This window comes from Parambassis ranga, chromosome 7, assembly GCF_900634625.1.
Source record: "Parambassis ranga chromosome 7, fParRan2.1, whole genome shotgun sequence".
Classification (NCBI taxonomy): Eukaryota; Metazoa; Chordata; class Actinopteri; family Ambassidae; genus Parambassis; species Parambassis ranga.
In genome coordinates this window covers 2,827,177-2,944,185 of record NC_041028.1, presented here as the reverse complement: position 1 = coordinate 2,944,185, position 117,009 = coordinate 2,827,177, and the positions used below count along the sequence as shown (strand labels likewise).

Genomic DNA, 117,009 nt, shown 5'->3' with positions numbered 1-117,009 from the left:
AAAAGGTTGATCACAAGATGAACGTTAGAAATGTTTTCAGTATGTACAGTGTGAAACCAACAGGCTGCTTCTGACTGATGATCAGTCTCTGCTGTGTTCTTCGATGTTCAAACCTCAGAACCTCAGAGCAGCTAACAGAGAAGCACTGGGGCTGCTCACTGATAGCATTGTTAGCATAAGACAACTTTTTGTTTAGCAAGGCTAATGCTAACCAGTGGCTTAATGGTGTCTGAGCTGTGCTAACAGCCTGACAGCCTCCTTCTAACACTTCACCAGTGTTCTGTCCCCGTAATAACCCCGAGCTTAGCTAGAGCTATGATTCAAAGTCGTTATGAAGCTAGGCTAGCACCTGGTAATGCTAACATTAACACATCAGTCAGATGCTACGTGCTTTGCTTTGAGTCACAGCCTGCAGTTAGCATGTGCTCCATTAGCTGTTAGCCGTCAGCCGTTGAAAATACTTTACGATAACGCTCTGCAGTCAGACTCCGAATCAATACACAGATGCAGAGATGCATTGTGGGTAAAGAGTGATCCTGTGTTCTATCTGGAAAAAAATTATCTCCATGACGTGACATCTCAGAGTCAGACTGCTGGCAGCCATCTTTAATGGCGTGTCCTCCTTCCTTTCTTTTTTGTTCTGATTGGGCAGTTTCTTGTCAATCAAAGCATCACTCCTGTTACTCCTGGAGGCCATGCCGTGGCTGCTGATTGGTCCACAGCCTCAGAACGATGTCACACAGGTCATTTCGTCTGCTAACTCGTCCTCTTCGCGGCCTGTCCTGATTGGCTCCTCATCGCTGTAGAGCGCGGCAGGGTCAGCAGCCACATTGCTGAGGAAGCTGTGGCTCCCCGAGCCAAGCAGGTCGCTGGCGGCCGACTCCATCTCATCCACTGTCATGTGACACGCGTCGGCAATCTCCCGCTTTGCAAACGCCACAAACTTTGGATCTCGAGCGTAAAGACCAAGACCCTCTGATATCAGGACCTGGAGGGAGACGAGAACAGAACCAGGATGAGCCCGTGTCACTGGTGTCCATGGAAACAACCAGTTGGAGTAATGCGTTTTTTTCTCACCGCCTCCACCAGGCTGTCAGCTGATCCTCGTTTCTCAGAGAACTGAGCGCCAAGCTGAGAGGGAACTCTGAGGGTGGTGTAGGCACGGTACGGGGGTGGAGCTGCAACACAGTCACATGAAACATGAAGTGTGTGTGTGTACACATGCATGCAGCAGGTCAATGAGTCACTACCTGACGTCCCTGCAGGGCCACCGTACCAGGCCGGCCTGGGTGCAGCAGCCGTCACACTGACACCTGACAGGAAGCAGCAGAGTGACATCAGCGCGTGTACTCCTGCCTTCCTGTCTGCGCTTCACATCACAAGAGTGATTTTCTTACCTCTTCCTGCTCCTTCCTTCTTCCCCTCACCTCCAGGCCCACCTCCTCCCCCCCAAGGAGGGCTGCCTTCCTCCTCTACTAGGATGAGAGGAGCATAGAGGAGGCGACCGCGGCGCGGACAAGGGTTCGCCCATGAAGCAGAGGACGCTGCTGAGGAGCGAACGGAGGAGCGGCGGGACTCATAACTGTTGAACGTCTGCTGCAGGAAGAAGGAAGAGAAGCTTACTGGACAGGTGTGTTTGTGTCACCTGTGTGTGTGCATGGCATGTGTGTGCGCATGTCACCTGTGTGTGTGTGTGTATGTGTGTGCGTGCAGCATGTGTGTGTGTGTCACCTGTGTGTGTGCGCCATGTGTGTGCGTGCGTGTCACCTGTGTGTGTGTGTGCACGCATGGTGTGTGTGTGTGTGTGTGTGTGTGTGTGTTTGCGCGCATGCACGCACAGTGTGTTTGTGTGTGTGTCACCTGTGTGTGCGTGTCACCTGTGTGTGTGTCACCTGTGTGTGTGTGTGTGTCACCCGTGTGTGTGCGTGTCACCTGTGACCTGTGTGTGTGTCACCTGTGTGTGTGTCACCTGTGTGTGTGTGTGTGTCACCCGTGTGTGTGTCACCTGTGTGTGTGCGTGTCACCTGTGTGTGCGTGGCGTGTGTTTGTGCGTGTCACCTGTGTGTGTGCGCGGCGTGGCGGTGACGTGGGGTGGTACGTCCCGGGGATGGGCAGGTCGTCACTGCTGCCCTGCCTCCTCAGACACTGGATGTTAAACGATGGCTTCCGACCTGATGAATGAAACCAACGTGGTGATGTCAGAGTGATGTCACCGTGTGATGTCACCGTGTGATGTCACCGTGTGATGTCACCGTGTGATGTCACCGTGTGATGTCAGAGCTGATGTCACCGAGTGATGTCAGAGCTGATGTCACCGTGTGATTTCAGGTCGGGGTGTCTTCTCACCTGTGGGCGTGGCAGGAAGTAGCCGTCTGCGTGTGGTCCTCCTGCCCTCGCTGCAGCCGTTACCATAGTAACTGTTAGCGTAGGGGGCGTGGCCTTCATAGTGGTCTCTGAGAGGAGGGTCATCAGGGTAATGTCTGCAAACACACAGAGGACAATCAGCTGATCACACACACACACACACACACACCTCTCTCTGTCTACCTGTCCCTGGAGCTGATGCTGTCATTGTCCTCCTCCCGGCTGTAGTACCCCTGCTCGCCGTACCCCTCCATGTCTCCGTTCCTCCAGGATCTGTCCCTTGAGTCCCGCCTACAGACCGACAGCAGAATGTGATTGGCTGAGGCACTAACTGCTCTCCAGGTGGTGGAGGTTTGAGGAAGCGCAGTGAAGAGCATGATGGGTAATGACGTACCTTCCGTGTTTGTAGTACGATGGCCTCTTGTGGTCCAGCAGGCCGTTCTTTGCAGACGTGCGGCGGTGATGGCGGTAATTGACCGATGACCTCATGCTGTCTCCCCGGCTAAGATGTTCATCGTGTTCACTGCCGTTCACCATCTTGGTGAGAGAGCCCACCCGGTGGATCAAACCTCCGTTAGAGACACCGCCGTCACCCACAATCCCTCCGGGGCCTTCAGGAGAGGGACGCAGCCTTTAGGCCTTGATTCTACATGTGAGGGTGTGTTTTCTTTCATACACAGTGTAATGCTGTTGTTCACCTGTAGGCGTCAGTACGGAGCCTCGCCGGTCTCGGTCAGGGACGAAGCCGTTTTCAGCCTGTGGACAGAACCCCTGTTCTTAAGGATTGAGCTCTGTTTAATCTGCCACGTGACCATGATACTGACCTTATAAGCAGCGCTCTCCTCCAGCTCCTCATCCTCCATCATGCCCTCCTCTTCCTCCTCCAGGTCCTCATTCAGAGCCAAACGCATCTCTGGGCCCAGATCTTGCAGCGTCTTCAGACCAGCTTTACACAGCTGCTCAGACATAAATCATCAACACACCACACAACCTGAGAACACACACGAGGAAGGCAGACAGCTGGGAGACAGACCTGCACAGCAGACGGGTTGGTGGAGTTGTCCTCTCCCGTCAGGTCTCCTTTCTCCTTCCTCTTCCTGAACTTCCTGAAGTAGTCCTGGATCAGGAATGTAGCGTAGAACTTTCCAACGGTTACTTCCTCCTCTGCAGGCAAAGAGAGGACCGGTCAGTCTGCAGCACTGACACCGATGGTGCAGCACTGACACTGCAGCACTGACACTGCAGCACTGACGCTGCAGAAAGTGAATACCTTCATGGGGAGGAATGACTTCATCCAGAAGCTTTGGCTTCATCCGCTTCCAGATTTTCTTGATGATTCCCCTTAGCTCTTCATTCTCCTGGTCAGGGTTACCTAGCAACAAGGGGCATGGGGCAAGTTCAGACACCACAACACTGCCACCATCAGGTCAGACTGAGGACCACAACACTGCCACCATCAGGTCACACTGAGGACCACAACACTGCCACCATCAGGTCACACTGAGGACTACACAAACCTTCAGTCTTGATCTTCAGGGCGGTGCGGACAAGAGCAAAGAGCGTGGCGTTGAAGGTGACCATTCCATCAGCGTTGAGAGGCATGTTCATGGCTACCAGACGCTGAGGAGGAGGAAAAATGAGACTGCTGCATGGTGTGTCTGTGTGTGTGTGCGTATGTCTGTGTGTGTCTGTGCGTATGCATGTGTCTGTGTGTGTCTGTGTTTGTTTTACCTTACAGGCCACCCTGTGAGGACAGAGCTTCCCGAACCCCAGAGGAGGCTGGATCCTCCGCAGCAGAGCCACCACGTCCAGGTGTTTGATCCGTCCTCTGAGAACACACAATGTGGACATTGTTGCATCATCACACTCCTCCTCTTCCTCATGTAGGTCACCAACACTGTGGCTCATTTAGGGATGTAGGCCAAGAAGCTGGACTGGGAGACCCAATAAATGTCTGCCCCAGAGACCCAGATTTAATGTGTTCCACTGGAGCTAAACCAGACTGAGAGCTCACAGTGACGCAGACATACTTAGCCTCCGGATCATATTCAGACCAGATCCTCTTGAACTCATCCAGATGATGTGGCCCCAGAATTGACCAATCACGTGTAAGATAGTCAAAGTTGTCCATGATGACGGCGACAAACAAGTTGATGATCTGAAACAAACAGCAGTGTTAATTCAGACACAGCTGCTACCTGTGTGTGTGTGTGTGTGTGTCTGTCTTTGTCTTTGTCTGTCTGTGTGTGTCTGTGTGTGTGTGTCTGTCTGTCTTTGTCTTTGTCTGTCTGTGTGTGTGTGTGTGTGTGTGCATGCGTGTGTGTGTCTGTCTCTGTGTCTGTGTGTGCGTCTGTGTTTGTCTATGAGTGTGTGTCTGTCTGTGTCTGTGTGTGTCTGTGTGTGTGTGTGTGTGTGTGTGTGTGCATGCGTGTGTGTGTCTGTCTCTGTCTGTGTGTGTGTGTGTGTGCATGCGTGTGTGTGTCTGTCTCTGTGTCTGTGTGTGCGTCTGTGTTTGTCTATGAGTGTGTGTCTGTCTGTGTCTGTGTGTGTCTGTGTGTGTGTCTGTGTGTGTGTGTGTGTGCATGCGTGTGTGTGTCTGTCTCTGTCTGTGTGTGTCTGTCTGTGTCTGTGTGTGTGTGCATGCGTGTGTGTGTCAGTCTGTGTCTGTGTGTTCACCAGGAAAGCACACAGCATGAAGAAGCTGATGAAGTAAACGATAGCGAAGTTGCTTCCACAGGTGAACTCCTCTCCTGGTTCGTAGTCCGACTCAGGATCACAGCGTTTTCCTGGGAGGCTTGCCAGCATGATCTCCTGCCACGCCTCGCCTGTGGCGCACCTGCAGACACACACAGGTGAAATATACAGGACACCAGGAGCTCACTCCTGCTTTCAGGGTGATGAGGGTCTGATGTAGAATTTAAAAAAGAAAAGAGACAAACATCTTGAGGAGGAGGAGGAGGAGGCTCTGACCTGAAGAGGAGGAGAACCGCCTGAGGAAAAGTCTGGAAGTTGTTGTTCCTGTTGATCTGAGTGTAATCCTGCATCGCTATCTTGCCAAATGTCTGGCAAACAGAGAGCAGTTAGTCAGTCCAAACAAACCGGTTGAGAGTGTGGATGAGGCCACAGCGCCCCCTGCAGGATCACCAGTGTGTGACCTCACCTGCATGCCGATGACGGCATAGATGAAGAAGATCATGGCGATGAGCAAAGCGACGTACGGCAGAGCCTGCAGAGAGAGGACTGCTGTGAACAGAAACTCAGCTGGAGGACAGAGGGTTAAACCCTTGCCTTTGACCCCACCCTCCTTATTTCCGCTCTCTGACCTGCAGTGATTTGATGAAGGTCCACAGCAGCGTACGGATCCCCTCTCCTTTACTCAGCAGCTTAACCAATCGCATCACTCGAAACAGGCGAAAGAAGGTGATGGACACCCGTGAGCTGTCCTCTCCACTCTGAGGACAAAGAGCATGGCAGGTGAGAAACGTGTCCTTTACTGAACACACCACAGGACGTTTGAGCACTCACGCTGAACTCAGTGACGACGATATCCACCACGCTGCCGACCACGATCAGAGCGTCGAAGGAGTTCCAGGCGTCCACAAAGTAATGCTGCAAGGAAGGACATCCTCAGTGAGACACACAGACAGGCACAGCTAGATCCTCTGAGGATCTGCTCAGGTGTGTTCGGCTTCCTCACCCTCAGTCTGAGCGCCAGCAGCTTCAGCAGCATCTCCACGGTGAAGAGACCGGTGAACACCATGTTCAGGATGTCCATGATGTAGCTGAAGGTCTTGGACTGTTCGTAGTGCTGCAGAGGAGACAAAACATCAGCCTGACCGCAGCCAGCAGGAAGCAGAGCATCACTCGGTCTCATACCTGAACGGCCAGAGTGACGGTGTTGAGCAGGATCAGCACAAACATGACGTACTCGAACCCGGTGGAGTTGATGATGGACCAGAACTTATACTGGACTGGGTTTTTTGGGATGTAAAGCTTCAGGGGCTGAGCCTTCAGAGCGTACTCAACACACTGACGCTGGAGAGGACACAAAGGGTTAACAGACACCGTGCTGCATAGTGCTGAGAGGGGGGACCTGGTCAGCTGACATCAGGTGAGTCTACCTGGTTCTTGTCCAGCTCACAGTTCTTGTATTCCTGCTCCCCCTGCTCTCTGAAGGTGATGATGACAAAACCCACAAAGATGTTCATCATGAAGAAGGCGATGATGATGATGTAGACGATGAAGAAGATGGAGATCTCCACACGGTAGTTGTAGATTGGACCGGAGTTCTCTCCGTTGGCATCAATGGCTTTGTACAGCAGCCTGAGGACAGAAGGGTTGAGAGTGTGTCTGAGGATGCACAGAGTGTTGTGTGTTTGTGAACACTCACGCGGGCCATCCCTCAAAGGTGGAAACAGTGAAGAGCGCCATCATCCCCATCAGCACGTTGTCGAAGTTAAAGTCGCTGTTGTGCCAGATCCGCTCTCGGACCATCGGGTGGCTCACGTCTCCGTCCTTGTAAACCACGAAGGTTCCTCTGAACACACAGCGCAGAGGATGTTAACCCTCACATCACCAAAACCCACAACAGCCAGAGGAATCTGAACCTCCACCTGGACCTCCACCGGTTACTCCACACTTACTTGCACTGCTCAGGAGTGTGTTTGGCCTCGTCTGTGCAGCGGTAGAATTTACCCTGAAATGATAGTGAAAGAATCAATCACTGCATCATTATCAATCATCACAGACGCTGTGTGAGTGATTTGTAACTCTCTGACCTTAAAGAGCTGGACTCCGATGCAGGCGAACATGAACTGGAGCAGGGTGGTGACGATCATGATGTTTCCGATGGTCCTGATGGCCACAAACACACACTGGACCACATGCTGGAACAAACAGACAACAAGACCCGTCAGAGGGTCTTCAAACACCGAGGCGAGACCATCCACCTGACGGTCCCAAAGACACCCTGGTGCCTTTAACCACTCCCTGGCAGTCCGAACAATGTCGCAGCCTGCTGGATGTTCTGAGGGCGCTATAATGCGTATCGTCGTTACCTTGAGTCCTTTGGCTCTGTTGATGGCCCTCAGAGGTCGGAGCACTCGGAGGACTCGCAGGATCTTCACCACTGAGATGGCGCTGGAGCTGCATGGACACAAACATTAGAACATCAGCTCTGAAAAACACCATGTGACAGGAAGTGGCTGCTCTGTGAGCTGGTAGATGGCAGAAAACAGGAAGTTAAAGAATCTGTGACAGGAACATCGCTCAGCGCCTGCAGGTGACCTCACAGTACTGATCTGCATTTGCAGCCATTTTGTTCGTCTCTGGATCTCAGAGTCTCAGTGTGTCAGATGCTGCTATCAGACTGCAGCCAGCGTGGCCCTCTCAGGTCATCTAAGCAGGGGCCGCTGAGACGAGTCCAGCTGTGTCTGTCTGAGTCCAGGCTGGACCCAGACACACACAGGACCTAACACCTAGTGAGATTGATGACTGAGATACTGACTGCAGGAAGAAGGAGACCAGAGAGACGCTGACAACCAGCAGATCCAGCAGGTTGAACCAGTTCCTGCAGAAGGAGCCCTGATGGAGGAACGCTCCGTGGACCGTCATCTGACACAGAGAGGCGGAGTCAGCATCACATGACCAGGAACAGGACAGACTGACAGTGACCTCACTCAGTGTTTACCTTCAGTAGAATCTCCACGGTGAAGATGGAAGTGAAAGCATAGTCTGCATAACCCAGGATCTGCACACACACACACACAGTGTAAACACAGATTCTGAGAAGGTTCGCACAAAACTGCACCGAGTTATTCCAGCAGGAGGCGACAACAGCTGCACTGACACATGTAATCCAGCGTGTTTATCAGCAAGAGCCTTTGAACCTGGAGCAGAGTCACATGACCAGTCAGTGTGTTCTGATTGGTCCTCTACACACACACACACACACACACTCCATCCTGTCTGCAGTCAGTGTGTGTGTGCAGAATAACTCTGCTCACATGTGACTCCAACAAGATGAATCTTTCTAACAGCAGGTTCTGATTTTTAATTTAAAAGATTGAATACAAGAAATTAAAGAATGTAAAAGTAGAGCAGCTGAAAGTTCTGCCACACACACACACACAGACACACACGGCTATGAGCTGAGTGTGTGTTAGAAGTCACTTCTCCCCTCAGCTGCTGATAATTGCCATGTCTTGCATGAAGGCAGCTGCTGCTCTGTGTGTATGTGTGTGTGTGCGCTCAGTAAACTGGTGATTTTCTCTGTGTGTCTCCATGTTTAACCCGGTTAGTCACTGACCCACTTCTGCTGTGTAATCTGCTGAAGCCCCGCCCCCTGCAGAGGTGTGGCAGCTGAGCTCCGATTGGCTCAGACCATCAGAGGTCAGCAACATGTCGCTCAGTGAGAGACTCACATTGTTTCTGAAGGAATGCGCTCTGATTGGATCCTCAGCAGCCAATGAGCAGCTGCTGAGGATGATGAAGACGAGGATGAGGTTGGTGAAGATGTGGTGGTGTATCAGGGTGTGACAGGCCACGCGGATCCTGCAGACAGAAAAAGGGTTAGTGTGCGCCTCCTTGTCAGCCTCCCTTCTCCTCTGACAGTGTCCACACACTCACGGGTTCGTCTTGCTGAGGCAGAAGAACGCGCTGCCTTCAGGAATGGGAAGAACTTTCTCTTTGGGAGGTGCCAGGTCGGCCATCTTTAACTGGACTCCACCGTCTGGGAACAAAAACAGACCTGAATCTTTCTGGTTCCATTTCGCAGTTCTGGACTTTTCCTCCTGACGTGTCGGACTCACCGTCTTCTCCTTCAGGAAGCTCCTCCTCCTCCTCGTATTCGGTGTCCTCGTCAATTTCCACCTGTAGAAATACACAGCTCTGACGTAAACTGATCACTGATCAATCACACACAGATCACAGTCACATCACAGATCTTACCTTCACTTCTTCTTCAGCCTCCTCTTCCTCAGCTCCCTCCGTCTTCTTCCTGCAGAAATGACAGGAAACAGTCAAACAGGAAGTAAACACCTGCTTCTGTTTATCCTGTCAGTCACTCACTCTTTGCTCTTGTCGTCTCCGTCTCCTCCAGCCAGGTTGTCCACAGCGATGGCCAAGAAGACATTCAGCAGGATGTCTGAGGGTCGTTGAGGATGCAGATGGTTTAGGTTTCATTATTTTACCCTTATTTTGTGTTATGAAGAAGAGCTGGTGTGAAGTCACATGATGTCCAGTGAGAGGACATGTCCAACAGTAGGGACCCGTCTCTCCCTGTTCTGTTATTGTCCTGTGTGTCGGTGCTCGTTTTGGAACGTGACTTATCTGTGCTCGATTGTGGGGTTATTTCCTGTTTTATTTTGAAGGTCTCTGTCCCCCGCCCTAATGTGTCTCCCTGTGTCTCATTGTCCCCCCTGCCCTTGTGTATTTAGTCTTTGTGTCTTCCCTTAGGATACAGTTACCGCAGATGAAGAGGATGACGAAGTACACACAGACGATCATGCCTGGAAACACAGGGCCGCCGTATGCCATGATGCCATCATACATGACCACATTCCAGTCCTCGCCTGTCAAGATCTGCACACACAGTCACAGTCAGCTCACAGCCCCTGCACGCCATGTCACATACACTGACCGCCATGTTACCTGGAAGCATGTGAGCAGTGCCTGGGGGAAGGCGTCAAAGGTGCTGCGTTTGGTCTGAGTCTCATCAAAGTTGAACTTCCCTCCAAACAGCTGCATGCCGAGCAGGGCGAAGATGATGAGGAAGAGGAAGAGGAGGAGCAGCAGCGAGGCGATCGACTTCATGGAGTTCAGCAAGGACGCCACCAGGTTGGACAGAGCTGTCCAATGGCTGCATAGACACAGTGACATCAGCGATGTGTCTGTGTGTGTCTGTGGTGAGTCTGTGGTGAGTCTGTGTGTCTGAGTCTGTGTGTTTGTGTGTGTTTGTGTGTGTGTTTGTGCATGTGTGTGTCTGTGTGCGTGTCTGTGAGTGTCTGTGTGTGTGTGTCTGTGTGTGTGTGTGTGTCTGTCTGTGTGTGTGTGTCTGTGTGTGTGTCTGTGTGTGTGTCTGTGTGTGTGTCTGTGTGTGTCTGTGTGTGTCTGTGTGTGTGTGTGTGTGTCTGTGTGTGTGTGTGTCTGTCTGTGTGTGTCTGTGTGTATGTGTGTGTGTCTGTGTGTGCGTGTGTCTGTGTGTGTGTGTGTCTGTGTGTCTGTGTGTGTGTGTCTGTGTGTGTGTGTGTGTGTCTGTGTGTGCGTGTGTGTGTGTGTCTGTCTGTGTGTGTGTCTGTCTGTGTGTGTGTGTGTGTGTCTGTCTGTGTTTGTGTGTTCTTACCGTGTGACCTTGAAGATGCGCAGCAGGCGGACACAGCGCAGCACAGAGATCCCCAGAGGGGGCATGATCTCCAGCTCAACCAGGATGGTCTCCATGATGCCGCCGCACACCACGAAGCAGTCGAAGCGGTTGAAGAACGCCACGAAGTAATGAGCCAGACCCAAACTGTACATCTTCAGCAGCATCTCCACCGTGAACAGAGACAGCAGCACCTTGTTGGCAATGTCTGCACAGACAGACAGACAGACAGACAGAGACACAGACAGACAGAGAAACAAGGACGGACAGACAGAGACAAGGACAGACCGAGACACAGACAGACAGAGAACAAGGACAGACAGACAGAGACAAGGACAGACAGAGACACAGAGAAAAAAGGACAGAGACAGACATACAGACAGATAGAGACACAGATGGACATACAGAGAAACAGAGAGAGACAAGGACAGACAGAGAGAGAGAGACAGACAAGGACAGAGACAACAGACAAAGAGAGACAGAGACAAGGACAGATAGAGACAACAGACAGAGAGAGAGAGAGAGACAGAGCAGGACAGAGACAACAGACAGAGAGAGACAAAGACAAGGACAGACAGACAGACAGAGATTTATCATGTTAATTTTGACATGTATTCGTCTCTGAGGACAGAAGACAAAGCAGACGATGTCCAGGAACAGAATATGAACTGATCAGAAGAGAAAGTGGGCGTCACCCTGGACTTGTGTCAGCCAATCAGGTTGGTTGTAGTGCTCAGAGGCACTGAGGGACGTGTTGAGGAAGACGAGCAGCAGGACGAGCCAGTAAAACGTCACAGATTTGACGGCCTTACGGCAGTTTCTGCGGCACACTCGGTTCCACCGACGCAGCGTCCGACTGAGAGAGAGAGAGAGAGCGAGAGAAGTTCCATCAAGTGTTCACACGCGGAAACCTGAATGTCTGACTGTCAGCGAACTCACCAGCAGCCGATCTTCATCATTCGAGAGCTGCAGCAAAAAAATCAGTTGACAGTCAGTCAGTTTTCAGGTCTAGGGTGTGTGTGTGTGTCTGTGTGTGTGTGTGTGTGTGTGTGTGTGTGTGAGAGTGTGTGTGTGTGTGTGTGTGTGTGTGTGTGTGTGTGTGTGTGTGTGTGTGTGTGTGAGAGTGTGTGTGTGTGAGTGTGTGTGTGTGTGTGTGTGTGTGTGAGAGAGAGAGAGAGAGTGTTTGTGTGTGTGTGTCTGTGTCCGTCTGTGTGTGTGTGTATGTGTGAGTGAGTGTGTGTGTGTGTGAGTGTGTGTGTGTGTTACCAGCAGGCCTGGCAGCAGTTGGTGTGTTCCTCATCAATGTTCTCAGTATTTTCAGAAGCTGTCTCACTGGCTGGAAGACTCGCTGACAGACAGAAAGAGAGACAAGGACAGACAGACAGAGAGAGAGACAGAGAGAGAGAGAGACAAGGACAGACAGAGAGACGTCTGATCAGGATCCAGTCATTTTACATTTAAACTAAAGTATCTCACACTCATATTGTAACCAGGTGCTGCTCTTGTTCAAACCTGTGGAGGGTCTGCAGACAGGAGTGTGTGTGTGTGTGAGTGTGTGTGTGTGTGTGTGTGTGTGTGTGTGTGTGTGTGTGTGTGTGTGTGTGTGTGTGTGTGTGTGTGTCTCACCATGAGTGTCATTGGAGTGACTGAACCATCCAAACCTGCCTCTCTTCTTATCGGACAGGTCGCCCAGAGACGGTCCTGAGACAGAAACACACACATCATCATCATCAGCTCGTCGGGACAGCCTGTCTCTGTCCTGCTGTCACACGGTGATATGATCATGATCTGAGCAGAACTCTGTCTAGACTGGTTTTATTTTTTTGTGAGGGATGGAGTGTGTGTCTGTCTTACGTGGGTTTCCGTCCTCGTCCAGTTCGTCCATGTCCTCGGCCTGGGTGATCCAGTCCATGTATCCACACAGGTCCTCCTCCATCTGCTGCTTCTCCCGCAGCTTCTGGAAGTCTCCACGAGCTTTGGCCTTCTCCCTCTCCTTACTGAACTCTCTGCAACGTTCACACAGCATTCAGTCAGTGTGTGTCTGCAGCGGAACATTCAGCATCAGACAAAGACACGGGTTAGAGAGGACACACCCGCTGAGGACTCCCAGGACCAGGTTCAGGACGAAGAAGGAGCCAAAAATCACCAGACTGACGAAGTAAACCCAAGGCAGCTCGAAGCCGATGGCATCATTCATCTGCACACAGACCGCAGTGAGTGTGTGTTCTTTAACAACAGGACCACGAGGGTCAGTGTGTGTGTGTTCCCACCCAGTACAGCACATCGGTCCAGCCCTCCATTGTGATGCACTGAAACACAGTCAACATGGCGAAGAAGAAGTTGTCAAAGTTGGTGATTCCTCCGTTTGGACCGTCCCATCTTCCCCGACACTCTGATCCGTTCACCATGCACTGACGGCCATGACCGGCGAACGCACACGGAACCGGGTCGTCCTCCACGTAGTTATCTGAGGATGAGTTCAGAACAGGTTTATCCAGTCAGTGCTGTTCACTTTGCTGAGATCATCAGCTGCAGGGTCAGACAGATACGCTCTGAAGGCTGGTCATGTGACTGCTGCTGGCTTCCTGTGTGTGTGTGAGTGTGGTACCTGTCCCTGTGTAGTAGCAGGTCCTGTGCATGCGTCCGATGAAGAGCTCCAGGCCGATGATGGCGTAGATGATGATGACAAAGAGAACCAGCAGAGCGATGTGCAGCAGAGGAACCATCGCCTTCATGATGGAGTTCAACACAATCTGTAGACCTGAGACACACACACACACACACACACACTGAGCTGAAGACGTGTACAACCACACTTCACACACACACACAGCATCTTCAAGCAGACTCACTGGGGACTCCAGAGACCAGTCTGAGGGGCCGCAGAACTCTAAAGGCTCTCAGAGCTTTGACATCCAGGCCGCCGGGTTTCCCGGGCACGTGGTGAGTGGTCGCCTGCTCGCCGCTCTTATGAGTCATCGTCTCCAGGACAACGCTAAACAACCTGCACAAGCACAGAAGAAGAAGAAACGCAGACTGATGTTCAGGATCCATCACTGACTCAGCAGAAAGACAAAGATCACTAACAATCCCACAAAGCAACTGGACATGCCTGCAGCTGAACGCCTGACCGAGCCCAGGAGAACCAGGATCTACAGACAGAACCAGGTTCTAGAGAGAGAACCAGGAAGCAGGAAATGTTTGAATGTAAATAAAAGTGTTAATTGCTCCAGACGGAAGCCTGAATGTCCTGAAAGAGCTCCTCAGTGTTCCACATACAAGGACTGCAAAGTGGGACAGAGTGTCCTCAGGCGTGTTTCCATGACAGCAGTCCTTATCATCATCATCATCTATGCCCTGGGGACGTCCAGATCACAGTCCTGCAGCAAGGACACACACCAACACAACGGGTGAGCTCAGCACCTGCAGGACTCAGCGTGACCTCAGCAGGTGACGGATCCTGCTGCAGGCTCATAGACGTCACAGAAGCAGATCTGCAGCCCTGCAGAGACAACCTGGTTCTACAGAGAACCAGCCCCTAGAGACCATCACTGAAGAAGGCTCCACTCAAAGGAACCACGAGAACATAAAACCCATGAGGACTGCTGGGTCCTCAGTAATCGTACCCGACGATGACGATGACAAAGTCCAGCAGATTCCAGCCGTTGCGGATGTAGGAACTGGGGTGCATCACCAGACCGTAGGCCAGGATCTTCAGGAAGGTCTCCACAGTGAAGATGATGAGAAAGACGTACTCCACTTGTTCCTGAAACACAGAACCAGATCCTGGATTCAACACTGGAGGACAGTCCAGTGTAATACAATGAAATGTGTGTGTGTCTGTGTGTGTTTGTCTGTGTGTGTCTGTCTTGTGTGTTTGTGTGTTTGTGTGTGTGTGAGTGTCTGTCTGTGTGCGTGCGTGTGTGTGTGTGTGTGTGTTTATGTTTGTGTGTCTTGTGTGTTTGTGTTTTTTTTGTGTGTCTGTGTGTGTTTTTTTGTGTGTGTCTTGTGTGTGTCTGTGTGTGTCTATGTGTCTGTTTTTTGTGTGTGTCTGTGTGTGTGTGTGTCTTGTGTGTGTGTGTCTGTGTGTGTGTGTCTTGTGTGTGTGTGTCTTGTGTGTGTGTGTCTGTGTGTGTGTCAGGCAGCATCGCTTTGCCGAGTCGTCACCTCGACTTAAAGTGACGGCACGAACAGCGAGTACAGTCCGACTGTAACGGGTGAGTGACACCCACAGAGAGAGTGAGAGTGGGCCTACCGGAGCAGAAACCCTCAGATCTGATCACAGACCTGTCAATCATCCAGCGCTTATGTGTGACCTCTGACTTCCACTGTGGGAGCAGTCTGTTGAGCTTTATTCTGAAGGACAACACTCCACAATAAAGCCACTTCCTGAATTAGCTTAGCATTATCTCTTTGGAACCAACCAGAGCTAAAAATCCAAGATGGCTGCTGCGTGCATGTGATCGGTGTGTCAGGCAAGGCTACAATGTACACACCAAACAGCAGGAAGTGCTTTGTTAACCTGCTGAGCTGTTATAACTGGTGCTGCTGCCTTCCGTCACGTTGTGTGTCTGTGTTTGTGCGTCTCACCAGATCGTGGTTGGTGGAGTTAGAGTCGTCTTCAGGAAACGGTTTGGACACTCCCAGAGCAACACAGTTAGCAAAGATGGCTAACAGGATGAATATATCAAAGGGTCTGAGAGGTGAATTCAGGACATTTAACTGTTTATTTAGTAACAGAAACCTTTAATCTGTGGAGCAAGCTGAAGACATGTATGTGTTGACATCAGCAGCAGAAACCCGGCAGCTGATTGGTCAGAGGAAAGGATACTTCCACTCCACAATAGAGAGCGCGGCACGTCTGATTGGGTTGTTGAGCTTCAGACAGTAGAGTGCTCGCGGAGCTCGCTGCACCTGATTGCTTCCCTGCACCTGAGGAGGAAGTGACATCATTTGTTACATCATCAACATCAGTAACAACATCTCCATCTTTCCTCTTCCTCAATATGAGCAGCTAATGTTAGCAAATCTGGCTAGCAAGGTCGCTAACTGCAGTAAAAACAGGTTTGCGTGAAAGTGCATTGCCTGTTTCTTGGCGTGTTGTTGGCGTGTTGCCTCACCTGTTTCTTGGCGTGTTGTCCTCTCCTCCTCTGTGTTCCGGTCGAACTCGTAGTAGAATGGAGCGTGTCAGTTCTCGTCATCCTCACGCCTCCCTCGTTCTCTCCATCCAACTCTTCATCCCACTCCGCATCTCTCTCCTCACTTCCCCCTCCTCCTTCTCCTCCTCCATCTCCCTCTCCTCCCTCCTCCTCCTCCCCCTCCCCCCCACCTTCCTCCCCATCCTCTCCCTTGGTGTAGCCATTCCGACCTGTACCTGGAGACACAGAAGATTTGCTCAGATGAGTATTTCTGTACTTTTCTGTCCCCTCGGGATCAATAAAGTACCAAATCAATCAATCTAAGACAGTTTGGATGAAACTACACTAAACATTGGCTGAAACTACAAACTCAAACGCATGAAACTATGAAAACATGTGGAGCAGCAGGACTGAGCGAGGAAGAGGAGGAGATGAACTGAGTGAGGAAGAGGAGAGGAGGAGCGATGAACAGAGTGAGGAAGACGAGGAGAGACGAACTGAGTGAGGAAGAGGAGGAGATGAACTGAGTGAGGAAGAGGAGAGGAGGAGAGATGAACTAAGCGAGGAAGAGGAGAGACAGGAGAGACGAACTGAGTGAGGAAGAGGAGGAGAGATGGACTGAGAGAGGAAGACGAGGAGAGACGAACTGAGTGAGGAAGAGGAGGAGAGATGGACTGAGAGAGGAAGACGAGGAGAGACGAACTGAGTGAGGAAGAGGAGGAGATGAACTGAGTGAGGAAGAGGACGAGGAGATGAACTGAGTGAGGAAGAGGAGGAGAGATGAACTGAGCGAGGAAGAGGAGGAGGAGATGAACTGAGCGAGGAAGAGGAGGAGAGATGAACTGAGCGAGGAAGAGGAGGAGGAGATGAACTGAGCGAGGAGGAGGAGGAGATGAACTGAGTGAGGAAGAGGAGGAGGAGATGAACTGAGCGAGGAAGAGGAGGAGAGATGAACTGAGCGAGGAAGAGGAGGAGGAGATGAACTGAGCGAGGAGGAGGAGGAGATGAACTGAGTGAGGAAGAGGAGGAGGAGATGAACTGAGCGAGGAAGAGGAGGAGAGATGAACTGAGCGAGGAAGAGGAGGAGGAGATGAACTGAGCGAGGAGGAGGAGGAGATGAACTGAGCGAGGAAGAGGAGGAGGAGATGAACTGAGCGAGGAAGAGGAGGAGAGATGAACTGAGCGAGGAAGAGGAGGAGGAGATGAACTGAGCGAGGAGGAGGAGGAGGAGATGAACTGAGCGAGGAAGAGGAGGAGAGATGAACTGAGCGAGGAAGAGGAGGAGGAGATGAACTGAGCGAGGAAGAGGAGGAGATGTGAGTTTCCAGAGGAGGTGAAAACAGAGATATTGTAGTGAACAGCTGTGACCTAGATCTGTGTGTGTGTGTGTGTGTGTGTGATCTAGGCCGTGTTTTATGTGTTAGTACCTGAGGACTCTGAACACACACACACACACACACACACACACATTATCTTTCTATGTGTGTGAGAACATATTATATTATCAGCCCACAGAATTGTCCTCACAAGACAGGAATACCCCTCAGTCCTCGCACTGATAGTAATAGACACACATAAAACCAGTACTGGCTGAGCAAGACCCACACACACACACACACACATTATTTCCTAGAGTTTCTGTTTCCCAGAATGCCTTGGTGTTGTGTCCAGCTGTGTATTTGCAGGACAGGTTCCTCCTGTGACCTCAGCAGGTTTGTTAAACCGTCCAATGAGAGGCTGAGGACAGAACGGAGCAGGTCACATGGCCATGTGTGTTGGGGGGGGGGGCAGATTGTTTCTTCCTGCTTCACCCGCAGGACGACAAGAAGCCTCTAATTATCCCTAAATTATCCCGAGTCAGCTCGCATCATCATGACCACAGCCAGGGTGTGTGTGTGTGTGGGGGGGGTAACAGAATAACAGAATAACAGTCCCCACAAAGACAGAAACGTGTGTGTGTGTTGTTGTGGGGCATCCCATCACTCTCACACGATCCTCCATCCGCCTTGTTAACTTTCTACTTTTGCCTCAGCGCTGTGTGTGCGGCCTGTGTGTGTGTGTCTGTGTGTGTGTGTCTGTGTGTGTGCGGCCTGTGTGTGTGTGTGGCCTGTGTGTGTGTGCGTGCCTATGTGTGTGCCTGTGTGTGTGTGCGTGTGCGGCCTGTGTGTGTGTGTGTGGCCTGTGTGTGTGCGGCCTGTGTGTGTGTGTCTGTGTGTGTGTGTCTGTGTGTGTGCGGCCTGTGTGTGTGTGTGGCCTGTGTGTGTGTGCGTGCCTATGTGTGTGCCTGTGTGTGTGTGCGTGTGTGTGTGCGGCCTGTGTGTGTGTGTGTGTGTCTGTGTGTGTGCGGCCTGTGTGTGTGCGGCCTGTGTGTGTGTGTTTGCCTGTGTGTGTCTGTGTGTGTCATGCTGCCCTCCAGCTTGGTCCAGCTGGAAGGTCGTCAGTTCATTTGGTGAATGTTGCGTTTTCTTCCTCTTTGCTGCTCACTTCACAAACACTCAGCTTTCTATGGTTTCTATGGTAACAATTGATCAATCAACAACCTGAGGTTTCTCCTCCTCTGTATCTTTGTGTGTCTGCATCATATCTTTGTGTGTCTTTGTTGAAGGACACACTGAGACATGACTGTTGACATCTGAACCCTCCAATCCGAGTGCTCCTTTTCACGGCCGCCATGTTTGACTCCTCTGTGCTGGAAGTCAAAGCTTCTGTGATCAGTGATCAATGATCTATGATCTATAACCCTGAGTAGTCTCTGATCACTGCAGCGGCATCAGCTGAAACTTCAGAGGTTACTTTAAGCAGACTTAAAATAAGCTGTGATGTGTTAATGCAGCGCCATGGCAACGGATGATGTCACGTGGGCTAATGCTCATTTCCATGACAGTTGTATCAGAAAGTCCTGGAGGCCATCTTAACTCTGCGAGCACCAGAAGGAGGTCTGATGCCGGGTCAGACCCAGTATTGATCCTGTATCAGAGCTGATGGAAACAGACTGATCTCCTCTGCTCTTTACAGCTGAAGCTGATTTAGCCCATAAAACCAGTTAGCATGCTGCTAATGGCTGCTGCTCGTGGTGACGTTATCGAACGTATATAGTTATAGAACAAGGTTATTGATTAGAAAATAAAATAGTAAAAACAACCACAACATTGTGCTACGTTTTAAAAACATTCCTGTGCTCCTTTCGCCCTGCGGAGCGCCCCCTGTGGGACAGGAGGCTCAGATAATCAACGAATTGTTGGTAAACAGGAGGAACGCTGTGATCTCTTCTTCAGGGTTTTTCTGGTTTCAGCCAATGAAACAGCTGATTGATCAGAGGAACCTGTGGCAGGAAATCAGAACTCTTAACGCTCACCTCTTCGGCTCTCCTCGTACATCTCCTCTTCTTCAGCTGCAAACACCAATGATCATCTTCAATTGATTGATCCACACTTTGATCAGCTCGCTCTTGGTAAGATCCTCATCCGCTCCTCCTCCTCCTCCTCCTCCTCCTCCTCCTTCCTCTCAACAACTTTTCTTCATTCCTTCTGCTGATCAATGAGCCTCCGATTTATCCACGCCGCTGCTGCAGCTATCAATCGCCTCATTAATGTATAGATCACTGATTTAATGAATTTACATCCAGCAGTATGAAGAAGATGAAAATATCCCGAGCAGATCCGAGAGCAGAGCTGAGCTTCTTTCAGCTCTGCTTCACTAATCTGACTCTATCAGCCCATCTCTCTCTGTGCCGAGCTGTGTGTGTGTGTGTGTGTGTCTCTCTCTCTCTCTCTCTCTCCCAGTTGGGGATTAAACAGTAAAAACGGGCAGCTGGAGGTGAATTAAAGACGCAGAGACAATGAACGTTTATTATTAAAACCCGATGAAGATGATTCAGGAGAAATTTGAATATAGATGATTCTGTTAATCTGATCGATATTTGCTGCCGTGGAGCACAGCAGCTGTGTGTGTTTAACCCTTTATATCAATGTTTTTTTTTATGCTTAGGTTTTGTTTTTCATTGATTTGATGAATCTTTGGAAAGTGAAATGATTGTTGATGTGTTTGAAGGGAGCGTGTGCAGGCTGATGTGTTTGGTCACATATTCAGGCCTCCAGGTTTGGGTGAAGATAATCCTGCCGAACAAGACGTGTGTCGTGTTATTTCTGCTGTAATCTGAGCCAGGAGGGGGTACGGAGGCCTGGAGGGACAAACCTGAGGACACTTGAAGGTAAATTAAAGAAGACGACCTTCACTTCACACAGACACACACACACAGACACACACACACAGTAATCTGTGGTCTTACTGTTTCATTTTGACACAAAGTCAACAACCAAACCTCTCCAGATGCTTCACCTCTGGATGATCTGCACCGCCCTCTGATTTCCTTCCACTCTTCCTGCTTCTGCTCCTGCTCACCCACCATTCCATCTTTTTCACCTCCTTCCTTCTTCCTTCCTTCTTTTATATTTATCCAGGTATATTTTAAGCATGTCTCTTTATTACGTGTCCAACTGTGTGCCTAAGCCAAGAGCTGAACTTTCCTTCCTTCCTCTTTCTTTCTTTCTTTCTTCCTTCCTTCCTTCCTTTCTTCCTTCCTTCCAGTCCTCCTGTTCCCCCACCATTCCATTTTTTTCACTTCCATCCTCCTGACTCACTGATGAAGCTGAGCTCACACAAACACACTTCCTGTTCCTGTGATGTCAGAGATGACAGTTTCCTGTCTGAACAGGGTGGTGTCCACATAGTTATGGACAGGACTGTGGATGGACAGAAAACGGTGTCTCTATTAGATAAGAGTGTGTGAGTGAGTGTTTCTGTGTGTATGTGTGTGTTTGTATATGTGTGTGTGTGTGTGTGTGTGTGTGTGTCACTAAGCGTCTGTATTAAGCCCTTCATAATCCTCGGGGCAGAGAGGATTTACCTCTTTCTCTGCTTTCACTCATTTGTTTCAGATAAAAACATGGTCAGGTTTCTGCCTCTCTTCCTGCAGTGCTTCTCATTAACTCATCATCATCATCATCAGCTAGATGTTAACTGTTACTGTGTGTGTGTAGTTACTGTTAGATGTTTAAACTGTTGGCTGATTTTAGTTTTAAAGGTAGGAGATTTCACTCTTATGCACTTTTTGTTAAATTAGTGTAACTTCTCTTTACAGTCCGATAGCAACCGATTAGTTCGGCAGTTTCTCATTAAAACGAAGAATATGAATCATCTGTGGAAGCTATAAAACATTAAAAACATCGGCCAATCCTGTGAGGCGCCCCTGCGCGTATAGTTGGCTGGTTGTCACTCTCTTCCTGCTCTGCGCGCAGCAGAGAGGTACGTGCATCATGGCCGAAGTCACAGACTGGTTGGGAGGCGTGGCTTCGGGGTGAACTCCGTTTTCAAAATCTCCTCCCCTACCTTTAAATTAGAAGTTATGATGTCACGGTGTATTTTAGTGCATCAGCTGAAAACATGATCATTTCTTTTACGGTCTGCTGGGTTGACAGCTGAGTTTCAGTCTAATAGTTCTAAATACTAACACAGCTGATGTGCAGAGCTGCAGCGCCTCCCGGTGGTGACACAGAGTCACAGAGACTGTCATTAAAGCCTGCCTCAGCTGATCCAGATGTTCAGCAGCATTGGGTCCCAGGTCACAGCTGGGTGAAGAGATAAACAGAGGAGCAGAGCTGAAACAGGCTCTGCTGGAACCAGCACAGCGTCCAGGTCACCTGACCCGGTAAAGGTTCCTCTCACATGCAGCACGTGGTGCAGTGGTTTGCACCGTCGCCTTGCAGCAAGAAGGTTCCCGGTGGAGTTGTTAGGTTAACCGGTGGCTCCGACGGCCTGTAGCTGTGGATGGTGTTTGTCTGTGTGTCACCCTGTGATGGACAGCCCTACCCAGGCTGGACCCCGCCTCTCACTGCAGGCTTCAGATGTCTGTCTGTGCTGATGGAAACACTCCCTCACCTCCACTCATGAGTGGCACTCACACTTCACATCCGCAGTGTTTCTCATGTTCTGAGAACATTGTGGGCTTCACAGTTCACCAGCAGGGGGCAGCAGAACCTGTCTACACACAGCTGAGCTTCAGTCATGGTCACGGCGCTCCGTCCCCTCCTGTGGTGACTAAATTCCCCTTGTTTAGTTGCCATGATCCTTGTTTCTGCTGAGTCCTAAGTTCTTTTGCTTGTTTTGGTGTCGTATTTTTATGGTTTGATTTGTTACGTCCTGCTTTATTTTGTTGTTCCCTTGTGTGCCTCCTGTTCTAGCTTCTCTTCACTGGCTCTGAGCAGTTCCTGTCCCCTCAAATCCCCCTCTGACCTCTCATTAGTCTGGTTCATAGTGATTCGTGTCATAAATTGATTGCTGTATTTTTCATAGTTTTGTCTCCTCCTCTCTCTCCTTCATCCTCTCTGTCCTGTCTCCCTCTTCTTCTCCTCTTTCTCCTTCCTCCTCTCTGTCCTGTCTCCCTCTTCTTCTCCTCCCCTACCCGACCAATTGTCAGCAGGAAGGTTGTCCACCCGGCAACTGGACTCAGTCCCTGAGAGAGCCTCGGGTGGCCTATTGGGGAATTGCAGTTTACTTCCTGTTAGTTTCAGATGTCTGTGACATCATCATGAGCCACAGTGTGATGATGAATCTTTCTGAGCAGCTTCAGACATTCAGTGAATCTGAGAGAAAAAACAATCAGCTGTCATGGGTCATAAACCAGCCAATCACAGCTCAGTGTGAAGAAGGAAACAAACTGCAGGCTGTGGAGTGACAAAGTGTTTATATCATCCTCACACACACACACACACACTTCTTTAGCTACAGTTGGTGCTCAGTGTCAATAATAATAACAATAGTATAAGACATTTTCAAATATAGAGTGATACACTTTATACAAAATACCCTGCATAATACTGTGACTTCACTCACTGACACTCTCTGCTTGTAGGTCACTGGCATCGACACCAGGGGGCGCCGCTCACCCTGACATCACATCAGCACCACAGTATGTAGTCGTGGAGATTTTCAAGGTGAAAGTGCAAAGTTATGAGAAATAAACTCACAAATGTTCGAAAGATAAACTTCGCAAAGTTAACGTCATCACAGAGTCAGAGGGGAAACTGAGAAACATGCAATAACTGAAAGGAACATAAAACATCTACAGAGAAGGGAAATAAATGATTCAAAAATATGAAGTTAAGTGAAAAAGTACCTAACTTCTAATTCCCTTTGAATTGATTGAATGTTTTCTTTCTACATGTTGCCCTCCATGCTCTGCAGTGATTTTACACATGCAACATCAGCTTGACCTAAAGCAAGTCAGAATAAAGCAGTGACAGCGTACAGTGTGTCTGTGTGTGTGTGTGTCTGTGTGTGTCTGTCAGTGTGTGTACGTGTGTGAGTCTGTGTGTGAGTGTGTGTCTGTGTGTGAGTGTGTCTGTATGTGTTTGTGTCTGTGTGTGAGTGTGTGTCAGTGTGTGATTGTGTGTCAGTGTGTTCTGTGAGATCTGCTCGGCTTCTTTTGAAGTTTTGGTTGACAAATAGTTAAATGTGTGTAGAGCTCAACATGCCGCCCTCTCACCGCCCCCGCTGAGGTCAGACAGAGACTCTCTGAATGTTGGTCATGTGACTCCATCATGGCTTCCTGCTGGGTGCTGAGGAGGGCAGGACTTTGTGTTTTTACCGAGTCTTGTTGGAGTGGACTCTTTGTTTCTGGAGGGTTTAACTCAGACATAAAGACTAAAGAGGTTTGTGGGAACAAGTCGTCACGTGTGTCTCCTCACTTCAGCGCGTCGACTTCTGGCTGATCGTAAAAATCAAATGCTGCAAACTGTGAAGCATCATTCTGATTCAAACGTCTGTCCCTGATTGCAGAATGAGCTGTGAACCCTGTGGAGGTCTTTGGTGACAGCTGTGTGTGTGTGTTTACAGGTTGTCCTTCAGACTAAACATGTGAGTGCACGTTCATGCAGCAGCTCGTGGTGTGTGAGTGTTTTTACAGTGAAAGGATGCCGGGAGTCAGCGGCGGAGGATCGGAGGTCCCAGACACCAGGCGGCTCCACCACAGAAGGCCTGGACAGGAGGACACCCGCTGTACACAAGCGGGCCAAAACATCTCACTTATGGTGCTGCCAGGAAGAACATGTTGGAACAGTCTGTGCAGCAGAGGTCACTGTTCCACCCAAACATCCGCCCTGGTCCATGCCAGCAGCTCGCTCCATCAGCTGCTGACTCCAACCTTACGTCCTCCTTTTTAGCCAGAAATAACGAACCACAGACCAACATGTGGACCCGGAGCAGTGTGACCATCCATGAACATGTGAGGATGTATCTGAGGAGCACCTTCAGCTGTTGGTGGGTCTGTGCTCCACCCACTAACATGGAGGAGGCGGGGTTTATGACCACCAGCTGTCTCGGCATCATGGACTCTGCAAGGAGGAGGTGAGGCCAATGACAATGATGTGTCCAAGTGCAGCCGAAACGTGTCAACACAAACAACAGCCGTGTGACTGATGAGTCCAACGTGAGGCAGATGAAGGTGGGACCTGCCGTGAAGACGTTTACAGTGACGCGTGTCCATCACATGGATAAATTACAATAATCGGATTTGAACAGTGCAGACTGTCAGTGTGCTTCACCGACATGAGAACAGGCCACACCCCACAGTCAGCACCACAGACATACCAGAAGTCCTCTTCTGTCAGAGTCCAGCTAAGACCCCTCAGAACTCTTAGCTCCTCCCACACCGCCCCACGCCGTGAGGCATCAGCCCTGAGTGGACTTGTGTGTGTTGGACACAGATTTACAGCTTAAGGACTTAAACAAACAAAAAATGCCGCCATCGTTTGGTGTGTAAATAAAGATGGAGGAGGCGACAGGAAGTCGGGCTGAGGCTGGTTTTTGGCTCTGGGAGAAGGAGACAGGAAGGTCTGCTGCTACGGCAACCCTGGAGGACTGAAGGGTCTGAAGAGTGGATGTGATGCTGGAATAATGATGAAGACGAAGGTTGTGATTGGTGGGCTGAAACATGAGCCAGTCTCCTGATTGAGTCACATGACCTCCTCCTCAGACTACCACATGTAAGTCTTGGTGGTGTCTATCTGACTCCCTCCTGCCTCCTCCTCCCTCCCTCCTCCTCCCTGCTCCTCCTCCTCCTTGTCGTCTTTGTCCTTCTCGGTCTCGCTCTCCCACAGCGTGATGAGCGGCGGGTACAGCTCGTTCAGCGGGATGGACGTGGCGTGCTGCATGTACTTCTTCAGCGAGTGGCCGCAGGACTTGTGCTGCTGCACGCGGCGGCCCATGTAGACCACCAGCAGCACCATGATGGACAGGGCGAACATGGAGCCCATGACCGCCGCCAACGCCACGCTGCTGCGCCGAGACGCCACCAGCTCCACCGAGAAGCCCGCCTCCTTAGTGGTGACATTCAGACAGGAGGTGTGGACAGGAGAAGAGGGGAGGGGGGTATAAGAGGAGGAGGAGATAGAGGAGGGTGAGGAGCTAGGAGAGGAGGAAGGTGAGGGTAGGGAGGGAGGAGAGGAGGAGACAGTGAGGCAGACTTGGTACTCGGTGGCAGGAAGGAGGTGAGTCAGGTTGTACTCCTGAATGTCCACAGGAACCTAAGGGGGGCAGCAAGACAAAGAGTCAGCCAGTCTCCACAGAGACAAAGAGAGACAGAGAGACAGTGACAGACAAAGAGTCAGAGAGACAGACAGAGACAGAGACAGCGAGGGACACAGAGAGACAAAGTGTCAGAGAGACAAAAAGACAGAGAGAGACAGAGAGAGAGGGACACAGAGAGACAAAGAAACAGCGACAGAGGGACACAAGAGACAGAGAGACACAGACAAAGAGACAAAAAGACAGAGACAGAGGGACAGAGACAGAGAGGGACACAGAGAGACAAAGAAACAGAGACAGACAGAGACAGTGAGGGACACAAAGAGTCAGAGAGACACAGACAGAGAGACAAAAAGACAGAGGGGGACACAGAGACAGAGAGACAAAGACAGACAGAGAGACAAAGAGACAGAGAGGGACACAGAGAGACAAAGAGTCAGAGAGACAAAAAGACAGAGAGAGACCGAGAGACAGAGAGGGACACAGAGACAGAGAGACAAAGGCAGGAAGTGGTCACCTTGGCGGTGTAGCTGATTTGAGGGTTGTCGATGTGCACGGTGGCACTGGTCCATTGGAGCGAGTCCTGCTGGTTCTGTCCCACAGACAGAGCTCCTCTGCTGGGATACAACTTCCACTCCAACACCACCGACTGGGCGTTGACCACCTGCACAGGAAACAGGAAGTAGTTAGAGGACCGCATTTTTACAGCCCGCCATGTAACGTCAGCATAGTGATGACATAGCACCTTGGCGAGCACCACCAGAGAGACCGCAGCACTGAATGAGCTCCCGGGCCCCTGCTGTCCATCGCCCTCCTCGCCCGTCGACTCCCCCGAGGCCCGAGAGTCCACAAACACAGAGACGCTCTTGGTGTCGGCTCCCTCCATGTTCCAAGCCACACAGGTGTACACGCCTGAGAGACGACACGGTCAGTGAAACCAACACAGCTGTCATGTGACTAACCTGCTGCTCGCACCCACCTGTGTCTGACGGCTCAGCGTGTTCGATCACCAAGGCGCCGGGCTCCAGCACGCGGTGCTTCCTCTTCCTCCCGCTTAAGACACGCCCCTCCTCCATGATTGGAGCAGCCACTGCCTCGGAGCTCACCTGAGAGGAACAGACATAGTTTTAATTCTAACATTCAGTCTGAGTTCTGCAGACACTCATGTGACTCCGCCCACCTTGTCTCCGTTTGGCGTCACCCAGTAGAACTGGGGGGCGGGGTCAGCGTCCGCCCAGCACTCCAGCGTGATTGGCTGCCCTGCACTGACATTCATGGATGGTGGGAAGGCGTGAGGAGAGATGTGAGGCAGGCAGCTGTTAGCCCCGCCCCCACCCCATCCAATCACCACCACCTCCTGCAGCTCCCGGCCAATCAGGTGAGGCGGGGACGAGCAGAGCGTGATGGAGGATTCCAGCAGTTTGAGGTGTGATTGGTTGCCGAGGTGTGGCCCCCAAGAAGAGAGACAGTCGCAGCGCAGGGGATTTGAGTGGAGGGACACCTCCTCCAGAGAGGGGAGGGACGAGAGGAGGTCTCCAGAGAGGAGGCTGAGCTGGTTATTATAAAGGAGGAGTGTCCGGAGGGAGGACAGGTCACTGAGGGAGGAGGAGGCATGAGGTTAAAACAAGAAAAGACATCAGGGAATGAACATAGACATGTCTCAGAGACGCTCAGACACCTGAAGGCCTGCGGGTCCACGTAGGACAGACGAGGGTTGTTGCAGAGCTCCAGTTTGGCAATTTCTGGAAGGTTCTGGAAGGCTGCTCGCTCCACCATCAGTAGGTCCTCCATGTTGCTCAAACTGAAGGACAAACCAGAGTCAGAGACACAACAGGCAGAGACAGAGACCACACAAACACTGTCCTCTACAGGCAGAGACAGAGACCATACAAACACTGTCCTCTAGGGACAGGAACTGACCTGAGCTCCTCCAGATGCTGAAGGTTTTGGAAATCTCCCTGCTGGACTCGACTGATAGGGTTGCTGTTAAGGTCCAGGAACTTCAGGTTAGGGAGCACACTCAGAGCATCCCGGGGAACAGACCTGCCAGGACACCAGAGTCTCAGTCAGAGAGGTTTATCAAGAAGCAGGAAACAGGGAGGTTAACCAGACACACCTGAGTCGGTTATCATAGAAGGAGAGGCTCTCCAGGTAGTCAAGACCAAGGAAGGCTGCAGAGGGGACGGAGGCCAGTCCCATTCCAGCCAGGACCAGGCTGTGGAGGCGGGACAGAGGCAGGAAGTTCTTCTCCTCCAGACCCAGGATGGGGTTCTCCCCAATCATCAGGATCTCCAGGGATGGCAGGGACTTGAACCAGCGACTGTCGATGGCCACCAGATGGTTGGAATTGAGGTGGAGCCTAGATGGCCAAAGGGGGAGAGTTTGAATGGAGTCATGTGTGTTCTTGGCCTGAAGCGGTGTCTGTGGTCACTGTTAATGGTGTCAATGGTCTTGAGGTGGTTTGTGTGGTGCTGGGGGACATTTTTAGTGGTTCTACTTGTACTTTGTGTCCTTGAAGTGGCTCTGATAGTCCCTGTGGAGGACATAATTCTTCTAACTCAGAGCAGTTTTTCCAAGATCGTTAATTAACCCTATATGATTCAGTCAAGAGGTCTATGGATCCCTAATGTGGATCTGTATAAAGTGAATGAGATGATGGAGAAGAAGAAGCAGAAGAGGCTGTTACCGCAACAGGTTGGTGAGGCCGGCGAAGGCTTTGGGTCCGATGGAGGAGATGTGGTTGTGGTTGATGTAGAGCTCCTCCAGGCTAGACAGGTTCCTCAGACTGAAGTCCTCCAGCTCCTCGATGTGGTTCTCCTCCAGGTACAGAGTCACCAGGCGGCCCAGAGAGGACAGACCCATCGAGCTCACCTGGACAGAGAGGAGCTTGTTTTCCCTGCAGCACTATTTTCCAGCAGCTGTCATGTGACCCGTAGTCATGTGACGAGTGTGTGTGGGCCGGAGCAGGTGTGTTACCTGTGTGAAGTGGTTCTGTGACAGGTCGAGTTCTGTCAGGTTGGTCAGACTCTGCAGTTCTGTGGTGATGGAGGAGATGTTGTTACTCTGCAGCAGCAGCACCTACAACACACAAACAACAAAGATGAGTTTACAACATACAGCGTGATGTCAGAGCGAGGTCAGCATGATGTCAGCGTGATGTCAGCGTGAGGTCAGCATGATGTCAGCGTGAGGTCAGCGCCATGTCAGCGTGAGGTCAGCGCCATGTCAGCATGATATCAGCGTGATTTCAGCACGATGTCAGCGTGAGGTCAGCGCCATGTCAGCATGATGTCAGAGTGAGGTCAGCGTGATTTCAGCATGAGGTCAGAGTGCTACCTGTGTGTCGGCAGAGATGTTGGCTGGTACCCTCTGCAGGTGGAGCTCATTGCAGTCGACTGTCCTCGCCTGGTGATACACAGACTGTGGGGTGTACCAGGGCCGCGTCTCACACACACACTGCAGAGGACACAGCACAGAACCACCTACAGAACACACACACACCATGTGGTAAACAAGCATGTGCTAATCATCATGCATCTTCTGCTCTTATAGAAGTGGTCAGTATTACCTTGGCTGGCCACGCCCACTCCAGCACACACTGATGATGTCACCAGTGACAGAAAGAGCGCAGAGAGGACTGGGGATCCCATGATGCACTGGGCCATGACAGAGCAGAGACGGATAATGACGACTTCCTCCAGAAGGTCAGCAGGAGGCGCAGGTACTGAAAGGAAACACAGAATGCTTCTCTTTAGCTTAGCTTTGAATTTAGCTAGTGTATGAGGTCAGAGTTTTAAGTGAATACACACACACACACACACACACACACACACATTCTGTTCATATGAGCAGACAGCTGTGCTGCTGTTCTTTTGAATTTATACACACATTTGTGTGTATGTGAGGAAATGAAATGGGGACACGTCATCTATGATGCCATGGCAACGAACCAGGAAGACAAAGAGGTGGGGCTGACCTCTGAGCTGCTCTGTGATTGGCCTATTTCAATTCCCAGCTTACCCAATCAGATTACTCAGATATTGGAGCCAATGTTTTAGAATAGTATTTATTCATAACCCTGTGTGTGTGTTCATGTGTGTTCGTGTGTGTGTGTGATTGTGTGTGTTCATGTGTGTGTGTGAGCATTGTCTGATGTAAGGTAGCCAACAGCTGGCAGGTCACAGACATGTAATCCTCTACCTGCTGTTCTCCCTGAAGGAGCGCATGTGAGGCGACTAGAGCATCATGGGAAACTGAGTTCCTGCATGACTGTGGTTCACGGCCTGTGATTAGTTCGCGGTCTGTGATAACAGCAGCTGGAGAATAAATTCTGATGAACTGAAGTGACCCTGAATGCATCGTTCAGACAACTGAACCTCTTCCTCCTTCTTGTTAATGACACAAGGAAGTTTGTCTGCAATACATGTCCTCCTCCTGCTCCTCCCTTTTCCTCCTCCTCCTCCTCCTCCTGTCCCTCCACTGCTGAGCAGATGGAATAGTGATGAGGTGATATTAATTATTTAACGAGCTGTGAATGCCTCGTTAACTGTCCTTGTGCACAGGCTGTGATTGGAGACACTGACTCGGTAACACACACACACACACACACACAGGCCATCATCAGACCATCGTCACAGATGTTTAACACTGCTGGGAGCTGATCAATAATCAATGCTTCAGCTTATCAAAGATCATTCACTGATCAAGACTCTGGAACATTCCGTGACTGAAAGTTTCATCAAGTGAACAGCGAAACTTTCGATTACATAAAGGCGCCGTTACCATGGAAACGCTGCGACTGAGTGAAGAAGCTCTGACCTACTTTGTCTGAAGACTCTCATTCATCCAGGTCATGTTAAATCCAGGAGGCTAAAATCCTGATACTGGACTCAGAGCAGCATTCTGAAGACACTCTGAAGGCTCCTGGATCTGACCTACTTTATTACACAACACCCTCATTAGAGAGGAAGAGGCCCAAAAGAGGAGGAGGAGGAGGAGGAGGAGGCGAGGAAGAGGAGAAAGAAGAGATGGCAGGATGACGACGAAGATAAAGACAGTGAGGTCTGTCCTCAATAATGCATTACAATAACACAACATAGAGAAAACAAACAAACAAACACACAAACAAACAAACACCTCAGAGCTCAGCAAGATTAAACATTCTGACCCTGAAACATGGTGGAAGGATACACTGTCAACAAATAGTCCCAGCTCATACGTCTGTAGTAATCTATCAGAGGATGCTTCAACCTTTATGCTAAGCTAGGCTAACCAATTCCTGCACCTTTATAATTTCCTCCATTTTACCAGAGGATGCCAGTACCTTTAAAAAGCTAATGCTAACTATGATAGCACATGCTAACATCCTTAAATACACACATGTATTTCCACATTAGCACAGTGGTTTAGCATGCTAGCACTTCCTGTTCCTTTGGTTCTGCAGTCAGTGATCTTCTGAGAGTTTTATCCCATTTTATGACAGATACAGTTCAATAATTACTTCACCTCTTTCTGTCTGAAAATGACAGACGCTAACAAGTTGCTAAATGAAACTCTGAAGCTGAACTTCAACATATTTTAAATGATCTTTCAGAACAAAGAATCCTAAACTTTCAGCCACATTCTAAGCACCAGTGGAGAACTCTGATTGGCCGATAGTGGGAGTCAGCGGTGTGATGCTAACTTCCTGGTTGGTTCAAACACAAACATCACAGAGCTCATCATAATTAATCAACATCAAATCATTGTTGAATGGTTGTCTGTGTGTCGGCCTGTGATGATGGAGTGGTGACCTGTCCAGGGTGACCCCGCCTCTCACCTGTAGATGGTTGGGATAGGCTGCACCCCCCCCCCCCCCCTCCGATTCTGATGTCATTGTTGTTGTTGTCAAAGTAAAGACAAACAAACATGTTTCCTGTTTGGCTCAGTGACATCATCACAGAGAACCAATCAGAGCAGCCTGTGTTTTCACTCATGCAGAGGTATTAAAACAGACCGCGTGCGTGTGTGTGTGTGTGTGTCAGATGGTGATAATGATGATGATGAAGATGATGATGATGATGAAGATGATGATGAAGATGATGATCTTACTCTCTGTGACCCTCTCTCTGGTCCTCTCAGCCAGAGGACAGACGCCCATCTCCTCACCTTGCTCCTCCGCCTGCAGCTCCTCCTCCTCCTCCTCCGCCGCCGCGGGCCGAGCTCGGGCTCGGGCTCACAGAGCCAGTAAGATCGAGTCAGGGTCCGGCAGATTGGTCTAGTTCGCTGAAGTTCGGTGGATCCGTTGGAGGGCGGACCGAGTCCCGCTGCTGCCGCCGCTTTTATGTGAAGCATTGCCGTGTCTGCCTCCGCAGCAGCTGACTCCCCGCAGCCAATGCCGTTATAGGCCACCGCGGGACGGACCAATCAGAGCGCGGATGCTGCACAGAAGCGATGAAGGTGGTGGTGGTGATGGTGTGGGAGGGGGCATGACGTAATGTTTAAAATCCGTCCGCGGACTTTGGTGGAACTCTGAGATGCTGTCATCTGTTAAATAAGTCTTCATCAGGTCACACAAAGACACCTTCATCATCCTCGTCTTCATCACTGTAACTGACTCACTGAAGCTTTACTGTAACAGTGTGACATCAGAGCGGCTCACACACACACACACACACACACTTATAAACAGCACAACATGTTATCATGTCCTGTTTATCTGTCATTCTTCATTTATTATTTATACTTACTGCCAAAAGCGCCATTATTATTATTGCTATTATTATTATTATTATTAAATGGGAACCTTTTGGGCCCCTCGCCTTCTGTCCCTCCTCAGCTCCGGTAGCTCCTTCTTCTTCCTCCTCTTCCTCCTCCTGCTGCGTGTTGGGGTAAGTCGCTGTTTTTCATTGTTGATGTAGTAAACTCTATATTTAAGTTGAGGAGCTTGGTGTGTGCTGGTGGTTTGTGGGTCTGGACCGCTGTCCGGGCCCTCTGAGGTGTTCGGCTCGTTGGAGGAGCTTCATCCTTTAAACTTGGCGCTTTTAGCGATTCCCGCTGAGCCGCGCGCTTCTTCCATGTCACCTGACCGGTGCAGCGCGGCGGAGGGAGGGAGGGAGGGGTCCAAGGGCCAGAGAGCAGCGTGGTGGTCCTCTGCAGGTGTGTGTGGTCCTCTGCAGGTGTGTGTGGTCCTCTGCAGGTGTGTGTGGTCCTCTGCAGGTGTGTGTGTGGTCCTCTGTAGGTGTGTGTGGTCCTCTGCAGGTGTGTGTGGTCCTCTGTAGGTGTGTGTGTGGTCCTCTGTAGGTGTGTGTGTGGTCCTCTGTAGGTGTGTGTGTGGTCCTCTGCAGGTGTGTGTGGTCCTCGGCAGGTGTGTGTGGTCCTCTGCAGGTGTGTGTGTGTGGTCCTCTGCAGGTGTGTGTGGTCCTCTGTAGGTGTGTGTGTGGTCCTCTGTAGGTGTGTGTGTGTGGTCCTCTGCAGGTGTGTGTGGTCCTCTGCAGGTGTGTGTGTGGTCCTTTGCAGGTGTGTGTGTGTGTGGTCCTCTGCAGGTGTGTGTGGCCCTCTGCAGGTGTGTGTGTGGTCCTCTGCAGGTGTGTGTGTGGTCCTCTGCAGGTGTGTGTGTGTGGCCCTCTGCAGGTGTGTGTGAGTGGTCCTCTGCAGGTGTGTGTGAGTGGTCCTCTGCAGGTGTGTGTGTGTGGGGTGTGTGTGTGTGGTCCTCTGCAGGTGTGTGTGAGTGGTCCTCTGCAGGTGTGTGTGTGTGGTCCTCTGCAGGTGTGTGTGGTCCTCTGCAGGTGTGTGTGTGGTCCTCTGCGGGTGTGTGTGTGTGGTCCTCTGCAGGTGTGTGTGGTTCTCTGCAGGTGTGTGTGTGGTCCTCTGCAGGTGTGTGTGGTTCTCTGCAGGTGTGTGTGTGGTCCTCTGCAGGTGTGTGTGCACTTCTGTTAACTTTCCTTGTGTAGTGATTTATTTTGTCCAGTGGGGGGCGCTCTCTCTTTCTGCTTATTGTTCCAGTGAGCTGAATAAGAGTTCATGTGTAGCAGATTTCACAGACACAGCATGGGTGCAGGACATGAAATACAGAACACACATCTTATGAAATGGCAGAATGCTGCATTGCATTGTGAGGGATAGTTAGACGGCGTGTTGTGTTGTTTTCAGAGGAACTCTCGTGTTTTATGACCTCTGTTACACAAACACGGTTAAAGAAGAACACATTTAGATAAACAGCCTTTAAAGCCCTCATTTACAAAGATCAATAAGTTTAAAACCTCTGGGCTCAGACACACACACACACACACAGTGTTAATTCCTGCTGAGTGAAAACAATCCTCTGCCTCTGAAATCCAGATTATTCTGGATTAAAAAGTAAACATGCACTCCTGTGTGCATGTGTGTGTGTGTGTGTGGAGTCACATGACCATAAAGAGAGGCAGCTTTAGTTAGCATTAGCATTAGCAGAGAGTCTCCTCAGTATTATTAAACTGTTTACTGATCCAGGTGTATCAGTGTCAGAAGTGCTTCCTGGTTTCCAACATGGCCACCACATCATTCTCAGCTGGCAACGGTCAGTATTGATCAGGGCTGCTGTGTGTGTGTGTGTGTGTGCGTCACACAGACAGACTGTTAAACTTGCTGTGATGAGAAGCGATATCTAAGCAGATTCAAAAACACTCAGCCGACCTTCAGTCAATCAGTTATTGATTACAGATGCAGTCAGTGTGTTGACTGATACATATGAAAAGCCAAAGCAACCTCACTGATGATAATATTCACTGCTGTAGTTCCATCTGCCAGGCTCCAGGCCCTGAGTTCATGCTGAACCAGGTTTGGTTCGGTCCAATCAGAGTCCAGTCAGGAAGTGCTGTCAGTTCTGTCTGTGTCTGTTGCTTCATGAAGACTTTTCTGCTTTGATCAGTTTGACTTTATGCTCATATTGTCCTCACAGAGACACAACAGTCCTCTACACACATGCTAACTGCTACATGCTAGCTGTCAGAGAGCCTCAGCAGCTGGTTGTTGTGTTTCCTCTGATTGGAGGAAGTCAGCTTGCTGACTGACAGATGGTTTATCCAATCAGCTGCTGCTGATTCTTTTAGATTGTTTCCACCATGATGGACCTGATGGTCAAACGGATGACAAACCATACAGAACAAAAAACGTTTTATTATTTTTAGAGTGTGTGAGTGTGTGTGTGTGGTCATAAAAAACATTTACATCAACAAAGTCTTGTCCATAAAAATAGCTTTTCTTTTTAATATTTCCAGTAAATAACATGTTAAACATGTAGAACTCTGTCTCAGAAAAATAAAGATAGGCCCGCCCCTTTACATCAATAAACCCCCCAACCATTTATGGCAGAGGAGGGGCGGAGCCACACAGGATCTAACAGTGACAACAGGCCACAGAAACAACACATCATCAGCACTCATCAGCCATTGGTCAGGCCTGTCACATGGTACAGAATATATAGATTCATGAGTTAAATTTATATACAGACAAGAGCTGTTTACAATTAGGAGAGCTTTCTGCCTGACTGCTGCAAAGCATCATGGGACAGCACTATCCCCACATTTTAAACACATGACCAGAAGTGTGTGGACATTGCAGCCGCCAAAAGTCTTTCAACTGAAACATGGCGACAGATTTAAAGAACAGAAACCAGCTGTGTGCTGGTCAGCTGATCAGACAGAAAGCTCCAGAACAGCAGCTGTTCCACCACCAAAGAGTCTACCAGAGAAAACACAGGCATGGAGTTCATGAGCGCCCGTCTGTGAGAGAGGGAGGTCGTTAGACGACTGAAACCTGAAGTCAAACGGAGCGTGCTGCGTTCAGGAACCACAGCTGAGACTCAGACTCCCCATCACCAGGACTGTGAAAAATGTTGTGCTGGGTTTATTTGTTTGTTTATTCCTCTAAACAAATCTACCTTGTTACAAGTTGTGGTTCTGTTGTTTGAATGTGTAGCTGCGTGTGAAGCAGAGACGTCTGACGGCCAGGTGTTCAGGTCTGGGTTCTCCCGACACCGGCCGAGAACCCAAAACTTTTGAAAAACGTAAAAACTGTTAATGTAAAAAAACAAACATACAGATAAAGAACCTTTAAAAAGCACGGATCAGGTCATTGTAAGCCAAACAGAACCTTCACTGAGTAAATGTGTTAGAACACACTGATCAATGAGGCCTGATCAACATCTGTCCACAGCAGCACAACACTTTTCACAGCCAATCAGACGGCGCCGCTCTGCACACCGCATCAGGTGGTGGCAACTTTGACAACGAAAAGGAAAAAAAAAATAGTCTCTGGACATTACCCAGAATGCAATGCTGTCACTGCTCCATGTAAAGACATTCTTCCTGTTCTGCTGGTGAGAGAAACGTCGAGATGTTTTTCACAAGAAATGGCTTCAATTTTTTCGCCGTCATGCTGGTAACGATGCACAGCGTGAGGGAGGCGTCTTTCTTAAGGCTTTGCCGAACCACGTACACAATATAAACACGTCTCTGATAGAAAAATAGAATCATGCTGTAAAGAGAGAGAACAGTCTAACACGATGGCTTCGTGCTGCGTTTACTTCACCACTGAGGCTGGGACATCTCAGCCTCAGTGGTCAGGGACTGATCGGAGGCTGGTTCAGATTTGTTCCAGTCACACTGTCAGAATAAGAGATTGAATTTGAGCCTCACTTAGTCCCTGACGCTGCAGCTGTGTAAGTGTGAGGAAGCTGCGTCAACCTCAGCCTGAACTGAGCACTTCCTGCTTCACAATAAAAGCTTCCCTCTTATTGTGAAGATCAGCGAGTTGTCAGAGCTCCTCCCAAAGAGGAAACGTGTGTGTGTGTGTGTGTCAGTCAGCAGCTGCATCATCGTACACAGAAGCATAGGAACACGTTTACAGCGTCAGCAGCAACAACAACGACAACAACAGCAAGTCAGCAACAGTCGAGTCAGGTTACCGTGGCAACCGCAGCGAGCGTCAGAAATAACAAGAACAGTCTTTTTTAAAAAAGAAGTGTGTGTGTGTGTGTGTGTGCGTGCAGACTTCACAGCCCTACTTTGGAGAAAAAAACAGAACCTGTAAAATGGGTTCTGATGTTATGACGAACTGAAGCTGGCAGGCCTCAGACTGAGGGTTTATTTTCTGGATGTTTTTTCTGAAATGTAAAGCCCATAATAATGGTGCATTATGGGCAGTTTGGCTCAAAACCACATCTGGACCCCTCAACTGCTCCAGCTGCAGTGATCATGTTCTGATTCATTTCATTGGACATGTGATGAATCGGATGAATTGATGCTGAAGGTGGTTATTTACAGGATCCTTCAGTGTGTGTTGAAAAAAACAAAGTGAAAACTCTCCTTCCATCTGTGCAGATATAACCTCTGTGAGGCGCTCAGGAACAAACATTCCAATAATCAATAAATGCCTCAAAATCAGGAATTCTGCCACACTGAAAAATCACTCAGCTGCTGAGCATGTGCAGCTCCGCTCCTGTCCTCTGTCAATCAAGCTGTGCCATCCAATAACAGGCCATGCATAACTTGAGGAAAGGTGTGGTCTTAAAAGTGGCCAATGAGAGCGGAGCGACCACAGGAATGGCTCTGAAACACAAAATCAAACGCAGCCCCTGGCCTCGGGAATAAATAACCACCAGAAACATGGTGCATCGTCTCAGCTCCCCCTTCATGAGGGGGGGTGTCTTCAGTGGACAGGAAGTCTTCAGGTCCTCAGACAGCAGCGTCCTCAGTCCAAACAGCTGCTCTCCTTTATGACATGTTTCAGGAACATCAGCTAAAGGCAGCTTCAGTCAGAGGAAAGAGTCAAACGTCCTCCATCATGTCATCAGACAGCGTGTCTGTCCTGATGTTCTGATCTCTCCTCAGTTTAACTCGAGGACACAGACATGAAGGGACGAAGCATGGATGTCCTGCAGCTGGCTGCACCTTTACAATCAGTCCAAAGGGTTCCAGAAACGGTCTTACCAGTCGGCAGGCTGACTGCAGCGTCTCAGAGTCTCGGTGTCCTCCCACAGACGGAGGCACCATCAAAGGCCCATTCCCACAGGGGGAGGTGCAAAGCAGGAAGGGTGCTCAGGGTTTCTGTGGGCCAGGGGACAGCACCACGGGGGTGGAGAGGCCGTCCACACTGAGGGCCGGGATGTGGATCTGATTACTGCCGTTAGAGGGAAACTGAAGATGGACAGAGAGACGGGGGACAGAGAGACATACATGGAGACAAGCTGGATTTTAGGTCCTGGATGTTCAGCAGTTTTAACCAGAAGGTGGCGACAAAGAGTCCAAACAACCCAACACACACTCTCACAAACACACACACAGGCACTCACACACACTCAGAAACATGTTAACAATTTCCTTTGCAGGGTCAATAAAGCATCTATCTTTGCACAGTGAGGTTTACGCAGCCATCTGTGAATCCTTTACATTGTATGTCAGAGGAAACACGTTCAGCTCAGGGAGTGAACTCCGGTTATGTAATCTTATGTAACATGTCTTTGTAGTGACTCTGAGGTTCAGACTCTTCTCTGTGCAAACTAATGTGTTCATCAGCATATTTATCATTAGCAGGAAGGACGGAGTCGCCTTTAAGAACTCCATCTGATGACAGATGGAGGCACAGGTGAGCCAGAAACCTGCAGAGTGTGTGTGTGTGAGGAAGTCGTGTGATACCTGGAAGGAGAGTTTGGCAGGCGATCGAGGGGCGATGGGACTGAGCGTGCTCCAGAAGTGGATGGTGGAGGGAAGAGCATTGGGAGTCAGCAGGACCGGGGTCTAGGCCAAGAGACACAGAACTCATCAAAACAAAGCAAGCAGAGCTGAAGGAACAGGCACCGTTCTATAGTCCCTGAATGCATCGTGTGCTACCACCTCTGAGCTTCAGAGCTTCTTATTTAAAATCCTCCAAAGATAAAGTGCAGGTTAGGGTAACACACAGAATCAGGGGCGGAGTTTACCAGAGCGTGGGAGGTGATGACGGTGGGTGTGAGTGTGTTGGTCGCTGATCCAGGAGCCAACAAACTGTTAACCGCTGCGTTGACCTGCAGGGGAAACAGGATGTGAAGTCACACACACAGACAGCATCACAGAAGTGAGTCCTCATTCAAGTACTGAAAGTCTGACCTTATCCAGGGAGAGGCCGGGGGGGAGGGAGGGGGAGGAGGGCAGCTCCAGGCCCCGCGGCTTCTTTGGTTTGGGGTGAGTGGTGTCCGACGAGGAGGTGACCGCAGGGGTCCCCGCTGAGGAGCAAGATGCAGGAGAGACGGCAGGATCTGACGGAGACAACGAAACAATGGTGATCACATGACTCGAGCTGATCACATGACTCCCGCAGATGGTCTCTATAGTAACACACTGCACACACTACAGGACCCAGCCTGTCAGTGGACCAATAAGAGCGCAGCAGACTGTGGCCATTCTTCTCTTACCTGTCAGGATGCTCCTGCTGCCCCCCTCCCCTGTCTGCTGCTGACCACCAACCCCTGGCTCCACGCAGGGTGGGGGTGGAGTCTCTGCGATGGTGAGGGCCGTCTCTGGTTGTCCTGAGCCACAGATGAGCTGAGGAACCTGCGGAGGAGTAGCAGAGCTGTCAGAGCTGTGAGGACAGGTTCAACGTCAGGGTAAAGGGTGAGAGGGCCTGCTCTCACCTCCTCCACCTCAGTCACCATCTCCAGCAGCTCCTCCTCTGACGGCAGGTTCTCCTCTTTGATGATGATGGGGGGAGGAGGAGGGCGGGCAGTGGTAGGAGCAGAGGGAGGAGGGCCAATGGAGGGAGGAGCCGCCGCCACGGGCGCCTGCTGCTGCTGCTGCTGCTGCTGAGCAGGAGGAGGGTTGATGATGACAAAGACGGGTGGGGGGTGAAGGGGGAAGCTGGGGTCTTCATGCTGTGGTGGCCCCACATGAGGCGGTGGCACAGGGCTGACCGCCCCCCCAACAGGCCCGAGAGGGATAAGGGGGGTGAGCGAGGACGGGTCCCCGACATTGGTGAGATAAATCTGAGGAGGGTCACTGAGAGCAGCAGGAGGATTCTGGGAAACAGATATGGAGACGTTTGACTGGAGAGCGGGCAGGACGGCATAAAGAGCAGGGGGCGGTGCCGGACACTGACCTGTGACTGGCTGCTGATGCTGGCTGGGATCTGTGGGCTGAGAGCTGGAGTTGGACACGGAGACGTGTGAGTGACAATCACCTGAAGAGCAGAGTCAACAGTGCCTCCTACGGACGAGGAGGACTTAGACTCTGACAACATAGAGACCTGAGGAGGAGAAATGACATGAGGTTAGTGGAGCCGGTCTCTGGTTCCGGAATCAATGATCCATAAAGTGCCAATCGGGAACATCAATAATCAACAACTCATTGCCCTGAATGGGGCTAAGCGGCAGCCTCTCTCACCTCCCGAGGTGTGCGGTCGAGCTTGGGGTGGGGTCTTGCTGCAGGAGGAGCTCTGACTTGTTTGGGCGTGGGTTGGGCGGGGCCTGCAGTGATTGGATGGTGAAGGTGGAGTAGAGGCCAGACTTCATGTAGTCGTTCCTGGAGCTCTTCTGTGAGCTGCTGGGCGACGAGCGCTGCAGATCAATACAGAAACCAATCAATCAATACAGCAGCGTCCTCACAGATGCACAAGAGTGGTTCAGACCATACCTGCGGTAAGCCTTTTGATTGACAGGTGGATACCACGCCCCCAAGACTCTTTGATTGGCTGCTTGGGTCATCCCTCCTCTGGCCTTCGTCTGTGCCCCGCCCACCGTCAGGCAGGGAGGGGTCGGGCTGACTCACAAATTTATAGACGAACTTCTGCCCGCTCACCTTCTTTATGATGTTCTGACAGGAAACACAGAGAGTGATGTCAGAGCGCCCAGGCCTGACGCCATGTTTAAGGAGGCGCCTCAGACTACAGGACCTGCTGCCTGTCTGAGGGCCTGGCTGCCTGTCTTAGGACCTGCTGTCTGTCTTAGGACCTGCTGTCTGTCTTAGGACCTGCCGCCTGTCTTAGGACCTGCCGCCTGTCCCAGGACCTGCTGCCTGTCTGAGGGCCTGCTGCCTGTCCCAGGACCTGCTGCCTGTCTGAGGACCTGGCTGCCTGTCTTAGGACCTGCTGTCTGTCTTAGGACCTGCTGTCTGTCTTAGGACCTGCCGCCTGTCTTAGGACCTGCCGCCTGTCCCAGGACCTGCTGCCTGTCTGAGGGCCTGCTGCCTGTCCCAGGACCTGCTGCCTGTCTGAGGACCTGGCTGCCTGTCTTAGGACCTGCTGTCTGTCTGAGGACCTGCTGCCTGTCCCAGGACCTGGCTGCCTGTCCCAGGACCTGCCGCCTGGCTTAGGACCTGCCGCCTGGCTTACGGCCTGCCGCCTGTCTTAGGACCTGACGCCTGTCTTAGGACCTGCTGCCTTTCCCAGGACCTGCCGCCTTTCCCAGGACCTGCCGCCTGTCTTAGGACCTGCCACCTTTCCCAGGACCTGCCGCCTGTCCCAGGACCTGACGCCTGTCTTAGGACCTGCCGCCTTTCCCAGGACCTGCCGCCTGTCTTAGGACCTGCCGCCTGTCTGAGGACTGTCTTAGGACCCGCCGCCTGTCTGAGGACCTGGCTGCCTGTCTGAGGACCTGCTGCCTGTCTGAGGACCTGGCTGCCTGTCTGAGGACCTGCTGCCTGTCTGAGGACCTGCCGCCTGTCCCGGGACCTGCCGCCTGTCTGTGTGAGTGCTGGCGACAGGCCGTGGTCACAGTTATCGGTCGGTACCTTGTCGTAGTAATATCTGAGCGCGCGGCTCAGCTTGTCGTAGTTCATGTTGTGCTTGTTCTTGCGGAGCCCCCAGAGTCGAGCCACCTCCTCGGCATCCAGCAGCTTGAACTCTCCCTCCTCACCTGTCCAGGCGATCAGGTTACGCTGCCGTTGGTCCTCCAGCAGGTGTAGCAGGAACTGCCACAGCGTGATGGAGGGGTCCATGGCTGCAGGGGGCACAGACAGGCGGGTTCAGTTCTTTCACCACTTTTACATACTTTCAGCTGTGCACACACTCCAGGCTTTCTCTTTATAGATAGACTTTATTGATCTGTGAGTTTTATTTTTATATTTCTTTATTAAACTTGAATCAGTCAGTGTGTAGCCGTCACACACGTTTTCTATAGAAGGTGCTTTTGTGGTTCAAACTGACACAGTGATTCTCATCTGAGGCATTAAAGTGTCGTGAGAGGATCAGCTCTTCAACACACACACACACACACAATATAAAGTCCTGTTCCTCTACACCAGGGGTGTCCAAACTACGGCCCGCGGGCCAACTGCGGCCTGCGAGCAGGATTTTCTATGGCCCGCGGCTTCTATCTTAAAATGTGTTATTTTTGGCCCGCCAGCCAAACAGAGTAACAGCAGAGCAGTCCGTCTTTGCTTGTTAACGTTCTCTGTTATTAGACTGTCAGCTGTACAGAGAGACGCGACACTTCTCCCAAAAAGACTCATTCAGTACGCATCTGTCGTAAGGCACGTCATCACGTTTTTACGCCTCGTTGACATGCACTGCAAACCTGTGTAAACATTAAATTACCAGACCCTTTGAGATCAGCACTAAATGACTCCCACCTGGTCTACCTGACATTTTAATGATGTCTGCTGCTCCTAAACCAGACCTGCCACATATGATCAGATCTCACCTTCACAGTAGAGTCAATATATGTGGGCAGCAGTGGCTCAGTGGTGAGCAGGGTTGTCCAATAACCGGAAGGTCGGCGGTTCGACCCCAGCTCCTCCCTAGTCATTGTTGTGTGTCCTTGGGCAAGGCACTTTACCCGCATTGCCTCCAGTGCACTCACTGGTGTATGAATGGTGGTCGGAGAGGCTGTAGGCGCACCTTGGCAGCCACGTCTCCGTCAGTCTCCCCCTGGGGAGCTGTGGCTACCACTGGTAGCTCACCACTGCCACTGTGTGAATGTGGTGTGAAAGAATAATGCATCTCAATGTAAGCGCTTTGAGTGCCTGCCCAACAGAGCAGAAAAGCGCAATATAAGACCAATGCATTATTATTATTAATAACTTGCCTGTTGCTCTGTTATCACAACCACGGTTTCTGAAAGTTTTAAATTTATGCTGTATATTCATATAACATTTTCTGATCTGTTCATCTGAATGCTAAGATGTTATTTTGTTTGCTGTGTAAGATGTAACATATTACAAAACAGCATACACAGTTTTTATTGTTTAAAATAATGACATCGGGGACTGTTGGCCCTCGGAGAGTTTCGCATTATCGAATCTGGCCCTCCTTGAAAAAAGTTTGGACACCCCTGCTCTACACAATCAGCTCCATCCTGTCTGCAGGCAGTGTGTGTGTGTGTGTGTGTGTGTGTGTGTGTGTGTGTGCAGAATAACTCAGGTATTCAGACAGAAATCAGCTGCAGGAAGCTGCAGGTCAGACAGAGACTCTCTGAGTGTTGGTCATGTGACTGCTGCTCACAGTGACTCCATCATGGCTTCCTGCTGGGTGCTGAGGAGGACAGGACTTGGTGTATTTAGTGAGTCTTTTCCTATGTTTATTGAATATTAGGTTCGTTTTTTAGTTTAAATGATGCATTTAGGGAGCATAGGAAAGTTTGATGAGTCTTTGCTTTTACAGTTTCAGATAATGATGGTAGCATTGGTAGTGTAGGTTTTGGCACTAGGCTGCCTTTACCCCCCACACACACACACGCAGAGGGAGCGGCTTCTCCCCCTCTGTTCACACACTGAATACAAACATGGAGGTGTGTGGGAGGAGGCCTGCAGCTGAACTGAATGAAAATGAATGAGAGTCATGAATGAGGTTCAGTTATGTCACAGAGGAGTGTGTCAGAGGAACCCTGATGACTGCAGACACACACTGTGTTAATGCAGCAGGCCTACCACCAACAGTTGGCTCTACAGGGACACGCTGAGTGACTGCGAGCACAGGACGCCACACCTCGCTGCTGATCAGGGGCAGCAGATGGGTCATAGTTCCTGTGGAACGAAAGCTCAGACGCTCTCCTGAACTCCGCGTTATAGAGGCTTAAACCAGGAATTATCCTGTACCCAGAGAACACTGCGTCTGCTGTTTGCAACCTATCTGACTGCAGTCTCCACCACAGAAGAAGAAGGTTTGTGACTTCCTGTGACACTCTTCTGTTTCCTGAAGGCAGGGAACGTCCACACACCTGACATGGACCTGCAGTGACTGCTGGGATCAAGTCATGATGTGAGTGAGGACGGGCGAACACTAAACGAAGGTCGTCTGTTCAGTCTTATTTAACCCTTGATTCACTGTGGCTGCTCTCACTGCTGCCCTCCTGCTGCTGTAAAAAAACAACCAAAGCTGCAGGCTGCATTGATCAGGCCCTCACACCCCTCCTGCTGGGCGGGATGCACTCAAGGCTCGCAGGGACGCAGGCCTTGCTTGGTAATCCACACCAGTCTGAACACATGAATGATGCTGCTCACGACTGCAACAGGACCTGATATGGTCCTGATTGACCTGGTTACTGTAACACACATGATGCTGATTGCAATCATGTGACTGATAATATTCAAAGGTTGTTATGGTGACGCTGACGCATTCTACAGTGCTGTGAGATATGACGTGTGTGGCGAGCTGTGAGTGCAGCAACATGTTTTACTTTCTGCTGTCGTCATGGTAATCATCCACAGAGATCACTGTTCACAGCAGGCTGTAAGCAGTGTGTGTGTGTGAGAGGACTGTCTCACTGCTGGAGTCCTGCTCCATCACAACAAAGGTCAGACTGCAGGTCCTACACACTGACGTCATACAACCAGCAAACAGGACAGCACACACACACACACACACACACACACACAGCAGCTGCACACCTGTTGCTGATTGTGTGACACACACTCTCACCGTTGATGAGCGGGTTGGACTCCATCTCCAGCTCAGTGCGAGTTGTGCTGTTGTTGTTTTTTCTGTCTCCCGGTGGACTCAGACCTTCTCCATGCTGCTGCTGCTGCGCTGTTCTGTCGTTGTTGTCTGTGTGTGTGTCTGTGTGTGTGTCCTCGGAGCAGCGTGCAGCTGTCAGAGCCGGGCTGAGGACAGCCTCTCTCCGGACCTGGTGTCGTTATGTAACCGCTGCGAGCCGCCGCTGCTGCCGGGCTCTGCTGCCTCCATGCTAACAACACTCACCGACAGCAACGGAAAGTTCACACATCCAGAGAGCCCGGCGACACCGCGCAGTGCGGTCCACACAGCAGGCACCGGAGCTTCAGACAAATGAACCGTGGATCAGTTCCGCTCTGTGCGTCCACCGAGGTGCTCCTCTCCCGCTAACATCCCTGCTGTCAACCTGGAGGATGGGGCTAACTAGCGATGCTAACTAGCGATGCTAACGCTGCCAAGCTAAGAGCTTTTAGCATTAAAATGGAGTTCTTGGTATTTCCTCGGTGGGTTGTTTAGGTGTTATTCTGCTGCTGGAGTCGTAGCCTCCAACAAGTTCCCACAAGTTCGAGCTATTCCGAAGTCGTTAGCCTCGTGTGCTAACTAGCTAGCCCAGCCTAGCGCAGCCTGCGCTGTGACAGCCCCCCGCCTTCCTCCGCTGCTGCTGGTGCGTCAGCCCCCAAACCAGCGCTGCTGACTGCGGGCTGGATCCTCGGAGTTCACCGCAGACCCTCTGCGGGCCTCTGGCACGGGGCGAAAGTGTTTTGTGCGATCCAGCCAGCGGTTCGTTCGCAATGTTCGGATCCAAAGCCTGGATTCATCTGGACGGAGTGTTTTCCCAGTTTCTTCCTGTTTGGACGAACGCCTCCTCACTTCACATCAGTCAGGTTAGCACAGGTAACACTTCCGGTTAGGAGCGGAAACGTTTTCAAAGTAAAAGTTACTTATTGGAGTCGATTCGATTAGACAAAGTAATAAATAAATACAGATACAGTCATGTTCGGACGGTTTTAAGGCTGAGCGCAGAGCTCTGAAACCTGGTAGGAACTGGATTAGTTTGATGCCAAGACCATCAGAAGATCAATACACAGAGCGCTGATCGTAGAACCTGATCAGTCTGTACAGTGAAGAGTGTGACTTAAAAACACTAATAAAGACATGAAAAACCTTATTCAGACAGACCTCTGAGGACACAGCGTCCAAAACCCCAGCAGATATCCTGAGGTCTGTTTGACAAAAGCTGCTCGGTTTCCTCAGACGTTCTGTGACATCATCAGAATAAAAGTGTCACTAGGAGACAACAAACGGCCATGTTCTGAATGGACCTTCCGGCCACGCTTCTCCGTCTTTCTGTCAGAGACTGTTTATCAAGAGTCATCGCTCTGCTGCATTCAGCATCCAGTTTCCACGGCAACAGCCTCTGTGCTAAGGAAGCATGTCTGAGTGCAGCTCCTTCATCTACTTTTAATATGTATTACTCACAGGGTCTAGCTCCTAATCACCTGTCTGTGGACGGCAGGCTTCAGGTGGATCAGAGTATTAAAATGCATGTAACAAAGTCCTAAGACATGTTTTAGTCACACATCATTACTAAAAATGAAAATGTGTATTTTTCTCCATTCGTTTTATTTTAATAGCTGTTTAAGTGACAAAACATCCACATCAACAGATAAACATATATATACCATTATTCTGAAGGTCTGCAGACCCTGGTGTTGGCAGTGGACTCCAGGTCAGGTCTGACCCTGATTCTCCTCATCTCTGTGGCGCCTGCCTTTGGAGACGTTTGCCTTCATTCTGCTCAGTGTTCATGAAATTCCATAATAAGCGGTGCCAGCCTCTACCTCTGCTGGGAGGCAGCCTGCTGCCATCAAACGTCCAACATGTGGACAGGTCTAGAGGACGTCTCTTCTTCTGCTCTCAGGGAGGTCAGTCAGTCCCTGCAGCTCCCTCAGACCCTGCAAAGCAGAAGAAGAGTAGAGAGCAGCCGATCAGACTCGCCGTCTCTCAGCAGAGACGGTCGGTAAAATAAGAGGCGGAGCTGACCTCCAGCACCATGCGGATGTTGGCTTTTATTTTGGCAGAGTCTTTGGTGAGCTGCTCAGTAAAGCTGAAACACAAACGCATCATTAGCATGTTAGCATTCTGCACAGTAACACTGGAGGCAGCTAGCATCGTGGCGATGAACTGACGCTGTGAGCTGACTGGTCTTCTTGTCTATAAATCGCAGCGCTTCGTCGTGGGTCATCTCCACAAAGAAACCGTAACCGACCGCCACAAAGATCCTGGACGCGTCCTTACTGGCAGAGAAGAAAAAGAAGAGCGCTTCAATACAAAAACATTGAAAGGAGGAGTGATCAATCAGCCACGTACACTTCAGCCTGGACGAAGAAGTTACAGCCCAGATCCACATCGGCCTTCAGCTGCTGGGAGCCCGCCTCCTGCAGGGACACAGTGACATCAGCACCAGGCGACCCAAACAAATACTCACACATCAACTCTATGATAACAATGTAAACATGACAACAAACTTTTTAAAAATATGATCAGAAAACAAGATGTAAACAGACAGATCATGAGAGAACCTGGACCTCACCAGGCTCCTGCTGCGAGCTGGTTTTATCCTGTTACATGTCAGGCTCACACAGCTGAATCCAGCAGAAACAGGAGGAGACAGAGTGTGTGTGTGTGTGTGTGTGTACCTGCAGACTCTGTATGGTGTTCTTCAGCTGCAGATACTGAGAGATCTTCTCAAACACCTGATCCCTCTGCTCCAACACCTTCCTGTCAAACAGCAACAGTAACACAGAATATTGATCATCTGTCCCAGGGCTCCACCTGACAGACTGAGAAGCAGCTTCAGCCACAGACTCCTGCCGCCCCGTGGCTCTAAGGACCGGTACAGGAAGTCCTTCCTACAGTCCGCCATCAGACTGTCAGAGCTGAGCTCACTGACTCGGCCTGAAGCATCATCACAGCTTCAAACTGCTCAGTTACATTAACTGTGTTTTTATGCTTCTATCTTCTTTGATCTGCTTTATGTGTGTGTGTGTGTGTGTTCACCTTCGTCTTCTGTTGTTGCTGCCATGTGCGTGTGTGTTTGTTTGTGTGTTTTAACAGTTTTTGCTTGTGTTTATTGTATTTATTGTTTTTTGATATGCTGCTGCTACAACTTCATTTCCCCACGGGGATTAATAAAGTTATTATCTATCCATCCATCTGTCTGTCTATCCTAACCCTGATCCGCTTCTCCCACTAGTGACCAAGATCCTGATATAACTGAACTCCACCACCTGAAGCAGTAACTCTTCCTCCTCCCCAGTCTAGGCCCGAACCCCCACCGGAACTGAGTCCGACTCACTGACCGCTATGCAAACCAGACTCCTGCAAAGCCCCACATCGTCTGGAAGTTCGAGGAACCCGGGGCAGACCTGATCCATCCCCACTGGGACACGCAGTCGAGGAGGACTTACTGTAAATCTCTCTTCAGCACGTCGTTGATGAAGTTTTCGTACTGCAGAACCTTCTGGTCCACGTTAGCATTAGCATTAGCATCGACCGTGGACATCGTCGCTGCTTTCTCTCTGGACAGACAGTCCCGCTTCCTGCGGCTCGATCAGGCCGCGAACCCAACTTTGAAGACAAACCGGCCCGTTAACGGGATCAGCGTGCTGAGACCGGATGTAAACACAACGTGCACCGGAAGAACTGACGACGAGTATTTCCGGTATTTAGAACTACAATCCGGCTGAGAGTTAGAGCACACAGAACAGCTTTATAACACATAGCTGTTTGAGTCTATCTGATAATACGTCACTGTGTTTATTATATGTTTATTATTATATATTTATAAACATGCACGTGTGTGTATCGGCGCGGGTCCAGTTCCGTCCAGCTGCTGTTTAAATTTAAATGATCATTCATATTAACCCTTTCTTTACCAAACAAAGCATCACTGTAATAAATAAGCGGTCAGTGAGCAGTTCAGTTCCCGTGTGGAGTGTTTCTCTTCTATCTGCCCTGATTCTATGGTTACTGGAAACAAACAAACATGGCGGCCGACTTAATCTGCGGGTTCTAAACTGGTGTGTGTAAAGTGTCTTATCTCCTGGTTTTTCCACTTCCTGCGGGACAGACGCGGCAGCGCAGCTGCTCCGGACCGTCGGAGGCTGCTGTAGCCGGGTCAGTCCAGATCAGAGCGGGGCTCTGGTCTGGACAGTCCGTTACCAGGGCAACGTTTGCCAGCCGTCAGCTCCTTTTCTAAACGTTACAGCACGTTCAGCAGAACTGAAGAAGCCTCTCGGGGGAGACACGACGACGCGTCTTCAAAAACGATCCTTGAGTCCAGTCGCCTCGATTTAAACTTGGAAAAGTTCCAGCACGTGGTTTGTTTGTTGTGTTACGGTCATAGAGCGGTTTAATAATTGTGATGTAACTCTGTAGATAGCTGAGACACACACACACACTGGAGGGCATGGAGCAGTACAGCATCCTGGGTCGCATCGGAGAGGGGGCTCATGGCATCGTCTTTAAAGCCAAACACATCGAGGTAACAGCAGCGTCATCGTCTGTGTCTGTGTGACAGCCAAACCCTGCACAGGTGATCGAGCTGAGACTGTGTGTGTGTGTGTGTGTGTGTGTGGGCCAGACTGGAGAGACTGTGGCTCTGAAGAAAGTGGCTCTGAGGAGGCTGGAGGACGGCATCCCCAACCAGGCCCTGAGGGAGATCAAGGCCCTGCAGGAGATCGAGGACAACCAGCATGTGAGTGTCGGGGTTAGGGTTAGGTGGTGGAGTGTGTGGAGGGCTCACTAGCACCACCTCACCAATCCATGTGGTACCTGCTACACTGCTACACTCTTTCATATCAGGGTCTATGTTTGCCATTCTGATTCTGAATCACTGTGTGTGTGTATTTCAGGTGGTGAAGCTGAAGGACGTCTTTCCTCATGGCACAGGTTTTGTCCTGGTCTTTGACTTCATGCTGTCAGACCTCTCTGAGGTCATCAGGAACTCTGAGCGACCTCTGACCCCAGCTCAGGTCAAAGGTTACATGATGATGCTGCTAAAGGGTGTGGCCTTCCTGCACCACAACAACATCATGCACAGGGTGAGAGCTCACAGCCTCATAACATGCAATACGTATTACATATAATAACCTGTGTGTGTGTGTGTCTAGGACCTGAAGCCAGCAAACCTTCTCATCAGCTCTTCAGGTCATCTGAAGATCGCAGACTTTGGTCTGGCACGGCTGTTTAGCGAGCAAGGAGAGAGGCTGTACAGCCACCAGGTGGCCACCAGGTACACACACACACACTGGGGGCGACTAAAGTAACACGGCTAACAGGCTAATGGCTGTAAACATGAGTGTGTGTGGGTCCTCTCATGTGTGTGTGTGTTCAGGTGGTACCGAGCGCCTGAGCTGCTGTACGGAGCCCGGAAGTACGATGAGGGTGTCGACCTGTGGTGAGTGTCCCACTGAAAGATGTGACTGCTCGACTGATGGCACCTGTTGTTATTGTGTTTAAATTCAAGAACTTCATACTGTGGCAACACACACCTGCAGCAGGCTGCACTGATGACACCTGTGTGTGTGTCTCTGTGTGTCTCTGTGTCTGTGTGTGTGTCTCTGCGTATCTGTCTGTGTGTGTCTGTGTGTGTCTCTGTGTGTGTGTCTGTGTGTCTCTGTGTGTGTCTCTGTGTCTGTGTCTCTGTGTGTGTCTCTGTGTGTATGTCTGTGTGTGTGTGTCTCTGTGTCTGTCTGTGTCTGTGTGTCTCTGTGTGGCTGTGTGTGTGTCTCTGTGTGTGTGTCTCTGTCTGTGTCTCTGTGTGTCTCTCTGTGTGTGTCTGTGTGTGTCTCTGTGTGGCTGTGTGTGTGTGTCTGTGTGTGTCTCTGTGTCTCTGTGTGGCTGTGTGTGTGTCTCTGTGTGTCTCTGTGTGTCTCTGTGTGTGTCTGTGTGTGTGTCTGTGTGTGTCAGGGCTGTCGGCTGTATCTTCGGGGAGCTGTTGAACTCGTCTCCTCTGTTTCCTGGGGAGAACGACATCGAGCAGCTCTGCTGTGTCCTCAGAGTTCTGGGAACTCCGACGCAGGACAGCTGGCCGGTGAGACACTGACACGCCTCGGCGTCCTGCTCATGTCTGATGACATCAGAGCTGTGGTGTGACATCTCTGTCCTCTGTGTCTCAGGAGATTGTGGAGCTGCCAGATTACAATAAAATCACCTTTAAGGAGAATCCAGCGATCCCATTGGAGGAGATCGTTCCTGATGCGCCGCCTCAGGCCGTCGACCTGCTCTACAACTTCCTGGTTTATCCGTCCAAGCAGCGCTGCTCTGCCAGACAGGTACGGCACGAACAGGGGTCAGGTCCACAAAGATTCTGGTATTACAGGGGTCCATCATTCCAGTGCATTATGGGACATTTTATGAGAGGGTAAAACATGATGTGGACCTGGCTTATTGATGGACTGGCTGATTGATTCTAGATTTCTGTCGTCCTCCCTGCAGGCTCTCCTCCATCCGTACTTCTTCTCCTCTCCTCTTCCTGCTCACCACTCAGAGCTGCCCATCCCTCAGAGAGGGGGCCGGCCCCCTCGACAGCGCCTACAAGCTCCGCCCACCGAATTCTCAGTGAACCTGCCCCTGCAGAACAGCGTGGTCGACCCCGCTCTGCTGCAGAGACATGCCTGCTGCCACTGAACTGAGCAGCCCCCTGTTTACCTGAACCAGTTTATGATCTGTGGAGCTTCACTCTGTCACTGTGTCGACCAATCAGAAAGCAGATACAGATGCTAGATCAATGACCCAACAGCTGATCGTGATCAACAGATCATCAGTGTCTGAGAGAAAAGATTCAGACCCAGGTCTCATGTTTAACAATAAACAGTCTTTCCTGAACAGAAACAAGTCTCCTGAGTCCAGATTCATTTATTCAGGTTTAAAAAAAAAAAAAAAAAAAAAAAAAAGGTTGTGGGAGGAGCCAAACTGTTCGCCTCCTGCTCCTCCTCCTGCTCCTGCTCCTCCTCCACCCTCTGTGACTGTGGGCAGCCTGACTGTTCCTGTCAGTGAACTGTTGAGCAGCTCCTCGTCTCGGTGAGTTCCTCTCTTCATATCCTTCATTTGGTTTTTGAGCTGTTTTCCTTTCTGTTAGTGGAGCAGAGATCCTTTATGATCAGTGACCAGCCACTCTGTTTTCATCTTAGTAACACTGTGATGATGGCAAATTGCTTGCTGTTCACTGATTGGTCCTCAGCTGTTACGGCTGAAATGTCATCGATGGTCAGTCCTGCGTACGCCCCGCCCTCCACCTGCCTTCTCTCTTCAGCACCTGGACGGAACAGTTACTGTGGCAACAAGTATATTCCCCCCTCCCCCTCAGCTGATTGGATGTTACCTGACAGTCAGACTTGTGGGTGGGGCTTTGGACCAGGTGTGTATGTGTGTGTGTGTGTGTCTATGTGTGTGCGTGTGTGGGTGCGTGCATGTTGATATGTGTTATTCTGTTTGTGCAGAGCAGCGAGAATGTGTGAGCTGTGGGACAAGCAGCGCCCCCCTGTGGAAGAGGAATGCCACAGGTCAACACCTGTGTAACGCTTGCAGTCTGCAGGACGCCACCAACAGGCCGCTGCTGAGGCCGAAGAGGAGAGCGGTGAGAGGACACAGACCCACTGACAAGCTGACAGCTCCTCTGTTGTCTATGAAATGAAAAACAGTAACGCTAATGTGCTAACTGTTAGCTGTTAGCTAACCAGCTTCAGTTATTCATTGCTGAACACATCTTTATGCTAAGCTAAGCTAAGATAGCAGCTTCCCCACCTCCTGTTTTATGCTAAGCTAAGTTTGTTTCAGAGTCAGAGAAAGAGAAGTCAGTGTGTCAACTGTCAGACTGAAACCACAACTCTGTGGAGGAGAAACTCATCTGGAGAGCCGGTCTGCAATGCCTGTGGACTGTACTACAAACTGCACCAGGTACCACACAGTACCTCACACAGTACCACACACAGTACCTCACACAGTACCACAGAGTACCTCACACAGTACCACACAGTAACACACACATTACCACACACAGTACCACACACAGTACCTCACACAGTACCACACACAGTACCTCACACAGTACCACAGAGTACCTCACACAGTACCACACAGTAACACACACAGTACCACACACAGTAGGACAGAGTAGTGCTGTGTCCTCATGTGTCAGAGTGCTACTGTACAGAGTATGTGTGGTTCTGTTGGCAGGTCGACCGCCCGCTCACTTTGAAGAAAGATGGAATCCAAACCAGGAACCGTAAAGTGACCAACAAGATCAAGAGCAATAAGAAAGTCCCTCCCACTTAGGAGGCCATCTTTCCCTCCTCCTCCTCCTCTCAGCTAACCCTCCTCCATTAACAGAATGATCTTATTGTTTGGTGCAGTGATGCTCTGCTGTTACACACTTTGTTTAATGGAGCAAGTTGGTATTCAACATCCAATAAAGTGAAGGTCTGACTGTCATGAACAGAACAGAGTCTGACTGTTAATATAGACTCATCACAGAGACACCTGAACACACCACACACACACACCACAGAGACACACAGACACCTGGACACATCACACACACACACATCACCAAGACACCTGGACACATCACACACACACATCACCAAGACACCTGAACACACCACACACACACATCACCGAGACACACAGAAACATGAATACACACACATCACCGAGACACACAGACACATGAACACACACACATCACCGAGAGACACAGACACCTGAACACACCACACACACACATCACTGAGACACACAGATAGCTGAACACACACACACAGACACCTGAACACACCACACACATCACCGAGAGACACAGACACCTGAACACACCACACACACACATCACCGAGACACACAGACACCTGAACACATCACAGACACCTGAACACATCACACACAGACATCTCAGACACCTGAACACATCACACACACATCACCGAGAGACACAGACACCTGAACACATCACACACACACATCACAGACACCTGAACACATCACACACACATGAAACAAAGACAGACATAGTGTTGATACGGTACTACATGTGATTTTAGCAGTAGTGTCAGAGACCTCAGCCTATTAAAGGGCTCTGTGTGTTAACAGCAGACAGTGAATGCAGCTTGCCCACACACACACACACACCGCTGCTGGAGGCCGATCTTGTGCAACGCAGGAGGCTTCTGGTTTTCCGGACCCCAGAAAAAGACAGGCCAAGAGAGGAAAAGGGAGATGTAGAGAGGGCGGTTAGTGGTCGGAGGCCGGCTGTGTGTGTGTGTGTGTCATGTCCAAGTAACAACGACACTGATGAATGACATGAAACATCAGCAACCACAGCATGCCCACAACTTCACATTTATATAGACAGACACACAGGAGCATCCGTTAACCGTTAGAGCAGCCGCACACACACACAGCTGTGGTGTGTACAGATACATGGTGGCCTCCTAAACTGTTAAAACAGGGATGGATCATGAGGTACACACACACACACAGACCTCACACTGCATCATCTGTCTGTGGCAGCAGATGAAAAGGTCATGGGGTCAGCAGGTTTGATGCTTTGGTTGTTTTCTCTGACGTGCTCGGACAACCTTCTCCCTCTGGACGGCATCACTTTGGCCTCTTTTGCCAGATCAGGAGCATCCTCTCTCAGAGTAATGCTTAAAAACTCAGAATGTCCACATTACTGTATGAACAGCTGCAGCTGATCCAGAAGCAGAAAGGGATGATCCCTTTGGCTGCTGTTCTAGCGTCTCTTCACTGGCTCCCTGTGAAGAACAGACTTTAAAATTCTCCTCGCTACATACGTACAAGACTTTTAATGACCAAACTCCATTTTACCTGCAGGATCTACTAATGGTGCATGTTCCTGATAGAGCCCTCTGGTCTCGGCACATGCTTGGATCATGGGCCCTGTGTGTTAGTCCTCAGGAGATTACCAGTGGAGGAGTCTGTGGCTACACCCTGCACAGCCCCTGAACACTGCAGCTGACGGCTCCAGAAAGAAAAATGAAAGGCCCCATCACAAAGCTGGGGTCAAACACCAGGACAAGCCTTCAGACACCCCTACTATGGAACCAGCTTCTAGTTCATGAGGCAGACACCACCTCCACCTTTAGCCCCAGACTAAACTGTGTTTAACAAAGCCCACCACTGGTCTGAGCCTTTAGGGGCCAGCGTCACAGCTGTGGTCACGCTGCAGGTCTGACTAAAGGCAGAGCTGGAGCAGACTCTGAGCCTCGTCTGCTACAGGCCTACACTGATTTTATTTATAATGCAGTGTTTTATGTCATCAGCTGTGTGTTCAGACACCTGAACACACCACACACAGACACCTGAACACATCACACACACATCACCGAGACCTTAACGATATAAGATAAGATAAGATAAGATAAGATAAGATAAGATAAGATAAAACTTTATTAATCCCGAAGGAAATTCTTGTGCCAGAGGTATCAAGTCACAATAAATGCAGTTAAGTACAGAGTATAAGAGTATAAGTGTCACTATAATCCAAAAAAGAGTACAGTACGCAGTATAAGCACAATATATGATACATGGATACAATATGGAGATGTAAGGTGCTAAGTAAACATAATATAGACAAGTGGAGGGAATGACAGTGATGCCTGACATGATTATCTAGCGCTTCTCCCTACAGAAAGGGGAGGAGTTATACAGTCTGATGGCCACTGGCAGGAAGGACCTCCTGTGGCGTTCTGTGCTGCTCCTCGGTAGTCTCAGTCTACCGCTGAATGTGCTCCTGTAGGACAGCAGTGTGTCCTGCAGGGGGTGAGACGTGTTGTTACGAATACTGAGGAGCTTCCTCAGTATCCTCCTCTCCGTCACCTCCACCACAGACTCCAGCTCCACTCCCAGTACCGAGCCAGCCTTCCTAATGAGCTTGTTGAGTCTGTTGGTGTCGGCCGTCTTCATCCTGCTGCCCCAGCACACTACAGCGTAGAAGATGACACTGGAGACCACCGAGTGGTAAAACATCTGCAGCATGGTCTGGCAGACGTTAAAGGACCTGAGTCTCCTCAGTAGATACAGGCGACTCTGTCCCTTCCTGTATTTTGCCTCTGCATTTGTGGACCAGTCCAGTTTGTGGTCAATGTGGACACCCAGGTATTTGTAGCTGTCCACAATGTCCACGTTGGTACCCTTGATGCTGACTGGGTTTGGGAGTGTCTGGTACTTCCTGAAGTCCACCACCAGCTCTCTTGTCTTTGTGACATTCAGCTGCAGGTGGTTCTGTCCGCACCACTCCACAAAGCTGTCCACCACACTCATATACTCCACCTCCCGACCTCTGCTGGTACAGCCCACAATGGCAGAGTCATCCGAGAACTTCTGCAGGTGGCAGGACTGTGAGCAGTGTCTGAAGTCCGATGTATAGAGTGTGAACAGGAATGGAGACAGTACCGTGCCCTGGGGTGCCCCCGTGCTGCTCACTATCGTGTCCGAGACGGTGTTCCTCAGCCTCACAAATTGTGGTCGACCTGTAAGATAGTTAGTGATCCAGGTGACCAGTGGGGTCTCTACCTGCATGTCCAGGAGCTTCCTCTTCAAAAGGGCAGGCTGCACGGTGTTAAACGCACTGGAAAAATCAAAGAACATGATTCTAACAGTGTTACCTGCCTCCTCTAAGTAGGTGTGTGCTCTGTGCAGCAGGTAGATGATGGCGTACATATATCATGTAAACAAACACCAGATGTAGTTTTTCAGCTGTTAACAACAACAACCTGTGATGTTTGTTTCTCTCCTTCATCCTCATGTGCAACAAAGCACATTCTGCGCAGGCCCAGGAAACCCGTGCTGCCTTCACTGACATTTAAGAAAGCCCCATCGTCCTTAGTTGTTCTCCTCAGATGATTTGTTTTGTAATATCTAGCTATTTTAATGAGATGATCGTATGTACCCCATGTAACGCGGTGAGAGGTGACCGCTGCAGAATGTCCGCCGCTCTGCTCCACTCACACTGAAATCACTGACTGTGTGATATCTGACGTTCGGCGTGGACCCTGAAGGTAACACCGGAGAAGAGGCGAAGCGGCGGTGCAGCTCGCGCAGCGATGACACAGAAACCACTTTAATTCACTTTAATCCACTTTAATTCACTTTAATCCACTTTATTCGTTTATTCGTACATGAAACACGTCCACACCGGCGGCGAGGCCGGAGGCAGGTGAGCACAGGAACGGAACCGGAGCTCTGCGGGACCCGGAGGACCCAGAGTTCAGAGCGGAGAGCCTCGGAGTGGAGAACTACACCTCCGCTCCGTGCACGCTGGTGAGTGATTTCTCAAATGTCCCCCTGTCCCCCATATATGTCCAAAGAGTGCCCTCACCTTTCTGTAGTGCTGGCTAATGTTTATAGTGCCCTCAGTGTATCCCACAATGCATCGCGGACAGTAGTTTTACTACATGTACCGGCATCCATTGCGGGGCAACAGCTGGTGTCCTGGGTGGGTGGGGTCTGAGTCCAGCTGTGGGAGAGGACTCCCCACAATCCCCTGTGCTGGCCCCCGGGCCGAGTCCTTCCTGTCCAGGGCAGCTCCCGTACCACACTGCTGCACTCAGACAGAGGAGGCTTTCTACTGTGAGGGGAGAGTCCAGTCCTCTTGGGCCTTCTTCACCAGGTGGGACATGTGCAGGGACAAAGACAGGTCAGCTGTGATGTGGATGCTCAGGAACTTGATGTTGTCCACCCGCTCCACCTCCTCCCCATGAATGAGGAGAGGGATGTGCTCCATCCTCCTGGATCTCCTGAAGTCCACAATGACCTCCTTGGTCTTGCTAGTGTTCAGGACCAGGTTGTTGACTGAACACCATCCTGTCAGGTGCTGGATATGAGACCCACTACGGTGGTGTCGTCTGCAAACTTGCACCTGAAGAAGCTCTTGGCTTCTCCACATTCATCACGCCCACAATAAATTCCAACCAATCACAGCATGGTTGACGCACAGCACTGAGAGAAAAAGTTCTGCCAGTTCGGCCACGTGTCCGAGAGCGCTGCCCAACGGGCGGTCCGAGATAAAAAATGACGTCATTTTGTGCAACATCAGCGAAAACAGGAGTTTTTTTGGGTGTAGCTGAAATGTTAAATTTGGGTAAATGTTTGAGTCAAAGTAGTGTAAGTGGCTTAAATTGGATGGAGCTAACTTAATTAGACAAGTACCCCACCCTGGTGGGTGCCATTTTTTGGTGGAGCTCAGGTATTTAAATCTAGCCGGGTGGCGCTCAGTAACAGGGTTGAATTGGGTGGAGCTGAGGCATACGGTCCAGTCAGGTGGATCTGAGACAGGTCCTTTCAGTCTGGTAGGGTGGAGCTGGTTAGCTGAACAGGGGTGGAGTCGATTTGGGCGGTGTGTTGATGACGAATACATTCAGGAAGGGTGTCTGTAAAAACTCCCATTGTCCTGGAAATAAGTGGTCAGGTCCGGCAGGTCACAGACGTGGTTTGGGTTAACCCTCTTCTAACGTCTGTTAGCCCTCTGTCTGGGCATAAGGCACGCAAGCAAACAGAGAAGTGCCGTCAAACAAACCACAGTGTGGCCTTCTCCACCTTCTCAGCAGAACTGCTGAAGCTGTGTGGAGGAGCCGCAAAACATCTTTATGGACCTCTAACAAGTCTGGATGCCCTGCTTCAAGCTCCTAACTGAAAGATTTGGATGGTGCTTGTTGAACAGAGCCAGGTGGAGTCATGTTGGGTGGTGTTGTTTGGTGAAGTCCAGTGGAGACAGTTGAAGCACAGTGTGTTCAGAGACAAACAGTGCATTGTGCCATCTGTCAGACTGACCTTTAACATGTTTCTGTTCAGGTGATTGATACATCTGATCATTGATCGATTGATAAGACATCTTTCATTAACGCTACAGTAACCAGATCAGACTGAACTACATGGACCCGGAGGCCACGCCCACTCACAGCACGGCGCACCATCATTGGCTGTGGCAGCAGAGGTGCTCCTGAGATGGATGAGGGGCAGTTGAGCGAGCGGTGTGTGAGGGCGGGGCTTGAGATGGAAGGTAAGATGGCATGTCACGAGGTGGAGGAACAGGTTGTGTGCACAAATGGTGCTGTTACCATGGAAACCAAGTGGGCAGAGGAGGAGGAGCGATGGAGGAAGCTCTTTCCTGACCTAAAAAGGTGCGCAGTTGTGATCAGTCGTCTTAGTCTCAAAGGGGAGCAGGCCAAATGTGATTGGACGCAGCCGTTAGAGCACCGGGGGCGATTCATCAAGAAGGTGGTGGTCATACAGCGGGCTGACCATTGGCCTAAGAAACCCCCCTGCCAGCTGAAAAGGAGCGGCGTCCCGGGGCTGAGACCGTGTGCAGATGTTAGGTCTGACCCAGCCCACCTCTGTTCAAATGGATGCACCAAAGATCACCATGGTGACAGCAGCCAGATCAGCCAGTCAGAGATAGAACACAACTACTGCCTCACCATCAAAGACACACCTGACGCCAGCAGCCTATCACAGGAAAGGTACAACACACCTGACGTCAGAGTATCCATTTCCTGCAGACAGGTGTACTGCAGTGAGCCAAAAGATGGAGATTGCACCCGATCAGGTAACACAGATGTGTCCTCCTGTGTGTCTCCTGTGTGTCCTCCTGTGTGACCTCCTGTGTGTCCTCCTGTGTGTCCTCTTGTGTGACCACCTGTGTGTCCTCTGTGTGTCCTCCTGTGTGTCCTCCTGTGTGTCCTCTTGTGTGACCTCCTGTGTCCTCCTGTGTGTCTCCTGTGTGTCCTCTTGTGTGACCTCCTGTGTGTCCTCTTGTGTGTCCTCCTGTGTGTCCTCTGTGTGATCTCCTGTGTGTCCTCCTGTGTGTCCTCTTGTGTGTCCTCCTGTGTGTCTATTCTCTTTAACTGAAATTGGTTTGTGTTTGTGTTTTTTTGTTTTGTTTTTTTAGAAAAGAACGTTCCTCACATTGTCTTTAAGAAGGTAAGAGCTCAGCTGGGTGTGTCTCTGTGTGTCTCTGTGTGTGTCTGTCTGTGGGTGTGTCTGTGTCTGTGTGCGTGTGTGTGTGTCTCTGTCTGTGTGTCTCTGTGTGTGTCTGTCTGTGTGTGTGTGTGTCTGTGTGTGAGTGTGTGTCTCTGTGTGTCTCTGTGTGTGTTTGTGTCTGTGTGTGTCTGTGTGTGTCTCTATGTGTCTGTGTGTGTTCATGAGCCTGTGGACATCATGGTTTCTGGATGTCTTCAGGTGCAGACGGATCAGTGGGAGCTCATGAGGTCACAGGTCCAAACAAAGAAGGAGGAGGACACAGACACCAGCGCTGTCCAGGTGAGTCTGGCCTGACTGAGCCCTCATGATTTACCTGTGCTCTGACATGTCATGTGACCTGCTGTTGTCGGATTGGTCTCCAGAGGAAGAAGGAGAACCAGCCGACGGCCTCAACCAAACCGAGTCCAGTGAGTCAGTACACATGCAGCAGCGATGACCTTCGACCCTCATTTGATGATGACACGTTGACTTGTGTCCCCTCACAGACTAAGAAGCGGCAGGTGAGCTGCGGTCAGTGTGACGCCTGCGTCAGGAAGAACTGTGGGAGCTGCTCTTCCTGCCGAGACATGAGGAAGTTTGGAGGCCCGTCAAGGTTAAAGCAGAAGTGTGTGTTCAGACGCTGCATGATGATGGTATGTGTCTGTCCCTGGTTGTCTCCGTCTCTGTATCAGTGCCTGTCTCTGTCTCTGCCGGGTTCAGAGTGGGTCAGTGTCCAGTAGAACTCTCCTGCAGTCTGACTCTTGTTCTGTCACAGAGACGTTCTAAAGTTCTCAGCATGCTGCCTGAAGAACAAATACTCCCCAGACTGCAGAACCCCGCCCAGGTTGGAAAGGACACGGTTACTGTGGCAACCACAGCAGCTCAAAAACAACTGGCTCATTGGAGGAGACAGAGGGATGAGAAGCAGCAGCAGGAGGAGGTCAGACACTCCTGCAGATGTTCTCAGACGTTCTCCTGTTTTCTGTGACTCTAAAATCCTGTTTCTGTGTCCTGCAGGTGGCAGCAGAGAGACACAGAAGAAGGCAGGAGGTGAAGGAGGTGTGTCTCACACACACACACACACACACACACGCACGCACGCACGCACAAACACACACACAAACACAGTGTTTCATTGTACAGGTGAGGAAGAAGAGGAGGCAGAGAAGGAAAGCAAAGAAACAGTCGAAAGACGAGAAGTGGACTCCACCACTGTTGAAGGAGACACTGTCCCCGCAGGTAGTTCATCTCACCCACAGGAGGGTAATCAACCACTTCTGATTGATTCTAATAAATCACTGATATTTATCCTTACCCTAACCTGACCTGCATGAGGGCAGTGTGTGTCTGTGTGTGTGTCTGTGAGTGTGTCTGTATGTATGAGTCTGTGTGAGTGTGTGTCTGTATGTATGTGTGTATGTATGTCTGTGTGTCTGTGTGTGTGAGTGTGTGTCTGAGTGTGTGAGTGTGTGTCTGTGTGTGAGTCTTTGTGTGAATGCGTGTGTCTGTGTGTGAGTCTTTGTGTGAATGCGTGTGTCTGTGTGTGAGTCTTTGTGTGTCTGTGTGTGCATCATTGTGTTTTGTGTCCTCAAAGTTGATGGTGACACACTTGTGTTGGTTTAGTTTCCTCTCATTGGTGGAACTGAAGTGACGCTGCCTGACGGGACACGCCTACAGGTAGCACACACGCTCACAGACACAGGATCACACACGCTCACAGACACAGGATCACACACACGACCCTTTATGTTTGTGACCTTTGTGTTTCAGCTGAGTTTGACTCTGGATGGCAGCCACTTTGCTCCCAGCATGCTCTGTGACTCCGCCCTCAGCTTCCTGTCATGTCTGCCGCAGGTAAACAGACAGACTCTGACCTCTGTTTCCATGGTAACACTGCCTGACATCGCTGACTGGTCTGTCTGTGCTGTGCCCTCTGTGTTCAGGATGGCCTCCTCCATGTTTCCACCGGCCTCACTGACATCACTCCTGCTCCTCCGGCTGCTCCTCTGCAGCCCAAGGAGGAGGAGGAGGCTGTGGACATCAGTCTGTATGGGAGGAGAGGAGCGGAGGAGACTGGAGAGGGGGAGTTCAGTGAAGGAGTGGGGGAGGAGGGGAGGTTCTGTGATGTGGAGGTGTTGTTACAAGACTCTGATGAAGAAACGCTGACATGCTCACCACACCCTTCTGACATCACTGTTGAAGACACAGGAACAGCGGCAGATGTCACAGCGAGTAACCACGCCCACAAACCCCCAGAGTTCATCCAATTGGTCAGTAGAGCTGTCAGTCATCCTCAGAGAAAGAAAGGGAAGTCAGGTGTCTCTTCATCACTCCACCTTCTGGTGCTCTGTTTTCAGAGTTTGGGGTCCTTCAGCCTGTTAGGAGGCGGGGTCAGCGATGACATCACTGATGGGCAGGGCTTGCTGCATCTGCTGCGGGTCTTAAGGAGGACGGTGCTACCGGCTCATTGGGTGGCGGTGCTGGCGGACGGCCCTCAGCTGCAGCTGCTGCAGTGCTCCAGAGTACGAACACAACACGATGACATCACAGCAGCGCACCACAACACCCAGAATTGATCAGATTAAACGTCACACCTGCAGCCTGTAACTGAATTTTGTCTCTTTGGTGTCTCTCCAGCTGTCCTCCATGGTGGACACCGTCGTCCACATCCAGCCTGATCACTGCTTCTACGTCACTGTGCAGCAGCACCAGCTGCCAGATGCACACAGACTGTACCACACACACACACACAGGATCACACACCTGAGTCAGGTATCTGACACATGCACACACACACACACACACACACACACACAGGATCACACTCAAACACACACAGGATCACACACACACGCACACACAGGATCACACTCAAACACACACAGGATCACACACACACATAGAATCTCACACACTCAAACACACACAGGATCACACACACACATAGAATCTCACACACACACAGGAACACACACACACAGGAACACACACCTGAGTCAGGTATCTGACACATGCGCACGCACACACACAGGATCACACACACAGGATCACACACACGGGATCACACACACACACAGGAACACACACAGGATCACACACCTGAGTCCGTTATCTGACACACACACACACACACACACACAGGGCTAACAGAGCACCTCACTTCTCTCTAGAAGCCATGGCCTGTTGTTCTGAGCTTCGGCACTGATACATCAGTTTCTGTCAGCATTAGCTTAAAATGCTATCACTGCTAATGATGCTAACGGCGCTAACTGTGTCTGTCAGCTGGTGTCTCTGCTGCTGGAGCTGGAGCGACTGAATGTCTGCCGTGGTTCAAGAGTTCGGTCCTCCGCCACTCCCCTGCAGCTACAATCACCTGACTGCCACCTGCTGGTGGTTCCACCCCTCTACACCTGTCTGCCCTGCCTGCTGGAGGGTGAGGAAGAGGAAGAAGAGGAAGATGTTGAGTTCAATGAGGAGGAGGAGGAAAAGGTGGAGGAGGAGGACACCGACCTTTGACCTGGTTGGAGTGAAGCTTTTTAAAAGATTTCTGTTTTATTGAAAAGTGCCTGGTTTGAACCTCAGGGACACACACACACACCCTGATACAGCTATCTCTGTGAGGACACGGACACAATCGCAGTCTCTCAGCAGCTGTCCCCCCGAGTCCTGAGTCTCTCAGCAGCTGTCCCCCCCGAGTCTCTCGGTTCTGGTTCTGACATCATAGCTGTACAAGAGCACACACACACACACACACTCTCTCTCTCTCTCTCGGTTCAGTTTCTCTGGCAGCTTTAATAAAACATTTCTACCTCGGTGTCTCTGGATAAACCAACATGGCTGCAGTTTCTGTACTTCCTGTTTTGTCTCTTCTTCACTGCAAATTGCTGCCCCCCCCCCCCCCCACGCACCATGTAGGGCCCTGAATGTACCATAAAAGCAGGAGGAGTGAGGGAGTGTGGATGCTCCCAGCGTGTCCCCTGACCTCAGTGTGTCCCCTGACCTCAGCGTGTCCCCTTTCCTCAGCATGTCCTTACCTCAGCGTGTCCCCTTACCTCATTGTGTCCTGACCTCAGCGTGTCCCCTTACCTCAGCATGTCCTTACCTCAGCGTGTCCCCTTACCTCAGCGTGTCCCCTTACCTCAGCATGTCCTTACCTCAGCGTGTCCCCTTACCTCATTGTGTCCTGACCTCAGCGTGTCCCCTTACCTCATTGTGTCCTGACCTCAGCGTGTCCTTACCTCAGCGTGTCCCCTTACCTCATTGTGTCCTGACCTCAGTGTGTCCCCTTACCTCATTGTGTCCTGACCTCAGCGTGTCCCCTTACCTCAGCATGTCCTTACCTCAGCGTGTCCCCTTACCTCAGCAAGTCCCCTTACCTCAGCGTGTCCCCTGACCTCAGCGTGTCCCCTTACCTCAGCATGTCCTTACCTCAGCGTGTCCCCTTACCTCATTGTGTCCTGACCTCAGTGTGTCCCCTTACCTCATTGTGTCCTGACCTCAGCGTGTCCCCTTACCTCAGCATGTCCTTACCTCAGCGTGTCCCTTTACCTCAGCATGTCCTTACCTCAGCGTGTCCCCTTACCTTAGCGTGTCCCTTTACCTCAGCATGTCCCCTTACCTCAGCGTGTCCCCTGACCTCAGTGCGTCCCCTGACCTCAGCATGTCCAACAACAGAACACCGCTCATGTTCAGATCAGAGAGGATGTCTCACACCTCGGTCCAGTCTCTCTCAAATACGGTGGTCCCAGGGCCCATGCCATGAGGTCAGCCGGACTATATCTAGCTGGTATCTCTTACCCCAGCTCCAGCTAAGCTACTTCCCTTTCAGAGAGGTAGCGGTCCATGTCCCATCAGTTTTGACAGCTGAGGATCAGAAGGCCAGGGTCCTTCTTGCCTGGGTGGGCCCACAAGAGGATGAAACCATGTCATGGGCTGAACGGGCACCTGGTAGTGCTCTCTGATGAGACCGTCGCTCTATGGTGTGACCCGGGTGAAGGTGACCAGGCTGTGATTCCTCATGTCCATTGGGTAAGTGCTTCGACAATGTGAATATCTTTTGGTGGTGGTGTAGCTGCTTTCATTATGCTAAGCTAAGCTAGTCGTGTCCTGACTGCAGTTGCCTAAAATCAATGTTCACACATCAACAACTCTTAAACATGAGCTCGTTTATTAAATGAGGCTACAGGCTAGTTAGCCATGAGCTAACAGAGAACAGTTCCAGCACTCTGACATGCTCCTCGTTGATAATAAGCGGTGACCTCGGCGCTTCCTGGTTGTGTTTGAACAGAACCTGAATTATCAGGCTCATGGTTGGAGCTGTTAGAGTCCGGGCTCTGAGATCAGCCGCTGATCAGAGAATTGATCATCAGCAGTCTTACAAAATGCATAGAAGGTGCAGATCCAAATGCCCTTAAAGACAGCAGGCGGAGGGGTGGGGCTGGTGGGGTTCATGGGAGTTGTAGTTCACCTGCTGAGGGTGTGGAAAACTTATGGAAACACAAAAATGGTGGAATGATGTGAAAGGGATGGCTGAGCTGCTTGAATGTTTTTCAGTTATTAAATGAATATGCGGAGTTTCTCCAAAACGTCCATCAGGACCACACACAGCCCCCCCCCCCCCCCAGAATTAACTCTTTACAAGCTGCGAACGATCAGATCGACATTCTGCTCCAAATCAATCAGTTATTGTGTTAAGTCCTCCCTGAAGAATAATCTGGAGAAGTGATGTCTCTCTGTTGGATTTCTCGAGGCAGAGAAGCAGTGCTGCACCTAATCTAATTCCTAATCTAATAAATGATAATAAAAAGGAGAATTCAATATTTAAAACATCACATTTTCGTTGACAATCTTTGGTCGTTACATCTTTAACATAAACCTTCAATAACACAGCTGTGTTCTGCAGTTTCCCCACAGGGGGCAGCAAAGAGTTCTGTTTGTATTTTTAGAGTTTAAAAATTCTTTGTAACCAAGAAAAGAATGGTTAAACATAAATGAACAGACGGATTATTCTTTCCAACATTTTTTAATAATGTATAAATGTCTCTGTATTATAATGCTTCTGCTGTGGAAATAATCTCAGTGGGAACACAGTGACGGCTCGTAGTGAGCGGAGCTGGAACCTGGAACAGTTTAATGAGAAACATAACATTTATTTTTAAAGTAGGTTTCCTTTATGGAATAAAAGAATGGATGGAGACACAGAGACTCAGTGTGTGTCTGTGAGTGTGGATGTGGACAGGGACAGACAGGAAGTGGTGGCATGGCTCTGCAGCCACAGCATCAGTTTGCAGGAAATAAAATGAGGCACTTGTTCTGATCCGGAGCTGTGGCTCACCCTGCTGTCACCACGGAGATGGAGCATGTTGCCATGACACTGTCACCTTATTGACAAGCCAACGGGACCACAGCTGGACCTGACATCTGTGTGTGTGTGTATATATGGCTCTGTTACATCATCAGGACAAAGACTTTTTTTCTACAAGCAAGCAGGCAAATCAAACCATCTGATTCTATTTAATATCTAATATTAATATTAATGTCATCGAGCCTTTACAAGTTTATAAAAATAAAAAAATCATTCCAGTGTTCTGCACATGCTCAGATTACAGTCAGGAAACTCGTCTCAGGTCAGACGTTTGCATACAGAAGAGGGATGATGATGAGGATGATGAAGCCACGTGTGACTGATGGTGTTTCTCAGCTGATTGGATGGAGGTCAGACCCACCAATTACACAGAGAGCAGTGTGTTTCAAATGTGTGACATCATCACAGGAGATCACCATGGTAACCAGCCTGACACTGAGACAGTTACTATGGTGATGTCCCCCTGTCAGACCACTGTAAACCACGCTAACGTTCAGCTAGTGATCATCAGTTCTTGTTCAGGTCATGTTTAGCTACTGTACAGCTGTGAAGCGTGTGTCCAGCTACAGTTAGCCGGCCTGATGTTCAGCGACATCATTTAACTGATCAATAATGTTTCAATAATGTCCGGCTAAAGCTGAACAAGCCGATTAGCTGTCATTCAGCAAGCACCTTGGCGGCTGATGCTAAGCTCACACTTTGATCATATTCAGATACTGTCCAGATGTTGCTTAGCTCTGTCCAGCTAATGCTTAGCAAATGTTTAGCTAGCACTAAAGTAAAATAAGAAACTGTAATCGGATTACTGTAACATCTTACTGCCCAACGCTAGTTACCATGGTGACCTTCTAGCATGCTGATGTGGCTTCATCATGGCGGCGTACTGAGGGATGATGGGTAAGACAGCGACTGGATGTGCATCCAATCGGAGGGCTCACAGCGCAAACCAGCCAATCAGAAAAAGATGTGTGTCCTGTCAGGGGCTCTATCAGCAGGCCAATCAAAAAAGCCCTTTATTGTAGCCAATAAAAACATCAGCGAATGACAAAGGAGACTGTCCGCACCGCAGGCCAATCACAGAGAGAGCCCGCCCACCAGCTCCCGCCTGCCCAGCTGACTGCCAGTCAGAACCCGTGTAAGTCTTTGTGGGCTCGGTTTCAGCCATGGGCCCGGCACGTGCCCCTGTGGACGGGGTGACAAAGCTCCGCTCCAATGGGATTCCTCCCTCCACCCTGAGGTGGCGATGCTGGCTGCTGATAGGCTGACTTCTGATTCGCTGTCAGACTCCTGCTGGTCCTCTCTCGGCATGAGGAAGGAGAACGCCGCCTTCTGACCTGCAGCTGAACTCCCAGGATGCTTTGCATGGCTGGAGGTGCTGTCATCGCCCTCTTTCCTCTCCTCGTCCTCTCTCACCCTCCTCCTGCTCTTCGTCTCGCTCCTCCTCTTCTCTCTCTGTCGTCCTTCAGACTCCTCCAACCCCTCCTGTGGCAGCAGGGGGTCCCAGGACTGAGTTTCGTTCCTGGGTAAGCTCCTGCTCCTTCTCCCCTGCTTCCCGTGGTCACCTTGCCTCTTTGGCCTGACTGTCTGACTTCTCCTCTCCTTCTCCTTCTTCTCCTTCCGTCTCCTACTCTCCTCCTCAGCCTCCTTCCTCTTGCTCCTCTCCTCCTCCTCCTCCTTGGCCTCCTGATTCCTCCTTTCATCCTCACGTGCTTCCTTCTCCACCAGGTCCAGGTCCAGGTCAGGAGGTCCTAACCCTCTTCCTCCTCCTCCCCCTGATCTTGGTTTGGTTTCTCCCTCTCTCCTCCTCCTCCTCTCTCCTGTAGCACCTCCTCCTCCCATCTGCTGGACGAGAGAGGTGGTTGTCGTGGTTACTCCTTGCACCTCCTGCTCCTCAGTGTGAGAGGAGGGGAAGGGAGAGAGGGCTCCTTCCTCAGGGCCTGATAGACACACAGAACATTGATCATTTTCATTACCGATCACTCTGCTGATTGATAGGAATTGATCAGTGGTGAGAAATGTCTGTTACAATAAAGTCATGTCATAAAGCTATAAACTGACCAGGCCAGGTTTGATTGACAGGTGTGTCAGCCTATCAGAGATGCTTTCAGCACAGACACATCAGGCTGAAATATGTCAGGACAGTCAGATTACATAAAAAGTTGCTCACTGCATTAGCATGTAGCCAGAAATGGTAATAATTGCTAAATGCAAACATGTTGATGCTAATGATGAGATGAGTGTAAACACAGCACGGCATGTGGACGTGTCTGTGGGACAGGCTGATCCACCAACACTTCATGAATGGACATGTCTGCGTGCAGGAAATCATGTCACATGACACATGGAGATTCACAGTGACCATGACGACGGAGCGTGAAGACGACAGAGTGAAGAAAGCTCAGTTACCGACCGCGAGTTCTCAGTGCGTCCAATCACGTAGAAGCAGGGCTCACCCTGTTTAGAGTTGGTCATACAGAGAGAGAGGCTGGACAGCTCCACTGAAGAGGAAGAGGAGGAGGAGGAAGAGAATGGGGAGGAGGAGGATAAAGAGATGGAGGAAGAGGAAGAGGAGGAGAAGGGAGAGAAGGGGTAGGAGGAGGAAGAGATGGAGGAAGAGACGGAGGAAGAGGAGGAGAAGGGAGAGAAGGGGTAGGAGGAGGAAGAGATGGAGGAAGAGACGGAGGAAGAGGAGGGGAAGAAGAGGGAGAGCAGGAGGAGGAACAGAAGGAGGAGGAGAAAGAGAAGGGGGAGGAGGAGAAAGAGAAGGGGGAGGAGGAGGAAGAGGAAGAGCAGGAGGAGGAAGAGAGGGAAGAGAAGGAGATGGAGGAAGAGAAGGAGGAGGAGGAAGAGGGAGAGAAGGAGGAGGAGGAGGAAGAGGAACAGGCGGGGGAGGAGGAGGAGGAAGAGACGGAGGAGGAGGAAAAGAAGGAAGAGAAGGAGGAGAGTAAAAACAGTCAGACAGGCAGCAGAGCTGAGGCTGGATGAGTTTGGGGTCAGTGGTAGATCTGAACTCTGATGATCAGTCAGTGTCTCTGTGTGTGTGCGTGTCTGTGTGTGTGTCTGTGTGTAGACTGACACAGTCACACATGTCCTGCTAGGTTTTAGTTTTTAACTGAGGTCTGATTTCAGGTTTGGTGCATTCAAGGACCGTTGGAACCTACAGAGTCTGACCAGGTCTGACCTCAAACTTCATCTCTGTGCCGAAGCCAAGTGACGTGTTAGAGGAAGATCAGCAGGGGATCAGAGAGCAGACAGGAAGTCACCTGACCTCAGCTGTGTCAGTCTCACCATAGTCAGGGACGTATCCGTTCCCCTTCTTCAGGACCAGGTGGATGCGATGTCCTCCTCTTCTGATCTGCTCCACGGCCTGACTGTGAGTCATTCCTGCTGTGCTGTCTCCGTTTATCTCCACCAGCTGGTCAGACACCTACAACACACACACACACACACACACAGAGAGAGACAGAGACAGACAGACAGACAGAGAGAGAGAGAGAGAGAGAGACAGAGAGACAGAGACAGAGAGACACACAGACAGACAGAGACACACACAGAGAGACAGAGAGAGAGACACACACACAGAGATAGACACACAGACAGACAGAGACACAGACACAGAGAGAGAGAGACAGAGAGACAGAGACACACACAGACAGACACACAGACAGACAGAGAGAAAGAGACAGAGACACACACAGAGACAAGAAAGACACACACAGAGACAGACACACACTCCTGGTCACCATCAGCATGAGGCTCTGCTGTGTTTCATGTTTGTGTGGCTGTAGCACCCCCTTCAGGACGAACACTGGAGCAGCTGTGGGCCTGACGGCAGCCCAGGTCACAGACAGGAAGTTCCTGCTGCTGCAGTTCCCCTGGTGTCCACTAGAGGCGGGCTCACAAGGTGAGTCCACACTCATAAAGCTCCATATTTAAACTTTGGGGCTGAAATAAAGGTCAAGGCGAGGTCAGAGCGGTAACCATGGTCATGATGTCATGTGACCGCTGAAGTTTGTAGCTTAGCATTAGCTCAGCCTCTGTTGTTGCTTCAAATATCATTGGGTGGAGTTGATTAGTGAGGATGATCCTGCTGATCATTAACCCAATCATCACAAAGACAATGGAGGAATCCTATTGGCTGTTTGGGAGGCTAGCTTCCTGGTTCAACTGGAGGACGCACGTCATCCCGCTGCGTTCGTGCTGTCAGTCAGAGGGGCAGTGGACACATACCTGTATCTTGTTGCTGCGCTGGGCTGGACCCCCCTCCATCAGCCCCAGGACGTACAGGCCCATGTTGTACTCACTGCCCCCCCGCAGAGAGAAGCCGAACCCCGTGGGACCTCGCTCCAGATCCACGCTGTAGAACTGGGACCCGTCCTGGCAGAGACAGACAGAGACACTGCTGTAACACTCTGAGGGGCGCGCTGAGCGCCGCATGCAGGAAGTGACTGTGACAGCGACCTTTGACCTCCCTCTGGATCCCTTCATCACCCGCCCATCAATGTCCAGGTCTGCTCCGTCTGCCAGAGAGGACGAGTCTGCAGAGGACAGGCCAGTCAAAACTGTGTGTGTGTCTGTCTCTGTGTCTCAGTGTCTGTGTGTCTCTCTGTGTGTGTGCGTACGGTGCCGTGGTGTGATGCTCAGTCTCAGTGTGTTGCCGGCCCTCCTCAGGATCTGGGCCAGGTCTCGGTGCTGCAGTCCCGCCACAGGCCGGCCCTCCACGGCCTCCAGCTGGTCCCCGGGCTGGATCTGCCCACTGCGAGCCGCTGGGCTGCCGCGCCGCACCGTCACAAAGCGGTGAGACATGAGGGAGGGGGCTGCAGACAGGAAGTGACATCATCAAAAGTGAATGACAGCTGCTCCACCTGCAGGCTGCAGTGTGAGCAGGGACAGATGTGGACGGCCGCCCGTGCCCGCTCTGACAGCGAGCTCAGGCTGAAGCTGCTGCAGGAGGAGTGGACCAGCAGCTCAGTCTGCAGGGGGCGCTCTGCTGACAGAACGGGGTCCTGAGGAAGTCTAACATGTGACGCTGATGAAGTTAAAACAATAATTTATCATTTAAAGTCATGTGATCCTAAACATGTCCGTCCATTAGTCAGACCTTCTTCGTCTGCACCGTCTGTCCCTGAGGAGACATGTTAACCAGAGACAGTGGACAGAGGCTGGTTCTTTCTAGAAACCATCCACTTCTGCTCCTTCCTCCTCCTCTGAAGGAGAATGGAGGGAGGAGGAGGAGGAGGGAGGAGGAGGAAGAGGAAGAGGGAGGAACAGGAGAAGAGAGGGGAGGAAGAGGGAGGAGGAGGAAGAGGAAGGAGAAGGAGGAGAGAAGGGAGGAAGAGGGAGGAGGAGGAGAAGGAGAAGGAGGAGAGAGGGGAGGAAGAGGGAGGAGGAGGAGGAGGAAGAGAGGAGAGAGAGAGGGGAGGAAGAGGGAGGAGGAGGAAGAGGGAGGAACAGGAGAAGGGAGGGGAGGAAGAGGGAGGAGGGAAGAGGGAGGAGAACGAGGAGAGAGGGGAGGAAGAGGGAGGAGGAGGAAGAGGAAGGAGAAGGAGGAAGAGAGGGGAGAAAGAGGAGGAGGAGGGGGGGAGGAGGGTGGATGAGGGAGGAGGAGGAGAAGGAGAAGGAGGAGAGAGGGGAGGAAGAGGGAGGATGAGGAAGAGGAAGAGAGGGGAGAGAGAGGGGAGGAAGAGGGAGAAGGAGGAAGAGAGGGAAGAGGGGGACATCCCTTCGAGCTCAGAGACAGTCTGAACAAACAGACTGCAGGAAACCGGACCCGCAGGCCGAAGCAGGGAAACACAGGCCGCCTTCAAAGTATCAAAGTCTGTGTGTGTAACGCTGATAAGAGAGTGCTGAGCTCAGCATGTCCGGGCGGAGGAGGAGGCTGACGGTAACCAGAACCTCCGACACCTGTCAGATCATCATGGCGGCCGCCCGCTAACGCTCCACAGCTGGATCTGGATCTGCTAACGCTAACTAGCCGAGCTGAGCGGGCCTCACATGACTTCCAGATCCAGCCACTGCTGAATAATGTATTTAATGAGGAGGAATATCAAACTCGGAGAGGAGCGTGTGCTCCCTGCACACCGCGCGATGCGTTCACTGTCTGCCCCATGAATCATGCATCAGGACATTTGGCGCATCCCAACAACGCCCTGAGACTCCAGAAGGATCAAATATTAAACCATGAACGCCAGCTGCTCCAACTGAAGCTGCCTCCATGCTTTCACTGAGAACATCATCATCATCCTCCTCATCCTCCTCCTCATCATCCTCCTCATCATCAGTCACAGTCCAGTTTCTGCAGAAACATCAGGAAAATGTTTCCAAACAGACGATAAGACGGTGTGAGGAAACCGCCAGCAGCTCGCCAGATCAAACTTGAGTTTACATCGGCAGCTGCTGTGAGGGTCTGTTTATCTGTGGGAGGGCCAGTGTGTGTGTGTGTGTGTGTTCACCTGTGCTCCAGTTTGTTAAACACACACAGCTCAGGCGGGCCGCTGAATTATGGATTAAAACTACTATTAATAGAAAGTTTTTGCTAAAAGTGCACCGCTAATCTCTCGCTCTCTCTCTCTCTCTCTCCCTCTCACACAAACACACACACTCTGGATCAGAAAGTTCAGTTTGAGGTCTTTGAGGTCCTTGGTTTGAGAGGAGAGGTTTGGGTCAGTTAGGGTAGCTTCTCGGTTAGCTCAGAGTAGCACTTATCTTTCTGCTACAGTTGTCACAGCTATCTCACTTAGCTTCATGGTCTCGTTAGCATCTTCTTGTTAGCATAGTGTTGCAGTTTGTTGCTAGCTTGTTAACAAACACCACATGATGATAATGAGCTCCACTTCCCTCAGCTCCTTCATGCTAAACAAAGTCATTTGTTTTATGATGAGTTATTGTTGACTAAACGTTGGAGAAAACCAAGATGGCCTCCGTTTTCATCATGGCAGCTCCTGTAGGTCAGGGCCTTACTGATTTTAAAAAGGTCAAAGTGCAAGTGTGCCTGTGTACACACAGCCTGTGGTCAGACACACGTGAGGACAAAATGTTTTTAGAATGTGACATTAAACAGTCAGTCTGTCAGGTCAGAGCCACAGCTGGACACAGACGCACATCTGGACACATGCAGACACACATCAGCTCTGAGAGAACTCTACAGGCTTACTGTTACACAACAGAGAGAGGGGGTGGGGAGAGAGGGGGAGAGAGAGAGGGAGGGAGAGAGAGAGAGATGGGGACTGACAGAGAGAGGGAGAGAGAGGGACAGGGAGAGAGAGAGAGAGGGAGAGGGGGGGACTGACAGAGAGAGGGGGGAGGGAGGGAGGGAGGGAGAGAGAGAGAGGGAGAGAGAGGGAGGGAAGGAGAGAGAGATGGGGAGAGAGAGAGGGAGAGAGAGGGACACAGAGCGAGAGAGAGAGAGGGACAGAGAGTGAGAGAGGGACACGGAGAGAGAGAGAGGGAGAGAAACACAGGGAGAGAGAGAGAGAGAGAGGGACAGAGAGCGAGAGAGAGAGAGGGACACGGAGAGAGAGAGAGAGAGGGAGAGAAACACAGGGAGAGAGACAGAGAGAGAGAGAGAGAGGGACAGAGAGCGAGAGAGGGACATGGAGAGAGAGGGAGAGAAACACAGGGAGGGAGAGAGAGAGAGGGACACGGAGAGAGAGAGAGAGGGAGAGAAACACAGGGAGAGAGACAGAGAGAGAGAGAGAGAGAGGGACAGAGAGCGAGAGAGAGAGAGGGAGAGAGAGATAAACACAGGGAGAGAGAGAGAGAGAGAGAGAGAGAGAGAGGGAGGGACACAGAGAGAGAGAGAGACAGAACCACAGACACACACACACAGACATGTTTTGAACCTTCAGAAGCTGACAGTAAAATAAATACATAATTCTGCGTTCTGAGCGAACAGGAAGTGCTTCCATGGAGCGGTCCCACCATGGCTCCATGTGTTTACTCAGCTGCTTCAAACGTCCTTCAGATGTACAGAGAGCCACAGAGCTCACACACCAGCAGCCGAACAACACGAACACTGAGGGACATGTGAAGCTTGTCCGTGCAGAGCAACAAGCAGAGCCCGGCGCTATAATCCGGCCCGTGTGAGCAGTCATGTGGTTCTGAACGTGAATCCATCTCATATCATCCATAAAGTTCAGGCAGTTAACTGATGCACGTGTCCAGTTAGCTTAGCATTAGTTTCTTGTTTAGCTTGACTGGTGGTTGTTTAAGTACGAGTATTAATATCACAGCTAGCTTAGCTTCAACATGTCTCTGTGATATAACTGACCAATGTTCACTGAGCTGCAGGGTCATGTGACCTGAGACTGAAGCTGATGACCGACACATGACGGAGCCACATGTTGAGCCTCACAGAGACAGAGGTACCACCTCACACAAACACACACACACTGAAAATACTTCAGACATTCCTGAGAGCTGATAGAGACTGAGGTGGAGGAGGAGGAGGGGGAAACAGGAGACAGGTGGAGGATGGAGGACATGGACACTCCTCAGGTTACCACTCCACTCTCTCTAGTTTTAAAGAATCTGTAAAGTAAACAAACATCATGTGACCCACAAACAGCTGCTGGCACCTCACCCTGCAGCCTCCGTCCACACTCACAACCCACACCCCCACCGCAGGACTTACGTCTGGAGTCCTTCACAGTTCTCAGAGCTGACTGCAGCCGCTCCAACATGATGGATGTCCTGACAGAAAGAGACCACAGCTACACCAACTGTCCTCCTGTCTGTCCCCGACAGCCTCTGTCTGTCCTCCTGTCTGTCCCTCACAGCCTCTGTCTGTCTCTGACAGCCTCTGTCTGTCCCTCACAGCCTCTGTCTGTCTCTGACAGCCTCTGTCTGTCTCTGACAGCCTCTGTCTGTCCCTGACAGCCTCTTTCTGTCCTCCTGTCTGTCCCTCACAGCCTCTGTCTGTCTGGCTTTCCCTCTCTGTCCTGTCTGTGAGTGGCAGGCTGTGCCTCTAAGAGTGGGCGAGCGAGTATGAGCTGAGCTGCAGAGAGAGAGAGACAGGGGGAGGGGGCGGGGCTAAAGGAGAGCTGATAACAGTGGGAGGGAACAGAAACTCACTCACATACAGGAGGGGGGAGGACTATTGACAGTGGAGCTGATTGTTATGTGGGGAGGAGGAGGACGTGGAGGGGGGGGGGGGGGGGGCTTACTCAGCTGGACCTCCTTCCAGCTGGCTGCAGCTGAACAGAACAAACAGAAGCTCAGGTGCTGCTGGAATCAGCCAGAGACTGGTTATGAAGTGACCATCTGAGCGCGCTCAGTCTGCTCTGAAGACAAATATCTGGAACCACTTCTGCTTCATTTTAACTTCCTTTATCATGATGGATTTTTCTGTCTTATTATCTGTGTCTTCTGTCCTCTGTCCTGACACAGGAAGTGTCTGTCTGAAGACATAGACGTCTTTTGGACCAGCAGACACAGCCTGGTTCAGGCCTTCCAGACTCGCTGTCACTCACCTCCACTGACTTCCTGCGAGGCGATGACGAATCCAAAGCCTTCTCCCGGCCGCCTCCTTAGCTCCACCTCCATCGTCTTTACTGCACCTCCTCTCCCGTCCTTGGAGACAGCTCCCAGGGCTCCTCCCCCTCTACCTGGGGGGGGCCCACCGGCGCTCTCCTCCACCCCCAACAAGTCACGTGGCTCCAAGGTCAGTGTCACAGGAACCGAGTCCAGGAAGCTGGTGCTCTGGATAAGTGTTGAGACTGGGGGCCCGTTGGGTGTCTGGGCAGGAGGGGTCCCTGGAAACAGAGGGGAGTCAGAAGGATGGGGGAGGAGCGGGTGACAGCCTGAGAGCAGAGGGGTTCTCACTCACCTTGCTGGGTCCCTGGAGCTGGTAGGTGCCCCTCCTGAGGACTCTCAGGGGCCAAGCCAGCCTGGCTGAGCAGGGGAATGCCTCCCACCAAGGCACCCGTGGAGGGGGAAGGCAAGTTGGCTGAGGTGGGGGGGTGAGAGGAGGAGGGGCCAATGCTGTGTGGGGAGGGGAGGGGCTTGTAGAGGTTGGGGGTGACTGCTGGGGAGGAGACTGTGCCTGGAGGAGGAGGAGGAAGAGAGCGTTAGAGAGGAAATGATGTCATCGGGTTCAAACTCCGTGAGGTCAGCTGACAGACAGTCGGGACCTGAGATGTCCCGAACTCCTCCGCTGCAGGAGCACAGAGGCTGTAACCATGGAAACTGAGGCTTCAGGAAGTCTGTTAGGCTCCTCCTTCCTGATGAGGTGTTGCGATTGGTTGTCACGTCTGTCTGTCTGTAAGCTGATCAGACGGGCTGAACCTGACATGCAGCTACACGGCAGGGTTTACCTCCTCTGTAGACCAGCAGGACCACCTCAGCCTGTTTGGTATGTTCCTGCAGGACTCTCTGCACCTGAACAATGACACACACCTGTTTATCATTTCTGCAGGTTGTCCATGAAAGGAGGGCCCTGATTGGCTGCTGGACATTTTACCTGGGACAGGCTGAGGCTCTGGACATCTGCTCCGTTGATCTTCACAATGGCGTCTCCTGCCTGCAGTGAGGGGCACTGTCTGCGGTCCCAAACCCGCCTCACTACAGCCAGTTGACCTCCTTGTCCTCCCGCTGTCACGCTGAACCCCAACCCCCCACCCTCGCTTTGTCCAAGGGCCACCGGCACAAGCTCCCCTCCAGAGGCTGTTCCGGGTGAGCCAAGAGGGAGCACCAGTCCTGGGTTACCACGGGACACCGGGGAGGACACTTGGTGACTGGCCGGGCAGCCGTTGAAACCGCAGGGTGGAATGTCTCTGGGTGGCGTCAGGGCAAGGGAGGTCTGGGGCATCGGCGGACGCTGCACAGGACCTCCAGGAGGTGTGGAGGACGGGGTGTTGTTGGTGGAGGTGGCGCTGGTGGAGTTTTGAATGAGGCCCGTCTCAGGCTGAGAGAGGGGCAGTTTGGACACATTGTGGGAGATGGGGAGCGTGGCGGAGGAGACGGGCAGCGTAGATGTGGACAGGTCACTCTCTGAGGACTTGGAGCTCTGATGTTGGAGGAGGGAGGAGGAGGAGAGGGCAGGGAGAGTGCTGCTGTTGTAGCGAATCAGAGAGGACCTGGAAGAGAAGGAGAAAGTTCAGCACCTCAGACCCTTGGGTCGGGTTAAGGGGGCTTGTGGTCCAGAATTGGACTCACATGCTAATGATGCTAATGCTAACACTGACCTTCGAGTTCCAGCACTGGACAGGCCACCATCAGAGTCACTGTGATTAGGTGGTGTCCTTACTGGAGGGGGCGGTGGACCCAGAGGGGGGTCAGAGGATGTGGGGGTGGGCGGGCCTGTCAGGCCGTTGGTGATTGGCTGAGCAGCATAAGAGGACGGAGTTTGTGCCAGACCTGGATTGGAGAGAAAATGATTCAAACTATGCTCGGTGCTGTGTGATGTCATTTCATGGTCACCCTGACCTGGCGTGCTGCCGTTGGCATCCAGCGTGCGACTGTATGTGAGGTGTGTCTGGCCGTGGTTCCAGGTAGCAGGCTCACTGGGCGTCTGTGGCTGCAGGAGGAGGTCAAAGGTCAGACATTTCAAGAGTACTTCCTGTCTCAGTCAGATTGTCCCCTGTTCTGTGCTGTGTTACCGTCTCCAGGCTCTGTTTGGGGCAGCCGTCCGGGTTGTACAGCATCGGGTACCCTCTCCTCAGGACCACGTCCACGCTCTGACCCATTGGCACCGACTTCAGCATCTCCACCACCTCCTTATGGGAGCGGCCCAGCACGCAGGTGTCGTTGATGTAGACCAGGATGTCAGCTGTGGACCACACAGTCAGAGTCTTTGCTCAGCCTCTCAGTGATCAGGGACGCTCAGGACGTTTTACTAACTGCCACTGCTCATTCAGGATGCACTGCTGCACTGTAACCATGGTAACATCACACTTCCTGCAAAGTATGATTTGTTCTTCCTGCCTCCTGATCTTCAGAGCATGTGACACTGTGTGTGTGGATTAGTTGGAGATCATAAAATTCTTGAATAAAAAGTAAACAGCAGCATAATCCTCCAGAGGGGGGGGGGGGGGGGGGTAATGCTTGCTCCACCTCTGGGTGTAGCAGCAGTAGTAGTGGTAGTTTGGTACCTGTATTGAGAGCAGGCGGCCCTCCAGGTGTCACACTGTACACCTGCAGAAACTCTCTGGGTCGACTTCCTCCGACGATATTGAAGCCGAAACCTCGAGGACCTTTGGAGAGCCGAGTGTGGATGGAGTAACCCTTCAACTGGCTGGGCTGCTCTGTGAACTCTGGTACTAAAGAGGAAGAGGAGGAGGAGGAAGAATGAGCAGACACAGGTGACCTCACACTCAGGGACACCACAGCAGAATGCTCATTGCACTTCTGATGATAAAGTTGTGTCTGTGGATCTGTGCTGCCCCCTGCTGGCTGCTGCTATCAAAACAAAAGCCCCAACAGAAAGTTACCATAGTAACAGTGGTCTGTTCAGTGGACCGTGATGTTTTGGTGGTTATGAGTTACTGACATCATAAATGTAAACACACTTACGCTCTGTGCAAGAAGTCGTGTCTTTGTTCTGAGTACGAGGGTCCAGCCAGCTGGTCGTCTTTGATTTATGACTGACAGGGAGAGAATACATCATCATCATCATCATCACTATCATCATCATCACTATCATCATCATCATCATCATCATCATCATCACTATCATCATCATCATCATCACTATCATCATCATCACTATCATCACCATCATCATCACTATCATCATCATCATCACCATCATCATCATCACTATCATCATCATCATCATCATCATCACTATCATCATCATCATCATTACCATCATCATCATCATCACATCATCATCATCATCATCACTACCATCATCATCATCATCATCACATCATCATCATCACCATCGTTATCATCATAACTATCATCATCATCACTATCATCATCATCATCACTATTATCGCCATCATCATCATCATCATCATCACTATCATCATCATCACATAAGAAATGCCACAAAAATAACTGATCAATACTCAGCGATTGATACTCACTTGATGTAGTATGGCTCTCCTGAATCACTGAAGGCCAGCTCCCAGTTTTCCGGCAGCGGACCTCCTTCTCCTCCTCCTGTTCCTCTCCTCCTTCCCACTCCTCTTCCTCCTCCTCCATTCTCGGTTCCCTCTCGACTTCCTGTTGCCGTCTCCCATGATTGGCTGAGAGGCAGGGTGGACGGAGCTCCGGCTGAGCCTGCAGGTGGTAAGCAGCACACAGGTGAGACGGAGCACAGGAGAGTGGGATGTAGGAGACGTCTGTCCCCCTACCTGACGGTCCACTGTCCTCCTCGCTGTTGTCCCCCTCCTCCACAGCCTTCTCCAGGTTACTCAGAGACTTGCTGCGTGTCCTGAAGTTCCTCAGCAGGTTCCGGTGTTCCTGGTACGTGATTGGTGGACTCTCTGGACCGATGTGGACAGGACGGGGGGTCCCATAGTAGTTCCCTGTGATTGGACAAAGAAACAGCTCAGTGAGTGTGTCTCTCCTTAGAACTCGTCTTTCTGGTGGTGGTGTTGTGTTGATGTTACAAATGAAAGGGTTAAACCACGCAGGAAGAGGAGAAAGGAAAGAGAAAGACGAACACGTAGAGCCTGTCACAGTGAAATCAGAGCGGACGAGGAGTCAGTGTGAACGTGTAAATTCAGTTTCTATTTCAGTTCCATTAATCCTACAGATTAACATGTGTGTGAATGTAAAGACAGGCAGATTCAGGACGTGGGGGGGGGGGGGGGCAGGTTCCTGAGGTCTGAGGGATTAGAGACACAAAATCCTCTTTTCCTCCCAAACACTGTAAAAACTGACACATCACTCTAAAAAGTCTAAAAAGTTACAGTCACAGCGTGAGCTACTGTCAGACCACCAACCAACCCGGAGCACCTCACGACCGCCTGGACACAGTGCATGCTGGGAAATGTGTGGTTAAAGTGTGTTTATTTACATGCTGCCAGACAGAGTTGAACCTGCCATCAGTCGGTACATCTTCCTCCTCTCAGTCTGCTTTGTTTTCATACCTTTGAACTTGCCGCTCTCCAGCAGAGCTCCGGACTCCTCCAGAGAGAAAAACTCCTCGATGGACACAAAGTTGTAGTCCACACCAGAAATCTCTCCATCACGGGGCTGCCTGGTCGTACCTGCAGGGAGGAGGGCGTGACGTCATCAGAGAGAGAGAGTGTGTGTGTCTGTGTACGGGTGTCAGCGTGTGTCAGTGTGTGTGCGTGTCTGTGTGTCAGTTTATGTCTGTGTCAGTGTGTATCAGTGTGTGTCTGTGTGTGTCAGTGTGTGTGTCTGTGTGTATCAGTGTGTGTTTGTGTGTATCAGTGTGTGTGTCTGTGTATGTGTGTGTGTATCTGTGTGTGTGTCTGTGTGTGTGTATCAGTATGCGTGTCTGTGTGTAGCAGTGTGTGTATCTGTGTGTGTCTGTGTGTCAGTGTGTGTCTGTGTGTATCAGTATGTGTGTCTGTGTGTATCAGTCTGTGTGTCTGTGTGTGTGTATCAGTCTGTGTGTGTGAGTGTGTGTGACTGTGTGTGTGTGTGTGTGTATCAGTCTGTGTGTGTGTGTGTATCAGTCTGTGTGTGTGTGTGTGTCAGTGTGTGTGTGTCTGTGTGTATATCAGTCTGTGTGTGTGTCTCACAGGGCACAGCGCGCAGGTACAGGTTCTCTCTGATCAGCTGCTGCAGCTGGCTGTCCATGGAGCCTGGAGTGAAACACTTGCTGAGGTACAACCTGAGGTCCTTGCACAGAGACGAGCCTGACGCACAGACAGGAAGTGATGTCACAGTGATGTCACAAAGCGCTCACTGTTGAAAATGCAAAGGACCTGTGTCTTGACCTGACCTGGTGAGACAGTCTTGATCCTGATTGGATGAGGACAGGAGTTGAGGACCCCTCTGACGTCCCCGAGTGTCATCCCCAACACGGGCGTCCCTCCGATCTCTAAGATGATGTCTCCCACTGTGGCTCCGCCCCCAGGGGCCGCCGTGACAAACGGGAATTCCCCATAGTCAGCCCCACCCCCGATGGCCAGGCCCAGCTCTCCCGAGCCGCCGCCGCCACCGCCACCGCCACCAAGCGGGACGAAGCTCTCCTGCACCTGCAGACAAGGATGGAGGACGTTCACTGACAGGAAGCCAGTGTGGCGGCCTGCAGGTGAGACAGAACCTTCTTGTACCTTGGAGCGCCAGTGCAGCTTCTTCACTGTCGCTTTAGACATGGCGGCCGAGCTGCAGACAGGAAACAGGAAGTTACTGAGTATGTTCAATGACACGCAACCTCCCCGCTGCACCTCCTCATGTCTTCATGGTGCAGATTTTATTTTGGTCTCCAGGCAACAGAAACGTGTCATCAGCAGAGAACAGCTTCCTGTTTGAGATCATCGACTCACTGCTTCAGTCAGAGAACAGCAGATGGTGGCAGACAGCAGGGAGCCACACACACACACACACACACACACACGGGTATATAAACTAACAAACACATGCAGACTGGCCACTGACACCATTTCATTTCTACACAGTCATACCCACAGGGAAACACACACACACACACACACAGCCTGCTAGACGTTGTACATTAAATATGGATGAGCATATGTGAAGGTGGGAGTCAGTGGAGAAACAAACAACGATGTCCCAGAGCCGCGACTCACACTCAGAGCTACAAATTCAGCTGACAGACAGAAACACATGAGGAGGAGGAAGAGGAAGAGGAGGAAGAGCAGGGGGAGCAGAGGGAACATGTTAGGAGGTGAGGAGAGGAGTGGAGGATGAGATAAAGGAGTCAAAGATTGAGTTTGAGAGATTAAGATTTAGTTTCAGTCCCCGGGGGAATTAAGTTTAGCAACATATCAAAGAACAATAAACAGGAAAAGGAAGTAAACATATGATGGGGGGGGGGGGTCTCCTGGTATCCTGCTGAGGAGGTGCACAGCTGTGATAGGAGAAGGTCCGGAGTACAGTGCACACAGGTGAGTGTGTGAAGGAGTTAATGAAGAGTTACACAGGAGTCACACACCTCCCTGTGTGTGTGTGTGTGTGTGTGTGTGTGTGTGTCATCGTGAGCTCAACATGTGCTGCTATTAACACATCATTAACATGCTCGCTCGCCCACCTGTCTCTCTCTGCCACTTCCTGTCTGTCGCCTCGTTTACTTCAGTCGACCCTGCGTCAACATAAAAGCCCTTTCCAATAATTCTGTGTGTGTGTGTGTGTGTGTGTGTGTGTTTGTGTGTGTGTGTGTGTGTGTCCGGTACCTCTACAAATGAGTGCTGTGAGCCGCCATGCTGCTGTGACTCTCTTCTTTCTGTGCTCTCTCGCCCTCTCTCTCTCTCTCTGATAAGCCTGGTCAGAGTTCAGTGTGTGCAGGGAGTGGAGTGTGTGTTTGCAGGAATGTGTGTGTGTGTGTCATGTGACCTTCACTAAGTTAACACAACCAAAGTCCTGGCAGCTGAGTTAGGAAGTCACGTCAGATTCAGGCTACAGCTGGCTCACTGACACCATCACGAGCCAGCCGCTCTGTGACTGGACGTGATGGTCAGTGAACGTCAGCCATGATACAAACATGATGTCCAAGAGTGCACAGATTCAGTCCTCTGATGTCCAAGAGTGCACAGATTCAGTCCTCTGATGTTCTGAGTGGATTTATACCCAGCAGGTTGATGTAGGTCACACAGACGGATGTGAGCGCGCTCAGTGTGCCCTCATTTGCTTTGTTTTTCTGTATGTAACCCAGTTCTCGTCACATCTCTGCGTGTGTGATCCGGCCTGTCAGGTCTGCTTATAGTGAGATATAAAATATATAAACTGGCTTCTTAAAAAGAATTCCACTGTATCATTCAAAAGTGTTAATAGAACCTATTTCTTGCATTCTGGTGGATTTTGACAGAATGTAAACACATATTTTACCCACAGAAGTAAAGGGTTAACTCAAGATTCAATAATAACTCCTTATTTATTTTAAGCAATACGAAAATGAAACAGTTTTGTCAACCAATGGCAGTACTGTCAGGATCGCGGAAGTGGAGAGGACACAAGTGCGAGACAGGAGCGGTTCACAGTCCAACAGAAAGTCTTTACTTTCCTCTGGAATCAAAAAATAAGGTTTCTTCCCAAAAACGGGCTTTTGTCCCTGGCTTAGCAAGTCAAAAATATACATGGTGTAAGTTCATGGTTACCAGGCACGGAGCATAGCCGAAGCAAAGGCTGGCAAAGCATGGATACGAGACACGACCACATGTACCCAGAATACACTGACACCGAGCGAGGGGAAGACACACAGGATATACAGAGGAGCAGGGACGACAATGAGACACAGACGGCACAGACCACAAGGAAATCCAACTCACAGGGACACCACAGGAAACACCAACACAGGACTTTCGTAGCATGCTAACAAATGGAGCGGTGAATCATCCAGACCAACAGAACCAAAACTAGAACCGAAAAACTCAACAGCCTCAGACACTGATTCACACAAGAGTTGGAACCAGCCTGCCGACTCAGGAACCACCAATGTTCTGGAGATGTTCTGCAGGTAAGACCCCCACAGAACTCACAAGAGTCACCATTCTGACATGTTGTCATGCAAAAACACAACTCTATCGAGCACCGCGTTCTGACAGCTCTTCTTCTTCTGAGTGGGACCACCTGACCTGGAGAGGACCACCTGGATCAGGCAGCGTATCACTAAGTGAACTGTGTGGAACCCTAAATGTTCTGGATGAGTCAGTGTTTGTCGGCGCTGCCTGCTGCTCAGTGAGGCGCCGAGGGAGGCATGTCAGGATCAGACAGTCGACTTCAGAGGAGCAGCGTCTCCTCAGGCTCACAGCCTTCATCTCAAACATCGCACACAGGCACAGTCCTGTGGGAGTTGTAGTCTTTAGCATCAAAGATCTGTAGTTCTTCCAGGAAACAGCTGAAACAAATGAGCGTTTATTCGTCTCTGCTCATGTTACATCCTGTTCAACACAAACGCCTCGTCAGCATGTGTCTTTGAATCATGTGACCGTCAGTGCGTCGGAGTCTGATTCTGCAGGAAGGAGGTCAGAGGTCACTGCATGCTGAGGAGGAAGAGAAGGATGAAGATGATAATGAGCTGCTCTGACAGGAGCTGTCGGCCTGAATCTGCAGACACACGGCCGGCAGCCTCTGATGACATCACCACTGCCTCATCAGTCCACAGTTTCTATGGAGATGGAGGAATGCTGCGGGTCAGAAACAGCACAGAGTTCTCTGACAGGGATGCTTGATCAATGACAATCCATCGATTAGATCAGTCAGAGCAGAGATTAGATGGATCCCTCATACTGACTCTTCTTCTGTGGTTTCAGTCAGATGTCACAGTAACAGTGCAGATTTATTCTCTCATCGTTATTTAAATGTAAAAGAGAAATTTAATACCTAATCAAATTATTTATCATATTCAAAATCTATTTTCTGATGCTCTGTGATGTTCTCTGATGCTCTGTGACGTACTGTGATGCTCTTTGAGTTTCTGTGATGCTCTGTAACTTACTGTAATGCTCTATGAGTTTCTGTGATGCTCTGTGAGGTTCACTGATGCTCTGCGACGTTCTGTGATGCTCTGTGATGTTCTTTGATACTCTATGAGGTTTTGGATGCTCCGTGACATTCTGAGATGTTCTCTGATGCTCTGTGACATTCTCTAATGCTCTGCAACATACTGTGATGCTCTATGACATACTGTGATGCTCTGTGATGTACTGTAATGCTCTGTGAGTTACTCTGATGCTCTGTGGTGTTCTCTGATGCTCTGTGACGTTTTGTGATGCTCTATGAGGTTCTGTGATGCTCAATGAGTTTCTATGATGTTCTCTGATGCTCTGTAGTGTTTTCTGATGCTCTGTGACGTTCTTCGAGGTTCTCTGATGCTCTGTGACATACTGTGATTCTCTGTGATGCTCTATGGCGTTCTCTGATGCTCTTTAGTGTTCTTTGATGCTCTGTGATGTTCTCTGATGCTCTGTGACATTCTCTGATGCTCTGTGACTGTCTCTGATGCTCTGTGACTTTCTTTGATGCTCTCTGATGCTCTATTAGTTTCTGTGATGCTCTGCGACGTTCTCTGATGCTCTGTGGCATTCTCTGTTGCTCTGTGACGTTCTCTGATGCTCTGTGACGTACTGTGATGCTCTGTGACTGTCTCTGATGCTCTGTGATGTCTCTGATGCTCTGTGACTTTCTTTGATGCTCTGTGAGTTTCTGTGATGCTCTGTGATGTTCTCTGATGCTCTCTGACTTTCTCTGATGCTCTGTGACGTTCTCTGTTGCTCTGTGACGTTCTCTGTTGCTCTGTGACGTTCTCTGATGCTCTGTGACGTACTGTGATGCTCTGTGGCGTTCTCTGATGCTCTGTGATGCTTTATGAGTTTCTCCGATGCTCTGTAGTGTTCTCTGAGGCTCTGTGACTTTCTCTGATGCTCTGTGACTTTCTCTGATGCTCTGTGAGGTTTTGTGATACTGACCGTGTGATCTGAAATCTGCTGGAATGCTGGTTGAACCTTAACCCAAGAACAACCAACACACACTTTCTCTGTTTGTTTGGTGCAGCAGTGAATGTTCCTTCATCTAAACCATGTAAACACTTAAACTAAAGACACAGAAATGTGTGGCAGCGCTGAACTGTTTGATCTAACTGTAAAAGGTCATGAGTTTAATGGCCTCACACACTTCCTGTCACTGGGGTTCGGTTAAAGCAGCAGTGCACAAACTGCAGATGTACACAGAGGACGTCTCCCTCGGTGATGTCAAGCTTTGGACCACACAGGGGGGTGCTGGACACAAACTTCACTGTAATGACACAGCCCAGTGCATCCTGGGAGTGTGAGTCTGGACCAGCGCAGCCCTTTGTCTCTGTGTTCTCCAGAGCAGTCAGGATTTATGACAGCAGTGAAACACGGACTGCTCCTTTAACTCACTGTCAGGCTCTGGTTGCCAGATCAGCAGCAGGTTTACCCCCTTTATATGAACACAGTTCTGCAGTTCAAACACACTGACCATCATCATCCTCCTCCTCCTCCTCAGACATCACCTCCTCACACTACAACCAGCACCTCCTGCCGCTGCTGCACCTCCTCCTGAGTGCACTCTTCAGCATCACACTGTACCTCCTCCTCCTCCTCCTGTTACTCCTGCTGCCATTCATGACAAACGGTCAGAGCAGACAAAGAGCAGCTTCTATAGCGCAGACCACCATGTAAACACACACACGCACACACACGCAGGTCTGATGGAGGATGCGGCGGGCAGAGCTCGGCACCTCAGCCCAGCAGCAGGCTGTGTGTCTCGGTCTAAATGTGCTGACGGCGCCGTTTGTACCTGCAGGAGAAAAAAACACGCGCGCGTCCCCCAAACCGGGTTTCTCGGTCAAAACGACCGATAGCGCGCGTGCCCCGGCAGCCTCGTGCCACACAAACGGGATAAAATCAGACAGAAAAAGAAGCCGCCGCTCCGTTACCTTCATAGTTCCTGCCGCGTCCCTCCGGTTCCGCGCGCCGCTCCGCTCTGAACCCTCTCCGGGCTTTTAGTGTATCGATCCTCCCTCCGCGCTGCTGCCGCTGCCGCTGCCGCGTGCGTGCGCCTGCGTGCGCGGCGAGCGGCGCGTGCGGGTCTGACAGTGCGTGATGTCCACTGCAGGTAAAAAATGCAAAGATCTCTCTCACACACACGCTGCATTACATTTACATATCTCGCCTCCGTGTGTGTGTGTGTGTGTGTGTGTGTGCGCGCGCGCGCGATACCTGCAGGTAGCTGTGCAGCAGCAGCTTAATGGAGCTTTACTACACAGTGAAAGCAATGATGAGTTAATGTCTCTCTCTCTCTCTCTCTCTCTCACACACACACACACACACACACACACACAGGCCATAAGGAAAGAGAGGGTGATGATAAAGGAAGTGTGTGTGCGCGCGCGCGCGTGTGGGGGGCACCAGGAAGGAAAAGGGAAGGAAGGAAGAGAGAGAGCTCCACCTTCAGAGGGAGGAGTCTGTGATGAGGGGGGTATTCGGGGTAATAGGCTGACATCAGCGAGTGTGTGTGTGTGTATCTGCTGTGTGTGTGTCCTGGTATTGCTACTGTTGTGGGGACTCACCTCCTTTTGAGGACAAAAACAAAACCTTATGATGTAATTCATACAGTGTGTGTGTGTGTGTGTGTTTCTGTCTGTGTGTGTCTGCTGATGATCTTTATGTGTTGTGTTTCTTTTCTTCTTTTCATCTGTGTGTGTCTGTTTTCAGTCTCATCCAGAGAAAATCCATGTTCAGGACCTGTCTGACTCACTCTCAGTGATCAGTGGTCGGTGTGATCAGTGGTCAGTGATCAGTGTGATCAGTGATCAGTGTGATTAGTGATTAGTGATCGGTGTGATCAGTGATCAGTGGTCGGTGTGATCAGTGATCTGTGGTCGGTGATCGGTGTGATCAGTGATCGGTGTGATCAGTGATCAGTGATCAGTGATCGGTGTGATCAGTGATCAGTGATCGGTGATCGGTGTGATCAGTGGTCAGTGATCAGTGTGATCAGTGATCGGTGTGATCAGTGATCAGTGGTCGGTGTGATCAGTGATCAGTGGTCGGTGATCGGTGTGATCAGTGATCGGTGTGATCAGTGATCAGTGATCGGTGTGATCAGTGATCTGTGGTCGGTGATCGGTGTGATCAGTGATCGGTGTGATCAGTGATCAGTGGTCGGTGTGATTATTTTTTAATTCATTTTTTATGTTTAAAGACACAAAGAGAGAATCTGAAAGTGACAGTCAGCACATCTTGTCCATCAGAAGACAGACATGTCCTCCTCTTCCATGTTTGACATGAGAGATGTCTTCTCATTGTTTTATTTGTAATCTGAATTAAATTGATTTAGGGACAGACAGTTAAAGGTGAGAGCTGGAGAGGCTCAACCAGGCACAGGCTGCTGGACGGCATCAGGCTGCAGGTGTTGCTCCAGGTCTCTCTGTCTGTTTGGCTCCATATTTGTTCCTCATAGTTTCTGTATGTGAGCAGGAAGTTGATGTCCTCAGCGTCTCACCTCTAAGAGTTCCAGGTCACAGAGACCAGCAAAGTGTCCTCGTCCTCCCTCAGAGGACGGACAGATCTCAGCTTCCTGTTGTCCACGTCTGACAGAGAGCCGCGTACCGGATCACAGCCGCGTACCAGATCACAGCCGCGGCCCCTTCAGGCACAGCTTCATCTTGCAGTTGAGGAAGACTCTGCTGCTGAAGCATCCGGAAGGTGATGATGCTTCCTGTGACCTTCATCTTCAGGACGTTAGGGTTTCCACAGCTGCTCAGAAACAGACACACAGACACACACACACAGACAGACACACACACACACAGACACACACAGAGACACACAGACAGACACACACAGAGACAGACACACAGACACACTGAGACAGACACACACACACACAGACAGACACACACACACACAGACACACACAGAGACACACAGACAGACACACACAGAGACAGACACACACACACACAGACAGACACACAGACACAGAGACAGACACACACACACACACACACAGACAGACACACAGACACAGAGACAGACACACACACACACACACACACAGACAGAGACACACAGACAGACACACACAGAGACAGACACACACACACAGACACACACACACACACAGACAGACACACACACAGACACACAGACACAGAGACAGACACACACACACACACACACACACAGACACACAGACAGACACACACAGACAGACTTTTTCTGTAGCCTTTGTTAGCATCAGTGCTGCTGTTAGCTCTCAGTCAGCTGACCTCAGACGATGGTAGCTGGTGGTGTCTGACCTCCAGCGTGTCGTTGCTGTCCAGGCTGCAGGCTCTGGCAGCGGAGTCCATCCACTGTCGGGTATTTGCACAGCAAGGTGGTGCAGGTGGTGATGAGGGGTTCCGGGTCAACGTGGCGGTGACAGGAAGTGACAGTGACTCCTTCGGGACCTCACAGCTGTAGGAGATTGATTAAAAAGGTCGGAGTTCTCTGACAGGCTCTGGTGATGGGGCGTGGAGGAGAATCAAAGAGGAGACGTGCGCCTGCAGAGCCTGTTCCAGCCATGGGTCACCTGGCAGCAGCAGTGACAGAAGCACTGAATACACAACAAGTTCTCACAGATACTCAGGAGGAGAGTGTGAGGACACGTCAGAGCACAGCACTCACTGGCACGGCACACTGAGCCTTTCCTTATACACGGATTTTGTTATCCGAATAAAAATAAACGTTTTAATTGTTTTCAGAATCAGAAACAGAATCACTTTATTTATCCCCGAGGGGAAATTCTTGTTTGTTACAGACAAATAGAATCAAAGATAAAGTGAAATATCTAAATAACTAGGTAGCATTTAAATCCCTGAGTTGTGTCTAAAGAAGAAGACACATATTTACTGCTGTATAAAAACCTTTACACAGTAAAGAGCAGGACATGAATGTACCAGTATGAATGTGCAGTGTCTGAGTGACTGTCACAGTTCAGAGTTCAGTAGTTTGATGGAGACAGGCAGGAATGACTTCCTGTGTCTCTCAGTGGTGCATCATGGGAGTCGGAGTCTGTTGCTGAACGAGCTCCTGTAGCTCCTGTCCTGTCCCTCACCCTCAGACTGCTGCCCCAGCAGACAGCAGCATACATGATGGCTCCACAGACTCAGAGGACATCCTCAGCATCGTCCTGCAGATGTTGAAGGACCTCAGCTGCCTCAGAGAGTAGAGGCGACTCTGGCCCTTCCTGTAAACAGTGTCCATGTTCGTGCACCAGTCCAGTTTGTGGTCCAAGTACATTCCCAGGTATTTGTACTCCTCCACCACCTCCACTCTGACCCCTTTGATGCTGGTAGGGGTCACTGGAGCCTTTGTCCTCCTCAGATCCACCACTAGTTCCTTTGTCTTTGTCACATTGAGCAGTAGGTGGTTGCTCTCGCTCCAGGTGACAAAGTCATCCACGGACCTGTACTCCCTCTCATCACCACCAGTGATACATCCAACCACTGCAGAGTCATCAGAGAGTTTCTGGAGGTGGCAGGTCCCTGTGGAGCCCCGGTGCTGCTGATCAGTCTGTCTGACACACAGCTCTGTAGGCTACATACTGTGGTCTGTATGTTCTGTATTGTATGCGTGTGGGGGTCTGAGTCGGAGCAGCCGCTCTGTGTCGCCCCCTGCAGGTCACAGCTGACACCGAACCTGAACCACGCTGCTGTAATGGTTCTGTTTGTCCGCACGATGGCGCCACAGAGAGCGCCTGATGCAGCAGCGGCGGCTCTTTGTTCTCCGTCACCTGCAGGACTGTACGTTAACGGGACTCTGTAGTGAGACAGTAGTTATCAATAAAATGTCATCGAAATTATAAATGAATGACGTCAGCGGGTTAGACGCTTGAAGCTTGAACCAGAGAGACAAGATGACAGTAACAGCTGTTTAGGAAACACCACATATATTGATAAATCACAATGATTGGAACAAAATGACGCACTAAAGGCTTTAACTTTATTGATCAATGAATGAATCAATAAATATGTCCAACAGTCGACATGTTTTATCTGCTCTGTTCTTTTAAAACCAACAACCTAAATAAAAGTTCTGATTGACGGCCTGACGTAAAACATGCCGTCGTAACCAGGAAGTGACGTCGCTGCCCCCCGTCAGCCTGTGTTGATGTTTGTGGAGTGGACGCGCTGGAGAGAACGGGAAGAGGAGACGCTTTTTGTTTTTGTTCAACGGAACCGTCGAAAAGAAGCCGAGCCGCCGCCTCTGTGACCCGTTTCGGTTCGTTAGGAGCCTTAGCTCGGTGATCAGAGCCGAACGGCCGGGCCGGAGAGCGAACACACCGAGACATTTGATCGAGAAAGGGAGGACTCGTCACCCTCTGACCCCCTCCCTGCTTCCCTCACACACACACTCCACCATGACGATTCTCCCGAAGAAGAAGCCCAGCGCCGGGGTCGGCGTCTCGGACCACGCCGATGACAGCGACCGTCGGAGCGGCTCCGACCCCCACCAACACCCGCACCCTCACGCAGGCCGGGCCGGAGCTCGACCGAGGGCTTCACCTCCGCCGTGGTCCTACCAGTCTGCTCCGCCCTCCGCCAGGGACGACAGGCGGAGCATCGAGGCGAGCTCTCGGCCGCAGCAGGCCTCTCCGCCGCCCGTCGGCTCCGTGTCCCCGGTAGGGCCGGGCGACGGTCGGGACAGCAGCGGCGGGATGGTTGGCGGGTCCCGCGGAGACATCGTCGTGTCGGCCGGCGTCGTCGGATGCGGCGGAGGCATCGGCAGCTGCTGCTCCGGGCCCGGGCTAAGCAAGAGGCGGCGGCAGGCAGGCACCTGCTCCGGCGGGGTGGTGGCTGCTCTGGCTGGCGGAGGCCAGCCCGGGGTGACGGGACCGGGAGGAGTAGGGTCCAGCCAGGAGACGGAGGAAGGAGCCGGGAACAACAGCGAGGACGAGTACGAGAACGCCGCCCGGCTGCAGTCCATGGACCCGGCTACCGTGGAGCAGGTAGGGAGCTAACGATAGCTATGATTAGCTGGGATGCTAACGGTGCTGCTAACGCTGCTGTAGCTGTTAGAGTGTAATAACACAGTTATTAAGGACGAGAACTTACACCGACACCAGACGGAACATTTTAATCCTCAGCTTTTCGTTGAAAATTATTAATTATTTAATTATTAAATTTAAGAGCACAGATTGACCTCCAGGTCGCCATGGCAACAGCACTGACGCTGCAGCTACCTGACAGCTGACCTGACATGAAACAACAAATGAGGACCAGCCGCAGAGCAGACACTTTAACTGTTTAATACTCATACAGTCAAATCATCAAATTCTCACATTTGAGAAGCAAGCAGAGCAAGTGTAATCATCAGTCCGTCAGCAGGCTGTCCCCTCAGAGGGGCTGTGCAGCCGGGTCACACTTACCTGCTCAGCCCTCGTCCCCCACCCCGGTCCTGCTGTCAGAGTGTCTGCCAGGAAACACAACCTGGAGTCATCGTTCCATCGTTTTTAGTCCCAGGCTGTTCAGCTCCTCAGATGTTTTTCTTCACAGAGACGTGCTGCTGTCAATGAATATCCAGCGTGATGTTCCTGTGACACCTGAGCCTAAAGCAGAGAGGTCACGGGGTCCAGCAGAGGGGACATTACACGGTGTTAGATTATTGACCATCAGACTCTGATGGGGTCGCGTCTCTGTTTAGATCCAGTCCCAGAGGGATCCACAAGAATCAGAATTGTTAGTTTGGCATAGGTGTGTGTGTGTCTGTGTGTCTGTGTGTGTGTGTCTGTGTGTGTGTGAGCCCTGTCCAAACACACATGTTTAGTGTGTGTGTGTTACATGAGGAGGTATTGTAGGAAGCAGAGTGTGTGTGTGTGCGACCACACAAGTGACCGACACCACCTGACACTGTGTGTGTGTCTGAGAGGGCAACACCTCCTCTGCTCATCTCAGCTTTGTGGAGGAATCTGCAAAAAAAGAACAGTGAAGCCTCAGCCCTCCTCTTCCTCCAGCTCCTCCTCTTCCTCCTTGTCTTCTATGCATCAGTTACATGACCTTCATCACTGAACAAATTCACATCGACTGAACTTGCATCAGGTTCTGTGTGTAGGATTTTGTCTGTCTGTATATATGTGTGTGTGTCTGTGTATGTGTGTGTGTCTGTGTATGTGTGTGTGTCTGTGTATGTGTGTGTGTCTGTGTATGTGTGTGTGTCTGTATATATGTGTGTGTCTGTGTGTGTGTGTGTCTGTGTATGTGTGTCTGTGTATGTGTGTCTGTATGTGTGTCTGTATATGTGTGTGTGTCTGTATGTGTGTGTGTCTGTATATGTGTGTGTGTGTGTGTCTGTATATATACACACACATAAATATTCATATGTGTGTGTGTGTCTGTATATGTGTTTGTGTGTCTGTATATGTGTGTGTATGTCTGTATGTGTGTGTGTCTGTATATGTGTGTGTGTCTGTGTCTGTATGTGTGTGTGTCTGTATATGTGTGTGCGTGTGTCTGTATGTTTGTGTGTGTTTGTATATGTGTTTGTGTGTGTCTGTATATGTGTGTGTGCGTTTCTGTATATGTGTGTGTCTGTATATGTGTGTGTGTGTGTCTGTGTCTGTATGTGTGTGTGCGTTTCTGTATGTGTGTGTCTGTATATGTGTTTGTGTGTGTATGTCTGTATGTGTGTGTGTGTCTGTATATGTGTGTGTGTCTGTGTCTGTATGTGTGTGTGTCTGTATATGTGTGTGTGTGTGTCTGTATGTTTGTGTGTGTTTGTATGTGTTTGTGTGTGTCTGTATATGTGTGTGTGTCTGTATATGTGTGTGTGCGTTTCTGTATATGTGTGTGTCTGTATATGTTTGTGTGTGTCTGTGTATATGTGTGTGTGTTTGTATATGTGCGTGTCTGTATATGTGTGTGTGCGTTTCTGTATATATACAGAAACGCACACACACATATACAGACACACACACACACACACATATACAGACACACACATATATGTGTGTGTGTGTGTCTGTATATGTGTGTGTGTGTGTGTGTCTGTATATGTGTGTGTGTGTGTAAGTTGTGGACTTCCTGTCTGTCAGTGTAGTGCTGAGTTGTGTTGTGTTGCTGTGTTGTCAGTGTGACATGTTTGGTTCTGCTGGCTCTGTTTGAGCTCCTCCTGATACAGTTCTGATCAGAAAGTATTGATGGACCTGATTCTGGAGCCATGGAAACACGCAGCTCAGACACGCAGCTGTTTGTGATGCTGCGTTTGGACGGCGGAGGACTTTCAGTGTTTCTATGAAGTGACTGTGTGGATAGAATGTTTGATTCATCAATCAAACAAAGTCAATGTTCAGATGAATGAACCGTCCAGCTGAAGCTCTTAAACACATGTACTCACCGGTGATGCTGTGCTGCTCAGTAACCTTCTGACTGTGTGTGTGTTCAGCAGGAGCACTGGTTTGAAAAAGCTCTGCGGGAGAAGAAAGGATTTGTCATTAAGAAGATGAAGGAGGATGGGGCATGTCTGTTCAGAGCTGTGGGTGAGTGACACACACACACACACACCTGGTCCCACCTCAGGTGTCCCTGCAGTTCCTCTGGTCGTCAGCAGGGGGCAGTGTTCATCTGCGTGATAGAGTGATGGAAAATATGCAACTGCATTTGACTTCTGTTTTATAATCATTTTGTCAGATTGATCCTAACATCAAACCTTTTACACACACACACACACACACACACACACACACACACACACACAGACACACACACACATTTCAGTTCAGAAAGCTGCACCTTATTCACATTGATTGTTTCAGTTTCAACCTGCAGCGGTGAGCCTTTACAGACAGCAGGGGGCGCTTTGAGGCCCTCTATGTGTGTGTGTGTAAATGGGTCAGTGTGAAAGGTGAGTGTTTTCCCGGCAGCCACACAGAGCTCCATTATGTTGCTACAGTTATGTCATCACGCTGACCTCTGTGTGTGTGTATGTAAACACACACCTGTATTCCTGGTGTTCTCACACAGACACACACACACACACACACACACACACACGTCAGACATCTTTAACATGAAGCAGACACAGAAACAGACAAAGACACTGTCAGAAATGAAACACAGGCGGTCCTTACATAATGCTAATGCTATCTGAACAGAGCCACGGGAAGGTGTGTGTGTGTGGACAGACAGTGGACAGACAGTGGACAGACAGAGGACAGAGTGGACAGACAGAGGGCAGACAGTGAACAGACAGAGGACAGACAGTGGACAGAGTGGACAGACAGAGGACAGACTTGTTCTCAGAGGCATTTATTTACAGCACAGAGTTTCACAGAAATCACCTGCTCACACTGTGTGTGTGTGTGCACTCTGAGTTGTGAAACCAAACCTCACCCCCACAGTGAAGTGTCCACACACACACACACACACACACACACACACAGACAGCTGTGTTTGAAGTGCAAGATGTGTTTTGACACCTTTGTCCACTTTCTGTTTCAGGTAGGCAGGTGTGTGTGCTTGTGTGTACACTCGCTCGTGTGTGTGTGTGTGTGAGAGGCATCACTGATGTTTGGGGTTTTGGAGACGTGCGCTCTCAGTCTCTCTCTTGAGTTCATTTTTGTGTGATTTAAACAGCAGCTTGTTGTTCTACCTGTGAGCCGCCTGGTCACTGGACCCTTGCGTGTCCCCTGGGGAGCCTCTGTAGGGGGATTACTCAGTATCTCCTCTCAGCCTGTCGGTCTGTCTGTCCTCGTCTTGGACCAGTGCTGACAGTTTGTTGTTGTTGTGGAGCTGCTGATACCTGAGTACCTGGGTGCGCCTGCCTGTGTCAGGTCACATTCCTGCTGTGCAGATAAAAACCGTCCTGACCTGCTGAGTGTACGTTGGTGCAGACGTCTGAGTGACGTTCTCTTCATCAGCTGTTTCACTGCTGAACATCTGACGCACACCTGACTGCATTCCAACAACACCTGAGGGTTCGGCTCAGTGTGCAGGTGTTCAGTGGACCTGGTCTGGTGTCAGCTGACCGTTCCTCCATCGTGAAGTCAAACCATACAGAGGAGAGTTCACACACAGAAGCTGAAGGCTGTGAGGAAGCATAAATAAAATGGCGCTGTGTGTATGCTGACGGCGTCATGGCGGCTGATCTGCTTTGATCTGCTCTGACACAGATTTAGAGTAAACAGTGAGCGTGGGCACACCGAGGAAATGTCACGGCGCCCTGATAACAACGATAAAACATGGCAGAGGAGGAAGCAAGCAGGACCCTCAGTATTAATGTGGATTTAGACTTTAAGGTTTCTGATGGTCTTTGAATGCATCATGATTAAATAATTATAGTTCATCAAACTTTTTTATTCTAAAAGAGTTTATAAACAAAGAGTTAGCAAAAAGTCCTGTCCTCCTCAGCACCCAGCAGGAAGCCACGATGGAGTCACATGTGAGCAGCAGTCACATGACCAACATGTGTGTCACTCTGACGTGTGTGAGCGTGTCCTCATGAATGTGCTGGGAGGTAGTGTGTGCAGGTGTGTCTGGTGTGTGTGCAGCACTCGGCAGCAGGATCAGATGTCAATCATCTCTGACAGTCAGCTGACCTACAGCACACACAGGTATCATCTAAAACCTCAGTTTCTGCAACAATGAGTCAGTGAATGAAGGTTTGAACATTTTGTCGATGATCAATCATCAGCTGCAGAAACAGCAGCATAAAGATTTCCTCCTTTACAACCACAAACAGCTGACCGGGCTGTCAACAACACAATGTTTGACCTGTTATAAACCAGTCAGAGTGCCCGGTCACTGAGGACTGACCACACACACACAGACAGTATGGTGGCTGCATGTTCAAACTTTTGCATCAGTCCCTCCTAAACTTGATTTCTCTCACGCAGCTTTCATGTCTCTTTGTGTGTGTCTCAGTGTGTGCGTCTGTGTCTGTATGTATGTGTGTGTGTCTGTGTCAGTGTGTGGGTGGTGTGTAGTTTCCCTACTCTTGGCGTGGTCGGATTCATTAGAGGTCTGACTTGATGATAAGGTTCCTCAGAAGGAGGACAGACGTGTTCGCTTCCTGCAGTGAACTGCACTTCCCAGAATGCTTTGCTCTGTCAGGGTGTGGTCTGACTGTGAGCTTCAGATAAAACCTTCATCAACGTTAGTGCTGTAGTGATGGACTCCTTTGTCAGGCCCCACCCCTTTCTGAGAATATTGTCCACGCTGACCAATTAAAACATTTGTGACACCTGTGTCCTCTCCTTGTGTCCTCCTCTCCTTGTTTCCTCCTCCTGGTGTCCTCTCCTTGTTTCCTCCTCCTGGTGTCCTCTCCTTGTCTCCTCCTCTCCTTGTGTCCTCTCCTTGTGTCCTCCTCTCCTTGTGTCCTCTCCTTGTGTCCTCCTCTCCTGGAGTCCTCTCCTTGTGTCCTCCTCTCCTGGAGTCCTCTCCTGGTGTCTCCTCTCCTGGTGTCCTCTCCTTGTCTCCTCCTCTCCTTGTGTCCTCTCCTTGTCCCTGGTGTTTTGTGTCTTTGCTGTCACTCCGAGGGAGTTTCCCTCTCTGACTTTCTGACTCACCTGTTGTTGCTGCTGCAGGAAAATCTGTGGAACACACACACACACACACACACACACACACACACACACACACACACGGCCTGCTCTGTGTAGTTGGCGTTGGGAGTTTCTTTACGTGTTTTTCTGACACACACCTGCTGCTGCTCAGCCATGAGTGTTAGTTTTGTTTTGAGTGTGTGTTACACTCTGCACACACACACACACACACACACACACCGCTGATGAGAAATAGGAAGTTGTGAGGGGGGGTTCTGAGAATCGCTGCGGTGACAGATCATGTGACTTGCTGGAAATTGAACCAAAGTGAGACTCATTTACATACTGCTACCTTCAGAGGCAGGGTGTATGTGTGTGTCTGTGTGTGTGTCTGTGTGTGTGTGTGGACTTACATACATATTGTATGTAAGTCCATCAGCCAACCACACCGCTCTCTCTCTCTCTCTCTCTCTCTCTCTATATATATATATATATATATATATATATATATATATATTTAACCCTTTATGTGTCAGAGCAGCAGGACTTCATGGTGCAGCGAACACACACCGACTGATCATGTGACAGTAGCTACATCACTTTGAAGCAGAGTGTGGTTGATGGCTATAACTTATGTATTGATCTGTGTGTGTCTCAGCTGATCAGGTGTATGGCGATCAGGACATGCATGAAGTGGTCCGGAAACACTGTATGGATTACCTGGTGAGTGTCTCTGAGCTGGAAGTATTGATCAGTGATCTGGTGCCCCCCCCCCCCCCCTCCCGTGCTGTTAACGTTGTGTTTGAACCCTCAGATGAAGAACGCCGACTATTTCTCCAACTATGTGACAGAAGACTTCACCACGTACATCAACAGGAAGCGGAAAAACAATTGCCATGGCAACCACATCGAAATGCAGGCCATGGCCGAGATGTACAACAGGCCGGTGGAGGTGTACCAGTACAGCACAGGTCAGTGTCAGGGCGGCCGCCGCATCAGCCAACCACACCGCTCTAACCCAAGCCTCCTTTGTCTGCAGAGCCAATCAACACGTTCCACGGCATCCACCAGAACCACGACGAGCCAATCAGAGTCAGCTACCACCGCAACATCCACTACAACTCTGTGGTCAACCCCAACAAGGCCACCATCGGGGTCGGCCTGGGCCTGCCCGCCTTCAAACCCGGGGTAAGTGTGTGTCTGTGTGTGTGTCTGTGTCTCTGTGTATGTCTCTCTGTGTCTCTCTGTCTCTGTGTGTCTCTCTGTCGTGTACTGACAGACCCTGTCTCCCTGTCTCTGTGTGTGTCTCTCTGTGTGTCTCTGTCTCTCTGTGTCTCTCTGTCTCTGTGTGTCTCTCTGTCTCTGTGTACTGACGGGTCTCCTCCTCTGTGTGTCTCTCTGTCTCTCTGTGTGTGTCTCTCTGTCGCTCTCTCTGTGTGTGTCTCTGTGTGTGTCTCTCTGTCTCTGTGTACTGACGGGTATCCTCCTCTCAGTATGCAGACCAGTCTCTGATGAAGTCAGCCATTAAAACCTCAGAGGAGTCGTGGATCGAGCAGCAGATGCTGGAGGACAAGAAGCGAGCGACAGACTGGGAGGCCACCAACGAGGCCATCGAGGAGCAGGTGGCCCGAGAGTCGTACCTGCAGTGGCTGCAGGACCAGGAGAAGCAGGCCCGGCAGGTGAGGCGAGCGCACAAACCACCGACACACAAACACACGTGACGAATATCACCCACAACACCTCATTTCCTTCAGCCCCGCAAGGCCAGTGCCACCTGCAGCTCGGCGACAGCAGCTGCGTCCAGCGGCCTTGACGACTGGAGTGCACGGTCGCCACGACAACGGGACTCCGACCCCTCCCACTCAGACCTCACAACTGCCCCCTCGACCCACAACAAGCCTCCCTCCCCTGCTGGAGCCGCCCTCATCCTGAGTAAACCGCCCTCCCCCTGCGCGCCAGGTGACGCACACTGTGACACACACACACAGCCACACACGCACACAGACACACACACACACACACACAGACAGACACATAGACACACACTCACACACATACACAGGTAGACACTCATACAGACACACACACACACACACACTCACACAGACACACACACTCACACACTCATACAGACACACAGACACAGCCACAGCCACACACACACACTCACACAGACACACACACTCACACAGACACACACACTTTCTTCTGACTGTGTCATTTGTCTGTGCAGGTCCCAGTAATCAGAGTCGTCATCATTTGGAGTACAGAGCCATCATGCAGGAGATGTCACCCACAGCGTTTGGTAAGACACACACACACACACACACACACACACTCTCACACACAGAGTGACAGTGCTGAACTCTGCAGGCTCTTTACAGCTGAGTTCTCTCTCAGTCCATCATTCTGGCTTTTCAAAATAAGCTCCACTCCTGGATGCTGCAGACAGAGACTCCAAAGTTAAAAAAAATATACAATGGTCTCCACACAGCCGGGGCGTGGGGGTGGGGGGGCTGCCTCAATGTGACAGTTAAAGCTGTGTGTGTCTCAGGTCTGACGGACTGGGAGGACGATGAGATCCTGGCATCGGTGCTGGCTGTGTCTCAGCAGGAGTATCTGGACAGCATGAAACATCAGAGTGCCGCCATGCACCGAGAGAGAGAGCCGTCCCCCGACAGCAGCTGATACCTGGCTACACAACACACACTCAACTATGACCTTTGACCCCCCCCCCCCCCAGCAGCCTGACCCTCACCCCACCTCACCTCTGACCCACAGAAGGATCAACCAGCGAAGAAATGACACAAAGATGAGCACCGTCTGTTTCATTGGCTCTCTCTCTCTCTCTCTCTCTCTCTCTCTCTCTCTCTCTCTCTCTTCCCCCAGCTCTGTCGGTCCCTCCTCCCATAACTCCGCCCTCTGTTTCCACTTCCTGGTTACGGTCTTAATGCTGATTCAGGATCAGATGTAATTTATAATCTGGGCAGCTTTGAATCGGTTATTCCAGGCTGTTAGCTTTGCAGCTAACGCAGCCATTTGTGTAAATGAAGAATGCTAATAAGAACTGAGATGGTCTACTGTGGATGTCCTGGAGGCTATGTTAGCATGCTCTTTAATGAGCGAGCTTTGATCTAAAGTCTTACAATATTTAAAGTTCAGACATAGCTAACATGCTACATTAACAGTTAGCTTAACTGCAAATAGAATTGATTTTTCCCACTCACGTTAGCATCCACCAGCAGCCGTTATGCTGGCCCAAACTGAAGTTACTGTGTCCTACAGGCTACGTTAGCATGATTTAACTTAGTCTGCAGCGCCCGAAGTGTCGTGTTTCAAGCTAGCTGGTAGCAAAGTCATTTCCTGCTCATTCTGCACCTTCACAGCGCCCCCATGGACAGCCGTCGTGTGTGGCAAATCAAAATTTTAACGTCTGCAGATCAGATTTTTAAGCCAAGCATAGACAAAGTTAGCATGCTGCTTAGAGAGCAAGCTATAACTCCAAAACCTGTTATACAGCTAGCCAACATGCTAACAACCTGCAGTGCTCAGCCTCACCATTAGGTTCATGTTTCTGCTCTTAGGTGAGCAAACGGATCATGTACAAACGTTTTAAAGCTCCTGCTGTTCCAGCTCACACACAGCCGAACCATTCTGTGCAGACGCCTTTATTTTCCATCATGATCTGAAAAAGCCTCCAGCTTCACAGCCTGGAACCCCTCCCCCGTTGTCTTTCTCCTCTTCCTCCCCCTCCTCCTTCATCACCTCCATCATCATCATCATCATCGGACTTATTTAGCTGCATGTTTAATTGACCACGACCAATATCATCATAGAGAAAAAGCGACAAATAAAAAGGAGAGAAAAATAGAGAATTGTCATACTTATCCTCTTAATGATTGATTATTGTTGTTATTATTAATAATATAAGTTTGTTTTATTTTATTTTCTCGTTTGGGATGAAAAAACTTTTTTTCTTGGAATAAAAGAGGAAAATGTTTCTGAAAAGCGTCTGAATGCTTTGCTCCACCCTCACCTCTCGTCTTCATCAGCAGGACGTCCTGCGTACACAGTTCTCTGGATACAAATCTGCAGATTAAACACACGGAGACATAAACATCTGTCCAGCTGCTGATGAAGCTTTTAATTCCCAGACCAAAGCAGGAAAACTGTTGTAACTGTAGAACTCAGCTCGGTTTAATCCAGATCTGTGTCAGCCAGCTGCTGCCTCCAGGTGGAGATGAACCTGAAGGCAGCAGATACATGTTAGCATGCTAACAGCTAACTGTGTAATACCACAATGAACCACTACATGCAGTAATGAGCCACAGTAACATTATGACAGACACCTGCCTCCAACGTGAGCCAGCAAACGTCTCTGTATCTGAGTTAAGTTAGCATTCTTATGCTACACAGCTAGCAGCCACATGCAGCGTCAATAAAAGAGCTAGCCTGGCTGTTAGCCACTGTTAGCTGACTGAGAGGAGCAGTGAGTCTCATGCTTTATTTCAACCTTCATGTGTGGCTGACATCTTTATTGTGCCGGGAACAGGAAGCTGCACTCACACTGACAGGAAGCCGCGAGGCGCGAGGTGTGTGTGGGGGAGGGGGGGGGACTGTCGCTCTGTGACTTGATTTGAATATTCGTGTCATCAAAGGGAGCTTGAATCTGATTGGCTTATGATTCAAAACATTGAGCCGCACGCCTCGGCGCTGATTGGGCGGTGACGTCGGAGTGGGCGTGGTCACGGAGAGGCGGTTTAAAAGCGGAGGAAAACAATGAGGCGGGCAGAAGGCGCTCAGACTGACTCCACTCTGAACCGGACGTTCACGGCGGAACCGAACTTCTCCAGGTTTAAAAGCGGGAAACCCACGGAGGGAGACGGCAGAGTGCACCTGTTTAACCCGTTAAAACCAGCCGAGGTGAAGTTCTACCGCGCGCAGGATGGATTTAACGTGCCTCAACTGACCGAAAACTTCCAGAAGATGTTGGACAAACGCTCCGTGGAGCTCCGCGTGGAGGAGGAGGAGGAGGTCAGAGGGAAACACGGTGAGGAACCTGCCGGTAGAGCAGTTAGCTGCCATTAGCTGTAACCATGGTTACCGAGAGTTCACGCACTGGACATCAAAGGGTATAACTGAAAGACCTGTAGAACATGTTACCGTTCGGTCTGACGTCACTTCGTGTGTACAGAAGTTAAAATAATAATAATAATAACTTTATTTAAAAAACTGTTAGGACTGAATCACGTCACCTGCGTTAAGGTGTCCAGTTAAAATCTGTCTGGAGCTAAAGTAAGCAAAGGCTAACGGGAAGAAACACTGACCTGTGTGTGTGTGTGTGTTCCTCAGTGAAGGAGCCGTTCTGCTCACAGTACAGCTGTGGTCCTCTGCTCGGCAGCGGCGGCTTCGGTTCAGTGTTCTCAGGCCAGAGACGGTCAGACGGCCTGCAGGTCAGTCAGCCTGTGTTCATCCTGCCTGTCTGTCTGTCTGTCTTTCTGCTGCCGCCTCACACACTGACCACCTGCTTTTGGTCCCTGCAGGTTGCCATCAAACAGATTTCCAGGGACAGAGTCCAGCGGTGGGCCCGACTGGTGAGTGCTTATTACTCTGCCAGCTGCTGTTCAGCGCAGCTCCGCCCTCTGCTGGACGCTCGCTGAACTGCAGTGGTCGGTGGGCGGGGGCTGCCCCTGTGGAAACCTGTGATGTCACAGTGGGATTTTCCCTCCATTGGTCTTTCTGATTGATCGGTTATACCGGGGACCGCCCCCCCACCACCACCACCACACACAGACAAACATGTGACTCATAGCTACCTGTAAACTTCAGGAGCCTCTGATCAGAATTGATTGACAGGAAATCAGTAAAAAAAAAAAACAATCCACCGTCAGATTGAAAAAGTAATCAGTGATTCCTCTCTCTCAGCCAGGCGAGGTTGACTGCGTTCCCATGGAGATCGCTCTGCTGCAGCGGCTGTCAGAGGTCGGAGGTCATGCTGGTGTTGTGCAGATGCTGGACTGGTTTGAAGTGGAGGGGCGGGGCTTCCTGCTGGTGCTTGAGAGGCCGCCGCAGTGCCAGGATCTGTTCGACTTCATCACAGAGGGAGGAGCGATGCCAGAACGCCTGGCCCTCAGGTACCCACCGGCTGCGTGCCGCACCCCTCGCCGCGCTCCACGCTGCACTCCCTGTGTGCTCAGACGGTCTCTCTGCTTTCTCCTCAGACTTTTCCGTCAGATCGTGGAGGCGCTGCGCTTCATTCACGCTCATGGCGTCGTACACCGGGACATCAAAGACGAGAACATCGTGGTTGACACAAGGACGTTGGACGTCAAGATTATAGACTTTGGGTCCGGAGCGCTGCTCAAAGAGACGGCGTACAGCGAGTTCGAAGGTAAAACCTCAGACCAGGGTCTGCTGATTGTCACTTGAAAACTTTATTGATCAGTGGAGATGACACGGCCTCTGCTCCTGCTCAGGCACCCGGGTCTACAGTCCTCCTGAGTGGATCCTGTCTCAGTCCTACGAGGCGGTCTCCCTCACCGTCTGGTCTCTGGGCGTCCTCCTCTTTGACATGGTCTGTGGTGACATCCCATTTGTGCGTGACGAGGAGATCATCAAGGCCACACCCATTTTCACCAGGCGGGTCTCTAAAGGTGAGCAGAAGCCCCGCCCCTGCCGCAGTATAGTCTGTCTCGTGTCTGTGCTCACTCTCCGTCTCCTCGCAGAGTGCCAGTCTCTGATCCGCTGGTGCCTGTCCTACCGTCCCGAGGAGCGCCCCACGCTGGAGGAGATCCTATCTCACCCGTGGATGGAGGGAGGAGAGGAGGAGGAGAGGGGAGACCTGCAGGGGGAGCACAGCTCTCTGCCCAGTCAGTCCTTGTGACCCCCTAACTCTGGGTCAGAACTAGGACTGTGGAGGTTCTCCTCAGACCTTTGGACTTTGTTCTGGAGCGGAAGCCTCAGGAGTGTTTCACAGCTGTGTTCAGATGCTTCCTGTTTGGGGGCAGTGGCCTGGTCTCTGGTCTCAGGTCTCCAGGTTTTTGGAGTCTGTGTATATATTGTTGTGTGTTTGTGGTTCAGCGTGTGTGTGCTGTTTGACCAGCCCGACTCGTCCTGCGGGCTCCCGAAGTGCCGCCACAGGCTCATCACACTGGTTTAGTTTACAGGAAGTGATGTCACTGTAGATACTTGTGTATTGATAAAGTGGGTTGGTCACTTGGTTCTGTTTATTTACATTAAATAAGAATTTATGAATCAAAGACAAAAGATCCAGCTGTGGGGTAAAAGTGACCTCAGCGTTCGTCACTACTGTGACACATGTAAACATTCTGAGATTTTATTGTTCAGATTTACAGATGTTTTTGAAAAATATTTATTTTTATCATGCATTTTTGCAAACACGTTGTGAAGTTTTTAAAATGTGAATTTCTGAGTTTTCATTAAACAAAGATGTTTTCTATCGTGACTGCATCTGCATCTGACAGTGATGAGGACACACACACACACACACACAGGTGACAGTCGTCCCAGCAGCCAATAGGATCCCTCCATGCGCCACCCGAAGCAGAACAAGGAAGAGGTTGTTTTTCAGAATCAAAGAGGGAGAGAAGAGCGAGGTCTCACTCTGACAGAGTATTCACAGACTCCTCTGATTAAAGAACATCTTTTAAACTGACAGATGTTAATATATTTAGTCAAATATACCTGGAGGTAAAGGTGTTATTTAATATGACGAACATTTATATATATATAGTATATAAACAATATTAATAAATAATCGGTTTGATCTACGGTTTTTCAATCGTCGGTTCATGGTTTCTCCCACGGAGTGACGCTTCAGTGTTTGTCCCATCTCTGTAGCTGTGAAGTCTCTGAGTACTTCCTGGACACCTCAGACCCTCCGCGGTGAGTCTCGTCCTTATGGTCCCGGTGGTTCCTCCGGAGCCCCCCTCTCTTCTCCTCAGCTCCCGCCCACCATCGACCCCTCGGACCCGCCGCTCCCTCCCTCGCCAGCACGGACGGCCAGCCGGAGCTCGGTGCTCCGTGTGGGTCCAAAGCAGTGCGCGCAGCGGGGCTGTAGCTGGGAGGCTAGCGGAGCGTTAGCCGCACAGTCAGCGGGGTGAAGGCTCGGCCCTGGCGGCGCAGCATGGCCGTGGGGAACCACAGCAAGACGGAGGAGGAGAGGGGAGCCAGCCGGAGCCAGAGTGAAGGTGAGTGGGCTAAGAACGGAGCCAGAGCCGAGGACCCGGAGCGGAGACAAGCTGTCCCGGCCCACTCGGCTCTGAGCCCGGGTGAGTGAGTGTCACTGTGCCGCCGTGAGCAGCTGCGGAGTGTTTAGATTAACACGTTGAAATGTCATTAGTGTCTTTAGGGTTAATATGAAAACAAACTGCCTGCGTGTCTGTGGACAGCGCGGTGGAAGCTAGCTAACTAGCGGCTAAAGTATCCCAGCGGAGCCCTGATGAGGGCCGGTGGGTACACAGAGGTTGACCCGTCTGTTGACCCGTCTGTCGACCAGCAGTGACTAAACTAACCTGGATCCATGTTAGTGTTTGATGTTAGTGTTTGCTCGGCTGCGAGCTAGCGGGCTAATGTGCAGCAGCTAGCTCCACAGTTCACCAGTTCAAACTGCGGTTTAGACCAGATAGCCGAGCCGAGCCGAGCCGAGCTGTGACAGCCAGGTGTAGGTGTGAGAGGCTGGTGACGTGGAGGTTTGTGGTGGAGAACACACACAGGCTTGTTCCAACACACTCCTCCCCCTCCCCTCCTGCTCCCGGGCCTGGAGGTGTGCTCAGCGGGGCTCCTGCTCCTGCTCCTCCTCCTGCTCCTGCTCCTGCTCCTGCTGCTGGAGATGCTGGAAATACTGAACTCATGTTTTGTTGTGAGAAAGGCCTGAGTTCTGTGGCTGTTTTAGTTTAATAACACCCGGAGCCTGTGTGTGTTTTACTGTTTCTGGATTCTTCTTAAAAGGCTGACGTTCAAAAATCAAAAACAAGTTCTTATTTTATATATATATATATATATATATATATATATATATATATATATATATATATATATATATATATATATATATATACTGTATTTATGTACTGGCCTTTTTTGCGTTTTGTAAAATGACAGTTTTTTCATATCCAGACACAGGATGTTTTTTATTCTACTGTTTAATGGAGACCTGTTGCCAGCTGGAGGTTTGGGGTCAGGGTCAAACCTAGGGTTAGGGTTCCTGACCCCAAGAACCAAATGTTGAATGTATTTTAATACCACTGGGACCAATAGAATAGATGATGGTCCAGCAGAGAGCAGGAAGACAACAAAGCTCTGAACTCCCTGTTACAGCATTGCTGTTAGGTGCTGGAAAATGCTCCTTAGAATTGCTTGAATTTGACTCTGGAAGAGGTGTAGGAACCCTGACTCAGAAGCTGCAGGGCTGGGTCCACACAGGAGGGGCCCCTGGGACCTGGGACCTGAGAGCTAGATCCCAGGGAGACAGACGCGCCTCCGGAGCCCCTGTAGTTACTGTCGTTGGAGTCATTACTGATACTGTGTGTGTGTCTGTGTGTGTTGTTAATGCTTGTTCACAGCCAACAAGAGGTTGAAGTACATCAGCCTGGCGGTCCTGGTGGTCCAGAACGCATCGCTCATCCTCAGCATCCGATATGTCCGCACGTTGCCAGGCGACCGCTTCTTCACCACGTCGGCGGTCGTCATGGCGGAGGTCCTGAAGGTGCTGACATGTCTGCTCATCATCCTGCTGCAGAAGAGATGTAAGTGCAGGACTCGGAGCAGAGGTGTAACCAGTCAGACATGTCACATGACCAACAGGACGTCTGCTGGGCGGTGCCCCGAGTGACTCACTGCTCAGTGTGTCGACTTATTATAGTGATGTCTGAATACCACACTGAGCTCAGACCACACCCCCGAGACAATAACACCTGTTCACACAATGGCTACACCCACACAGACACACACACACTCACACACACACACACTCACAGACACACACACACATGCTCTCACACACACACAGACACACTCACACACACACACACACACACACACACACACTCTCACATACACACTCACACACGCGCGCTCACACATACACACTCACAGACACATGCACTCACACACACACACACTCTCACACACTCACTCACAGACACACACACGCACACACACACACTCACACACACACACTCTCACACTCACACACTCATACACACACTCACACACACTCACAGACACACACACACACACACACTCACAGACACACACACTCTCACACACACACTCACAGACACTCACACACACACTGACAGACACACACACTCTCACACAGAGACACACACTCACACACTCACAGACACACACTCACAGACACACACACAGCAGGTGGTTTGTGTGTCAACATCCTGATCAATTTTTGTTGGTGCTTGATGACCCGCTGTCTGTGTGTGTGTCTGCAGGCAGCGTGAAGGAGACGGTCTACTTCCTGGTGGACTCCATTGTGTTTCAGTACAAAGACACCCTGAAGCTGGCAGTCCCCTCCCTCATCTACACCCTGCAGAACAACCTGCAGTACGTGGCCATCTCCAACCTGCCAGCCGCCACCTTCCAGGTCAGCCTGATGGCGCTTCTTTATTTAAGGGTTAACTCCAAACGATGCATCATGTGGGCCGAATCAAAGCCAAATGATTTTTAAATGAAACCCGCAGTCCTTGAATGCATTGTGTGTGAAATTAGAGACAAGATTTCTGAACAAACTATTGGTCAGAACAACCAGGAAGTGGCTGACATGTGACCAGCAGGGACGTCCCTGTTGGAGGTTTGATGTGAGGATGTGACGGCTCCTCTCGCCCTCAGGTGACCTACCAGCTGAAGATCCTGACCACCGCCCTGTTCAGCGTGCTGATGCTCAGGAAGTCTCTGTCCAGGGTGCAGTGGGTGTCTCTGCTGCTGCTGTTCGCCGGAGTCGCCATCGTTCAGGTAACCTTCCCCTGGATGATGTCACGGTGACTCACTGGCAGGAGCGGCCTCTGACTGGCTGGTTGTCTCCCTGCAGGTGCAGCAGGAGGGGAACAAGGAGAAGTCGGTGGCCGACGGCTCGAATCAGAACTACATGGTGGGCCTGGTTGCCGTGGTGATCAGCTGCCTGTCGTCGGGCTTTGCCGGCGTTTACTTTGAGAAGATCCTGAAGGGGAGCTCCGCCTCCGTCTGGGTGAGGAACGTACAGCTGGGGATCTTCGGCATGGTGCTCGGCATGCTGGGACTGTGGTGGAACGACGGCGCCTCCGTGGCTGAGCACGGCTTCCTGTTTGGCTACACGAGCATGGTGTGGTGCGTCATCTTCAACCAGGCGTTCGGCGGGCTGCTGGTCGCCGTGGTGGTGAAGTACGCCGACAACATCCTGAAGGGCTTCGCCACCTCCTTCTCCATCATCGTCTCCACTGTAACGTCCATCTACCTGTTCGGATTCCACGTGGACCTGCTCTTCACAGCCGGAGCGGGGCTCGTTATCGGCGCCGTCTACATGTACAGTCTCCCCAAACCAGCCGGCGGGTCTTCGTCTCCGAGCTCGTCCTCGTCTTCCTCAGCGTTGCCGGACAGAGGCGCCAAGATGGAGGCGTTTCTGCCAAAGTCAGTGCTGGTGAAGTGATCTCTCTCTCGCTCTCTTTCTTTCTCTCTCTCTCTTCCCCCCGGCGTGTCCTGGTGCTCACTTCCTGTCTGCGCTCAGTGGGGTCAGAGGTCAAAGTGGGCGTCGTTCATTTGCTGCTGCTCGCTCGCCTGCTCTCGGTGAAGGTCTCTCCTCCTCCTCGCCTCCTGCTTCACCCTCTCCCCTCTAACCTCTGCTGGAAATAGTGGCACCTCCTCCTCTCCTCCTCACGTTTTACGACCTCCTTTCTGTCTCAGCTCACTTTGACCTTTTCCCAGCAGCTTCACCTCCTCCTTCTCTCCCACCTCCTCCTAACCTCCCTCTGGGCTCAGACTCCTCTAAAACCTGCAGACTCTGGACAGAGGAGAACAGGAGGAGCTTCTGAAACGTCTTTTTGTCTCTGCCTCTCTTCCTGTCTCCTCCTCCTTCCTGTGACAGAACAGGAGGAGTCAATGGGGTGCTGCTCCTCACCCCTCCCTCTGTAACTGAACTTGCTCCTCCTCTCTGGAAGAGGAGGTGGAACTGACTGCTTTAACCTCTCCTCCTGAACACTAACTTCTCCTCTGTCCTCCTCAGAGCTCAGGGAGCCGCCACGCCTCCTTCCTCTGCGTCCACCTCACACCTCACAGGAGCAGCAGGAGGAGGAGAAGGAGGAGGAGGAGCCACATCTGTGTCGCCCTTTCTGCCTTAAACTATTACTGACTGCATAAAGAGTCGCCTTCTACTGATTATTGATCATTTATTGGTTATTGTAGTGGAGGAGGATCTGACCTTTGACCTGCCTGTTTTCACTCTGCAGCCGCCAAACAATTAACAGGAGGACAGGTCGGTTTCCATGGAAACACTGAGCCTCCATCTTTAAATAAATCACCTGAAATTATACACCACAAAAAGCTTGAGCTCCCCCTGGTGGTGGGTCTGTCTGGAATGCTGCTGCAGCAGCCTGCTGATTGGTCTGCGGCTGCAGGGTGAAAACATGAGGTGCGCTCGCCGCGCTGTGGTCGCTCTGTGACGGTTTGTGTTCGGTGCCTTTTCTTCTCATCTGTACAGAAGCCATACAGCGCTGTACAGTTAGCGCTGTACAGTTAGCGTAGCTCTTTGTTCTGAGGGACATGAGAATGTGCTCATTGATTGGAGCACCTTTTAATTGAACCAATCATAATCCTGCTCTTTGTTTCCGTGGCGCCGCTCGACTCCTTAAGGGAGGCGTCCTGAATGTTTCTCTGTCGGAGCTGCTTCCTGTTTCTGTCTCACTTTGAGAGGGAGGCGTTCACCTGCAGGAGGCGCTGGTCAGCAAAGAGTCTGAGCAACCAAAAGATTCCTGCAAAACACAGAAGAGTAACAGGAAGTTAGCGACAGGAGCTAACTGAGCTAAACATGACCCAAACACTCGGAGGTTTATTAGTGGACTTGGAGGCGGAGACAGCAGCAGGACGTGAGCCCACATGTTGTGACGCTCTGTTCGCTGATTTGTTGCTTTATTTGAAGATGAAGACAAAACTCTGCAGGAAGCTTCAGACTGCAGCCAGAAATATCAATCAATCAGCCAGTCAGTCAGTCACCAGTGGATCGGTTCAGGGGGTCAGTTTCTACATGAAGACTTAATTTTCACTCAGATTTTATTCAACATATTTAAAGATAATTCATGTTGTTATTTTTAAAGCGGTTAATTCACAGTAACAAAGCTGTCGGTACTGAGACATAAGAAAATGTATTTAATATATATTTGATGGATATGAAACCTTTTACTGTGTGATGACCTGTGTGGCCACAGGAGGGCGCCACAGACACACAGAAACCTGAAGCAGGAGCCTCCGCCTGCTCACAGCGTCTCTGGAGGTCTGAGCCGTTTTCAGTGGACGTGGTTTAGGCGCCACCTGGCGGCGGTTTGAAGCCGAGCGTGCGTTTGTCTTCCTCTTCCTGTTGGTGCGGGCTCTGATTGGACGGTCCGATGGGCCTCTGCTCCACTGGTTTGCACTGGATGTTGATTTGTATGGACGACTCTGTAAATACTTCTTTTGGTAAAGTTTTCTATAAACACAGACGTGGACTCAGACTCTGGCTTTGTCTTGATTTGTAGCCTCAGCGGTAAACGAGCGTCCTGAGACTGAGACGCCTTCAGAGGCAGAAACCTGATTCTCAGGCTCATATTTTATAAGAATATGTTTGAAAACTTTAGATTTAAACTTTCATAAATGTTTTTATGTCAATAAATAAAATGTGACAAACAAACATTTAAAGTTTAAGATGAAATATTTGATATTTCACATTTCAAAGTATTCTTCACTAAAAAATGTTTTTATAGTTTTATATAAATGATATGAAACTAATTACTAATTATAACACCACAGATTTATTGAAGATGTGTTGAGATCACTGAGGTATTGATCACTGCCGGTCTTCATCTGAAGATATATGAACTGATACATATTTAAAACATAGTGACTGCAGAAAGTTCTCTGAACAAACTGATCATTACATATTTAACTGATCAAACCACAGGCGTCAGCTGATCAACTCCTCACAGTCAACAGTGGCTCCACCTGCTGGTCAGATCATTGGATTACATGATCGTGTTTAACAGTTTATTCTCCTTGTCCTCTTCCTCCTACTGCTCTTCCTCCTTCTCCTCCTCTTCCTCCTGCTCTTTCTCCTCCTCTTCCTCCTGCTCTTTCTCCTCCTCCTCTTCCTCCTCCTCCTGCTCTTCCTCCTTTCCCTTCTCCTCCTCCTCCTGCTCTTTCTCCTTCTCCTCCTCTTCCTCCTGCTCTTTCTCCTCCTTCTCTTCCTCCTGCTCTTCTTCTCCTCTTCCTCCTCCTCTTCCTCCTCCTCCTGCTCTTCCTCCTTTCCCTTCTCCCCCTCCTCCTGCTCTTCCTCCTTCTCCTCCTCTTCCTCCTGCTCTTCCTCCTCCTCTTCCTCCTCCTCCTGCTCTTCCTCCTTTCCCTTCTCCTCCTCCTCCTGCTCTTTCTCCTTCTCCTCCTCTTCCTCCTGCTCTTTCTCCTCCTCCTCGTCCTCCTGCTCTTCTTCTCCTCTTCCTCCTCCTTCCCTTCCTCCTCCTCTTCCTCCTCCTCCTCCTCCTGCTCTTCCTCCTCCTCCTCTTCCTTCTCCTCCTCCTCCTCTTCCTCCTGCTCTTCCTCCTCCTCCTCCTCTTTCTTCTCCTCCTCCTCCTCCTCTTCCTCCTGCTCTTTCTCCTCCTCTTCCTCCTCTTCCTCCTCCTTCCCTTCTCCTCCTCCTCTGTCTGTGCTTCAGGTGTTCCAGTAAAGAGAAGGGAAGCTGAGCCTGGTTGGATGAGGTCGGTCACAGTCTCTATGATCATGATGCTCATGATCAATACTCAATATGTCAGCAGAGATTATTGATACAAAACAAATCAGTCTGTTGAGATTAGATTAGATTAGTTACAACAGACTCATAACTTCATTCTGATTTATTACTTTATAGCATGGAGGAAACTTTCAGAATTAAAGCACATTTCCGCATTTTTACAGTTCTGACATTTATCAGCGGACGTTTGTATTTTTGTTTGTTTCTCTCTGAATCTCTTCTGTGCTCATGTGTCAGACGTGATGACTTGATTCTGTCATGATGTTCAGTCTGTGAACCGCATGATAACATGTTCACTGAAGACCTCCAAACATTTCAAACCTAACCTCCAGATGTTGGAATCCTGTTTGTTTTGATGTTTTTACATATTTATGGATTTTATGTATTTTTAAAACACTAAAGTGCCTCAAAACAAAAGTTCATGTAACTAGAGAATGATCCCAAAGACACCGGAAGCTTTTATTGTGAAGGTTTCCCGTGCTTCCTGTTTGATGTTCTCACAGTTTCTGCGTGTGTTTGCTGTGTTCTGCACCAGACGTCATCGCTCCGTGAAATAAACTGAAGTTCACTTCCTGTCTGTGTCTGTGACCTGTTTCACCGTCACACGGACACGCGCTCAGCAGCTCATGTCCGAAGGTTTTTCAAGCTCAGAGCTTTGGAAGGAACCTGGCTGCTGGTCTCTGATTGGCTGGAATAAATCCTTCATTCATGTTTTGGACGGGCTGAGTCCACATGAAGGTTGTGTTAGATACAACCACTGGGGGGCGGCAGTGTTCCACTGCTGAGGCTGAAGGGAGCAGCAGGTGGTGGCTTCTTCTGCCATTTTTCGTGTGTTTATCATAGGCTTGTGCAAAATCGTATCGTGTGCAATTAATCGTCAGAAAAACTGTCACCGATTAATATTTGCCACTTATCGATTACGGCGATTAATGCCTCGTCATGATGACGCATTTTTGTGTGCGACTACTCTCACCATCACCCGCAAGCGCGCACCTGTGAGCCCACAACAACAGTAATGGCGGAAGGCAGTGGTGTTCAGGTAAATGATGCGGAGCAGCACCTTCCTGGAGCGGCGTGGAGCGGTGGTTGTTGCCAGGTAACTTAATGTTTTCTCTTATCAATGGAATGGACTCCGACTGGAGAAGCTGCCTCCTGATCTTTAATCACGGACTCCACAGCAAGAAAGAAAACGTCACAACAGAAGCCTCCTCCAGCAGATGTTGGATAGTGATTGGTTTTCGAGGCTTTGTTGAAGCTTCGACACCTGATTCAAGAAAAAGGTTCATTACTCGAGGCTTCAATGACACAGTGCTCGAGTAGGACATGTAGTGGTGAATAAAATGCATTGCGGTGTGTGTTATTGGTTCATGGATTGTTTGGGATTTGAATCGCCGTGCAGTCTTGTTCGACTACACTACATGGCTGACACAATAAAATACATTAAATTTTCAGTTTCACTGCACACAATTGTTACAAAGTTACATTTGAAGTGGATACATAATAGTCGGTTTGGGTGCGAGAGTTTCCGGGTTCAAAACTTATAATACACGAATCAGCGAGAGGTCCTCCACACACACACATGCAAGAGAAATGTGATCAGTAACTTTTCTTCTACTAAAATGTACACAAAGACAAATTGCGATTAACTGCGTTTAATGCTATGAAATTCTTAGATATAAATAATAAAAAATAAATGTGAATCGTTTGCATCTAAGTAATATATTTAACTCATATTTAAAGAATCTCAATCAGAATCTCAATCAGTTTATTATGAATGTATCAATGTAGCTAATATATTTCACCATCTAACTGATTGATCTATTACTATATATTGATATATAGTCATATCCCTGAACACACCGGATCCCACCAAGCGATTCACAACCCGATCCAATCAAACGTCACTGAAGTGGTTCAAACGTCACTCGTCACGTGACCGAGGCAAGCCTCGGCACAGTGGTTCGAAACAATTGCTTCATGAGCTACCGCGCATGTGTCGGAGCCACGGGTGTCAGAGGACCATCCTTAGTGTTGGACAGAATCCGCGGTGCGTTTAGTCATCGTGCTGCTTAGAACCAAACTAAGCACCGGAAGAAGGTAACAGGTTGATTTGCACAGACACACATTTAAATGTTTGTTCTTTCTGCTGCTGTTCTACAGTCTGAGTGAAAACATGCACTAGTGTGGGACATATTCCAGCCACAGGTTCATTCCACAGACACATTTTAACTTTAATAATCACTGATGTGACTTTTCTGAACGTGTTTGTCCTGTTTAATGTTAATGTTGACATGCACACTCTGTGACCTGAAGATCAGAACATGTGAAGGACAAAGTTACTTTAAATGTTTGCTTCATTATTATTCTGAAGCAGTTTGTGCATCTGTTATCAATACATATTTCAAACATGGCTGGTTGGTGCCTGATCACTACTTTAACCTGTTAGAATGAAGGGGTTAACTTGACCGATGATCTGTCAGAATCATTTTAGAACAATGTGGCGATTTAGAGTCAAAAACATGTCAGTGCAACTGTCATCAATTAATCATGATACGTGATGATCACCTCTGTTTCTGCACGGAAGGTGTGTGTGTGTGTGTGTGTGTGTGTGTGCGCGAGGGGACCCCGATTACGTCAAAGAGAGAGAAAAGGGAGAGAGAGGGACGGGGTGAATGGGGAGGAGGGAGGCTGAGTAGCGGATGTAGAGCGGGGGGCGTGTCCCTGCGTGTGGCGTCACAGCCGCGTCTCCCTCTAAAGCCGCCGCTGACGGACAGACGGACAGTCTCTCTAAGTACCGGCAGCGTCTCCGGGACAACTCACCGCGATTCTTCAGACTCACATTCAAGTGCTTCGTGGATTGTTTTTGAAGGTCGCTGCGTGCGTGTCCGTGGAAGCCTTTTTATTTTTTGTTTTCAGATTATTGATTGTTGGACTGATTTGACTTGAATTCACTGCACGAATTTTATTCTCATTATCAGAGGAGGAGAAGAAGAAAAGAGGACGCAGCACGGGACAGGACAGACAGCTGTCCTCAGACTGGACTGATTTTAAAGGACTCAAACTGCAGAGTTAGAGGGGACCAGCTGACCAGAGCCAGAGCAACAACTGGACTTCCAGGACTGACTGGAACTTGGACTCATTGCTGAGTGGTCCCTGACTGGCCCCTGGCCTCTGATTGGCTCCTGTGATGGAAAAGCAGGCCCTTCCGGCCTCCTCCTGCTCTCTGGTCCTCCTGGAGGAGACCAAGAAGAGGCCCCCCCTCCTGTCCGATGGCGGCAGCACCAGTTATCCTTCAGCATCCACTAATGGCAGCCTCGCGCCGCTGGCGGCGGCAGGGTCCGGCACTGGTCTGCAGGGCAGCACCTGTACTGGACAGGAAAAGACAGGGGGTGTGGGGACGGGGCCAGGGTACCCAGAGCGGGAGACCTGGACACGGCAGATGGACTTCATCATGTCCTGTGTGGGCTTCGCCGTCGGACTGGGAAACGTGTGGCGCTTCCCGTACCTGTGTTACAAGAACGGAGGAGGTGAGGCTCACACACACACACACACACACACACACCTGGAGGGCCTGGAGTGGGAGGCCACACCCCCTTTGGTAAAGACATTTCATAGCAGAAACATTTATGTACCTGTTGGTCTTGTTAATGCTGGGTTTTCGTCAGGTGACTGCTGAGGTCAGGTGCATTTATCCATCATCCATCCATCCATTCATTCATCCATTAGATAATTGGAAGGTTCTCCTTCCGAGCTGGGTCCTGCTGGTCTCTGGGTCTCTGTGAGGCAAAGATCATGTTGGTTGTAAGACGTGTTATTTAAATAAAGTTGACTTTAAACAGGTTCCTGTACATAAAAGCCTTCAAATAAACATGAGACCCAGATTACAGCCGACTTGCTGAGCTCACTGATCATGCTGAGACGTCTGAGTGTCCCTAAACGTCTCGTCTCTGTGTGTCTCTGTAGGCGTCTTCTTCATCCCCTATCTGCTGATCGTCTTCGTCGGGGGAATCCCCATCTTCTTCCTGGAGATCGCCCTGGGTCAGTTCATGAAGGCCGGCAGCATCAACACCTGGAACATCGCGCCGCTCTTTAAAGGTAAGTAAAAGACGCTTACAGAGATGATTTAAAGTGGTCTCCTCTCAGGATGCTCTCTGTATATGAGTCAGTGAGCACGCAGCTGATGCAGCCTAGCTAATGCTGGGTGAGGGGTTGGATTGACTTGAAGGTATTTTTAGGTATTTAGGTATTTTTGAACAGTGATTACATATCTGAAGATAAAAAACACTCTGCAACCACTGTAAACAAACATGGACGAACCTTTGTGACGCCACCCATAGACCCCGTTCACACTGGGGAAATCAATCCGGCTAGAGCAGGATTCGGGCCGTGTGTGTGTGTGTGTGTCTGCAGTCAGAGAGCAGTCAGTGTGTGTGTGTGTGTGTGTGTGTGTGTGTGTGGGTGTGGGTGTGTGTGTGTGTGTGGGTGTGTGTGTGTGGCTGCAGTCAGTGTGTGTGTGTGTGTGTGTGTGTGTGTGTCTGCAGTCAGAGAGCAGTCAGAGTGTGTGTGTGTGTGTGTGTGTGTGTGTGTGTGTGTGTGTGTGTGTGTGTGTGTGTGTGTGTGTGTGTGTGCAGTCAGAGAGCAGTCAGTGTGTGTGTGTGTGTGTGTCTGCAGTCAGTGTGTGTGTGTGTGTGTCTGCAGTCACAGTGTGTGTGTGTGTGTGTGTGTGTCTGCAGTCAGAGAGCAGTCAGTGTGTGTGTGTGTCTGCAGGAAGCTGCAGGTCAGACAGAGACTCTCTGAGTGTTGGTCATGTGACTGCTGCTCACATGTGATCCATCATGGCTTCCTGGTTTTATATTTAGAGAGTTAAACCTGTATGTTGACCGGCCTGTTGGTGTCTTCTGGTCTGCAGGTCTGGGCTACGCCTCCATGGTCATCGTGTTTTACTGTAACACCTACTACATCATGGTGCTGGCGTGGAGCTTCTACTACTTGATCAAGTCCTTCAGCTCCACCCTGCCCTGGTCCACCTGTGAAAATGAGTGGAACACGCCGAGCTGCATCGAGATCTTTCACCACCAGGACTGCAAAAACGCCAGCCTCGCCAACGTCACCATTGGCAACAGCAACATGACCTGCGCCGAGCTGGGTGACGCCCGCTCGCCTATCATCGAATTCTGGGAGTAAGTCCCGCTCCAGCCCTGCTCTCTCACACATCATT

The 117,009-nt window shown here is 50.5% G+C and overlaps 11 protein-coding genes across 17 annotated transcripts in view; 6 read left to right on the top strand and 5 right to left on the bottom strand.

Moving 5' to 3' along the window:
- Positions 1-724: 724 nt before the first annotated feature.
- cacna1fb (calcium channel, voltage-dependent, L type, alpha 1F subunit) lies at positions 725-19,238 on the bottom strand. Its single transcript, XM_028409388.1, has 51 exons — positions 19,217-19,238; positions 15,844-16,091; positions 15,555-15,655; positions 15,314-15,419; positions 14,350-14,489; positions 13,576-13,727; positions 13,332-13,484; positions 12,994-13,190; positions 12,817-12,920; positions 12,578-12,729; positions 12,350-12,424; positions 11,990-12,071; positions 11,663-11,689; positions 11,419-11,579; positions 10,706-10,931; positions 10,015-10,222; positions 9,825-9,945; positions 9,433-9,508; positions 9,313-9,361; positions 9,174-9,234; positions 8,992-9,094; positions 8,787-8,916; positions 8,054-8,113; positions 7,871-7,977; positions 7,422-7,509; positions 7,143-7,250; positions 7,008-7,060; positions 6,755-6,901; positions 6,486-6,687; positions 6,241-6,399; positions 6,062-6,172; positions 5,890-5,973; positions 5,688-5,816; positions 5,525-5,590; positions 5,335-5,426; positions 5,041-5,200; positions 4,395-4,522; positions 4,096-4,192; positions 3,882-3,984; positions 3,635-3,736; positions 3,404-3,528; positions 3,189-3,320; positions 3,063-3,120; positions 2,759-2,975; positions 2,548-2,655; positions 2,347-2,480; positions 2,059-2,171; positions 1,398-1,593; positions 1,251-1,313; positions 1,078-1,178; positions 725-988 (listed from the first exon to the last, which is right to left on the bottom strand). Exons 1-51 carry the CDS (start codon positions 19,236-19,238, stop codon positions 725-727), a joined length of 6,201 nt encoding a protein of 2,066 aa, XP_028265189.1.
- Positions 19,239-24,743: 5,505 nt separating this feature from the next.
- On the bottom strand, positions 24,744-29,138 carry LOC114438360 (leucine-rich repeat neuronal protein 1). Its single transcript, XM_028409640.1, has 12 exons — positions 29,012-29,138; positions 28,780-28,925; positions 28,420-28,521; positions 28,130-28,314; positions 27,560-27,802; positions 27,364-27,486; positions 27,122-27,244; positions 26,624-27,038; positions 26,423-26,549; positions 26,189-26,355; positions 25,961-26,107; positions 24,744-25,442 (listed from the first exon to the last, which is right to left on the bottom strand). The coding sequence occupies exons 1-12, from the start codon at positions 29,106-29,108 to the stop codon at positions 24,894-24,896; spliced, it is 2,424 nt and encodes an 807-aa protein (XP_028265441.1). The 5' UTR covers positions 29,109-29,138; the 3' UTR covers positions 24,744-24,893.
- Positions 29,139-34,639: 5,501 nt separating this feature from the next.
- Positions 34,640-45,219, bottom strand: LOC114438369 (ETS domain-containing protein Elk-3). Its single transcript, XM_075353409.1, is given in 12 exon segments — positions 34,640-37,598; positions 38,097-38,198; positions 38,381-38,464; positions 38,547-38,695; positions 38,852-38,990; positions 39,071-39,451; positions 39,532-39,678; positions 39,816-39,844; positions 39,847-39,988; positions 40,065-40,244; positions 41,160-41,368; positions 44,287-45,219. Coding segments are annotated over 12 exon segments (1,686 nt in total). The 5' UTR covers positions 44,312-45,219; the 3' UTR covers positions 34,640-37,499.
- A 706-nt stretch (positions 45,220-45,925) lies between these two features.
- Positions 45,926-47,918, bottom strand: uxt (ubiquitously-expressed, prefoldin-like chaperone). Its single transcript, XM_028409694.1, has 6 exons — positions 47,790-47,918; positions 47,019-47,100; positions 46,690-46,757; positions 46,509-46,616; positions 46,363-46,426; positions 45,926-46,274 (listed from the first exon to the last, which is right to left on the bottom strand). The coding sequence occupies exons 1-6, from the start codon at positions 47,882-47,884 to the stop codon at positions 46,212-46,214; spliced, it is 480 nt and encodes a 159-aa protein (XP_028265495.1). The 5' UTR covers positions 47,885-47,918; the 3' UTR covers positions 45,926-46,211.
- Positions 47,649-51,219, top strand: cdk20 (cyclin dependent kinase 20). Of its 4 annotated transcripts, none has more exons than XM_028409683.1 (9): positions 47,649-47,790; positions 48,760-48,865; positions 48,965-49,078; positions 49,236-49,424; positions 49,494-49,615; positions 49,718-49,780; positions 50,293-50,416; positions 50,502-50,657; positions 50,821-51,219. In XM_028409683.1, the coding sequence occupies exons 2-9, from the start codon at positions 48,791-48,793 to the stop codon at positions 51,010-51,012; spliced, it is 1,035 nt and encodes a 344-aa protein (XP_028265484.1). In that variant the 5' UTR covers positions 47,649-47,790; positions 48,760-48,790; the 3' UTR covers positions 51,013-51,219. The 4 variants fall into 4 exon arrangements, with proteins under 4 accessions (XP_028265484.1, XP_028265483.1, XP_028265482.1 ...); XM_028409682.1 differs by lacking the exon at positions 47,649-47,790 and adding an exon at positions 47,909-48,043; XM_028409681.1 differs by lacking the exon at positions 47,649-47,790 and adding an exon at positions 48,062-48,401.
- Positions 51,220-56,419: 5,200 nt separating this feature from the next.
- LOC114438363 (uncharacterized) lies at positions 56,420-63,311 on the top strand. The gene is made up of 15 exons (XM_028409643.1): positions 56,420-56,664; positions 58,253-58,948; positions 59,291-59,322; positions 59,581-59,661; positions 59,745-59,789; positions 59,868-60,014; positions 60,137-60,301; positions 60,379-60,420; positions 60,505-60,600; positions 60,985-61,038; positions 61,132-61,215; positions 61,305-61,631; positions 61,719-61,883; positions 61,999-62,133; positions 62,644-63,311. Exons 2-15 carry the CDS (start codon positions 58,348-58,350, stop codon positions 62,875-62,877), a joined length of 2,208 nt encoding a protein of 735 aa, XP_028265444.1. The 5' UTR covers positions 56,420-56,664; positions 58,253-58,347; the 3' UTR covers positions 62,878-63,311.
- A 2,096-nt stretch (positions 63,312-65,407) lies between these two features.
- LOC114438353 (membrane-associated guanylate kinase, WW and PDZ domain-containing protein 3-like) lies at positions 65,408-86,301 on the bottom strand. 2 transcript variants are annotated; one of them, XM_028409626.1, is made up of 21 exons: positions 86,229-86,301; positions 80,926-80,977; positions 80,592-80,847; positions 80,389-80,505; positions 79,768-79,887; positions 79,027-79,200; positions 78,757-78,952; positions 78,236-78,306; positions 77,815-77,982; positions 77,323-77,492; positions 77,150-77,240; positions 76,909-77,080; positions 76,185-76,800; positions 76,039-76,102; positions 75,552-75,767; positions 75,196-75,477; positions 70,348-70,542; positions 70,187-70,263; positions 69,956-70,102; positions 69,014-69,152; positions 65,408-67,662 (listed from the first exon to the last, which is right to left on the bottom strand). In XM_028409626.1, exons 2-21 carry the CDS (start codon positions 80,965-80,967, stop codon positions 66,800-66,802), a joined length of 4,176 nt encoding a protein of 1,391 aa, XP_028265427.1. In that variant the 5' UTR covers positions 80,968-80,977; positions 86,229-86,301; the 3' UTR covers positions 65,408-66,799. The 2 variants fall into 2 exon arrangements, with proteins under 2 accessions (XP_028265427.1, XP_028265426.1); XM_028409625.1 differs by lacking the exon at positions 86,229-86,301 and adding an exon at positions 82,006-82,110.
- A 4,117-nt stretch (positions 86,302-90,418) lies between these two features.
- Positions 90,419-99,616, top strand: otud5a (OTU deubiquitinase 5a). Of its 2 annotated transcripts, none has more exons than XM_028409655.1 (9): positions 90,419-91,285; positions 93,721-93,811; positions 97,473-97,537; positions 97,629-97,785; positions 97,854-98,002; positions 98,308-98,493; positions 98,569-98,773; positions 99,048-99,119; positions 99,369-99,616. In XM_028409655.1, the coding sequence occupies exons 1-9, from the start codon at positions 90,698-90,700 to the stop codon at positions 99,500-99,502; spliced, it is 1,647 nt and encodes a 548-aa protein (XP_028265456.1). In that variant the 5' UTR covers positions 90,419-90,697; the 3' UTR covers positions 99,503-99,616. The 2 variants fall into 2 exon arrangements, with proteins under 2 accessions (XP_028265456.1, XP_028265455.1); XM_028409654.1 differs by having other exon boundaries at positions 93,718-93,811.
- Positions 99,617-101,594: 1,978 nt separating this feature from the next.
- Positions 101,595-104,279, top strand: pim2 (Pim-2 proto-oncogene, serine/threonine kinase). The gene is made up of 7 exons (XM_028409684.1): positions 101,595-101,864; positions 102,167-102,267; positions 102,358-102,408; positions 102,740-102,948; positions 103,036-103,205; positions 103,291-103,467; positions 103,540-104,279. Exons 1-7 carry the CDS (start codon positions 101,801-101,803, stop codon positions 103,695-103,697), a joined length of 930 nt encoding a protein of 309 aa, XP_028265485.1. The 5' UTR covers positions 101,595-101,800; the 3' UTR covers positions 103,698-104,279.
- Positions 104,280-104,674: 395 nt separating this feature from the next.
- On the top strand, positions 104,675-112,364 carry slc35a2 (solute carrier family 35 member 2). 2 transcript variants are annotated; one of them, XM_028409673.1, is made up of 6 exons: positions 104,675-105,024; positions 106,399-106,581; positions 107,284-107,435; positions 107,681-107,803; positions 107,880-108,454; positions 111,717-112,364. In XM_028409673.1, the coding sequence occupies exons 1-6, from the start codon at positions 104,961-104,963 to the stop codon at positions 111,742-111,744; spliced, it is 1,125 nt and encodes a 374-aa protein (XP_028265474.1). In that variant the 5' UTR covers positions 104,675-104,960; the 3' UTR covers positions 111,745-112,364. The 2 variants fall into 2 exon arrangements, with proteins under 2 accessions (XP_028265474.1, XP_028265472.1); XM_028409671.1 differs by lacking the exon at positions 111,717-112,364 and adding an exon at positions 109,047-110,526.
- A 2,254-nt stretch (positions 112,365-114,618) lies between these two features.
- Positions 114,619-117,009, top strand: part of LOC114438391 (sodium- and chloride-dependent creatine transporter 1-like) — a 9,071-nt gene continuing 6,680 nt past the window's right edge. Inside the window, exons 1-3 of the mRNA XM_028409695.1 lie at positions 114,619-115,318; positions 115,755-115,886; positions 116,701-116,971. Coding sequence (XP_028265496.1) covers positions 114,979-115,318; positions 115,755-115,886; positions 116,701-116,971 — 743 coding nt within the window. The 5' untranslated portion in view covers positions 114,619-114,978. The remainder of the gene's footprint in view (positions 115,319-115,754; positions 115,887-116,700; positions 116,972-117,009) is intronic.

Excerpts from the sequence above, each read along its gene's own strand:
- cacna1fb (XM_028409388.1), bottom strand. The coding sequence starts at position 19,238 with ATGTACGAGGAGAGCCGAAGAG. Across the intron at positions 10,223-10,705 it reads CGCATCTTCAAGGTCACACG|CCATTGGACAGCTCTGTCCA; the intron begins GTAAGAACACAC and ends GTGTCTATGCAG. Across the intron at positions 9,509-9,824 it reads CCTCTTCATCTGCGGTAACT|ACATCCTGCTGAATGTCTTC; the intron begins GTATCCTAAGGG and ends AACGACCCTCAG.
- LOC114438360 (XM_028409640.1), bottom strand. The coding sequence starts at position 29,108 with ATGGCCCAGTGCATCATGGGATCCCCAGTCCTCTCTGCGCTCTTTCTG. Across the intron at positions 28,926-29,011 it reads AGTGGGCGTGGCCAGCCAAG|GTGGTTCTGTGCTGTGTCCT; the intron begins GTAATACTGACC and ends TGTGTTCTGTAG. Across the intron at positions 25,443-25,960 it reads AAATCAGCTACACCGCCAAG|GTTCCTGTGGACATTCAGGA; the intron begins GTGACCACTTCC and ends TGCCCCCCTTAG.
- uxt (XM_028409694.1), bottom strand. The coding sequence starts at position 47,884 with ATGTCCACGGTCGATGCTAATGCTAATGCTAACGTGGACCAGAAGGTT. Across the intron at positions 46,617-46,689 it reads TTCTTCGTCCAGGCTGAAGT|TAAGGACGCGTCCAGGATCT; the intron begins GTACGTGGCTGA and ends CTTCTCTGCCAG. Across the intron at positions 46,427-46,508 it reads AAGACCAGTCAGCTCACAGC|CTTTACTGAGCAGCTCACCA; the intron begins GTCAGTTCATCG and ends TTTGTGTTTCAG.
- cdk20 (XM_028409683.1), top strand. The coding sequence starts at position 48,791 with ATGGAGCAGTACAGCATCCTGGGTCGCATCGGAGAGGGGGCTCATGGC. Across the intron at positions 49,079-49,235 it reads AGATCGAGGACAACCAGCAT|GTGGTGAAGCTGAAGGACGT; the intron begins GTGAGTGTCGGG and ends TGTGTATTTCAG. Across the intron at positions 49,616-49,717 it reads AGCCACCAGGTGGCCACCAG|GTGGTACCGAGCGCCTGAGC; the intron begins GTACACACACAC and ends GTGTGTGTTCAG.
- LOC114438363 (XM_028409643.1), top strand. The coding sequence starts at position 58,348 with ATGGATGAGGGGCAGTTGAGCGAGCGGTGTGTGAGGGCGGGGCTTGAG. Across the intron at positions 59,662-59,744 it reads CAGACACCAGCGCTGTCCAG|AGGAAGAAGGAGAACCAGCC; the intron begins GTGAGTCTGGCC and ends ATTGGTCTCCAG. Across the intron at positions 60,601-60,984 it reads AGGAGACACTGTCCCCGCAG|TTTCCTCTCATTGGTGGAAC; the intron begins GTAGTTCATCTC and ends GTGTTGGTTTAG.
- LOC114438353 (XM_028409626.1), bottom strand. The coding sequence starts at position 80,967 with ATGTCTAAAGCGACAGTGAAGAAGCTGCACTGGCGCTCCAAG. Across the intron at positions 78,953-79,026 it reads GGAGGACAGTGGACCGTCAG|GCTCAGCCGGAGCTCCGTCC; the intron begins GTAGGGGGACAG and ends TACCACCTGCAG. Across the intron at positions 75,768-76,038 it reads CCTGCTGGTCTACAGAGGAG|GCACAGTCTCCTCCCCAGCA; the intron begins GTAAACCCTGCC and ends CTCCTCCTCCAG.
- otud5a (XM_028409654.1), top strand. The coding sequence starts at position 90,698 with ATGACGATTCTCCCGAAGAAGAAGCCCAGCGCCGGGGTCGGCGTCTCG. Across the intron at positions 93,812-97,472 it reads ATGTCTGTTCAGAGCTGTGG|CTGATCAGGTGTATGGCGAT; the intron begins GTGAGTGACACA and ends TGTGTGTCTCAG. Across the intron at positions 99,120-99,368 it reads GATGTCACCCACAGCGTTTG|GTCTGACGGACTGGGAGGAC; the intron begins GTAAGACACACA and ends TGTGTGTCTCAG.
- pim2 (XM_028409684.1), top strand. The coding sequence starts at position 101,801 with ATGTTGGACAAACGCTCCGTGGAGCTCCGCGTGGAGGAGGAGGAGGAG. Across the intron at positions 102,268-102,357 it reads GACGGTCAGACGGCCTGCAG|GTTGCCATCAAACAGATTTC; the intron begins GTCAGTCAGCCT and ends TGGTCCCTGCAG. Across the intron at positions 102,949-103,035 it reads CCAGAACGCCTGGCCCTCAG|ACTTTTCCGTCAGATCGTGG; the intron begins GTACCCACCGGC and ends CTTTCTCCTCAG.
- slc35a2 (XM_028409671.1), top strand. The coding sequence starts at position 104,961 with ATGGCCGTGGGGAACCACAGCAAGACGGAGGAGGAGAGGGGAGCCAGC. Across the intron at positions 106,582-107,283 it reads CATCCTGCTGCAGAAGAGAT|GCAGCGTGAAGGAGACGGTC; the intron begins GTAAGTGCAGGA and ends GTGTGTCTGCAG. Across the intron at positions 107,436-107,680 it reads TGCCAGCCGCCACCTTCCAG|GTGACCTACCAGCTGAAGAT; the intron begins GTCAGCCTGATG and ends TCTCGCCCTCAG.